Source organism: Somniosus microcephalus, chromosome 2 (genome assembly GCF_052327205.1).
Source record: "Somniosus microcephalus isolate GS21.2 chromosome 2, FLI_Smic_1.0, whole genome shotgun sequence".
Taxonomy (NCBI): Eukaryota; Metazoa; Chordata; class Chondrichthyes; order Squaliformes; family Somniosidae; genus Somniosus; species Somniosus microcephalus.
Genome location: NC_140988.1, coordinates 179,121,980 through 179,229,140, shown reverse-complemented (window position 1 = coordinate 179,229,140; position 107,161 = coordinate 179,121,980). Strand labels below are relative to the sequence as shown.

The 107,161-nt window shown below is 45.6% G+C and overlaps 1 protein-coding gene across 2 annotated transcripts; it reads right to left on the bottom strand.

The window, feature by feature from the left end:
• Window positions 1-24,568: 24,568 nt before the first annotated feature.
• Window positions 24,569-97,689, bottom strand: LOC147123138 (PACRG-like protein). 2 transcript variants are annotated; one of them, XM_085967626.1, is made up of 8 exons: window positions 97,548-97,689; window positions 87,831-87,994; window positions 75,721-75,788; window positions 73,919-74,009; window positions 36,167-36,301; window positions 31,854-31,961; window positions 28,591-28,671; window positions 24,569-24,790 (listed from the first exon to the last, which is right to left on the bottom strand). In XM_085967626.1, exons 2-8 carry the CDS (start codon window positions 87,972-87,974, stop codon window positions 24,734-24,736), a joined length of 684 nt encoding a protein of 227 aa, XP_085823752.1. In that variant the 5' UTR covers window positions 87,975-87,994; window positions 97,548-97,689; the 3' UTR covers window positions 24,569-24,733. The 2 variants fall into 2 exon arrangements, with proteins under 2 accessions (XP_085823752.1, XP_085823760.1); XM_085967634.1 differs by lacking the exons at window positions 24,569-24,790; window positions 28,591-28,671 and adding an exon at window positions 29,895-30,584.
• Window positions 97,690-107,161: the final 9,472 nt, after the last annotated feature.

The window sequence follows — 107,161 nt, the reverse complement described above, 5'->3', positions numbered from 1 at the left end:
CCCAGCCAGGAACAGGAACAGAACCATCTCCTGAAATCTAACACATAATTAGAACACAAGAAGTAGGAGCAGAACCAGGCTACATGGCCCCTGGGCCCGCTCTGTTACCCACAGGGCCATGACTGTTCCGAACATAGACTCATGTCCAATTTCCTGCCCGCTCCCCATAACTCCTAATTCCCTTTACTTCTGAGAAACTGTCTATTTCTGTTTTAAATGTATTTAATGATGTAGCTTCCACAGCTTTCTGGGGCAACAAATTCCACAAACCTATTACCCTCTGAGTGAAGAAGTTTCTCCTCATCTCAGTTTTGATAGAGCAGCCCCTTATTCTAAGATTATGCCCCCTAGTTCTAGTTTCACCCATCATTGGGAACATCCTCACCACATCCACCCGATCAAGCCCCTTCACAATCTTATATGTTTCAATAAGATCGCCTCTCATTCTTCTGAACTCCAATGAGTAGAGTCCCAATCTACTCAGCCTCTCCTCATATGTCCACCCCCTCATCCCCGGGATTAACCGAGTGAACCTTCTTTGTACTGACTCGAGAGCAAGTATGTCTTTTCTTAAGTATGGACACCAAAACTGTATGCAGTATTCCAGGTGCGGTCTCACCAATACCTTGTACAACTGCAACAATACCTCCCTGTTTTTATATTCTATCCCCCTAGCAATAAAAGCCAACATTCCATTGGCCTTCTTGATCACTTGCTGCACCTGCATACTAACCTTTTGAGTTTCGTGCACCAGGACCCCCAGATCCCTTTGTACTTCAGTACTTTCCAGTTTCTTGCCATTAAGATAATAACTTGCTCTATGATTTTTCCTGCCAAAGTGCATAACCTCACACTTTCCAGTATTGTATTCCATCTGCCAAATCTCTGCCCACTTACTTAGCCTGTCTATGTCCCTTTGCAGGTTTTTTATGTCCTCCTCACTCACTACTTTCCTTCCCATCTTTGTATCATCTGCAAACTTTGATATGTTACACTCGGTCCCCTCCTCCAAATCATTAATATAGATTGTAAAGAGTTGGGGACCCAGCACTGACCCCTGCGGAACACCACTAGTTACTGATTGCCAGTCTGAGAACGAACCATTTATCCCAACTCTCTGCTTTCTGTTAGATAGCCAATCCTCCACCCATGCCCGAATATTACTCCCAATCCCATGATTTTTTATCTTGAGCAATAATCTTTTGTGTGACCTTGTCAAATGCCTTTTGGAAGTCTAAATACACTACGTCCACTGGTTCCCCTTTATCCACCCTGTATGTTACTTCCTCAAAGAATTCAAGCAAATTTGTCAAACATGACTTCCCCTTCATAAAACCATGCTGACTTTGTCCTATGAAATGATGTTTATCCAAATGTCCCGTTACTGTCTCCTTAATAATGGACTCTAAAATTTTACCAACCACAGATGTTAGGCTAACAGGTCTATAGTTTGCAGCCTTCTGCCTACTACCCTTTTTAAATAAGGGTGTTACATTAGCAGTTTTCCAATCTGCTGGGACCTTTGCTGAGTCCAGGGAGTTTTGGAAAATTATTACCAATGCATCCACAATCCCTACCGCCACTTCCTTCAAGGCCCTAGGATGTAAGCCATCGGGTCCAGGGTATTTATCCGCCTTGAGTCCCATTATTTTACCAAGTACCACTTCCTTAGTGATTTTAATCGTATTTAGCTCCTCCCCCCCTAGAGCCCCCTGTTTGTCTAGTGTTGGGATATTCTTAGTGTCCTCTACCGTAAAGACTGATACAAAATAATTGTTCAGCGTTTTTGCCATCTCCATGTTTCCCACCATTAATTTCCTGGTCTCATCCTCTAAGGGACCAACATTTACTTTAGTCACCCGTTTTCTTTTTATATAACTACAGAAACTTTTGCTATCTGTTTTTATATTTTTTGCTAATTTACTTTCATAATCTATCTTCCCTTTCTTAATCAATCTTTTAGTTATTTTTTGCTGTCTTTTAAAGACTTCCCAATCTTCTATCCTCACACTAGATTTGGCTACCTTATATGCCCTTGTTTTTAGTCGGATACTATCCTTAATTACTTCACTTAGTCACGGATGGCTATCTTTTCTTTTACACCCTTTTTTCCTCAGTGGAATATATTTTTTTGGAAGTTGTAAAATAACTCCTTAAATGTACACCACTGATCATGTACCGTCTTACCCTTTAATCTATTTTCCCAGTCCACTCCAATCAATTCCGTTCTCATACCTTCATAGTCTCCTTTATTCAAGCTCAGCACGCTTGTTTGAGATCCAACCTTCTCACCCTCTAATTGAATATGGAATTCAACCATGTTATGGTCACTCATTCCAAGGGGATCCTTTACTAGGACATTTTAGTTAATCCTGTCTCATTACATCGGACCAAATCTAAGGTTGCTTGCCCCCTGGTCGGTTCAGTTACATACTGCTCAAGAAACCCATCCCTAATACACTCAATGAACTCATCCTCAAGGCTGCCCTGCCCAATTTGATTTGTCCAGTAAATATGATAGTTAAAATCCCCCATAATTATAGCTGTTCCCTTATTACAAGCCTCAACTATTTCCTGATTAATACACCGTCCAACAGAGTTGCAACTGTTCGGAGGCCTATAGACTACGCCCACTAGTGTTTTTTTCCCCTTATTATTCCGTATCTCCACCCAAACTGTTTCACTATCCTGATCCTTTGACCCAATATCATTACTCTGTATTACAGTGATTCCTTCCTTTATTAACATAGCCACCCCACCTCCCCTTCCTTCCTGCCTGTCCTTCCTGATTGTTAAATAACCTGGTATATTTAATTCCCAGTCATGGTCACCCTGCAGCCATGTTTCTGTAATGGCCACAAGATCATACCCATATGTAGTTATTTGTGCCGTTAACTCGTCCATTTTGTTATGAATGCTACGTGCATTCAGATAAAGAACTTTCAAATATGTTTTGTGACACTTAGTTCCTGCTTTTTCGCCTTTTACTACTTTACCTTTTACTCCATACCTTCTGTCCCTTCCTGACACGCTCTGTTTTTTAATTCCCCCACTGCTACCTAAATCTATGACCTTCTCCGTAGTCATTTTTATTATTTGCTCTCTAGAAACCTCCCCCCCACTAATTAGTTTAAAGCCCTCTCTACAGCCCTGGTTATATGATTTGCCAGGATTCTCGTCCCAGCACTGGCCAAGTGAAGTCTGTCCCAACGGATCAGCTCCCTCTTGTCCCAGTACTGGTGCCAGTGTCCCAAGAAGCAAAACCCATTTTCCCATACCAGTCTTGGAGCCACGCATTTAACTCTCTAATTTTATTTATCCTAGCCAAATTCGCTCGTGGCTCAGGTAATAATCCAGAGATTATTACCCTTGAGGTTCTGTTTTTTAATTTGACCCCTAGCTGTTCATACTCCTTTAACAGTACCTTCTTCCTTGTCCTATCTACGTCGTTTGTACCTACATGGACCACGACAACTGGATCCTCCCCCTCCCACTCCAAGTTTCTTTCCAGCCCAGAAGAGATGTCCTTAACCCTGGCAGACAACACAGCCTTCGGGACTCCCGCTCTTGACTGCAGAGAACCCTATCTATCCCCCTAATGATACTATCCCCTACCACTACAACATTTCTTTTTACTCCCCCCACTTGAATAGCCCCCTGTTCCACGGTGCTGTGGCCAGGTTGCTCATCCTCCCTGCAGTCCCAGCTCCCGCCCTCACAGGGAGAAAGAATCTCAAAACTGTTTGACAAGAGCAAGGGCTGCGGCTCCTTCAATACTACCTCCTGGATCCCTGTACCTGCCTCACTCATAGTCACACCGTCCTGTCCCTGACCACGGTCTACATCTGAATTAATTAATTTCATAGATGTGACTACCTCCTGAAACATAGAGTCCAGGAACTTCTCCCCCTCCCTGATGTGTCGCAGTGTCTGAAGCTCAGTCTCAAGCACCTCAATACGGAGCCGGAGTTCCTCTAGCAGCAAACACTTGTCGCAGATGTAATCACCGTGAGCCTCAATGGGGTCCACCGGCTCCCACATCTCGCAACAGTAACACATCACCTGCTCCATTCTATATAATTAATTAAATTTCTTATTATTAGTTATGAAGACCCTGCCCGGATATAGATGATAATATCACACCACTATTCAATAGGACTTACCAACTTAAAGGTATAAAAGAGAAGGAAGAGAACCTACCAACCAGCTGATCACCAACCTCCTCTTTGAATGCTGTCTGTGGGGCCTGTTTGGTTGACTCGTCTCACTGCTCTGCTTCCACAGTGCTGTCTAAGCCTGGGAGTGGGGAACAAAACAGAGCAAAAACATCCCCTCACCTCCCACTTGCCCGAACTCTCCCACTTACCAAACTCTGCTTACACTCAATGCACCGCACTCTGTTCAGCCGCACTAGTCCCGCCCCTTTTATACCCGGATTCTACTTCCGGTTTAAACTCCCGAGCAGTTTAATTTACACTTAAAAAATTTAACTCACTTCAAATAATTAACTTTTTAACACACTAAAATTCACAAAATACACTTAAATGACTTTTTCTCCCACTTACCACACTCTCTCTCAACTCAAATGCCACAGCACTCTCAAAATTTAGCCTGGCGTGTAGATGCATCTTTAGTCCAGGAGTGAATTAACAAGCAGCTTACATGACTTAAAGGGGAATATTAAAGTACACTCATAGCTGTTCCCACCAAAATTTGACCTTTAAAAATAATTTTAAAATTGTTTAAGTCTCCGAGAGGATATTAAATAATTGACTATGCAATGTGGTAAATTTTTCAACTTCTTTATGTAATTATTTATTGTATCCCATAGCCAATCATTCATTAGCCTTGAAATATCATTTCATTTGCCTTCAAATATCATTTCATTTAATTTGACGTTATTGTTATGTCTGACATTGGTGATAGGTACCATGTTTAAAATCCCCAAGCCTTACCCTCAGAGTGACGGGATGCACGTGGCTCAGCCAGCCAACCCTCAAGCAGATATTGTGCCTCAGCCTGCTCCTCACCAGTCCCCACCTCGGCCTGCTCTTCACCAGTCCGCACCTCGACCTGTTCGTACACGTTCTCACCCTGGCCACCTACAGGACTTTGTCACTACATTTCACGTTTGAAATTCTGTGAGGGGGGAGGAAATGTTATGTCTGACATTGGTGATAGGTACTCGATTGTCTTGGCCTGAGCACATGGAGTTTGATAGTGCTGTTATCGTTGTATTGTGTCTGATATTGGATATAGGTATTCGATTGCTTTTGCCGGTAAGTGTGTGTTTGGATCAGCCATTAAAAGCAACATGAACTGAGCTCTGCATACGGCCTCTGGATTATCTTTGCAAACGCAACAGTTATATTGCATTATCAATAGTTGGAAATACATATGGAAATGCATTCAAATACATAATTCAAGGACCCCAAATCCCAATCAGTAACTGCACCACTTGTGGTACTGAGACATCCAGTCCAAGATCATCCCTGGTTCAATCCCTATTTGTGCTGAGTTAGCTGCTCTCAACGAGGATGGCAACATTACAATTCACTTCTGTGCTGCTGAGCTATGAAGCATAAAAGAATCAACTAATATCCAGTAACCCTGCTGCATGGTACAAGTGTATGGGTGTTCAGTGAAGACAGGATAAAGTTTGAGTATGATGCCCTCTGTGATCAAATTACGTAGTGATATTTGTGGCCGAGGCTCATAATTGAAAAACCAGGAGGCTGTCAGATGCTATAGAACCATACACTCGAATGCCTTCAAAAGAGAGAGAATTTTATTTAAACCCCCCATACAAGACTGAGTCAATAGGGGTAATTTTCTGACTTTGTGCTCCCAACAGGGAAGCTCACCTAGTGGAAGCACATACTGGAGATATGGGCATGCATGGTGCAGGATTATCTAGCCATTAATTTCCAACATGTGCCCTAGGTGAATGAGTCCCTGTACAATTGCAAAGTTGGAAAATTACCCTTTAAATGTATTGCAGTCTAGATTTTGGTCCAGGCAAATGCGATCAGACCCAAGTACAGTATTAACATATTTTTCACAATAATAATACTGTATAATGAAAGCGATTTTTCAAATTTAATACAACAATTTAATTTGACAATGTCTTGGTTGAATAATCGTGAAACCAACCAGAGTAAAAGGCTAATCATTAGCAACTCACTCACAAGTTGCTTTGACATTTGAGTTTAATTAAACTTTCTTTCTCACCCCTGAAATGAGCACAAATGCTTGATTCTTGTGAATAATGAGGCTCATTACTGTAAACAAAGGGACCTCAATTTCCCTCTGTAATAAGTGCAAATTCTAATTTTGTATGCAATTTACTGCCCTTCCTCCATATATCACACAACACAAGAATATTATTTTGCATGAATATTTTCAGGCTAATATGAATATATTTCCTCTAACAGAAATAGTGACCAAATGGGTAATATTGCTGATGGAGGTGTAAACATCACCACCATTTTGGTATTACATAAAAATGCTACAGTTAAAATGGCTGGATTTAAAATCTATGCAGCATCTTTTTATTGCCAAGTGAAACACATTAAATGGAAAACAATTAAACATAAGCAACAATGATATTGACTAGACTCTAAAAAAGAAACTTCTTTACCCAGATAATGCTGAGAATGTGGAACTCACTACCACAGGGAGTGGTTGAGGTGAATAGTATAGATGCATTTAATGGGAAGCTAGATAAGCATATGAGAGAGAAGGGAATAGAGGGTTATGCTGATAGAGTTAGATGAGGAAGGATGGGAAGAGGCTCGAGTGGAGCATAAACACTGACATGAACTCGTTGGGCCGAATGGCCTGTTTCTGTGCTGTTAATTCTATGTAAAAATACATAGTAAATGGTCTGAATGGCCAAGTGCTTCACTAACTTGGTATCGTGAGACCCATAGCAAGGGCCCTCTGCCTTTATTGAATAACTGCTTCACATTTTAATGCTGTACAATTTGCTTTCATTATAGTGTTATGGTCATGTAACTCATCAGTATTGTACAATATGTTTATATGTGCCTGTACATTGTGCAATGTGCAAAGGAAATCAAGCTCTTGTAGGGTATAGGAAATAAAATCTCGGAAGCTGAGCTGAATGTTTGTAATTGGAAACTAACTGATGGGACAAGATGATTTCCAGCTTTACCAAACTAAAATGCAGAACTTGTCAGCTTGCAGGTATGTCAGTGTATCTCCACTGTCATCTCTGCCCACTTACCAGTTCTAAAAGGGTTAGAACATAAGAATTAGGAGCAGGAGTAGGCCATATGGCCCCTTGAGCCTGCTCCGCCATTGAATAAGATCATGGCTGACCTCAACTCCACTTTCTTGGCCGATCCCCATATCCTTTGATTCCCCTAGGGTCAAAAAATCTATCTTATCTCCGCCTTGAGTATTCCCAATGATTCAACATCCACAGTCCTTTAGGGTAGAGAATTCCAAAGATTCACAACCCTCTGAGTGAAAAAATTCCTCCCCATAGTCTTAAATGGATGGCCCATTATCCACAGACTATACCCCCTAGTTCTAGACTCTCCAGCCAGGGGACACAACCTCTCAGCATCTACCCTGTCAAGCCCCCTCAGAATCATATATGTTTCAATGAGATCACTGCTCATTCTTCTGAATCAGAGAGAGTATAGGTTCAATCTACTCAATCTCTCCTCAAAGCACAACCCTCTTATCCCAGAAATTAATCTAGTGAACCTTTGTTGCACCGCCTCAAAGGCAAGTAGAAAGAATTCCTTACATTTGTACTCCAACCACCTTGCAATAAAGGCCAATATGCTATTTGCCTTCCTAATTGCTTGCTGTACCTGCACACTAACTCTGTGTTTCCTATGCTAGGACACCTAAATCTCTCTGAACACCAACATTTAATAGTTTCTCACCATTTAAATAATATTCTGTTCTTCTATTTTTCCTCCAAAAGTGAATAACCTCACATTTCCCAACATTATTGCCCACTCACTTAACCTGTCTACATCCCTTTGCAGGCTCTTTGTGTCCTCCTCACAGCTTACTTTCCCACGCAGCTTTGTATTGTCAGCAAACTTGGATACATTACACTCAGCCCCTTCATTTAAATCATTAATATAGATTGAAAATTCTGAGGCCCAAGCACTGATCCTTGCGGCACCCCACTAGTTACAGCCTGGCAACCTGAAAATTACATGTTTATCCTTACTCTCTGTTTTCTGTCCTTAAACCAATCTTCTATCCATGCTAATATATTACCCCAACCCCTTGAGCCCTCATCTTACGTAACAACCTTTTATGTTGCACCTTACTGAATGCCTTTTGGAAATCCAAATATACTACATCCATTGGTTCCCCTTTACCCTGCTCGTTACATCCTCAAAAATCAATACATTTGTCAAACAAGATTTCCTTTTCATAAAAACATGCTGACTCTGCCTGATCACATTATGATTTTCTGAGTGCCCTGTTACCACGTCCTTAATAATAATAGATTCCAGCATTTTCCCAATGACTGATGTCAGGCTAACTGGCCTGTAGTTCCCTGTTTTCTCTCTCCCTCCTTTCTTGAATAGCAGGGTTACATTTGCTACCTTCCAATCCGCTGGGACCATTTTAGAATCTAGGGAATTTTGGAAGATCACAAACAATGCATCCGTTATCTCTGCAGCCACCTCTTTTAGAACCCCAAGATGTAGGCCATCAGGTCCAGGGGATTCCTCGGCTTTTAGTCCCATTGGTTTCTCAAGTACATTTTCTCTACTAATATTAATTACTTTAGGTTCCTCACTCTCATTAGCCCTTTGGTTCCCCACTATATTTGGTATGCTTTTTGTGTCTTCTACTGTGAAGACAGATACAAAATATTTGTTTAAAGTCTCTGCCATTTCCTTATTCCTCGTTATAATTTCTCCTGTCTCAGACTCTAAGGGACCAATGCTTACTTTTGCTGCTCTCTTCATTTTTACATACTTGTAAAGTATATTTTTACATCCTTAACAAGCTCTTACATAGAAACATAGAAGATAGGAGCAGGAATAGACCATTTGGCCCCTCGAGCCTGCTCCGCCATTCAATGCGATCATGGCTGATCATCCAAATTCAGTACCCTGTTCCTGCTTTCTCCCCATACCCCTTGATCCCTTTACCCTTAAGAAATATATCCAACTCCTTCTTGAATATATTCCAACTCTTTGCTTTCTGTCTGCCAACCTGTCTTACAATCTGTTTTGATATTTCTTGCTAGTTTACGATCATATTCTTTTTCTCCCTTTTTATCAATTTTTGATCATCCTTTGCTGGTTTCTAAAGCTCTCCCAATTCTCAGACATAGAAACATAGAAGATAGGAGCAGGAGTAGGCCATTCGGCCCCTCGAGCCTGCTCCGCCATTCAATGAGATCATGGCTGATCATCCAAATTCAGTACCCGGTCCCTGCTTTCTCCCCATATCCCTTGATCCCTTTAGCCTTAAGAAATATATCCAACTCCTTCTTGAATATATTTAATGAACTGGCCTCCACCGCCTTCTGTGATAGAGAGTTCCACAGGTTCACCACTCTCTGGGTGAAGAAATTCCTCCTCATTTCTGTCCTAAATGGCCTACCCTTTATCCATAGGCCTACCCTTTATCCTTAGACTGTGTCCCCTGGTTCTGGACTCCCCGACCATTGGGAACATCCTTCCTGCATCTAGTCTGTCCAGTCCTGTCAGAATTTTATAAGTTTCAATAAGATCCCCTCTCATTCTTCTAAACTCCAGCGAGTACAAGCCCAATCGTCCCAATCTCTCCTCATACGTCATTCCTGCCATCCCAGGTATTAGCCTGGTGAATCTTCGCTGAACTCCTTCCATGGCAAGAACATCCTTCCTCAGATAAGGCGACCAAAACTGCACACAATACTCAAGACGTGGTCTCACCAAGGCCCTGTACAACTGCAGCAAGACATCCTTGTTCCTGTACTCAAACCCTCTCGCTACGAAGGCCAACATACCATTTGCCTTCTTAACCGCCTGCTGCACCTGCATGCTTACCTTCAGCGACTGGTGCACAAGGACACCCAGGTCTTGTTGCACTTCCCCTTCTCCCAATCTATTGCCATTTAGATAATAATCTGCCTTCCTGTTTTTGCCACCAAAGTGGATAACCTCACATTTATCCACGTTATATTGCATCTGCCATGTTTCTGCCCAATCACCCAACATGTCCAAATCATCCTGGAGTTACTCGACATCCTCCTCACAGCACACACGCCCACCCAGCTTTGTGTCGTCTGCAAATTTGGAGATATTACATCTAGTTCCCTTGTCTAGATCATTAATATATATTGTGAATAGCTGGGGTCCAAGGAACGATCCCTGCGGTACCCCACTAGTCACTACCTGCCACTCGGAAAAAGACCCGTTTATTCCAACTCTTTGCTTTCTGTCTGCCAACCAGTTCTCTATCCAAGTCAATACCTTGCCCCCAATGCCACGTGCCTTAACTTTACATGCTAATCTCTTATGCAGGACCTTATCGAAGGCCTTCTGAAAGTCCAGATACACCACATCCACTGGTTCTCCCTTATCTATTTTACCAGTTACATACTACTATTCTTCACAACATTATAAGCCTCTTCTTTTAATCTAATACTATCCTTAACTTCTTTAGTCTTTAGTTAGCCACGGATGGATCACTTTTCTGGAGTTTTTATTTCTCAATGGAATGTATATTTGTTGAGAATTTTGGAATATTTCTTTAAATGTTTGCCACTGCTTATCTACCGGCATACTTTTTAATCTAATTTCATAATCTAGCTTAGCCAACTCGCCCCTCATACCTATGTAATTGGATTTATTTAAGTTTAAGACTCTAGTTTCAGACTGAAGTACGTCACTCTCAATCAAATGTGAAATTCTATCATATTATGATCACTCTTCCCCAGAGGATCCTTTACTATGAGATTACTAATTAACCCTGTCTCATTGCACAATACAAGATCTAAAATAGCCTGTTCCCTGGTTGGTTCCATGACAAATTGTTCTAGAAAACTGTCTCAAATGCATTCCATGAACACGTCCTCCAGACTACCTTTGCCAATTTGGTTTGCCCAGTCTATATGAAGATTAAAGTCCCCTATGATTATTGCATTACCTTTGTTACAAGATCCTATTATTTCTTGATTAATGCTCTGTCTAACAGTATAGCTACTGTTAGGGGGCCTATAAACGACTCCCACCAGTGTTTGTTGCCCCATGTTATTTCTTATCTCCATTCTTACTGATTCTACGTCATGAGCTTCCGAGCCAAGATCCTTTCTCACTACTGTCCTTATGTCATCCTTTATTATCAGGGCTAACCCCCCACCACCACACCTTTCCCATTCTGCCTGTCCTTTTGAAACATCAGGTACCCTGGAATATTTAGTTCCCAAGCTTGGTCACCTTGCATCCACGTCTCTATAATGGCTATTAGATCAAATCCATTTAGCTCTTTTTACCATTATTTCCTGCTTTCAACTAATTTGCTGATGCACTGTTAACGTTACACTCTCTGTCCCTTCCCATCACACTCTGCTTATCTTTACCCAAATTGCTACAGTGCTCCATTGCCGTGACTTTTCTCTTTAGATTTCTAAATTTCCCCTCACCTGACCTCTCCCCCCCTTTTAGTTTAAAGCCCTACCTACAGCCCTAGTCATTCGATTTGCCAGGACACTGGTCCCAGCCCGGTTAAGTGGAGCCCGTCCCAATGGAACAGCTCCCTCTCTCCCCAGTACTGGTGCCAGTGCCCCATGAATCAAAACCCCTTCCTCCTACACCACTCCTCGAGCCATGCATTTAACTCACTGATCTGTTTGTCCCAATGCCAATTTGCGTGTGGCTCAGATAACAATCCAGAGATTACCTGTGAAACTCTGCATTTAATTTGAACCCTAGCTCCTCAAACTCTCTCAGCAGAACATCATTCTTGGTTCCTACGTGGACTACAACAACTAAATCCTCCCCACCCACTCCAAATTCTTCTCTAGCCGTGAGGAGATATCCATAACCCGCCCCCAATTTCTCCAATTTTACGCGCTTCCCGCCTCCATGCCCGCCTCTTCGCGGCTTGGAAAATTGAGCCCTTTGTCTTCTAGTGTGAGAGTCCAGAATAAGGGAGCATAACCTTAAAATTAGATGTAAAAAGTCACACAACACCAGGTTATAGTCCAACAGCTTTATTTGAAATCACAAGCTTTCGGAGCGCTGCTCCTTCTTCAGGTGAAGTGGAGAAATGCATAAAGACACAGCTTATATAGTCAGAGAATCATGTCAGATGTTTACAGGTAACCTTTCCAACTGCCATTAATCACACCTCGGCAGAGAGATAATCACAGCAGTCAAAGGTGTGAATGGTGTCCAAACAGGTCAGTCAGGGAAACATTACATCAAAGAACAATGAGGTGGGGTCACAAGGGGTCAAATATTGCAGATAGTTAGGCATTTCAGGGGTGATGTCAGGAAGCACTTCTTTCATGTAAAGGGTAGTGTAAATCGGGAACTCTCTCCCCAAAAAGCTGTTGAGGCTAGGTAATTGCAAATTTAAAAACTGAGATTGATAAATTTTTGTTAGGTACAGGTATTAAGGGTTACAGAACCAAGGCAGGTAAATTGAGTTAAGATACAGATCAGCCATGATCTAACTGAATGGCGGAACAGGCTCGAGGAGCTGAATGGCTATTCCTGTTCCTGTGCTCATTATTTCTTCCTCTACATTTACAGTGGGCCCCAACCTCTTCCTAATACTCCTTCCAACACCAAATATGCAGTTCATTCTTTTAAGATTTGTTTTCTTTGGCTAATTTTCAAGCAGAAAATTGTTGCCAAGTAAGAAGTTCAGGTGAATTAAATGAAATTAAATAAAAACAAAGTTATACTCACACCCAGTGGGTAAGACTTTAAAAATACAAAACTCAGCTCCAACTTGAGACCCAATTCTAAAGGGTGCTACCACAATCTGCAATTCATTTTACAAAGTTTGATTTTAGCAACATGTTAAAATCATATTCAAATAACAAATATTATATTTTTCCTGAAACTTGTGAAGTAAATAACAAATATTTAATTACGTTAGAAAATAAATTAGCTGGAGATTTTTAAGAATTTTCCATCTGTAATAACAGATTGATGTGTTATGCACCAAGCCTGAATTTATACTACATTACCATCTGAGCTTGGCAGCTGTAAAGTGTGAAGTAGAGCCACCATGCCCAGAGTTATTCCACAGGCTGTGACTCATACGATTTCTGTCAGAAGGTGGTCTCCCTTACATGTGCTTACAGGAATTTCCATTTCCCATAGTATTATTTTATTGTGATGAGAGTGTAGATGGCAGTGTTTGCTTCCTCAAAACTCAATTTATAATGGGCCGGAATTTGGAGTAAAAATAACAGTGAAGCTAACAGCGCTCACCATTATTAATGTGTAAATTGGACAGCACCTGCCAGCGACCACATATGTGCAGTTAAATGCGTAAACCAGGAAGTTCCTGTCTGAGATGCCCTGCTCCTCCAGAAGCTACTCGATAACGGTATCTCATCGACAGACTCACCACTGAAACACATGGAATAGCGTGAAGCTGCTGTACTTACCTCATAGATACGGACCAAACCAACCAGAAAGAGTTAGGGCTTGTCCATGCCAGTGTAAGTACCCTTTTAATAGTGTGATAAGTCTTAATTACTGCCAAATAACCTCTCTGGCACTGAAAATGAACTTTAACAAGTGTGGAGTCTCATTCCTTCTTTAATTGTTGTTGGAAATTTAAAGAAATTTAAAAATATTTTAAACATTTTCTTTCTAGCTCTTTTATCTCTCTCTACTTAAGAACATAAGAACCTCTCTTAATCCAATCTTTCTTTCCTTCTCTTTATTTCAATGTACAGACAGTGAATTAAATATTCTAACTGACACTTCCTGGTTCAGACTCTGTGCACCTCATTAATGATTCTTCAATCTGATTGGTTAAGGACATACACCATTACTTGCCATGTTCATTCAGGTCCCAGATCCCCTGTAGAGGGTGCTGCACTTTTTCAATAGTTGGCGGACAAGAATATCCAGTGCAAAAGCCTGTAGAAAATCTATGAGCAAGTGCAAGTGTAACGAACGATGCGGCCCATAGTATCTTGGACTGGAGTGAGCATTTTTGAAACCCTGCTTCACTTTGGACTGGAATTATACTCCACCTGCTGTGAAGCCCAAGCAAAGCAAGATTTTAAAAAAAGGGGCAGATCAGATGCTGAAATAGGGCCTAGAATACAAATCGTGTTGGATGGCCTGAAATATCTTTTCTTGGACCTATATTCTTAACTGAAGAGTTGGGTAAGTTTTTTTTAATTGAAGGAACACAATTTAATTTAACTCCTCAACACTAGCAATCAGTTAACTAATTTTGACAGAGCTTATTTGCCTGCTCCACAGAAGTGTTATCCTGTTTGACGTGTAGGCCAATTCAGGCTTCTGAATGTCAACCATATAGCATCATAGTTTGACCTGATAATTTCAATTATTCACAAGTTGAATTTTCATTTTCCTGATACATGTTAGCTACTCATTGATAAATTTAACAAGAGGTTAACTGATTCAAAGAGGAAGACAGACTTCAATATCCAACACTGACAAAAGTGAGCAGGGTGTATAAGCGGCAGGCGATTTGCTACCGCCAGTTTTCCGCCCAGCGATGAAATTTAAAATCTACCTTAAACAAACAAACGAAAATTCCTCCAACAGTCTCTGTTCGGTTCTTTAGATCTTTCCTTGTGTTGCATGTGTAACAATAGTTTATCTTATAACATTAGTTATCTTACAATGTCAGTTCTTATTCCGACCTCCAAGAATTGAGAATGAACATGATCGGTAGCGCAAAGTCCAATTTTTAAGTTCAATTTTCCTTTAAAATTTGGATTGAAGATAAAAGAAATACTACTTTGACATGCAACACTGACACAAAACATCCTGAAATTACCATGATAAAAACCTATAGAATTCTAATAAGTAATTTTTATACCCTTTGGCTGGTTTGCTTCTGTGTCTACCACCACCTGCATACATCAAACGTACTTCTTAAGTAACCACAGATCAAAGTAACAGTGAGAGTTGTGTATAGGGCTCCTGGTAGCAGCTGTGAAGTGCTAGATTGTATAAATGCAGAGATTAGACAAGCATGTAGTAAAGACAGAGTGGTTTTAATGGGGGATTATAACTTTCATATAGATTGGGATAAGCACACTAGCACCTATCAGAAAGGTAGTGAATTTCTTGAGTGTGTCCGGGTTAGTTTTCTATAACAATATGTCCTAGAGGCAACAAGGGTGCATGCTATATTAGATTTAGGAATGAGTAATGAGCCAAATTTAGTTAACAGCCTAACTGTGCGTGAACATTTATTCAACAAAGGAGGACAAAGGGATTAATTAAGAAAGTGAAAATAGAATATGAGAGTAAGCTAGTAGGGAACATAAAAACTGACTGCAAAAGCTTTTATAGATATGCGAAGAGAAAAAGATTGGTGAAGTCAAGCGTAGGTCGCTTGCAGTCAGAATCAGGGGAATTTATAATGGGAAACAAAGAAATGGCAGACCAACTAAATTCATACTTTGGTTCTGTCTTCACAAAGGAGGACACAAATAACCTCCCAGAGATGCCGGGGAACATAGGGTCTGATGAAAGGGTGGAACTGAAAGAAATCAGTCTTTGTAGGGAAATGGTGTTAGGAAAATTGATGGGACTGAAGGCCGATAAATCCCCAGGACCTGATAATCTACATCCCAGGGTACTTAAGGAAGTGGCCCTAGAAATAGTAGATGCATTGCTGGTCATCTTCCAGAACTCGATAGACTCTGGAACAGTACCCATGGATTGGAGGGTAGCTAATGTTACCCCACTATTCAAAAAAGGTGGTAGAGAAAAAGCGGGGAATTATAGACCGGTAAGCCTGACATCGGTAGTGGGGAAAATGCTAGAGTCTATTATAAAAGATGTAATAGCAGAGCACTTGGAAAGCAGTGACAGGATCGGACAAACTCAACATGGATTTACAAAAGGTAAATCATGCTTGACTAATCTACTGGAATTTTTTGAGGATGTAACTGGTAAAATAGATAAGGGAGAACCAGTGGATGTAGTGTATTTGGACTTTCAGAAGGCTTTCGATAAGGTCCTACATAAGAGATTGGCGTGCAAAATTAAGGCACATGGGATTGGGGGCAAGGTATTGACTTGGATAGAGAACTGGTTGGCAGACAGAAAGCAAAGAGTTGGAATAAACGGGTCGTTTTCCGAGTGGCAGGCAGTGACTAGTGGGGTACCGCAAGGAGCAGTCCTAGGACCCCAGCTGTTCACAATATATATTAATGATCTGGACGAGGGAATTGGATGTAATATCTCCAAATTTGCAGACAACACAAAGCTGGGTGGGAGGGTAAGCTGTGAGGAGGATGTCGTGAAACTCCAGTACGATTTGGACAGGTTGGGTGATTGGGCAGAAACATGGCAAATGCACTATAATGTGGATAAATGTGAGGTTATCCACTTTGGTGGCAAAAACAGGAAGGCAGATTATTATTTGAATGGCAATAGATTGGGAGAAGGGGAAGTGCAAAGAGACCTGGGTGTTCTTGTGCACCAGTGGCTGAAGGTAACCATGCAGGTGCAGCAGGCGGTTAAGAAGGCAAATGGTATGTTGGCCTTCGTAGCGAGAGGGTTTGAGTACAGGAACAAGGATGTCTTGCTGCAGTTGTACAGGGCCTTGGTGAGACCGCACCTTGAGTATTGTGTGCAGTTTTGGTCGCCTTACCTGAGGAAGGACGTTCTTGCCATGGAGGGAGTGCAGTGAAGATTCACCAGGCTGATACCTGGGATGGCAGGAATGCCGTATGAGGAGAGATTGTGTCGATTGGGCTTATACTCACTAGAGTTTAGAAGATTGAGAGGAGATCTCATCGAAACCTATAAAATTCTGTCAGGCCTGGACAGACTAGATGCAGGAAGGATGTTTCTGATGGCCGGGGAGTCCAGAACCAGGGGTCATAGTCTAAGGATAAGGGGTAAGCCATTTAGGACTGAAATGAGGAGGAATTTCTTCACCCAGAGAGTGGTGAACCTGTGGAATTCTCTGCCACAGAAGGTGGTGGAGGCCAGTTCATTAAATATATTCAAGAAAGAGTTGGATATATTTCTTAAGGCTAAAGGGATCAAGGGATATGGGGAGAAGGCAAGGACAGGGTACTGAATTTGGATGATCAGCCATGATCTCATTGAATGGCGGAGCAGGCTCGAAGGGCCGAATGGCCTACTCCTGCTCCTATCTTCTATGTTTCTATGATCATAACATGATCGAGTTCAATGTAACATTTGAAAGGGAGAAACGTGAAGCAGCTACTAAGATTCTAGATTTGGGTAAGGCCGACTTCAATGGGATGAGACAGAGACTGTCCACAGTAAACTGGGCAAATCTGTTAATGGGTAAAACGACAGAAGATCAGTGGGAGATGTTCAAAAAAGAATTCAAGGTGATACAGAACCAGTTTATACCCCTGAGGGGCAAGAGCTCTACTTGCCAAAACAAAAGCCGTGGATGACTAAAGAGGTGAGGGACACAAAAAGGCTAATGGAATGCTGGCCTTTATATCTAGAGGACTAGAATACAAGGGGGTAGAAGTTATGCTGCAGCTGTACAAAACCCTGGTTGGACCACACCTGAAGTACGGTGAGTAGTTCTGGGCACCACACCTTAGGAAGGATATATTGGCCTTGGAGGGAGTGCAGCGTAGGTTTACCAGAATGATACCCGAACTTCAAGGGTTAAGTTACGAGGAGAGATTATACAAATTAGGGTTGTATTCCCTGGAATTTAGAAGGTTAAAGGGTGATCTGATCGAAGTTTTCAAGATATTAAGGGGAACAGATAGGGTAGATAGAGAGAAACTATTTCCACTCGTTGGGGATTCTAGGACAAGGAGGCATAGTCTAAAATTAGAGCCAGACCTTTCAGGAGTGAAATTAAGAAACACTTCTACACACAAAGGGTGGGAGAAGTTTGGAACTCTCTTCCACAAACAGTAAATGATGCTCGATCAATTGTTAATTTTAAATTGAAGATTGTTAGCTTTTTGTTAACCAGAGGTATTAAGGGATATGGGCCAAAGGCGAGTATATGGAGTTAGGTTGCAGATCAGTCAGGATCTCATTGAATGGTGGAACAGACTCGAGGGGGTCAATGGCCTACTCCTGTTCCTATGTAGTATGCCATTTGTCAGGTTGCAGAGAGAACCCATCACCGCCTAGAATCTATCCACCATATGCAGAATTAACCAGCATTTGCTTACTAAGGGGGTTGTCAGAGCATACATTAGGCAATAGGGAAGTTATGACTCACCAGCGGGTAACCCAGCACAATTTCCTCAAGTTGTTCTGTGCTCCCAGCAACCCTCAGGATCAGATTTGTGAGATCTCCAATCATACCTTAATATATATTAACTGGTATACAAAAAAATCCACATCTTCTTTCAAGTCATGAGTGGTACATTTTGGGTTCGTTCTTGGTTATAGCTTTCACCACTTTTTAGAAGAGGGTAGTACCTGAATATCCAGACTGTGATTTTACTGTTATCCATTGTGCCAACTGCACAATTAAGACATTAACCATTCATTTCTAATGTTGAGATCTCATATTGCATTTTCTTGATTTGCACGCTGTGCTTTGCTGGAGTTCACAGGATCTGCTGAATACACTTCTAGCTTTGATTGAGTGGCTGAACTTAAAGGAATATTGGTCATAGTCATAACGGCACAGAAGGAGGCCATTCGGCCTATCAAGTCCGTGCCGGCTCTCTGTAGAGCGATCCAGTCTGTCCCATTCCCCCGCTCTATCCCCGTAGCCCTGCAAGTTTATTTCCCTCAAGTGCCTATCCAGTCTCCCCTTGAAAACATTGAATGTGTCCGCTTCCACCACTTCCGTCGGCAGCGCGTTCCAGGTCCTCACCACTCACTGCGTAAAAAAGGTTTTCCTCACATCCCCCCTGTATCTCTTGCCCAAAGCCTACAATTTGTGTCCCCTAGTCCTTGTACCATCAACTAGTGGGAACAGCCTTTCCCCGTCTAGCCTATCCAAACCCGTCATAATCTTGTACACCTCTATCAAATCACCCCTCAACCTCCTTTGCTCTAATGAAAACAAATCCAGCTTTTCCAACCTGTCCTTGTAGCTAAGATCCCCCATCCCCGGAACCATTCTGGTAAATCTCCTCTGCATCCTCTCAAGGGCCTTCACATCCTTCCTAAAGTGTGGAGACCAGAACTGGACACAATACTCCAGTTGTGGCCTAACCAGCGCTTTATAGAGGTTCAGCATAACTTCTCTACTTTTGTACTCAATACAGGAAACTCTCGTTTAAACGGCACCTAAATATCCGGAATTCTCTATTAATTGGCAAAATTCATACTCCGAAAACAACACCTCAATAACCGGATATGTTGCCGAGTCCGAGTCCAAGTCTCCCACAGTGGCCAAGTTAGTCAGTGGGGGTAGTTCTTCAAACTGCCACTACTCGGCTTCTTGGCGCTGTCGGAAGTCCGAACACCTCAATTAACAGGAGTCTGACTCTCCCGCGCTGCCAGTAGTCTCTTCCGATCCGCCATTTTTCTGTATCCTGTATAAGTTTTGTTTTACTGTTAATTAAAGAGTTTTGGATTACCCTCAACTGGCAGTACTGTACGTAATCAAGCATCTTCCACCATCCATTTAACACAACATTCTGTAGGTGAGTACCCAATTACTGTATACTGCACATTTCTTGATTTTTTTATTTTTGTTTGTTAAAAATAGCCTCGGTAGATAATCCTCTCCGTCATCTGGAATTTTTAATCAACCGGCACCATCCCGGTCCCGTCGGTGCCGGGTACCAAAGAGTTTCCTGTACCTCTATTTATGAAACCCAAAATCCCATATGCTTTGCTAACCAGTCTCTCAATATGTCCTGCCACCTTCAGGGACCTATGCACATTAACTCCCAGGTCCCTCTGTCCCTGCACACTCTTTAAAACTGTGCCATTAAGTGTATATTGCCTCTCCCTGTTCCTTCTGTCAAAAATGCATCACCTCACACTTCTCTATTAAATTCCATCTGCCACTTGTCTGCCCATTCTGCTAGCCTTTCTATGTCCTGTTGCAGTCGATTGATATAATCATCACTGTTTGCCACACCCCCAGGTTTGGTGTCATCGGCAAATTTAGAAATTCTACTCTGTATTCTAATAACCAGGTCATTTATATATATAAAAAAAAAGCAGTGGCCCCAGCACTGATCCTTGGGGAACACCACTGTCTACCATCCTCCAGTCTGAAAAACAGCCACTTAGGTTGATGTGTTGCATTTGCCTAATGCTCAACACGGAATTATGTGCAGCATGATATTCCAAAATAGTCCCAAGAAGCAAGGCGCAAATCGGATTTAAGTACAAGAAACACTGGATTTCTCTCTGGCAGTGAGCGATGCTGTACTAGTGGTGAGCACTGCTGCCTTCCAAGCAGTTGTCCAGTGTTCGATTTCGAGCCATCACAAAAGGACATTTCTTGATTCCCTTACATCAAAAACTTAGCAGAAATGTCAATAACCAGGGGGGCACAGATTTAAAGTAATTGGTAAAAGGATTAGAGGGGAGTTGAGGAAAATTTTTTTTTCACCCAGTGGATGGTGTGGGTCTGGAACACACTGCCTGAAAGGGTGGTAGAGGCAGAAAGCCTCACCGCACTCAAAAGGTACTTGGGTATTTACTTGAAATGCCGTAACCTACAGGGCTACGGCCCAAAAACAATGAAAGTGGGATTAGGCTGGATAGCTATTTTTCGGCTGGCACAGACATGATGGGACGAATGGCCTCCTTCTTTGCCGTAAATTTATATGATTTCTATGATACTATTGTGTTCATGGAGGAAAAATCAGATTCAGCCAATTTGACCTTATTATTTACAGACTTATCTTGATTCACATGTACCATATGAGCAACTACTAAGTATATCCAGGAACAACTGTTGCTATAAAAGACATGTAACCCTAAAGTAATCTTTTAACACAGAAAAAAGTATTTAGTGATCTGATAATGAATTACTGTTAACAGGGCTATAGCACTGTGCCTTGCACGGGTTCCACTGCTATCGACTGTATGAAGCAAGAATCTCAGGTATACAGTTTTCTTGGAGGAGATAAGTGGCAAATTAATCCTGGTCATGAATCTTCCAGTCTCAGTCCTTTTGTGTGTTGTATTTAATTTTTTCTGTAATCTTTCTAGTACCACTTTACTTTGGAAATTTAATTGAGAGTTTCAGTCTCCTTCTATTATTGCTTGCCCACTAATACTCACCCCTCCTTTTGCTGTCCCAGAGATGTGTTTGTTTTCTCTCTGCAGTTCCTCCTAGATAACATTTATCTGCTGGACTTTATTTTCTTATTTGCTTGAGTGCTTAATGTGCTTCTGCATTACCATTTTATCATCCCATGTCTAAATGTCTATACCAGTTCTTTGAAATTCTCAAGAATCTTGTTAATAATGAAAAATTTAAGAAAAAGTTATTTAGGCAGGCTTCTGCAATTGCACAGTGATCAAAAAGCAAAATACATTTTCCACAATAATGGATAGTTTGGACACATGCCAATGTGCATACATCGGTTATGTGTGCCAATTTCTGAGCCAGAGTGTCCATCTTATTGTCCTCAAGGCAGCGTAGATGTATACCATGGAGCATCATGGGAAACATATTGGATGGAAATGAAAATCAGGTGAAATGTATAACAGTCGGCTGCTCAGATATCACCCGTTTTACACTATTGTCCAAAGTCAAAATTACCCCCATTTAATTTAAACTCAATGGGCTGGATTTTGATACTGGAGGCGTGTAGGAGGCAGGACTACAACTTTTGGGGTTGTAGTCCCGCCTCCATCGAGTTGTGGCCAACCCACGCCATTTTGACTTGATTGACCTTGTTGAGCCCACCCAGCGGGTTCAGCAGGCCAATTAAGGACCACCCGGCAACAGGTGACATCACAGATTGATATTTCATCTGTCAAGAGTTTTTGACAGATGAAATATCAGCGTTTGACAGCTCTTTGAAGCTGTCAAACACTGACAATCTGTACACTAAGTTAATTCCTTCCTCTCAGGCTGATTTAGAGATCTCTCCAGAACAGAAAGCTGAATGCTGCAACTTTTGACAGCTCACGGCCGTTCTGCTTTCTGTGCCGGTGAGATGAGGGACTCCCGAGACCTGACGGAAGGAAGGCTGTAAAGGTAAGTAAAGGTAATTAAACTTATTTAAACACTTTACACACACCAAACACCTCTGCACTCATGCACACATCACTCACCTGAACACCGGGCATCTCGAACCCTCCAAGCCCTTCAGCCCGACGGTCCGCCTTGCTAACTTGGCGTGGTTTGGAGCCGTCGGGAATTCCACACTTCAGGAATAAAAATAGGGATTAGGCTAAAAACTGCCTGTTAACTACCTGTTAACAGGCAGTTAATTGGCAGTAATCCCCTTCCCGCCTCAGGGAGGCGGCTCCCAGCACAGGTCGGGTACCCACCTCCTTTGAAACTGGCATGGAGGCGGGTTGGGGGCGGGATGGGTTCGTGCCCCCCGATTTCGCGATTTTAACCCCCCACACGCCTCCAATCCCGCCTCCACGGCCCAATGAAAATCCTGCCCAATGTTCAGACCACAGTAATTTGCATTTATTTCAAGCTGCCAATATTAAAGGCCGAAGTGTTCTTAGTTAGGATTAGATAAGGTAACAGAATTAAAAACAGCCCTTTCCAAACCTCTGGCCTTTCAAAATTCAAACAGGACAAATCAGCAAGTCAAAAATCCAAACATAAATATAACTGAAATAAAAACAGAAAATGCTGGAAATACTCAGCAGGTCAGGCAGCATCTGTGGAGAAACAGAGTTAACATTTCAAGTCGATAACTTTTTCCAGTTCTGATGAAAGGTCTGAGATGTAACAGGTTTTAAGCAAGTACAGAGGCAGGGAAAGGGAGGAGGGGAGGAAAGAACAAAAGGGAAGGTCTGTGCTAGGGTGGAAGGCAGGAGAGATTAAATGACAAAAAGGGGGTGGGTAATGGGACAAGTAAAGAAACAAAAGATGGGTATAGAGGAGGTGTAAATGACAATAACAGAATCATTACCAACAGCTGCTGTCTGAAAAAATGGGAGCAGTGGTAATGATCTGAAATTGTTGAAGTCAATGTTGCATCCGGAAGGCTGTAACATACCTGGTGTGCACTACGTAGCTAATGTAGTGTAGGAGGCCAAGGAGAGGGAGGTCAGAGTGGGAGTCGGGCGGAGAATTCAAATGACAAGCGACCGGAAGCTTGGGGTCACGCTTGCAAACTGAACAGAGGTGTTCCGTAGCGCGATCACCCAATCTGCATTTGGTCTCCACAATGTAGAGGAGACCGCATCTTGAGCAGTGAATACAATATATTAAATTGAAAGAAATACAAGTAAATCGCTGTTTCACCTGGAAGGGGTGTTTGGGCCCTGGACGGTGGGAAGGGAGGAGGTAAAAGGGCAGGTGTTGCATCTTTCCTCCCCCTCCCCTGCCTCTGTACTTGTTTAAAACCCGTTACATCTCTAACTTTTTCCAGTTCTGATGAAAGGTCAGCGACCTGAAACGTTAACTCTGTTTCTCTCTCCACAGACGCTGCCTGACTTGTATTTTCTGTTTTTATTTCAGATTTCCAGCATCTGCAGTATTTTGCTTTTGTATAAATATAATAACTGAACTGCCTGGCTTTGTGAGTTAGAATGCTAGGGCCCAAGAGCTATGGATGGCCTAGAGACTGTAGTTTGGAGTCTCCCGTTCTATGCAATGAATTCTTAAATTGTATTTTCTATCTTAACCCACTATTATGCTCGTTAATATTCACCCCAAAATCTCGTACTCCTTCATTATGGCTGGCAATCTCCCATCTTATATTGATGGTTAATATTTCCATATTTAATAGCAAAACATTATACTTATCTGTTTAAGTTTATTTGTTAATATCCCACCCCAGTGTTAAACTTTTCCAAGTATTCCTGAATGATGCCATAAGCTCAACTTGGTGTTATCCACAAATTCAGATAACTTACTCGTTATCCCTTTCTTCATGGCAGCAAGAGAAAAATAAATTGTTGCTCGGTATCTAATAGTCTAGTCTGGAACTTGTGTATATATGGACAGGATTGGGCTTGGTTGTGTCCCTCTGCCCCCTACAATCAAATAGCCGGTGGACCCTCACTATCCAGAGTCACAAATGAAGAATGGCCACTTTGGGAGGTACCACACCTGAGCTAGCTGCCATGGAATCATAGCCCAATATTAGTCAACAACTTTAGGGAAAGAAAATGGTAAAACAAAAGCAGTCGGGTAAAGCACCTTACAGGTGAATGCAACTACGGAGGTATAAAAACTATCACAAGTTTGTGATCTTTCAAAACTGATTCAACACAAATTCTTTTTTCCACTAAAGGATAGCCTGACTCACCTTCACTTCAACACAAATTCTGCCAGTATATTTATTTGATTTTGTATGCAAAACTACAGAAAATAAAACAGTACTTCACATGATCAGACAAAGCTCCTGCAAAATGTTCTTGCTGTCTGTGATTTCCGTCCGGATGCAGAATGTACTGACCAAATGCAGAAGTTGTCTTTTTCAAGTGTAAATAGAGCAATAGGTTGGAATTTTGGATTTAATAATGACCAGACTCTCCTGCAATAGAAATGGAAAATCAGTGTAATATTTTAACAAATTGTGTCAAACAAATTGTCAACCCTCTCTCGTTTCACAAGGCTCCGAGACCTCAGCCAATGCTGCTTTAAATTAGTCATTCAGAAATGTGTAAGAAAAGCCCAGGCTCACCACCCTCCAATTTGTCTCCACCTACTTGATGGCTTCCGCAGATTGCTTTGTAGTGACAGGGAAACTGCTGTTTTGGTCATTAACAATACAAACCCATCATGTTGGTACACCAACAAATCACATTAATGTACAACTGGCAACTCTATTTTCAGAGCAATAAGTACTACAAAATTAAATAGTTTCAATATCCTTCATGCTACCATTTAAACCTGTAAATATGTATGAAAGAATTCTGGATAGCACAGTTGTCAATCTATCATGAAACAACAATCTAACTTTTTTCTACCAAAAGGGAATGAGGAAAAAGAGGATAAAACCAGATATTAATGGGCTTTTTGGGTGAATAGGGAAGGACTATTTCCTCTGGTCAGTGGCAAGGCGTCATCAATTTAAAACCATCACTAACAAAGTGAGGCGAGAGGTTAGGAGAATATTCTCTCCACTGAGGGTTGTTGCAGCATGGATTGCTTTGCCACAGAGAAAAATAGGATAAATATTTGAAGCAGAGGAAGATACAAGGCTATGGAGAGAGCATGGAGCAGTAGGATTAGTTTGGATTGCTCAAAAAAACAGGCAGCACAAACACAATAGACCAAATGGCTTATGTGTTGTAACATCTATGATTCTATTGACCACATTCCATTTTAACCATGTACTAAGGCATTCTGTCTCTGGAACAGGAAAAAAATGGAACTCTGTTTCAGTCATGTTGTCTGCTCATTGACTAGCACTGACGATCATTATTGTGAGATAAATGGTTCTGGACCATCCATAACAATTAGCTAGTGGCTATGGGAGAAGAAATGAAAGAGAAAAGTGTATCTTAAGAACATAATCTGAATAAAAGAATTATGAAAAGGAAACAATATATAAAATTATGTTTTATTTTCCTTTTCACAATCTTTTATTCAGGTTTTAATCACAGATATTAAAGACAGGAGAAAAAGTAATGAAAGAAAGCAGTGCTGAAATCACCTCAGCACAAATAAATGACCCAAGAGATGTCATAATAGAGAAGTTCAAGATGGCCTATTGAACTGGGAAGCAAGAGTGAAGATGAATCAGTAGAATTATAGTCAGATGTTTTGACTTTATTGGGGTAAATTTCCAACTTTGCGTTTCCAGTGTGGAGCCCCATCTGTGGAAAATTGTATGCAGTGTGCGTCTTGATTTTCAATGTGATCCCGGTGTGTGAGGCTCACTGTTAGTAGCAAAGTCATAAAATTACCTCTTATAAGTTAAATATGAGTCGAATAAAAGATTGAGTTTTTTTTTAAACTGCAGAAGAATAAAATACAAGTAAAAATACTTCTCAACAAGTTTAACGTGGATGAGTTTGTGGGGGGTGTGGTGGTAGGGGAGGGAGGGGAGTAGGTTTAATAGTAACAGTAAGCTAAAGAAAAATATGACAGCAAATGGAAACCAATTTGCAAGGGATATTTTGAAGCAGCCGTACTACATAGCAAGAGAAACACCAAAATTACTGGCACATTCCATGCACATGCAAGATCACTCTTGAGGCAGAGGATGAGAAGTTGGAGGGGCTTCTGCATCAATGTCACTCTATTTTGTTGCATGCATAAACCTTAAGCTGTGACTGAACAACAACAGACTTTGCTTGCATCATCAGGTTAGAGGACAGACTGTCTCAACCTCCAGACTATTCTTAGTTTGGCTAGATTAAAGAGACAGTTGCCATTAAAGGACTGAGTGACTGATGGTTATTCTTCGGACTGCCACACAATGTCCATCAATTATCTCTTTGGCCCCAGAAATTGTAATGTGAAATACAAAGGACAGTGGTTTAATCATCTGGATGTAGTTATTAAATAAAATCTAAACACAGAAGAGAACAAAGACAAGATCAGGCACTTTTGAAATGTTTCAAGACCATGCCATATTCCAGTAGTTTATCAAGTGCTCAACATTAATATTGTGTCACACAATACTAGCTACATAACTAGCAACGTATGAATGCAGAAGGACGCTGCACAAGTGATAAACGGTGCAATTTTCGATTATTGTGCAATTTGGCCAGGCTGTGGGCAGGACGGTTGCTACGCTCACCTGATGATGACGGTGTGAGACTTGATCCATTTTCATAGCTGCGTCTCATTTTAATATGCACAGTAAGTTGTCAGCCCTGAACGAGCACCAGCAGGCAGCTGTGGGGGGGGGGGGGGGGGGGGGAAAGAGAGAGAGAATCTGCAAGCTCCTCTGTAGAAGTGGCGGGGGGGAAATAGAATCCTGGGGGGGGGGGGGGGGCAATGGCCATGGAGGGACTAGCAACGTGCATGAAGATTTCTGTGCATGCATGCTCCTTCTGGCCCCACAAAATTCATTGGAAAAGTTGTTATTTAAGGGCTGCTAGTTTGGCTGCTCAACATTTAGTTCCAGTGGGCGTAGCGCTCGCAACGCACGCTCGGCCCAGTGGAAGGCCAAAATTGTATCCGGGTCTGAAACACTTCTTAGCACCCTGATTTAAATATTTTAATAAGGTTCCCGCCTCTTTCAGGCAGGAGCGCTGGGTGCCTAAATAGAAGTTTGCTCGACAATTGCATCAGGCGTGAAATTGGCGTGAGGTTTGTCTAAGAAATTTGACCCCATCATACCAAAAAAAAAGTCGATTGGCAGATGAAAATCGCCCCCATAAATAAATAAGTACTAATTTGTCAGCTTTCATCCTGATCATAAAAATTATGCTGTATTTAAATTAGAATAGACAATCTCAATTTAAATTTAACTCAACACTGTCACTGGAAAAAAGACAGTCTTAACCTGAAAAGTGACCATGAATTATTTTTATTGCAATTATAGCAGCATCCTTTAATATTGCAGCCAATATTTCCAATTGTCAGACTGTGAAAGAGAATGTACATTAGAATTCAGGAGGTTATAGTGTGACATCTGTATGATGCTTGCAGAATGTTCGAATTAGTTGATACATTATTAATTTGTACAAGCAACTGTGATCATCCTATTTCAGCAACAAGTTGCAGACTTCCTTTTTCAGTAGCAAAGAATCATCTTGTTTTCCAAACTTCACTAATAATAATTCAGAATGCCACCAACATCAAAACAGAGCTATCTGAATATCAAGGTTAATACTTAGAACGAGGCTTCATTTTGCCTCGAAAGCCCCATCATCTGCCCTATACCTCCACTCCCCTATTTCCCCTCTTCAAACACTGCACCTGCCTCACATCAATTCTTTCACAATGTTTACAACAAAATAGCAAGAGTGCATGACAAGTAGAATGGAACAGATACAACGCACAAATGTAATTGTTTGTAACATGTCTATTGGCAGGTGCTAGTTATATATACCTGTCTAAAATCAACCTCTGCAGTGGGCGTAGGTCACACTGGTGCAAGTTTGGCACTTGTAAAATGTCAGAGAATGACTGCATTTTGAAAGGTGGATTTCAATCCAATTTTCAGTCTGATCCAACTTCCAAAACATGCATAAGTACAACAGTCATGGCTGATTCACAGTAGTTTCAAAACACCTTTGAGTGACAAGGGTTTTATTATCATTTGCATATTTGCAATTAGCTGAACATTTTGAACTGTGAATTTGTAGTTCTACTAAAAAGCAAGGCAAGCTGAAGTGATTCAGCTTGTTTGTGCCCACGTATGCACACACTTACCTTTCCTCCATGCTGCTCTAGTTTCTGCAGGGCACCTGTGATCAGCTGCTTAAGCTTTTTGTCCATCAGTCTTTTTGACAGCTTTAATACACATAAAAAACCATACTTAGAGCTTTAAAATTCAGAACAAAAATGATTCCTCAACAAGATAAACAAAGCCCAGCATGATCAAAAACCTTTTTTAAAAAATAGATTCAAAACAAAATAAATTGACTGAATCAGTTCCATTATCAAAGCTGCTCCAATTATGATATAAACCAATATATCGTGTTTGGTGTAATAATAACCTTTTAACATTTAAGCAGCAAATGAGCTACTTAATTGGTGAAAATTATGAAAGGTTCAGTAATCCTTTAACTTTTGAGGTAAATAGCTGAACAAATGAAAAATTCCAATTAATCAACAGCTCTGCAAGTTAATAACCTCAGCAATAGAGAAAGGCTAGCAGAATTTGGTGAGAAAGGATACTCTTCAAATATGCAAAGATGGCAAAGTCACTTAAATAGTCAACACAGTCTCAACTACTCAGAAGACATGGCTGGAGGTCTGGAAGCAGCTTCATGACTTAAAGAAACGCACAAAGGTACTGCATTAACACTACTGTAAAGTAGTAGCACAGGACACGTAATGACATGAAGGAAAGTAGTCACTGTTGAAGGTAAATATGTAAAATGCTGTACTGGTACAGAGAAACATTAACAATGAAGTAATAAGGTATTTTACGTGAAAATGTTAAGACAGTAGAGGTTGGAGGTGTGCAAAACTATTGCTACATACCATATTAATTATATATTCTATGATTTGCATGTTACATTCACATATCCATACACAATAACTGTGCATAAACACACAACAGTGCATTTAATGACAATATCACGCCCTAATTGATAACTGTACTTATGTAAATAATATAAAACTTTGTCTCATCTGCTCTCTTCACAGATGTTTTACCAGGCATAAGTGAAGAGGATTACTCATCAAACCATGAGCCAATCCTACTTGAAGCAGGCATTAATACAGATAGATGCACATACTACAGGGCAAGTACATAGTAGTACAGAGGAGCAGCACTATTGAGAAAGAGATAGCAGTGGTGGTGGTTGATGAGGAGTCACCTGATATTGAGTTGAAGTCCAGCATGCTATAAACCCTTCCCAAGTTGTATGGATGGTGTGGAGATGCCGGTGTTGGACTGGGGTGGACAAATGTAAGAAATCACACAACACCAGGTTATAGTCCAACAGCTTTATTTGAAATCACAAGCTTTCGGAGCGCTGCTCCTTCATCAGGTGAAGTGGAGAGATGCATAAAAACACAGCTTATATAGTCAGAGAATAATGTCAGATGTTTACAGGTAATCTTTCTAACTGCCATTTATCACACCTCGGCAGAGAGACAATCACAGCAATCAAAGGTGTAAATGGTGTCCAAACAGGTCAGTCAGGAAAACATTACATCAAAGAACAATGAGGTGGGGTCACAAGGGGTCAAATATTGCAGATGCTGGGGTCTGTATGAAAAACAAAAAAAGACAAAAAACATTTTTGATGTTCACACGTGAGGACACCACCCACCAGGTACATGGTACATACTCATGTGACTCAGCCAACGTTGTCTACCTCATACGTTGCAGGAAAGGATGCCCCGGAGCATGGTACATCGGCGACACCATGCAGGCACTGCGACAATGGATGAACGGACACCGCGCAACAATCGCCAGGCAGGAGTGTTCCCTCCCAGTCGGGGAACACTTCAGCAGTCAAGGACATTCAGCCTCCGATCTTCGGGTAAGCATTCTCCAAGGCGGCCTTCGAGACACATGACAACGCAAAATCGTCGAGCAGAAACTGATAGCCAAGTTCCGCACCCATGAGGACGGCCTCAACCGGGATCTTGGGTTCATGTCACGCTACATGTAACCCCACCTGACATAGGGTCATCCAGACTCGAGTCGTCGTTGGCTTGTTCACTCCACACAGATGCGGCCGGACCTGCTGTGATTTCCAGCAAAAAAAAAGATTTTTGTCTGTTTTTTTGTTTTTCATACAGACCCCAGCATCTGCAACATTTGACCCCTTGTGACCCCACCTCATTGTTCTTTGATGTAATGTTTTCCTGACTGACCTGTTTGGACACCATTTACACCTTTGATTGCTGTGATTGTCTCTCTGCCGAGGTGTGATAAATGGCAGTTAGAAAGATTACCTGTAAACATCTGACATTATTCTCTGACTATATAAGCTGTGTTTTTATGCATCTCTCCACTTCACCTGACGAAGGAGCAGCGCTCCGAAAGCTTGTGATTCCAAATAAAGCTGTTGGACTATAACCTGGTGTTGTGTGATTTCTTAAAGTTATATGGAGATACAGGCCTTAATGGGCTTGCTTTAAATTTTTAGTGGGCCTCGCTGCAGCTGCTAGAGCAGGAGCATCAAACTGTGGAGTCACTTGGCCCCAAGCATCTTATACCCTCATTATCCTGTCATTGGCAAACATGCACCACTTTGTAGACAGGCACATCTGCTGCCAGCAGCCAATTCTACTAGAATTTAGTGTGCATTTTAGAATGGGTGCAAAAAAAACCTGAATTTTTGTCCCAATGTTTTTGGTGAAGAAGTCACTAAAGGCAGACAATCTTACTTCATAATTTTTATCCTCCCCAAAATGATCCATAATTGTGCTAAAATTGAAGGGAAAATTTGATTTTAAGTGGTTTGTACTTGCAATGAATTTGGCTCTTAAAATTGGTTTAGACAGTAATATTACAACACGTTTATACAGTAGCTACTACCAGTCTCATTCTGGTAGCTGCTGTATCTGTTCCAGACAGAACCCCATTTACATTTCCTGGCTGGGACTCCATTTTTTCTACTTAGCAGAGAGTTCTAGACATGTGTGCATACATTCATGTGCAGATCTCCTCTGCCAGTAGTTAAAATTTAAATGTTTAGAGGGGCACTTTTTAAAGCCAGGTTTAATACTGTGCTGAAGTTACACTCTATGCAGTATCAAAGCAAAGCAGTGTGAAACTACTTTCTGCAGGGAGACTCATATCATTCCTCTCTGAAGCCAAGTCAGGCCTGAGTCAGATTCATACTGCAACTCCAGCATTGCAGTGAAATGCAAACTGATTTGCAGCTATTCTACATTTGCAGTGTAAACACATCCTTAGTTACCAGAAAAATCAGCATTAAGATCGTGAAACACATTAGCAGCTCACACAGACAGACATTCTCTTAAGAAAAACAGCTCCAGATACTTACACTAGTCAACATATGTTTAAGATGGTCATTTACTGCAGGACCAACAACAGTGCTCAGCTGGACCAAGGCATTCAATCCCCTCTCAAATACCTCAACATCTGAATGTGCCTTTAGGGAGAAAAGCAGCAATGGTAAAAACATTCCACAACTATCCAAGGCTGAAAATTGATTAACATTTAACTAGCTACTGTGCAATCTCGTTGCCAACTACATTCCTCTTAATGTTATCTAAAGCTGTAACACTGTGTAATAAAGCAGAAACACTTAAAAACTCATTTTAGCACGAGTTAATGAGCACTGTATTTTTTTTAAATAAGGGAATAATATATTGCCATCAATCCAAACAGCACCAAACCTAAATTATGTGAAACTTCCATTTCTCTCACATACACCAGTTATATCATTGGTTCGTGCCTCAGTCTCATATAAACCAATAACACCATGCCAGGAAGTTTTTTTTTAATAGTAAATTCATCCATCCAGAGAGGTACTAACCCATTGTGGCATCCAATTGTTTCTAAAATGATTTCATGGTTTTTGCCTCCATTACACTATCTGGATTTTTTCCTACACATTAGTCACGTTTTGTGAAGAATAATTTCCTGAAACCAGTCCTAAAATTACCTCTTATGAGTTTGAACCCATGCCTGAGGTACCCCACCAAGTACGTCTCCCCCACCCCAACTCTGACATAACTGCTCTAATGAGTACTCATTGTTTTCCAGCCTTCAGCCAGTTTCTGATCCATTCCCACAGCTTTGAGTTTAATTAATAATCTTTCATGTGGAACTTTATCAAAAGCCTTTTGGAAGTTGAGGTACACTATGTCATAACTTACCAGTCTACTTGGGTTGTCACTTCCTCAAAGAAGTCCCTATCATGACATGATGGAGTTTCACAGCCCACAACCTACCACCCTCACTCATGTTGACAATGTAACAACTACGTGATGATGTAAGAATTCAATGTCAGGTGGTTCCATTAAGGGTCATCTATTATGATTAGTTTAACACATACATGAAAGAAAAAAACATAAGAAATGGAGGAAGGAGTTTTGCTTGTGTACACTAATAAACTTTTTTCAAAAAAATTTTAGAAAAAGTCTTCAAAGAAATTAGATCTACTAATTCTTCTGTTGAAAATAAGATATTAAATCCTGAATAGCTGCAGGATGGTTTCAGTTTGGCAGAACTCGATCCTAACACGCGAACCATTGCTTAACAGTTTTACTGTGATAACTGCACCTATACTGGCATTTTTTATTGCAAGAGCTAAGCAATGAAATGAATTAGAAATTAACATCACTTATTAACAGTAGCAAATTGATCACAAAGAAGATCTACATATTGCTGGCTTTTGCAAATAAAAGAGCTGCCAAACTCCCGGTTCCCAAAAGCTATGATTTCTAACAGCTTCTAGATCCATTTTCTGTACTTATTTGAAAGACACAAAGCACAGCTTTGATTTCTGATTATGGACCTTCTCCAATAGCTGGGCAAGACCCACACAGACTAATGTGCACAAACGTGTTTTGCTGATCTGCACAGCTGGGCTGAGCCTTCTGCATGTCCACAGCCTGGCATCAAGTATTCACATTGTTGCGTTCAGAGAAACCTCGGAAGGCACCTTTTAAAGTGGGTCTTAACAACTTGAGCTAGTAATGCCATTTTATTTATTTTAAACTAAAATGAGAGCAACAATTCTGCACAGTAAATGTAAAGTACTGTTTTTGGCCTTAAAAGTCTCCTACAAACTGTGCATTCAGTCTTTCCGGTATTTTCCTTTATTCCCTGCTGAGTGTCCAACAATCCCCTTGCTAATAAAGCACTTTTTTCACAATAACTTGCATTTATATAGTGCCTTTAATGTAGTAAAATGCCTCCAGGAGCTTCACAGGAGTGTTATCAAACAAAATTTGTCAGCAAGCCACATAAGAAGATATTAGGACAGTGGTAGGTTTTAAGAAGCATTACTGCAAAGCCACACTCAACCTCATCCTGCTGTGCCACTCATCACATCCCCATCACTCTGCCTTCCCTACCCTACTCCTACACATCCTTACTCACACCAACTTACCTTGAAGCTCCATCCCTCTCCACCTACATCATCACTTCCCCATCTCACTAGCCACCCCTCACAATCACTCTCATCCTAGTCCAATCATACCAACCAGCAACACACAAGGGTAGGCACTTAGATATTTTAGCCAATATTCATGTGACGTTTCTGTTAATGCACTGTCAAATATTGAAATCTTTATTTTCAACACTTTGCGTTCTTGGACAGATTTGTGTGCACCTTTGGAAGTGGCTTAGTGAGTTGCAGTGAATGGTGAGACATAACGGTACCCCCCGTAATGGTGATGAGTGTGAAAGCAATGGCTTGGGCATTGTAGGGATGCTTTATGGTGTTGGTGTGGGGTGGTGCCAACCTGGCACATCATGTGGCAGCCAGGATGTGCAGCATCAAGTGAAGTAAATGTGGCCATGGTGAGGCCATCCCTGGCGTCCCGGGCAGCAATATGGTCGGGTGCTGATGCGCTCTGTCCTGTGCAGCATCAGGGGATTGCGGAGAAGGTTGGTGTTGATGTTCGTGCTGCTGGTGTGCCTGGAGATGCTGTGTTGGGGCTGATCGTGGTCAGATTCTGAGGACCAAGATGAGAGAGTATAAAGTGCACCCATGCTGATGGAATAGATGGCAGATGAAGTAGAGATGGCAGGTGAAGTAGAGATGACAGAAGCAATTTGTCAATGATGGCAGAGGTAATGAGGTCAGACTGGATGGAGACTTGTGTAAAGACTTGCAGCACTCTGAATCTGTAGTGGAAATGCAGTTTAGAGAAGCTAGTGGTTAAGGGAACATTTCTCAATCAGCTGGGAGCTTTGACTTGACATTTGAAGCTGTCAACACATCAGCTGTGACCTCCCGTCCCAGCTTCACAGACGATGTCTAGGCACAGCGGGAAACTGGTGGGCAACCTGTCAAATTCAAAAAGCTGGGGAAAAAGCATTGTTAAGTGGCTGTAAACAAGCCACTAATGATTTGAATTGGGTCCCCTGCCATTGCCTGTCGGGTCTGCTCAGCACTGGCAGACCCAACATCAGGAAATCATTTAAAATTTCACAGCTGAGCACCGGCAAAATCACGGCCAATGGCTTCAATCTGCCCAATATTTAATTGGAAGAAATTTCTGCCGATCCGGATGTCGGACAAGCAGCGTGACAAATCGGAGACAGTGGAGGGGTCAAGAAAGGTGGTGGTGAGGTAGAGCTGGGTGTCGTCAGTGTAAATGTGGAACCTGACGTGTTTTTGGATGATGTCGACAAGAGGCAGCATGTAGATGAGAAATGGGAGGGGGCCAAGGATAGTCCTTGGGAGACTCCAGAAACAACCGTGCGGGAGCATGAAGAGAAGCTATAATCTGACAAGCATTAGAAAAGTGTAAGTTGTTGCACCGTTTTTTGGACTTGCGCTCTACAGGGAGTAGAACTGTCCATCACACATACGTGTATCTGTACCTTTCAGCCAAAATCCTAGTTCCTCACACATGCCATAACCTCAGTTACACACAACTACACCCTCATCACTCTTACAAACACACCCTCTTCAGCCCAAACTTCAGTTTCGCACAGTTGTAGCTATACCTGTTACACCTGCATGCACCCATAAGCTTAGTGGCTGACCTTCAATCCAAACATTAGCCTTATATGGAGTCATACCCCTCTGGCCAGGCCTATCACAAATATAGAGCCATACTATGGGCCCATAATTCTGTTGCATACACGTGCATATAATCCCTACATTATTTTGTCAAACATAAAATATATATCTTTTAAAAATCTTTGACCTGTAGTCTATTTAGGAATTAAAATGCCAAAATAATGTTTCCCAAAAACTGTGGTTATTAACACTACACATGTTTTGTATTCATTTTCTGGCCTTAGGTTTAGTTTTTAGAGTGGAAATTAGGTTAATTAAAATAAGCTATTAGTAAACAAGCCCAGATGTACCACAAGTTGGAAATACAGAGACATTTATATTTTATTGGGATTATACTCAACATAAAACTATGAAAAAAGAATGAGTGGCTATAAATTTGAATTTGATGCTATATTGGCTTCTGTGGTAATGAATGTTTTAGTAGGAGTTTTATTGTAATACTTTGCAGTAGAGCCAAAGCTGCTGTATGTTCACATCCCAATTCCAACAAAATACCCAACTGGAATATATATAAAATTACGGAAATGCAGAATGTCGGTCGTTATTAGTATGACTAACTTTGTCATTTGTGAAAGTTCTACTGAAAAACTTACTAGAGCAGCTTTTAACTTTGGAACCACCTTTGGAACTAGTGGAATAGCTTTTGCAGCAGCATCTTCAACCTCCAGCAATTCTTTGAAACCCTCCTTGGCTACAAACGTGTAAGGGTGTTTGGTTTCTCTTAATCCCTATGTAAGGAAACAGGCAAAAATGATGTAAAGCTGGAGAATGGCTTTTTCAAACATAATTTGTTTTTTGATTCAGCAAGGCATTTTCCTTAAAATACAACAACTCCACCCAGTGGTCAAACAATTTTAAGACTTTGTTAGCATTTTATACATTTTAGTAGGCGATGCACTATGCAGACAGATATCCTACACAAACTTCTGTTGCAATATTATGCTGGGTGCAAGAGAAGATGCTTGATAACTAAAATAGTAGACTTTCTCCAGAGGATTTATCACCAAGGTTGCTTCATTGGCCCGGATCACGAGATCTTTGAGCGCAGCTTTCTTAGAGGTCAGTGGCGATCGCTGTCGCGTCCCTGCTGACTGCGAAATCCGGGCCAATACCTCTATTTTAATGGAATACAAACATGAAACACTTTAACAAGTATTTAACACTGTTATAACATCTATTTAGTATTTTATAGATTCTGGAACAGTTCCCATGGATTGGAGGGTAGCTAATGTTACCCCACTATTCAAAAAAGGTGGTAGAGAGAAAACGGGGAATTATAGACTGGTAAGCCTGACATCGGTAGTGGGGAAAATGCTAGAGTCCATTATAAAAGATGTAATAGCAGAGCATTTGGAAAACAATGACGAGATCGGACAAACTCAACATGGATTTACAAAAGGTAAATCGTGCTTGACTAATCTACTGGAATATTTTGAGGATGTAACTGGTAGAATACATAAGGGAGAACCAGTGGATGTGGTGTATTTGGACTTTCAGAAGGCTTTTGATAAGGTCCCGCATAAGAGATTAGCGTGTAAAGTTAAGGCACTTGGGATTGGGGGCAAGGTACTGACTTGGATAGAGAACTGGTTGGCAGACAGGAAGCAATGAGTTGGAGTAAACGGGTCTTTTTCCAAGTGGCAAGCAGTGACTAGTGGGGTACCGCAGCTATTCACAATATATATTAATGATCTAGACGAGGGAACTAGATGTAATATCTCCAAGTTTGCAGACGTCACAAAGCTGGGTGGGCGTGTGTGCTGTGAGGAGGATGCCGAGAAACTCCAGTATGATTTGGACAGGTTGGGTGATTGGGCAGATGCAATATAATGTGGATAAATGTGAGGTTATCCACTTTGGTGGCAAAAACAGGAAGGCAGATTATTATCTGAACGGCAATACATTGGGAGAAGGGGAAGTGCAACGAGACCTGGATGTCCTTCTGCACCAGTCGCTGAAGGTAAGCATGCAGGTGCAGCAGGCGGTTAAGGCGGCTAATGGTATCTTGGCCTTTGTAGCGAGAGGGTTCGAGTACAGGAACAAGGATGTCTTGCTGCAGTTGTACAGGACCTTGGTGAGACCACACCTTGAGTATTGTGTGCAGTTTTGGTCGCCTTATCTGAGGAAGGATGTTCTTGCCATGGAGGGAGTGCAGCGAAGATTCACCAGATTGATACCTGGGATGGCAGGAATGACGTATGAGGAGAGATTGGGTCGATTCGGCTTATACTCGCTGGAGTTTAGAAGAATGAGAGGGGATCTCATTGAAACTTATAAAATTCTAATAGGACTAGACAGACTAGATGCAGGAAGGATGTTCCCGATGACGGGGGAGTCCAGAACCAGGGGTCACAGTCTAAGGATAAGGGGTAAGCCATTTAGGACAGAGATGAGGAGGAATTTCTTCACTCAGAGAGTGGTGAACCTGTGGAATTCTCTACCACAGAAGGCAGTTAAGGCCAATTCATTAAATATATTCAAGAAGGAGTTAGATATATTTCTTAAGGCTAAAGGGATCCAGGGATATGGGGAGAAGGCAGGGACAGGATACTGAGTTTGGATGATCAGCCATGATCTCATTGTGTGGAGATGCCGGAGTTGGACTGGGGTGGACAAATGTAAGAAGTCACACAACACCAGGTTATAGTCCAACAGCTTTATTTAAAATCACAAGCTTTCGGAGCGCTGCTCCTTCTTCAGGTGAAGTGGAGAAATGCATAAAGACACAGCTTATATAGTCAGAGAATCATGTCAGATGTTTACAGGTAATCTTTCCAACTGCCATTTATCACACCTCGGCAGAGAGATAATCACAGCAGTCAAAGGTGTGAATGGTGTCCAAACAGGTCAGTCAGGGAAACATTACATCAAAGAACAATGAGGTGGGGTCACAAGGGGTCAAATATTGCAGATGCTGGGGTCTGTATGAAAAACAAAAAAAGACAAAAAACATTTTTTTTGGCTGGAAATCACAGCAGGTCCGGCCGCATCTGTGTAGAGAGAACAAGCCAATGTCGACTCGAGTCTGGATGACCCTGCATCAGGTGGGGTTACATGTAGCGTGACATGAACCCAAGATCTCGGTTGAGGCCGTCCTCATGGGTGCGGAACTTGGCTGTCAGTTTCTGCTCAACGATTTTGCGTTGTCGCGTGTCTCGAAGGCCACCTTGGAGAATGCTACCCGAAGATCGGAGGCTGAATGTCCTTGACTGCTGAAGTGTTCCCCGACTGGGAGGGAACACTCCTGCCTGGTGATTGTTGCGCGGTGTCCGTTCATCCGTTGTCGCAGTGTCTGCATGGTCTCGCCGATGTACCATGCTCCGGGGCATCCTTTCCTGCAACGTATGAGATAGACAACGTTGGCCGAGTCACATGAGTATGTACCATGTACCTGGTGGGTGGTGTCCTCACGTGTGATGATGGTATCTGTGTTGATGATTTGGCATGTCTTGCAGAGGTTGCTGTGGCAGGGTTGTGTGGTGTCGTGGTCGCTGTTCTCCTGAAAGCTGGGTAATTTGCTGCGAACGATGGTCTGTTTGAGGTTAGGCGGCTGTTTGAAAGCGAGTAGTGGAGGCGTGGGGATGGCCTTAGCGAGGTGTTCGTCGTCATCGATGACATGTTGAAGGCTGCGAAGAACATGGCATAGTTTCTCCGCTCCGGGGAAGTACTGGACGATGAAGGGTACTCTGTTGGTTGTGTCCCGTGTTTGACTTCTGAGGAGGTCTTCTGTAGTGTTCCTGGTTGTCCAGTTGTCGGTATACTTCTTTGCAATAGTCCGTTCTGTTCTGTATGACGATGGCACCTCCTTTGTCTGCTGGTTTGATGACGATGTTGCAGTTGGTCTTGAGAGCGTGGATGGCGTTGCGTTGTGCTTGGGTGACATTCTGGACTGTCTTGTGAGTGCGGCTGATGAATCTGGCGTTGATGCATCTCCTGACAGCTTGAGCATACATGTCGAGCTTAGGGTAGCGACCCTCCGGAGGGGTCCAATTTGACTCTTTCTTCTTCGGTAGCTGCACTGCGGATCCCTCTGTCTGCTGTTCCGGATCATTGATTGTCTCATTGGGTTCGCTGCTGACATCTTGGGATTTGTGGAAGAATTCCCGGAGCCTCATTCTCCTGATGAATTCCTCTGTGTCTGCCGCGAGACCGATGGGGTCCATTTTGGTGGTGGGGCAGAAATTGAGCCCTCGGCTGAGAACTTCAATTTCGTCTGGTTGAAGGGTGTGGTCGGACAGGTTGACGATGGATTTCCCTGTGGTTTCAACCGTGGTACCGGGGGAGGCTTGGTTGCTGCTGCTGGTGATGCCAAGTTTCTCAAGCTTCCTGTTCTTGGTGTGCATGTAGGTAGCGTAGTTCCGTTGCCTTGTTTGTTTGGCGGTGTCTCGTAGCTGGTCTGCTGCATCCTGAGCACAGGCTGAGAACATGGACTCCATCTCGGTTTCGAGGTTGCGGCGTCTGCTGTAGAGCTGGTGTACGAGATGGTTGAGGAGTGTGCGAGAGGTACGACGGCAGAGTCTCTCAGCGTAGTCTGTGTTGTAGGTCGACTTGAGTGGGTTAGTGATCTGTAGTCCTTTCGGGATCTTGTCTGCTTTCTTGCATCTCTGTAGAAACTTGATGTCTGTGTCGATATGCGCAATCTTCTTGGAGATCCTCTCCACTTTGAGCCGGCAGTTTGTGGTGTCGATAGTAGCCATGGTGTGGAGATGCCGGAGTTGGACTGGGGTGGACAAATGTAAGAAGTCACACAACACCAGGTTATAGTCCAACAGCTTTATTTGAAATCACAAGCTTTCGGAGCGCTGCTCCTTCTTCAGGTGAAGTGGAGAAATGCATAAAGACACAGCTTATATAGTCAGAGAATCATGTCAGATGTTTACAGGTAACCTTTCCAACTGCCATTTATCACACCTCGGCAGAGAGATAATCACAGCAGTCAAAGGTGTGAATGGTGTCCAAACAGGTCAGTCAGGGAAACATTACATCAAAGAACAATGAGGTGGGGTCACAAGGGGTCAAATATTGCAGATGCTGGGGTCTGTATGAAAAACAAAAAAAGACAAAAAACATTTTTTTTGGCTGGAAATCACAGCAGGTCCGGCCGCATCTGTGTAGAGAGAACAAGCCAATGTCGACTCGAGTCTGGATGACCCTGCATCAGGTGGGGTTACATGTAGCGTGACATGAACCCAAGATCTCGGTTGAGGCCGTCCTCATGGGTGCGGAACTTGGCTATCAGTTTCTGCTCGACGATTTTGCGTTGTCATGTGTCTCGAAGGCCACCTTGGAGAATGCTTACCCGAAGATCGGAGGCTGAATGTCCTTGACTGCTGAAGTGTTCCCCGACTGGGAAGGAACACTCCTGCCTGGTGATTGTTGCGCGGTGTCCGTTCATCCGTTGTCGCAGTGTCTGCATGGTCTCACCGATGTACCATGCTCCGGGGCATCCGTTCCTGCAACGTATGAGGTAGACAATGTTGGCCGAGTCACATGAGTATGTACCATGTACCTGGTGGGTGGTGTCCTCACGTGTGATGATGGTATCTGTGTTGATGATCTGGCATGTCTTGCAGAGGTTGCTGTGGCAGGGTTGTGCGGTGTCGTGGTCGCTGTTCTCCTGAAAGCTGGGTAATTAGACCTCCTCAGAAGACAAACACGGGACACAACCAACAGAGTACTCTTCGTCGTCCAGTACTTCCCCGGAGCGGAGAAACTACGCCATGTTCTTCGCAGCCTTCAACATGTCATCGATGACGACGAACACCTCGCTAAGGCCATCCCCACGCCTCCACTACTCGCTTTCAAACAGCCGCCTAACCTCAAACAGACCATCGTTCGCAGCAAATTACCCAGCTTTCAGGAGAACAGCGACCACGACACCACACAACCCTGCCACAGCAACCTCTGCAAGACATGCCAGATCATCAACACAGATACCATCATCACACGTGAGGACACCACCCACCAGGTACATGGTACATACTCATGTGACTCAGCCAACGTTGTCTACCTCATACGTTGCAGGAAAGGATGCCCCGGAGCATGGTACATCGGCGAGACCATGCAGACACTGCGACAACGGATGAACGGACACCGCGCAACAATCACCAGGCAGGAGTGTTCCCTCCCAGTCGGGGAACACTTCAGCAGTCAAGGACATTCAGCCTCCGATCTTCGGGTAAGCATTCTCCAAGGTGGCCTTCGAGACACACGACAACGCAAAATCGTCGAGCAGAAACCGATAGCCAAGTTCCGCACCCATGAGGACGGCCTCAACCGAGGTCTTGGGTTCATGTCACACTACATGTAACCCCACCTGATGCAGGGTCATCCAGACTCGAGTCGACATTGGCTTGTTCTCTCTACACAGATGCGGCCAGACCTGCTGTGATTTCCAGCCCAAAAAAATGTTTTTTGTGTTTTTTTGTTTTTCATACAGACCCCAGCATCTGCAATATTTGACCCCTTGTGACCCCACCTCATTCTTCTTTGATGTAATGTTTCCCTGACTGACCTGTTTGGACACCATTCACACCTTTGACTGCTGTGATTATCTCTCTGCTGAGGTGTGATAAATGGCAGTTGGAAAGGTTACCTGTAAACATCTGACATGATTCTCTGACTATATAAGCTGTGTCTTTATGCATTTCTCCACTTCACCTGAAGAAGGAGCAGCGCTCCGAAAGCTTGTGATTTCAAATAAAGCTGTTGGACTATAACCTGGTGTTGTGTGACTTCTTACATGATCTCATTGACTGGCGGAGCAGGCTCGAGGGGCCGAATGGCCTACTCTTGCTCCTATTTTCTATGATTCTATGTTTACATTATTGGTATTAGCACATTACATCTTAAAACAGAGTTTGTCAACCATATAGCTTTTAAAGGAATAATGCAGGCAAGTATTTACAAAACTGTAACTATAAGCATTCATAAGACCATAAGAATTAGGAGCTGGAGTAGGCCATACGGCCCCTCAAGCCTGTTCCACCATTCAGTAAGATCATGGCTAATCTTCGACCGCCACTCCACTTTCTGGCCCGATCTCCATATCCCTTGATTCCCCTAGACTCCAAAAATCTATCTCAGCCTTGAATACACTCAACGATTCAGAATCCTCAGCCCTTTGGGGTAGAGAATTCCAAAGATTCACAACCCTCTGAGTGAAGAAATTCCTCCTCATCTCAGTCTTAAATGGCCGACTCCTTATCCTGAGACTATGCCCCTTAGTTCTAGACTCTCCAGTCAGGGAAACAACCTCTCAGCATCTACCCTGTCAATCCCTCTCAGAATCTTAGCTGTTTCAATGAGATCACCTCACATTCTTCTAGACTCCAGAGTATAGGCCCAATCTACTCAATCGCTCCTCATAGGTCAACCCTCTCATCCCAGGAATCAATCTAGTGAACCTTTGTTGCACCGCCTCGAAGGCAAGTAAGGAGACCAAAACTGTACACAGTACTCCTGGTGTGGTCACCAAAGCCTTGTACAATAGTAGCAAGACTTCCATATTCTTTTACTGCAACCCCGTTCCAATGAAGGCCAACATGCCATTTGCCTTCCTAACTGCTTGCTGTAGCTGCATGCTAACTCTCTGTGCTTCATGTACGAGGACACCTAAATCTCTCTGAACACCAACATTTAATAGTTTCTCGCCATTTGTTTTCCTATTCTTCCTACATAAATAACCTCACATTTCCCCATATTCTACTCCATCTTCCACCTTATTCAGTTCAGTTAGATTTAGTGTAGTTATAGAAAAGTACAAAGATAGAGCAGGAGTAAAGGTTTTGGGGAAAGGCCAAGTTTACTAAGCTGAGATGTGATTTAGAAAAAGTGGACTGGTAACAGCTACCTGAAGGTAAATCAGTGTCAGAGCAGTGGGAGGTATTCAAAGAGGAGATAGTGAGGGTTCAGAGCAAATATGTTACCACAAAGAAAAAACGTGGGACTCCCAAATCTGGAGCCCCCTGGATGTCAAGGGGCATGCAGGGTAGAAGGCAAAAAAGGGAAGCTTATGTCAGATACCGAGAGCTAAATACTACAGAAAGGTTAGAGGAGTATGGAAAGTGCAGGGGTGAAATTAAAAAGGAAATTGGGAAAGCAAAGAGAGGGCATGAAAAAATATTGGCAAGTAAAATCAAAGAAAACCCAAAGATCTTTTATAAATACATAAAGAGCAAGAGGATAACTTAAAGAAAGAGTAGGGCCTATTAGAGACCAAAAAGGTAACCTGTGCATGGAGGCAGAAGATGTGGGTATGGTTCTTAATGAATGCTTTGAATCTGTCTTCACAAAAGAAAGGGACGATGCAGACATTGTAGTTAAGGAGGAGTGTGAAATATTAGATGAGATAAACATAGTGACATAATAAAACTCACTACGCACTTGGTTTGAGCATAAAGCAAGGCTTTAATCAACTTGTTTCAGAACATGGAGGTCTAGTTGTACTTCACTAGTTCCTTGTCTTACACAATGTCCCTGCAAGCTGGGCCCACACCCGAGTATTTATACTTCTTGGATGGCGCCACCAGCTGGCCGTCCAGCGTTATTTCATGAGTAGTTTCTTGATGATGATGAGATTAATAACATTCTTCCTGTCTAAAAGATTTGGAAGTCCGACGACTTCCTCTTAACGGATTAGGCGGACCACGAATAGCCGCAGTCTTTTAGATTTTTGTTTATGGCTAGAAGGCACGTCTCCCCGGGCCGTGTCTTGGTCCCTGGGCCGCTTGATCCGTACCGGTGGATCGACAGGGCCTGTGTTGCTCTGATCGACCCGAGGGAGACTGGGGAGATCGTGACTCCGGGTTCGGGTCCCCACAGGCGCAGAACTGGCTTCATCCTGTTTGATAGCCGGGGATTGACCGGCGTCCTGGCCTCGGGTGGCCATCCCACGGGGAGCGCTCGGCTCCCCGAGTGGATCTGGTGGGGCAGCTGGCAGATCTCTCGATGTCCCAGGTAGGGCGTCATCTTCAGGGGAGCGCAGAGTGTCGGCATCATCCCCATTGGTCCCTCTATCAGTTGGGTCTGTGGAACCGGCTGGACAGGGAGCCAGGTCCAGGAGCGAAACGGTGGCCTCCCGGCCATCAGGGTACCGCACGTGCACATACGTGGAATTGACGTCCATGAGTTCTACCTCGTCAACAAGAGGATCGTTTTTAGATGATCGGACGAATCTTCGGAGCAGCACGGGGCCGGGAGCTGCCAACCATGACGGTAGAGACGTCCCATGGGTGGAGCGACGCTGGAAGCTGAAGAATCGCTCGTGAGGTGTGACATTGGTAGACGTACAAAGGAGAGACCTGATGGAATGTAACGCGTCAGGGAGCATAGTTTCCCACTGCTGGTCTGATAGGTTGCGTGACCTCAGCGCAAGACGAACAGCATTCCAAATGATAGCATTGTATCTCACAACCTGTCCGTTACCGATGGGATGGTACGGTGTCGTTTTACTTGTGGCGATTCCCCGTTGGGAGAGATAACTTTTGAGTTCGCTTGACATGAAGGAGGGACCCCGATCAGAGTGGATGAAATTGGCCGTACCGCAAAGGGAAAAGACTTGATCAAGGCATTTGATCACTGTGGAAGTAAGCATATTGGGACAGGGGAAAGCAAAGGGAAAGCGTGAATATTTGTCCACCATAGTCAGTAAGTAGGTGTTTCGCATTGAGGAAGGCAATGGCCCTTTAAAGTCAATGCTGAGTCACTGCATAGCGTGTATGAGCGAGCCATCCGATGGACGGAAGAATTGCGGTTTTAACCCGTACAAATTCTACAGGAGGAGCATGTTCTTTTCACATCTTCCGTAGAAAATGGGAGATTTTTAGATCGCACAAAGTGCAACATACGGGTAATGCCAGGATGGCATGAGTCAGTATGAAGATCCGCAAGAGTCAAAGTTGACATAGAAGAGCAGAATGCCTGTGTGAGGGTATCCGGGGCCACATTCTCTTTGCCGGGTCGATAATGCATGGTGTATCCAAAGGCGGCCAATTCCATCCTCCAGAGTTGTATTTTGTTATTGATCTTAGTGCGTTTCCGGTTATCCAGCATAAAGGCCATGGAGCGCTGATCGGTTATAAGTGTGAAATGGCGACGAGCGAGAAAATGACTCCATTTACGTACCGCTTCGACGATGGCCGTAGCCTCCTTCATGACAGGAGGATAATGGAGCTCGCTACCCTGCAAAGTTCTGGACAGAAATGCAACGGGTCGACCACCTTGATTCAAGGTAGCAGAGATCGCCACATCCGATGCATCGCACTCGACCACGAAAGGAAGATTTTCATCAATGGAACGAAGCGTGGCTTTTTCCAGTTGTCGCTTGAGGAGGTTGAAAGCTGAAATAGCCGTTGCCTCTGATGGAAATGACTTTGCGTGAAGCAGGGGCTGGATCTTGTCGGAGAAGTTGGGTATCCATTTCGCATAATAGGCGAACATGCCGAGTGCCCGACGAAGAGAGCCGAGATTCGTAGGGGGAGGGAGCTCCTGAAGCGGATGAAGTCGCTCCGGATCCGGTTTGATGACACCGTTGCCCACCCAGTAGCCAAGGATGTTGACTGATGGTACTAATTTCACAGATTTGGACTCATTTAAGGTTAAATTGCGACGACGGAGAACGTCAAAAAAATTCTGGAGGTTGGCATCATGCTCCCTCTGGTCATGACCAGCAATGGTGATATTATCCAGATATGGAAAAGTGTCCGTTAAGTTCTCCTGTTTGACTAGGCTATCCATTGCCCGTTGAAAGACGGCCACCCCATTGGTGACCCTAAATGAAAGGTGACAAAACTGGTAAAGCCGACCATTGCCCTCAAAGGCCGTATACTTTTTGTCAGAGTCCTTTAACGGTACTTGATGATATGCGCTCTTTAAATCAAAAGTTGAAAATACCTTGTAGTTGGCAAGGTTATTGACCATGTCATCGATGCGTGGTAGTGGGTAGGCATCCAGGTCGGTATACTGGTTAATAGTTTGCGAGAAATCAATGCAAAGACGTTTCTTGTGTTGCTTCAGAGGATTTTTTAACAACAACGACTTGAGCCCGCCAGGAAGATGAACATGGCTCAATGATACCGTCAGCTAGGAGGCGAGAGATTTCTGCTTCGATAAAGGATCGATAATCTTGGCTGAAACGTCGTGACTTAGTGACTATGGGCTTACATCAGGGGGAAAGATTGGCAAACAAGGAGGGCTCATCAAGCGAAGCCGCCGAAAGCGCACAAAACGGTACTTTGGAAATAGTAAGCTCCGGCTTTGACCCTCCAAACTCGAAAGTGAGTCTTTTGTGTTGTTTCTGGAAATCCTGTCCCAGGAGCACATCACTGCATAGGTTCTTGAGCAGCCCGAGCCGGGTGGAGAAATAAGTGCGGCCATTGAGAATAAGGTCGACAAGACAAAATCCAGAAGAATTCGTGGTCAGTGCCGTCAGAGCCATTGCAATTTCCCTGTCCGAGGGATAAATACACAGTTTTAAATTACTGACAGCCCGCTCACTAATGAAGCTGTCAGAGCTGCATGAGTCAATTAGTGCACTCAAAATGTGTCCATTTACCGAAACCTTCATGGTTGCATGAGACAGACTTTGGGGAAAAACAGCTGTGATGGGAGGAGGGGCAGTTTTACCCTTGACAACTGTAACCTTAGTAGTGGTTCTTGGGGGAGGAGCAGTTTTATAGATTGCAGCTGTAACCTTAGTAGTGGCTCTTGGGGGAGGAGCAGTTTTATAGATAGTAGCTGCAAAACTAACAGGAACTCTTGACCGGTATACCTTAGAAAAGTGGCCTTTCTTACTAACAGCGGCTCTTGACTGGCATACCTTAGAAAAGTGACCTTTCTTGCTGCAATTATTGCAGGTTGCGTTACGAGCAGGACAAAATTTCCTATAATGGAACGCACCTCCACAGAAGAAACACTTCCTTCCAGATTGCCAAAATGCCATTAGGGCGGGGTCATCATCAGTGTAGGTTTCTAGGGTAGGGTTGTCATCCGCTAAATTAGAGTCATCATCAGTGAGGGCTTCCGCCCGAGACCTATCGAAGGAGTCATTAAAAGTGATCGCAGCAGCCCGTGCATGAGGTAAAAGATAGGTATCTGCATTCCTCTTTGCTAAGTCCAGGGAACATGCCTGGTCATAGGCAGCCTGTAACTCGAGGGTTTTATTCTCCAACTGACGCTGGCGTATGAAGGGAGACGTAATTCCATAAAGAAAGGAATCATGAATTAGCTCCTTCTGGTACTGCTCAGCTGTGACAGCTTTAAGGTTATAATCCTTGCTGAGCCTGCGAAGCTTTTGAAGGAATTCGTCAAGTGATTCCCCAGGTTGTTGTCGAGTTGTGGCCAATAGGTGTTGAGCAAAAATTTCGTTTGGGGCCTTAACATATAGTCGCTGTAATACTAGGATAGCGGAGTCATAGTCTACACAGTCTTCCATATAGTCAAACACGAGGAGATACATAGTTGGCAAGTATCTCTAATTTATCAGGAACATTCTCAGCACATACCCTGAGGAAGTTGCTGAAGGTACGATACCAGTGTTTCCATACCTTAGCAGTTGTAGGTGAATTTGGGTCCAGGTCAATGTAGTGATCAATAACACGTCATTCTATAGTGGACACTAGGTGGAGCCGTAGAGCTGGATATAGCTGTATGTATAAGACTACACTACCCAGCTGTATATATATTAAGACTACATTACCCATGAGGCACTAGGCTACCCACAAGGCAACAGTCAAGATGGCAGCCTGCACACAGGAGCACACATGCTGCATCTCTACAGATACTGTACCTAGAGAACGTGTACTGAATAAATGACTAGCTAGAAGCTAGCTGTGTTCATAATAAGAATGTCTATTTATTAATGAACATAACATGGTACCAGGGTGGTGAAGATCTGCTGAAAATTGTGAAAAGCGACATGGAGAATTTGAAGACACCAGAGCGTTTGAAACTCACAGAAAAAATCGACTACAATTGGCAGACTTTTAAACAGCAATTCGAACTCTACATTGCAGCCATCGGATTCGGTACGAAGCCAGACGCAAGGAAGATAGCGTTGCTGCTTACGGTTGCAGGCCCACAGGCGATAGAGGTATTTAATACATTTGTATTTAATCCAGCGGAGAACAGAGACAAATTAGACGATGTGCTACAGAAATTTGATGCACATTGTTCTCCCAAAAAGAATGAGACGTATGAAAAATACATCTTCTGTTCTCGGACACAGCAACAAAATGAGACTTTTGATAGCTTTATAACTGATCTGAAACTGAAAGCACAGACATGTAATTTCTCTGAGCTCAAAGCATCCATGATTCGTGACCAGGTTGTGTTTGGTATTCATGATAAAAAAGTCAGGGAACGTCTGTTGAGAGAAACCGAACTAAATTTGGAAAATGCGGTGAAAATATGCCAAGCCAGCGAGCTAGCTTGAAATCACGCGAAGACTTTCAGTGAAATCAATAATGATGCGAATGTAATGAGTGATAATGCTGCTGTCGGTGCTGTGTCCTACAAGGGGAAGAAACGTGGGCAGAACAGAAATGAAAAGCAATCGGAGGATGAAATTTCTCATTGTAAACGCTGTGGTTACAAACACCAGTTAAGACAATGCCCAGCATTTGGAAAAATGTGCACAAAGTGTAATGGAAAGAATCACTTTGCCAAACAATGCATTTCAAAAGTAAAAACAACGAAAGGGCAACAAGTTAATGTGATTGAGGACACTGATTTAAGTGAGACATTTTTTGTAGGAATGGTGTCATGTGACGATATCAAAAAAGATACAGAAAATGTGCAGCCCTCAGAAATGGACAATGCTGAACATAAAGTCAATGCAGTAAAAGTGGACAAATGGATGATCCCACTGCAGATAAATGGAGCATTAGTTACATTGAAACTGGACACTGGGGCAAAAGCAAACTTAATCAGTATGAGTGACATTAACAATATGAAAGAAAAGCCCAAAATACAGAAAAAGTCAGTACTACTGAAGGACTATAATGGACAGAAAATAGATAGCTTAGGTGTATGCAGACTCAAAGTGACAGTCAAAGACAAAGTGCATCATCTCATGTTTTCTGTTGTGGCTGAAAGACTTGATTCGATACTAGGTGACAAAGCTTGTGAAGACTTAGAACTGGTCAAGAGAGTCTACCGTATAAACTGTGCCATAAGCAGACCAGATGACTCAGGTGATGAAGCAGAGAGCCCATCAAGGATGAAAAGGCCAAAGGGTATCCATGTCTTCAAAAAGCCTAGTTTCTCCAAGAAGAAAGAAAAAGACTTTAAGGTCAAAGAAAAGCACAAAGAGGAAAAACACAAGGAGAAAAAGTCCAAAGATATAACCGCAGCAGATGTTGTTAAGCAGTGGAAAGAGAAAAAAAGCCTGCACCAGAGCAGGAAGCAGTTCCGGTGGATACTCCTTCTTCCCTCAGGCCAATCTTTGGTGTTCCATTAGCCGAGGCTTCTGAGAGGACTATGCTGTATGATGGGATCCAGCTGCCAGCAGTTTTTCGAGAGTGCATTGACTACATTGAGAGTTATGGCATGAAGAGTGAAGGAAACACTGAAACCCTCTCCAAGCAAAGATCGCAAGGAGACCTCGATCTATACAAGAGCAGATTGATGACAATGCCGCAACTGCATCTTGTCATTCACCACCAGAACAATCTCATGAAGACACATCAGACTTACCCGTGTTGAGAAGATCCACACGTGAAGTAATCTTTGAGTACAATGTAAAGCTTTGAAAATGTGTTGACTGTTTTGAAAATGTTTATAGAGCACTAACAAAAGTGTTACTGATATTATCTTTATTGTTTTCTTGAAAGTTGATTGATATTGATTTTGTTAAACCTCAAAGGGGATGTGGTGATCAATAACATGTCATTCTATAGTGAACACTAGGTGGAGTCGTAGAGCTGCGTAGAGCTGTATATAGCTGTATGTATAAGACTACACTACCCAGCTGTATATATATTAAGACTACATTACCCATGAGGCACTAGGCTACCCACAAGGCAACAGTCAAGATGGCAGCCTGCACACAGGAGCACACATGCTGGATCTCTACAGATACTGTACCTAGAGAACGTGTACTGAATAAATGACTAGCTAGAAGCTAGCTGTGTTCATAATAAGAATGTCTATTTATTAATGAACATAACAGTCAAGACGGGCGGGTCTGAGTAGTTTGTCCATGATAGATTGATTTCTACGCCGGAGTTCCCTTCTGCAGTTGAAGTCGTAGCTGGCTGTTCCCGAAATCCCTCAGAGCGTGGAGTCATAAGAACATAAGAAGTAGGAGCAGAAGTAGGCCATACGGCCCCTCGGGCATGCTCTGCCATTCAATAGGATCATGGCTGATCTGAACCTAGACTCACGTCCACTTCCCTGCCCGCTCCCCATAACCCCTAATTCCCTTATCAGCTAGGAAACTGTCTATCTCCATTTTAAATTTATTTAATGTCGCAGCTTCCACAGCTCTGAGGTAGCAAATTCCATAGATTTACTACCCTCTGAGTGAAAAAGTTTCTCATCTCAGTTTTGAAAGGGCAGCCCCTTATTCTAAGATTATGCCCCCTAGTTCTAGTCTCACCCATCAGTGGAAACATCCTCACCGCATCCACCTGATCAAGCCCCCTCACAATCTTATATGTTTCGATAAGATCGCCTCTCATTCTTCTGAATTCCAATGAGTAGAGGCCCAACCTACTCAACCTTTCCTCATAAGTCAACCCCCTCATCTCCAGAATCAACCGAGTGAACCTTCTCTGAACTGCCTCGAGTGCAAGTATATCTTTTCTTAAATATGGAAACCAAAACTGTACGCAGTATTCCAGGTGTGGCCTCACCAGTACCCTGTATAACTGAAGCAAGACTTCCCTGCTTTTATACTCCATCCCCCTTGCAATAAAAGCCAAGATTCCATTGGCCTTCCTGATCACCTGCTGTACCTGCATACTAACCTTCTGTGTTTCATGCACCAGGACCCCCAGATCCCTTTGTACTGTAGCACTTTGCAGTTTCTCTCCATTTAGATAATATCTGAACATTTCTTTGATTTTTTCTGCCAAAGTGCATAACCTCACACTTTCCAACATTATATTTCATCTGCCAAATTTCTGCCCACTCACTTAACCTGTCTATGTCATTTTGCAGGTTTTTTATGTCCTCCTCACTCACTGCTTTCCCTCCCATCTTTGTATCGTCGGCAAACTTGGATATGTTGCACTCGGTCCCTTCCTCCAAATCGTTAATATAGATTGTAAAGAGTTGGGGTCCCAGCACTGACCCCTGCGGAACACCACTAGTCACTGATTGCCAACCCGAGAATGAACCATTTACCCCAACTCTCTGTTTTCTGTTAGATAGCCAATCTTCCACCCATGCCAGTATATTAGAGTCATAGAGTTATACAGCACAGAAAGAGGCCCTTCGGCCCATCGCGTCCGCGCCAGCCATCAAGCCCTGTCTAATCTAATCCCATTTTCCAGCATTTGGTCCATAGCCTTGTATGCTATGGCATTTCAAGTGCTCATCCAAATGCTTCTTGATATTACCCCCAATCCCGTGATTTTTTATCTTGTGCAGTAATCTTTTGTGTGGCACCTTGTCAAATGCCTTTTGGAAGTCCAAATACACCACATCCACTGGTTCCCCTTTATCCACCCTGTTTGTTACGTCCTCAAAGAATTCGAGCAAATTTGTCAAACATGACTTCCCCTTCATAAAACCATGCTGACTCTGTCCGATTAAATTATGCTTATCCAAATGTCCTGTTACTGCTTCCGTAATAATGGACTCCAACATTTTGCCAACCACAGATGTTAGACTAACTGGTCTATAGTTTCCAGCCTTTTGTCTACTTCCCTTTTTAAATAAGAGCGTTACATTAGCAGTTTTCCAATCTGCTGGGACCTTTCCTGAATCCAGGGAGTTCTGGAAAATTACCACCAATGCATCCGCAATCCCCACCGCCACTTCTCTCAAGACCCTAGGATGTAAGCCATCAGGTCCAGGGGATTTATCCGCCTTTAGTCCCATTATCTTACCGACTACCACCTCCTTAGTGATTTTAATCGATACCAAGTTGATTAAATTGACATAATAAAACTCACTATGCACTTGGTTTGAGCATAAAGCAAGGCTTTAATCAACTTGTTTCAGAACATGGAGGTCTAGTTGTACTTCACTAGTTCCTCGTCTTACAAAATGTCCCTGGCAAGCTGGGCCCACGCCCGAGTATTTATACTCCTTGGACGGCGCCACCAGCTGGCCGTCCAGCGTTATTTCATGAGTAATTTCTTGATGATGATGAGATTTATAACCCATAGTAAGGGAGGATTTATTTAGGGGTTTAGCATCTTTGAAAGTAGATAACTCACCAGGCCCGGATGAAATGTATCCCAGGCTGTTAAGAGAAGCAAGGGAAGAAATAGCGGAGGCTCTGAGCATCATTTTCCAATCCTCTCTGGCTGCAGGTGTGGTGCCAGAGGACTGCTAAAGTTGTACCATTGTTTAAAAAGGGATAGACTGAGTAATTACGAGCCAGGCAGCCTAACCTCAGTGGTGGGAAAAATTTCTGAGGGACAGTATTAATTGTCATTTAGAAAGGCATGGATTAATCGAGGACAGTCAGCATGGATTTGTTAAGGGAAGGTCATGTCTAAGAAATTTGATTGAATTTTTTGAGGAGGTAACAAGGAAGGTCGATGAGGGTAGTGCATTTGATGTAGTCTACATGGATTTTAGCAAAGCTTTCAACAAGGTCCCACATGGCAGACTGGTCAGAAAAGTAAAAGCCCGTGGGATCCAAGGGAAAGTGGCAAATTGGATCCAAGATTGGCTCAGTGGCAGGAAACAAAGGGTAATGGTCAATGGGTGTTTTTGTGACTGGAAGGCTGTTTTCCAGTGGGGTTCCGCAGGCCTCAGTACTAGGTCCCTTGCTTTTTGTGGTATATATCAATGATTTAGACTTCAATGTAGGGGGCATGATTAAGAAGTTTGCAGATGATACAAAAATTGGCTGTGTGGTTGATAGTAAGGATGAAAGCTGTAGACTGCAGGAAGCTATCAATGGACTGGTCAGGTGAGCAGAAAAGTGGCAAATGGAATTCAATTCAGAGATAATGGGCAGGATTTTCATTGAGCCGTGGAGGCGGGATTGGAGGCGTGTGGGGGGTTAAAATCCCAAAATCGGGGGGGGGCACGAACCCATCCCGCCCCCAACCCGCCTCCATGCCAGTTTCAAAGGAGGCGGGTACCCAACCCGCACTGGGACCTGCCTCCCCGAGGCGGGAAGGGGATAAGTGCCAATTAACTGCCTGTTAACAGGTAGTTAACAGGCAGTTTTTAGCCTAATCCCTATTTTCATAGATGAAGTGTGGGATTCCCGACGGCTCCAAACCATGCCAAGTTAGCGAGGTGGGCCGTCGGGCTTGGAGGGGTCGAGATGTCCGGTGTTCAGGTGAGTGATGGGTGCATGAGTGCAGAAATAAGTGTGTTTGGTGTGTTTAAAGAAGTTTTACTTACCTTTACAGCCTTCCTTCCTTCAGGTCTCAGGAGTCCCTCATTTCACCGGACAAAAAGCAGAATGACCGCGATCTGTCAAAAATTGCAGCATTCAGCTTTCTGTTCCAGGGAGATCTCTAAATCATCCTGAGAGGAAGGAATTACCTTAGAGTACAGATTGTCAGTGTTTGACAGCTTCAAACAGCTGTGAAACGCTGATATTTCATCTGTCAAAAGGTCTTGACAGATGAAATGTCAATCTGTGACGTCACCTGTTGCCGGGTGGTCCTTTATTGGCCTGCTGAGCCCGCTGGGCGGGCTCAACAAGGTCAATCAAGTCAAAATCGCGTGGGTTGGCTAGAACTCGATGGAGGCGGGACTACAACTCCAAAAGTTGTCGTCCCGCCTCCTAAATGAAAATCCAGCCCAATGCATTTAGGGAGGGCTAACAAGGCAAGAGAATACACAATAAATGGTAGAATAAAGTGTAGAGGTACAGAGGGACTTTGGAGTGCATGTCCACAGATCCCTGAAGGTAGCAGGACAGGTAGATAAGTTGGTTAAGAAGGCATACGGGATATTTTCCTTTATTAGACGAGCCAAAGAATATAAGAGCAGAGAGGTTATGCTTGAACTGTATAAAACACTAGTTAGGCCACAGCTAGAGTACTAAGTACAGTTCTGGTTACATTACAGGAAGGATCTGATTGCACAAGAGAGGTTACAGAGGAGATTTACGAGGATGTTGCCAGGACTGGAGAATTCTAGCTATGAAGGAAGATTGGATAGGGTGGGGTTGTTTTCTTTGGAACAGAGGAGGCTGAGGGGAGACTTGATTGAGATGTATAAAATTATGATGGGCCTCGATAAAGTGGACAGGAAAGACCTATTTCCCTTCGCAGAAAGGTCAATAACCAAGGGGCATGCATTTAAAGTAACTGGTAGAAACAACACCCTGGTTCACTCTTCAATCACCCCCAACAGCCCCTCTCCTCCCCACGATACCTTCCCGTGTAAGCACAGGAGATGCAACACCTGCCCTTTTACCTCCTCCCTTCCCACTGTCCAGGGCCCCAAACACTCCTTCCAGGTGAAATAGTGATTTACTTGTACTTCTTGCAATTTTGTATACTGTATTCGCTGCTCACGATGCAGTCTCCACTACATTGGGGAGACCAAACGCAGATTGGGTGACCGCTTTGCGGAACACCTCCTTTCAGTCCGTAAGGGTGACCCCGAACTTCCGGTCGCTTGTCACTTTTAATTCTCCGCTCCACTCCCACTCTGACCTCTCTGTCCTTGGCCTCTTACACTGTTCCAATGAAGCTCAACGTAAGTTCGAGGAACAGCACCTCATCTTTCTATTAGGCACATTACAGCCTTCTAGACTCAACATTGAGTTCAACAATTTCAGACCATAACCTCTGCCCTTATTTTTTCAGGCAGCAGTTGTTGATGATTCTGCCATTCCCATTTGCAACATTTAATCACTCCTGCCTTCCACCCTATCACAGACCGTCCCTTTTGTTCTTTCGTCCTGTCCCCACTTTCCCTGCCTCTGCACCTGCTTAAAATCTGTTACATCTCTTAACTTTTTCCAGTCCTAACGAAGGGTCACAGACCTGAAACTTTAACTCTGTTTCTCGCTCCACGGATGCTGCCTGACCAGCTGAGTGTTTCCAGCATTTTCTGTTGTAATTTACTATCCTTAACTTATTTAGTTAGCCATGGATGGATCACTTTTCCCATGGTGTTTTTAATTTTTCAATAGAATATATATTAGTTGAGAATTTTGGAAAATTTCTTTAAATATTTGTCACTGTTTATCTACTGTTCCCATCCAACTGACAAACCCTTATAGGGGAAACATAGTCCACGGAAATATCATCTATTAGCAGCGACATCTGTACACTCTCAAAAATAACAACAGAAAATGCTGGAAAAACTCAGCAAGTCAGGCAACATCCGTGGAGAGAAATTTGAGTTGACGTTTCGGGTTTGACCCTTCTTCAAAACTGGAGAGAAAAGGAACTAGATTGAAGGCAGGGCTGCGATCGGACAAAAGAATAAAAGAACCAAAAGAAGTAAAAGAGATTAGAAGCTAGACGAGATGGTAATAGGCTGTGATTAGGTGTAAAGTGTACTGGCAGGGCAAAAGATAGCTGCCAGGTGTGAGAGAGAAACAAAAGGAAAGGGGGGGGAGGGAAAAGGAAAGGAGTGGAAAAATATAAGTGAAAATGAAATAGGGGCCGAGGTTATGATCTGAAATTGTTGAACTCGATATTGAGGCAGAGTGCCTAATCGGAAGATGAGGTGCTGTTCCTCGAGTTTACGTTGAGCTTCCGTGGAACAGTACAAGAGGCCAAGGACGGTGAGGTCCGAGTGGGAATGGAGCGGTGAATTGAAATGACAGGCGACCGGAAGCTCGGGGTCACCCTTACGGACTGAACGGAGGTGTTCCGCAAAGCGGTCACCCAATCTGCGTTTGGTCTCCCCAATGTAGAGGAGACCGCATCGTGAGCAGCGAATACAGTATACTAGATTGCGAGAAGTACAAGTAAATCGCTGTTTCACCCTTCCCTCACCTTCACATGGTCCATCTCTGACTCTTCTCTTCCCTTCCTCGACTTCTCCGTCTCCATCTCTGGGGATAGGTTATCGACCAATATTTACTACAAGCCCACTGACTCCCACAGCTACCTGGACTACACTTCCTCCCACCCCGCTTCCTGTAAGGACTCTATTCCATTCTCCCAGTTTCTCCGCCTCCGCCGTATCTGCTCCGACGATGCCACCTTCCACACCAGTGCTTCAGACATGTCTTCCTTTTTCCGCAACCGAGGATTCCCCTCTACCGTGGTTGACACTGCCCTCGACCGTGTCAGTTCTATCTCCCGCACCTCTGCCCTCACCCCTGCCCCTCCCTCCCGGAACCACGATAGGGTTCCCCTTGTCCTCACCTTTCACCCCACCAGCCTCCACATTCAACGGATCATCCTCCGGCATTTCCGCTACCTCCAAAGTGATCCCACCACCAAACGTATCTTACCCTCCCCTCCCCTTTCAGCATTCCGCAGGGACCGCTCTCTCCGAGACACCCTAGTCCACTCCTCTATCACCCCAAACAGCCCTTCCCCTGGCACCTTCCCATGCAAGCGGAGATGTAACACCTGCCCCTATACCTCCCCCCTCCCCACTGTCCAGGGCCCCAAACACCCCTTCCAGGTGAAACAGCGATTTACTTGTACTTCTCGCAATCTAGTATACTGTATTCGCTGCTCACGATGCAGTCTCCTCTACATTGGGGAGACCAAACGCAGATTGGGTGACCGCTTTGCGGAACACCTCCGTTCAGTCCGTAAGGGTGACCCCGAGCTTCCGGTCGCCTGTCATTTCAATTCACCGCTCCATTCCCACTCGGACCTCACCGTCCTTGGCCTCTTGTACTGTTCCACGGAAGCTCAACGTAAACTCGAGGAACAGCACCTCATCCTCCGATTAGGCACTCTGCAGCCTTCCGGTCTCAATATCGAGTTCAACAATTTCAGATCATAACCTCGGCCCCTATTTCATTTTCACTTATATTTTTCCACTCCTTTCCTTTCCCCCCCCCCCCCTTTCCTTTTGTTTCTCTCTCACACCTGGCAGCTATCTTTTGCCCTGCCAGTACACTTTACACCTAATCACAGCCTATTACCATCTCGTCTAGCTTCTAATCTCTTTTACTTCTTTTGGTTCTTTTATTCTTTTGTCCGATCGCAGCCCTGCCTTCGATCTAGTTCCTTTTCTCTCCAGTTTTGAAGAAGGGTCAAACCCGAAACGTCAACTCAAATTTCTCTCCACGGATGTTGCCTGACTTGCTGAGTTTTTCCAGCATTTTCTGTTGTTATTTCGGATTTCCAACATCTGCAGTATTTTGCTATCATCTGTACACTCTCAGTTGCCCTCATTGCAGTGTTTAATGTTTTAAAATTGTTGGTTAGAGGCAGCTTGGGAACAATATTTTACACAGAATTTCTCCTATAGATCATGTAATTCTGCTCCAATGGCAGTAGGCTGTGGACTGCAAAACTACATCATCATCATAAGGGAGATGCTGCACAAAAATGTATGCCCCAGGCTACCACCTACTAGAAATTTGAAAGCATAAAACAAATGTAAATAAAACAATTTTTAATGGGAGGCGGCAAATGTGGATCATAAACTCCGGCATAGACCAGTTGGGCTGAATGGCCTATTTCTGTGCTGTATATTCTATGTAATTCTATGCAAAGTAATAAGGGGTGATGACAGAGGCATCAGTAACTATACTTTACATTGCCACATCCAAAGAGCTCGATTTTAAATGGACCTCAGAGGGCGGGTTTGGAGGAGGGTCGGCAGCGAAAATCGGAAAAATTGCCGGTTGGCTGCGAACCCGCCTCCAACCCGCCCCCACGCTAATTTCGTGTCGGGTCAGCTGCTCCCGAACTGACCCGACACCAAACGGCGGGACAGGCAGTTAAGGCAACTACCTGTTAAGTGCCTTGCTAATTCTATTTTAATATGCGATTCCGATTTTGGTGCTTTTGACTCCTGTTTCCCATCTTCCGAGAAAGACGACAGCTGCAATGAGTCGGGTTTCTCAAAGACATGATTTGTTGTCAATTGCTGCAGCCGTTAAAAGCGCTCCTGCAACATGGCTGACATTCAAATATCACAACTTTGTTTTTGGAGGTTTGGGATACGATTTTGCAAATCTACTTGTTAGGGAATATATATATATATATTTTAATAACATAGATTTTAATATGATTAAAATCTAATGATTTAAAGAAATCTGATTATGCTTAAGCTGACCACGTGCCAAAGGATGGTGTGATGTATCAGATCCAATCACAGCTGGTAACGTCACATCAGCTGACTTAAAAACTGAGAACAATGAAAATGCTGATTTAGCTTAAACTGAGAAAGTGCTGATCTTAGCTTAAAACTGAAAGTGATGATTCTGCTTAACTAGAGAACAAAGGAATGATTGATGTATCAAAGATCCAATCAGTGTGATGTAGTTGAACCAACCATAGCTCTGCATGCATGCTGCTGAGCTAATGGTAATAAAGGGGGCAGGTACATCTGCTGCTGTATAAAAACCAGCCATTTTGAATATGATGTTAGTCGGATGAAGGAAGTCAAACAGTGTAAATCAAGTGATGCAATAAATCGACTATTTAAAACTTACCACCGGACTCGCAAACTTTTATTTTAGTGTGTTGACCTCAGATCAGTGTGGTCCACTGAAATTAATTACCCGATCTAACACTACTGACCTTGTGACTGTTCAAGCTGACACCCATCTGCAGTGTGACCTGATTGGAATAATTTCAAGCCACTTTGACTGTGCGCTTGCAAGCTTCTTGCCTCAACTGAAATCTATAGCAACGGGATGGGAACCATTTACATCCTCTCATCCTGGTCGTCGGATTCGGAGGAAAAGCAGCTGTGGCAGCACCATAACCAGCCACAACAGGAGCACCAGCACCAGGAGCACCAACCTCCTCCTCACCCACATGATGCACAGGGCAGAGGGCCTCGGCGCAGAGCTGCACCTCGCCGCAGGAGATACCCCCAACGCAGGGTTTACAGGCAGAGGATCAGCTTCCTCAGCATGACTGAGCAGCAGTGCCAAAGGAGGCTGAGACTTTTGAGAGAGGTAGTCACTGACATCTGCGCAATGCTGCACCAACACTTGGAGCCCAGAGGAGCATGTGGACACTCCTTACCAGTGGCTGTCAAAGTCACCACCGCACTCAACTTCTTTGCTTCGGGCTCCTTCCAGGGATCAGCTGCAGACATCAGCGGCATCTCCCAGTCGGCCACACACACCTGCATCACACAGGTCACTGATGCCCTCTTTGCAAAGGCGCACAATTACATCCACTTCCCCACGAATGGCCAAGTGTGACCGTGCGTGCGGTTGGCTTTGCCAATATGGCAGGCTTTGCCAATATGGCAGGCTTGCCAATGGTGCAGGGCGTCATAGACTGCACACGTCGCCATTAGGGCCCCCTATCACAACCCAACTGTATTTGCCAACCCCAAGGGATTCCACGCCCTGAACATTCAACTGGTGTGTAACCAAAGATCATCATGCATGTTTGCGCTAAGTACCCTGGCAGTTGCCATGACTCCTTCATCCTGTGCCAGTCTACTATGCCTCAGCTCTTCCATCCGCCAACTCAAATTTCCAGATGGCTTCTTGGCGACAAGGGCTATCCTCTGAAAAAGTGGCTTATGACACCAATGAGGAGGCCAACAAATGAGACTGAGGAGCACTACAATCTGAGTCACTTATCCACCAGAAGCATCATTGAGCAAACCATCGGCTTGCTCAAAATGTACTTCCGTTGCCTGGACAGATCTGGTGGAGCCCTGCAGTATGCAGCAGCCAGGGTGTCCAGAATCATCATCATGGTCTGCTGTACCATGCACAACATCGCACAGCAGCGTGGCTTAGTGCTGCCGGACAAACAAGTGGCTCAGCGCACACACTCCTCGGAAGAAGAGGAAGAGGATGAGGAAGAGGACAAGGAGGAGCATGAGGAGGAGGACGGGGAGCCACACGTTGCGGGGCCGGATGTGGCCAATATAGCCGCACGCGACTGCATTGCTGGCCGTCTGGCAGGGGAAGTACTCATTCATGCCAGATTCGCGTAAGCTTACGCTTCAAACACAAGTGGCTGGCAGATGGAAATGAATATAAGGCTGACATTCTCAAAACCTCATGCATCATCTGTCCAATAAACAGTGGTTTCCGCTCACTCTCACCACCATCATTATAAATGGAATTAGTCCTGAGCCCTCACTCTTGAACTTCCATTTCCCAGAACACATAGGCCAGAACCTTAACTCTTTGCCATCACTTTTGTTTAATTACATCACAAAAGGATGACACTCGATATTTAACAACACTATAACACATCCAAGTGACTACCCTTGTGACTATTTGTGCTTTAACTTCCTCTTACGCGTGCTCCTACGTGGTGCTTCCCCTGTGGCCTCAGCAGATGTAGAGGCATCTTGCTCACTTGGGTACTGCGCCTACTTAGACGCCTTTGGTGGGCGTCCTCTGGGTTTGGGAGCCTGTGAGGGCTTCTCCACAGTCTACTCACTTGTGATACAATTAAAACAGCATTTCAATATGAAACAAGAATTAGATCATCACAGTCAGAGTTCTCTACATTTGTTTTAAAAATCAAACATAGATTTTATACTCGGGCAAAATTCCAAGCAGCTCAATGGTGGAGCAGATTCAGAGCCCAATTGGAAGCTCACCGCTTGGGTGCAGAAATTAGTCTGCTGTTGCACAATTTAAAGACCTGCACCACCTTAAAGGGGCCACTACAAAACATTGTTTGAATGTACAACAAAAAGTTTGCCTACTTGAAGAATGTCTGAGGCCTGCAAGACCCCGCAGGATCACAGATGCAGATGTAGAAATGAAGTCAGGCAAAGACAGAGGGATTTTTTGGCATGCAGCAAAGCAGCAGTGGCACCAGATTGCCAGGACAGCCAATGTCAACTCAACCATTCCTTAAAGCGCACTATCTTAATCCTGGAAACACATCACAGATACAGAATGTCCCAACATCGATCCATGCACCTGATGTGATCTTTCAACATGCAAAGGTGTTCTTTATGATGACACTGGTAGCTGAATCAATCTCACCGTAGGGTTAATCCGTGGCATGTGGCACATCTCGGCGCAGCTTCCTTTGGAAAGTGAAACCTTCACAGGCAATGGTCCTCTATCAAATGCAGATGTAAGTGCCTCTGCCTGTATATTCTGGTGTGGAGGTACTGGCACATGCCCTGTGCCTGAGGTGCAACCTCATCAGCCTCATAAGCAAAGATAGAAGGAATTCCTAATAGGACCATGTCTGTGCCTTGTCAGGAAGGGGAGAGGGGAATGCACAGAAGACGAAAATTGGAAAAAGGGCAGAGGTTGGAACATATGGCTGGAGGAAGTTACAGAGGTAGGGTGGAGTGAGACTATGAAGGGATTTGTAAATGGGGATGAGGATTTTGAATTCATTGTACTGGGGGAGTGAGGAGACAATCAGAGATTTGTATGAATTGGCTTTTATGTAGAGTGAAATTCAGGAGGCCAGGAAGGAGATTGCTAGAGAAGTACAGTCTGGAGGAAATTAGTTTCAACGGTGGCAGAGATGTGATGAAATAACGGTAAAGGTGTGTGATGTCATCGAGGTGGAAATAAGCGATCCTAGATAGGTTAAACAGGATGTCAAAGTTTCACTTGTGAACAGGCAGGAGGAGGATTAAGTCAGAAACAAAGGTGTGGAGTTCTTGGCTGGAGCAAAACAGGATGGCTTCAGTCTTGCCAATGTTGGAGAAAGTTCTGGCTCATTCACAACTTGATGCTGGACAATCAATCTAATAACACAGTGGTGGTTGTGGAGTCAAAGGTGGTAATGGAGAGATAATACTATATATCATCATACATGTGGAAGTTGACCCCGTCCCTATGGAAAATGTTGCCAAGGAGCAACAAGTCAACGAGGAAAAGAAGGGAACTAAAGATGGAACCTTGGGTAGTTGCAAGGTAACTACTTGAGAGAGTGAAGAGAGGTAATGGCTAGAGATATGGCTGGCTACATGGTTTCAGGTCAAGCATGGGCAAAGAAACCTCCCACTGATTACCATCGCCCTCTGAAATGGCCTAGCAAGCCACTCAGTTGTAAAAAACCACTACAAAAAACAATGAGAATAAAACCGGACGGGCCACCCAGCATCGACCTCGGCACCGGCTATTAATAATGGGAAACAAGGAAATGGCAGAGACTTTGAACAAATATTTTGTATCTGTCTTCAAGGTAGAAGACACTAAAAGCATCCCAATAATAATGGAAAATCAAGGGCAAAAGGGAGGGAGGAACTTAAAACAATCACTATCACTAGAGTACTAGGCAAACTAATGGGACTAAAGGCTGACAAGTCCCCTGGACCTGATGGCCTGCATCCTAGGGTCTTAAAAGAAGTGGCTGCAGAGATAGTAGATGCATTGATTGTAATCTTCCAAAATTCCCGAGACTCCGGAAAGGTCCCAGCGGATTGGAAAACCGCAAATGTTACGCCCATGTTCAAGAAAGGAGGGAGACCGAAAGCAGGAAACTATAGGCTAGTTAGTCTAACATCTGACTTTGGGAAAGTGCAGGAATCCATTAGAAATGAAGTGGTAGCAGGATATTTAGTGTGGTGAGACCGGTATAAAAACCGGAGAGAGGCGAGGCCCGAGACCAGTCGGGACCAGCGGGAGCAGCGAGGAGGAGCTCGGGAGAAAACCCGGCGACCAGCGAGGCCCGAGACCAGTCGGGAGCAGTGTGGTGAGACCGGTATAAAAACCGGAGAGAGGCGAGGCCCGAGACCAGTCGGGACCAGCGGGAGCAGCGAGGAGGAGCTCGGGAGAAAACCCGGTGACCAGCGAGGCCCGAGACCAGTCGGGAGCAGTGTGGTGAGACCGGTATAAAAACCGGAGAGAGGCGAGGCCCGAGACCAGTCGGGACCAGCGGGAGCAGCGAGGAGGAGCTCGGGAGAAAACCCGGCGACCAGCGAGGCCCGAGACCAGTCGGGAGCAGTGTGGTGAGACCGGTATAAAAACCGGAGAGAGGCGAGGCTTACCAGCTCAGCAGCGGGGAGAGAGGTAAAAAGTAATCAGTGTGTGACGTCACCAGGGAGCAGGTAGGTGATTGGTTGGTGAGTATTTCTCTTTTTTCAATACAAGCTTGAATTCTGTGGTGTTAAATTTCTGTGGTGTAGTGGGGATAGTTGGTAAATAAAGCGCCCTAGAGCATACCTGTAACTGGGGTATTGAATGAAGTTTTTAAGTAATTAAAGGGGTAAGTCATGGCAGGAGAGTTCAGACCCGTGCTCTGCTCCTCCTGCTCTATGTGGGAAGTCAGGGATGCTGCCAGTGTCCCTGATGACCATGTGTGCGGGAAATGCATCCAGCTGCAGCTACTTGTAGACCGCATTGCGGCGCTCGAGCTGCGGGTGGATGAATTTTGGAGCATAAGCGATGCTGAAAGGCTCGTGGATAACACGGTTAGCGAGTTGTGCACGCCTCAGGGTAGGGCAGCACAGGGGGTGACCATCAGGCGGAGCAACAAAGGCAGGCAGGTAGTGCAGGGAACCCCTGCGGACATCCCCCTTTCAAACAAGTATACCGCTTTGGATACTGTTGAGGGGGATGACTCACCAGGGGAAGGCAGCAGCGGCCAACTTCCTGGCACTGGGGGTGCTCCTGCTGCCCAGGAAGGGGGGAAAAAGAGTGGGAGAGCAATAGTGGTAGGGGATTCTATAGTAAGGGGAACAGATAGGCGTTTCTGTGGCCGTAGACGTGAATCCAGGATGGTTTGTTGCCTCCCTGGTGCCAGGGTCAAGGATGTCACTGAGCGGCTGCAGGGCATTCTGGAGGGGGAGGGAGAACAGCCAGTGGTCGTGGTCCACATTGGTACCAACGACATAGGTAAAAAGAGGGATGAGGTCCTGCAGCAAGAATTTAGGGAGCTAGGTGAAGGATTAAGGAGCAGGACCTCAAAGGTTGTAATCTCTGGATTACTCCCGGTGCCACGTGCTAGTAAGTATAGGAATAGGAAGATAGAACAGATGAATGCGTGGCTAAAGGGATGGTGCAGGGGGGAGGGCTTTAGTTTCCTGGATCACTGGGTCTGCTTCTGGGAAAGGTGGGACTTGTACAAGTCGGACGGTTTACACCTGAACCAGGGGGGAACCAATATCCTTGCGGGGAGGTTTGCTAGCACTGCTGGGGAGGGTTTAAACTAACTTGGCAGGGGGTTGGGGTACAAAGTGGAGCTATAGTAGGGGGTGATTTACGGCCAAATACAGAGGGAAAAACAAGTCAGCTGGGAAGGCAGAGCAAATATGTGAAGGCAAAAGAGAATATGGCAGGGCTGGAAGGCATTTATTTTAATGCAAGGAGTCTTGCAAATAAGGTGGATGAACTGAAGTTGTTGTTGAACACATGGGAGTACGATATTGTTGCTATCACGGAGACATGGTTGAGGGAGGGTCAGGACTGGCAGCTCAATATTCCGGGGTATAGAATCTTCAGGCGAGACAGAGGGGGGTGTAAAAGGGGAGGGGGTGTTGCAATATTAATTAAGGAGTCAATTACTGCTGTAAGGAGGGATGATATATTAGCGGGTTCCTCTAATGAGGCCATATGGGTAGAACTTAAAAACAAAAAGGGGGCAAGCACTTTGCTGGGAGTGTACTATAGGCCCCCAAACAGTCAGGGGGAGATAGAGGAACAGATATGTAGGCAAATCTCAGAGAAGTGCGAAAATAATAGGGTAATAATAGTGGGGGATTTCAACTTCCCCAATATAAATTGGGACAGTCAGAGTGTGAAAGGCTAAGAGGGTGCAGAATTCTTAAAGTGCATCCAGGAGAGCTTTTTGAGCCAACATGTAGAAAGTCCTACAAGAGAGGGGGCGGTACTGGACCTAATTCTGGGGAATGTAGCCGGGCAAGTGGTGGAAGTGTCAGTAGGAGAGCATTTTGGCGACAGTGACCATAATTCGGTGAGATTTAAGGTGGTCATGGAAAAAGACAAAGACGGCCCGGAAATAAGGGTTCTAAATTGGGGGAAGGCCGATTTTAATATGATAAGGCAGGATCTGGCCAAAGTGGACTGGGAGCAGCTGCTTATAGGAAAATCCACATCAAAACAGTGGGAGACTTTCAGAAGGGAAATAGAGAGAGTACAACGCCAACATGTTCCTGTAAAGGTCAAGGGTGGGACCAACAAGCAAAGGGAACCTTGGATGACAAGGGATATACAAAAATGCATTAGAAATAAAAGGGGGGCTTTTGGCAGTTACAAAAGACTAAAGACAGAAGAAGCCCTAGAGGAGTATAAAAAGTGCAGGGGCATACTTAAAAAAGAAATTAGGAGGGCGAGGAGGGGCCATGAAATAACACTGGCGAGCAAAATAAAGGAAAATCCTAAGATGTTTTATAAGTATATTAAGGGCAAGAGGATAACCAGGGAAAGGGTAGGGCCCATTAGGGACCAAAGTGGCAATCTGTGTGTAGAGCCAGAGGATGTAGGCGGGGTTTTAAATGAATTTTTTGCATCTGTGTTCACTATGGAGAAAGACGATGCAGACATAGAAATCGGGCAAGGGGACTGTGACATACTTGAACATATTAGCATCGAGAGGGAGGAGGTGCTAGCGGTTTTAGCGGGCCAAAAAGTGGATAAATCCCCAGGCCCGGACGAGATGTATCCCAGGCTGCTGTGGGAGGCAAGGGAGGAGATTGCAGGGGCTCTGACACAAATTTTCAGAACCTCTCTGGCCACAGGGGATGTACCAGAGGACTGGAGAACAGCTAACGTAGTACCATTATTCAAGAAGGGTAGCAGGGATAAACCAGGGAATTACAGGCCAGTGAGTCTAACATCTGTGGTGGGGAAATTATTGGAAAAAATTCTGAGGGACAAAATTAATCTCCACTTGGAGAGGCAAGGATTAATCGGGGATAGTCAGCATGGCTTTGTCAAGGGTAAATCATGTCTAACAAATCTGATCGAATTTTTCGAGGGGGTGACTAGTGGGGTGGATGAGGGAAATGCTGTGGATGTGGTTTACATGGACTTCAGTAAAGCTTTTGACAAAGTCCCGCATAGGAGACTGGTCAAGAAGGTAAGAGCCCATGGGATCCAGGGTGCCTTGGCGCGTTGGATCCTAAACTGGCTGAGTGGCAGGAGGCAGAGGGTGATGGTCGAAGGTTGCTTTTGTGACTGGAAGCCTGTGTCCAGTGGGGTACCTCAGGGATCGGTGCTGGGTCCCTTATTGTTTGTGATCTACATAAATGATTTGGATGAAAATGTAAAAGGTATGATCAGTAAGTTCGCAGATGACACGAAAATTGGTGGGGTGGTAAATTGCGAGGAGGAAAGCCTCCGGCTACAGGACGATATAAACGGGTTGGTCAGATGGGCGGAGAAGTGGCAAATGGAATTTAACCCTGAAAAGTGCGAGGTGATGCATTTTGGACGGACAAATAAGGCAAGTGAATACACAATGAGTGGTAGGACCCTAGGAAGTACAGAGGGTCAGAGGGACCTTGGTGTACATGTACATAGATCCCTGAAGGCAGCGGAGCAGGTAGATAAGGTGGTTAAAAAGGCATATGGGATACTTGCCTTCATTAGCCGAGGCATAGAATATAAGAGCAGGGAGGTTATGATGGAGCTGTACAAAACGCTGGTGAGGCCACAGCTGGAGTACTGTGTGCAGTTCTGGTCGCCTCACTATAGGAAGGATGTGATTGCTTTGGAGAGGGTGCAGAGAAGATTCACCAGGATGTTACCTGGGATGGAGCGCCTCAGCTATGAAGAGAGGCTGGACAGGCTGGAGTTGTTTTCCTTGGAGCAGAGAAGGCTGAGGGGGGACCTGATTGAGGTGTACAAAATAATGAGGGGCATAGATAGGGTAGATAAAGAGGAACTTTTCCCCTTAGTAGGGGGGTCAATAACAAGGGGGCATAGATTCAGGGTAAGGGGCAGGAGATTTAGAGGGGATTTGAGGAGGAACTTTTTCACCCAGAGGGTGGTTGGAATGTGGAACTCAATGCCTGAAAGGGTGGTGGAGGCAGGAACCCTCACAACATTCAAGAAGCATTTGGATGAGCACTTGAAATGCCACTGCATACAAGGCTATGGACCAAATGCTGGAAAATGGGATTAGACTGGACAGGGATGGATGGGCGGCGCAGACACGATGGGCCGAAGGGCCTCTTTCTGTGCTGTAAAACTCTATGACTCTATAATATAATCAAGCAGAGTCAACATGGTTTTATGCAAGGGAAATCATGTTTGACAAATTTATTAGAGTTCTTTCAGGATGTAATTATTATTAGTAAAAAAAAGTACAGTACTAGCAAAATTAATGGGACTAAAAGTCGATAAATCCCAAGGACCGGATGACCTACATCCTAGGGTTTTGAAAGAGGTGGCCATTGGGATAGTGGATGCATTGGTTGCCATCTTCCAAAATTCTATAGATTCTGGAACGGTTCCTGCAGATTGTAGGATAGCAAATGTAACCCCGCTATTTAAGAAAGGAGGGAGAGAGAAAACAGGGAACTACAGACCTGGCAACATCCGTGGAGAGAGAAACAGAGTCAACGCTTCAGGTCAAAACCCTTCATCAGGACCCAAAATTCCTGACAAAGGGTTTCGACCTGAAACGTTGACTCTATTTCTCACTCCACGGATGTTGCCTGGCCTGCTGAGTTTTTCCAGCATTTTCTGCTGTTATTTCGGATTTCCAGCATCCACAGTATTTTGCTATCGAACTACAGACCTGTTAGCCTCACATCAGTAGTTGGGAAAATGCTGGAATCTATTATAAAGGATACAATAACTGCGCACTTAGAAGCTAATAGCAAGATTGGGCAGAGTCAACATGGATTTATGAAAGGGAAATCCTGTTTAACAAACCTTGGGGTTCTTTGAGGGTGTAACTAGTGGAGTATACAAAGGAGAACCAGTAGATGTGGTGTATTTGGATTTTCAGAAGGCCTTCGATAAGGTCCCACACAAGAGGTTGGTGAACAATAATAGGGAACATGGAATTAAGGGTAATATACTAGCATGGATTGAGAATTGGTTAACAGACAGAAAACAAAGAGTAGGGATAAACGGGTCTTTTTCAGGCTGTGTTTAGTGGGGTACCGCAAGGATCGGTGCTTGGGCCCCAGCTATTCACAATCTATATCAATGATTGGATGAGGGGACTAAATGTAACATTTCCAAATTTGCTGATGATACAAAACTAGGTGGCAGTGTCAGTTGTGAAGAGGATGTGAAGGGGCTTCAAGAGGATCTCAACACGCTCCGTGAGTGGGCGAGAACATGGCAGATGGAATATAATGTGGATAAATGTGAAGTTATCCACTTTGGTAGAAAAAACAGAAAGGCAGAGTATTTCCTAAATGGTGAAAGATTGGGGAATGCAGATGCTCAAAGGGACCTGGGTGTCCTTGTACATGAGTCACTGAAAGTGAGTGTGAATATGCAGGTGCAGCAAGCCATTAGGAAGCCAAATGGTATGCTGGCCTTCATTACAAGAGGATTTGAGTACAGGAGTAAAGTAGTCTTACTCCAATTATATAGGGCCTTGGTAAGACCACACCTGGAGTACTGTTTACAATTTTTGTCTCCTTACCTAAGGAAGGATATACTTGCCATAGAGGGAGTGCAACGAAGGTTCATGAGATTGATTCCTGGGATGGCGGGACTGTCGTATGAGAAGAGATTGAGTAAACTAGGCCTGTATTCTCTTGAATTCAGAAGAATGAGAGAGGATCTCATTGAAGCATACAAAATTATTACAGGGCTTGATAGGGTGGATGCTGGGAGAATGTTTCCCTTGGCTGGGGAGTCTAGAACCGGGGGCGACAGCCTCAGGATAAAGGGTAGTCCATTCAGGACTGAGATGAAAAGAAATTTCTTCACACAAAGAGTGGTGAATCTTTGGAATTCTCTACCCCAGAGGGCTGTGGAGGCTCAGTCATTGGGTATATTCAAAACAGAAGTCGATAGATTTCTGACTAGTAAAGGCATCAAGAGATATGGCGATAGGGCCGGTGAATGGAGTGGAGGCAAAAGATTAGCCATGATCTCATTGAATGGCGGAGCAGGCTCGAAGGGCCGAATGGCCTACTCCTGCTCCTATTTCTTATGTTCTTATATAACGAGCAGGGTGGATAAAGGGGAACCAGTAGATGTAGTGTATTTGGATTTTCAAAAGGCATTCGCTAAGGTGCCACATAAAAGGTTACTGAACAAGATAACAGCTCTTGGTGTTGGGGGTAATATATTAGCATGGACAGAGGATTGGCTAACTAACAGAAGAGAGAGTCAGGATAAATAGGTCGTTTTCAGGTTGGCAAACTGTAACTAGTGGGGTGCCACAGGGATCAGTGCTGGGGCCTCAACTACTTACAATCTATATTAGTGACTTGAATGAAGGGACCGAGTGTACTGCAGCCAAATTTGCTGATGATACAAAGATAGGTGGGAAAGCAAGTTGTGAGGAGGACACAAAGAGTCACAAGGGATGTAGATAGGTTAAGTGAGAGGGCAAAAGTTTGGCAGATGGAGTATAATGTGGGAAAATGTGAGGCTATCCAATTTGGTAGGAAGAATAGAAAAGCAAAATATTATTTAAATGGAGAGAGGCTACAGGATGCTGCGGTACAGAGGGATCTGGATATCCTCATACATGAAACACAAAAAGTTAGCATGCAGGTACAGCAAATAATTAGGAAGGCAAATGGAATGTTGGCCTTTATTGCAAGGGGGATGGAGTATAAAAGTAGGGAAGTCTTGCTACAGCTGTACAGGGCATTAGTGAGACCACACATAGAGTACTGCGTACAGTTTTGGTCTCCTTATTTAAGGAGGGATATACTTGCATTGGAGGCAGTTCAGAGAAGGTGCACTAGGTTGATTACTGGGATGAAGAGGTTGTCTTATGAGGAAAGGTTGCGCAGGTTGGGCCTATACTCATTGGAGTTTAGAAGAATTAGAAGTGATCTTATTGAAACATTTAAGATTCTGAGGGGGCTTGACAAGGTAGATGCTGAGAGGATGTTTCCCCTCGTGGGGGAATCTAGAACTAGGGGGCATAGTTTTAGAATAAGGGGTCGCCCATTTAAGACTGAGATGAAGAGGAATTTCTTCTCTCAGAGGGTCGTGAATCTTTGGAATGCTCTACCCCAGAGAGCTCATGAGTCATTGAATATATTCAAGGCAGAGATAGACAGATTTTTGAACTACATGGGAGTGAAGGGTTATGGGGAACAGGCAGAAAAGTGGAGCTGAGGCCAAGATCAGATTGGCCATGATCTTATTGAATGGTGGAGCAGGCTCGAGGAGCTGAATGGCCTACTCCTGCTCCTGTTTCTTATGTTCTTATGTTATGTTCTCCCCTCAGCTGATGAATCAGTACTCCTCCACGTTGAACACCACTTGGAAGAAGCACTGCGACTAGCAAGGGCACAGAATGTACTCTGGGTGGGGGGCTTCAATGTCCATCACCAAGAGTGGCTCGGTAGCACCACTACTGACTGAGCTGGCTGAGTCCTGAAGGAAATATCTGCCAGTCTGGGCCTGCGACAAATGGTGAGAGAACCAACACAAGGGAAAAACCTAAGTGACCTCATCCTCACCACTCTACCTGTCACAGATGCATCTATCCATGACAGCATTGGTAGCAGTGACCACCGCACAGTCATTGTGGAGACGAAGTCCCATCTTCACACTGAGGACACCTTCCATCGCGTTGTGTGGCACTACCACCGTGCTAAATGGGATAGATTCAGAACAGATCTAGCAGCTCAAAACTGGGCATCCATGAGGGGTTGTGAGCCATCAGCAGCAGCAGAATTGTATTCCATCACAATCTGTAATCTCATGGCCTGGCATATCACTCACTCTACCATTACCATCATGCCAAGGGACTAACCCTGGTTCAATAAGGAGTGTAGAAGAGCATGCCAGGAGCAGCACCAGGCATACATAAAAATGTGGTGCCAACCTGGGGAAGCTGCAACACAGGACTACATGCATGCTAAAAAGCGGAAGTAGCATGCTATAGACAGGGCTAAGCCATCCCATAATCAACAGATCAGATCAAATCTCTGCAGTCCTGCCACATCCAGTCGTGAATGGCGGTGGACCATTAAACAGCAGCTGAAGGAGGAGGCTCCATGAACATCCCCATCCTCAATGATGGTGGAGCCCAGCACGTGAGTGCAAAAGACAAGGCTGAAGCATTTGCAAATATCTTCAGCCAGAAATGCCGAGTGGATGATCCATATCGGCCTCCTCCTGAGGTCCACATCACCACAGAAGCCAGTCTTCAGCCAATTCGATTCACTCCATGTGATATCAAGAAACGGCTGAGTGCACTGGATACAGCAAAGGCTATGGGCCCTGACAACATCCCAGCTGTCGTGCTGAAGAGTTGTGCTCCAGAACTAGCCGCGCCTCTAGCCAAGCTGTTCCAGTCCAGCTATAACACTGACATCTATCCAACAATGTGGAAAACTGCTCAGGTATGTCCTGTCCACAAAAAGTAGGACAAATCCAATCTGGCCAATTACTGCCCCATCAATCTACTCTCAATCATCAGCAAAGTGATGGAAGGTGTCGTCAACAATGCTATCAAGCTGCACTTACTCAACCTGCTCACTGATGACCAGTTTGGGTCCAGGGCCACTCGTCTCCAGACCTCATTACAGCCTTGGTCCAAACATGGACAAAAGAGCTGAATTCCAGAGTTGAGGTGAGAGTGACTGCCCTTGACATCAAGGCAGCATTTGACTGAGTGTGGCATCAAGGAGCCCTAGTAAAACTGAAGTCAATGGGAATTAGAGGGAAAACTCTCCACTGGCTGGAGTCATATCTAGCACAAAGGAAGATGGTTGTGGTGGTTGGCGGTCAATCATCACAGCCCCAGGACATCACTGCAGGAATTCCTCAGGGCAGTGTCCTAGGCAAAACCATCTTCAGCTGCTTCATCAATGACTTTCCTTCCATCATAAGGTCTGAAGTGGGGATGTTCGCTGATGACTGCACAGTGTTCAGCACCATTCGCAACTCCTCAGATAATGAAACAATCCATGCCCGCATGCAGTAAGACCTGGATGACATTCAGGCTTGAGCTGATAAGTGGCAGGTAACATTCACGCCACACAACTGCCAGACAATGACTATCTCCAACAATCGAGCGCCTAGCTACCGCCCATTGACATTCATCGGCATTACCATCGCCGAATCCCCCACCAATATCCTGGGGGTCACCATTGACCAGAAACTTAACTGGACCAGCCATATAAATACTGTGACAACAAGAGCAGGTCAGAGGCTGGGTATTCTGCAGTGAGTGTCTCACCTCCCGGTTCCCCAAAGCCTTTCCACCATCTACAAAGCACAAGTCAGGAGTGTGATGGAATACTCTCCACTTGCCTGGATGAGTGCAGCTCCAATAACACTCAAGAAGCTTGATACCATCCAAGACAAAGCAGCCCGCTTGATTGGCACCCCATCCACCACCTTAAACATTCACTCCCTCCACCACCGGTGTACCGTGGCTGCAGTGCGTAAAAGATGCACTGCAGCAACTCGCCAAGGCATCTTCGGCAGCACCTCCGAAACCCGCGACCTCTACCACCTAGAAGGACATGGGCAGCAGGCACATGGGAAAACCACCACCTCCAAGTTACCCTCCAAGTCACACACCATCCTGACTTCGAAGTATATTGCCGTTCCTTCATCGTCGCTGGGTCAAAATCCTGAAACTCCCTCCCTAACAGCACTGTGGGAGTGCCTTCATCACATGGATTGTAGCAGTTCAAGGCGGCGGCTCACCACCACCTTCTCAAGGGCAACTAGGGATGGCAATAAATGCTGGCCTTGCCAGCGACGCCCATCATTGAGGATGGGGATATTCATGGAGCTTTCTCCTCCTCCCGTTAGTTGTTTAATGGTCCACCACCATTCAGAACTGGATGTGGTAGAACTGCAGAGGTTTGATCTGATCCGTTGATTGTGGGATCGCTTAGCTCTGTCTATAGCATGCTGCTTCCGTTTTTTAGCATGCATGTAGTCCTGTGTTGCAGCTTCCCCAGGTTGGCACCGCATTTTTATATACGCCTGGTGCTGCTCCTGGCATGCTCTTTTGCACTCCTTATTCACACAAAAAATTTAGTGAAGCAAAGAATAAAGGCAGTCTTACCTCAGCTAAGGTAGTAAGAAGAGGGTCAAAGGCAACAGTCTCTGGTGGCTGGTCCCACTGCAGTTTATGACTGACTGAACCATGAAACAACCTGGTGGGAAAAAGCTGTGCATGAAACAATAATATTTAAAGAATTTGGATTTTAAATACCACTGCAATAATTAAGTACCTTCATTTATATAGTGCCTTATCACATCAAATTGTTTCAAAGCATTTTACACAATAAATCACTTCCGTGGCTGTTGTTATGTGGGTCAAAGTGGCAACCATTTTGTGCAGAGCAATGTCCCACAAATGACAATGAGATAAATCATCAATTAATTTGATTGAGGGGAATCTCTTCGATTGCAAGTGGAGACCACTTCAGACTTCTGATCCCTTCATAAAAATTGCAATTTACAATTGGGAGGAAAAAAAATCATGATTTTCAAACTCAATTAAGGTGCACACAGTACCATTAGAATACCATTAATTAAAAAAAAACTGAAAATAATTGGTGAATCCATACATCCACATATGCCACTGATTATCAATATGGTAATGTCTAGTGTTTAGTTATCTGAATTTGTGTGTTCATCCAGACTGATTGAGAAATGAAACACATTCTCCATTTTAGTCAGTGTCAGGGATAACATGACAAACAGAATAACGTTCCATCCATATTGCCCACACGAGGCAGTTTGCCTCCATCCTCAATGAGCTCCTACTGCAGTGTGATATGATTTTATTCCAATTGTCCTTTTCACTTCTAAATAAGAATTCAAATTCAGTGCCAATACCCCCAAATTGTGCAGATTTGTGTTGCAGACACACTCTCACTATAAACTACTCTCTTAGTTGAGTATTTTGCACTTATTATTGCTGATCTTTATGTCGATAGTCTAGGAAAGATTTAACGACAGAGATGAAAGGCCAGCATTCTACCCAGTTCCTTTTCTTAAATCTCAGTGATAGAATAAATGTCAAGTATTTTCAGCAACATTCAGATGCCACCCAATGAAACTACGTGTAATACACACTAATCAACACAAGAAAGCTTCAGGGATTCAGTGTATACCAAACCCTCAATCCTGCGCTAAGTTCAATATATGCACATATCAACATAGCGTAGGGTCCCTATTTAGTGTACAAGTTATTTAGGAAACAAAGGAATCTTACATCTATTTTACTTTTCATTACATAATACAACTTCTTGTGATTTTGGTTCAATTTAGTGATGTGTATGTAGATACTAATTAGAGGGTATATATTACAAATTAATATTAAAAAATGAAAAATCCCAGCAGTGAACTTCTATGTCAGGAGTGCAAATTCATAAAATCTATCATCATAATAGTTCTTTGTTTGAACTGACTGTGACCAGTACCTTTGCAAAACAATAATGAAGTGATTACAGCACACTAATTTGTTGATGAGGATATCAAACTGATATTACATAGTTAGCTCCACTTGCCATACAATTTCTAAGTGTGTTAATCCCCTCCTGCATTGATGGTATCAAATGACAAAATTGTTTTAAACATCTGAGAGCACATCACAGAATTTACTGTAAGTTAATTTCTTGATATAACTCCAGTAATTATGTTATTACAGTAATTTTCATCATTGCTCAGAATGACTTTAAAAGTACTTTGTAAAATTATCAGCATACATCATACAAAATAACAGCAACTAGGGGGTGATTCAAATGCAATTCAGACCACTCAAGGATATTATTTTAAGTGATTTCTGATGTTATCTGAACTTTCCATTAACCGCCTGTAATCAGTGCCAGGTATCAATCATTCTTTTTCAGGAATTACCTGCAGGGAATCTCTCTTTTAGCATACGCTGCGGCAAATGCAGATTGTTGACTCAATGGGTCGCTGAACTGAAGGAAAGATGTACATAATTGTAACATGTCAAATCTGAATCATTACAACAAAACCCATGCCCAACAAAATACAATATAGTATACAATATAGCTACTTACTTCAAAGATGTTAACTCTTAACCCTTCTCCCGGTCACATAATGTGATATAATACACCTGCTATTGCCGCAAAAGCCCATAATATGCAGTCAACAATATCACTTAATGTTTCCAGCACAACAAACTGAGGAACATCTACATAACTGGTCATTTAGAATGTTATATTTGGATCTTTCTCTCTCTAAGCAGCTCTACCAGGACATTGCTCATGGTGAGTTAGAGGATGTGCTGTTATATAGCAATATAAGGGGTGTAATAGCCATGTAATACATATTGGCCCAGATTTTGCTCGAGCAGGGCATCTCACGACTTTTTCCAAACCCTTCAACTCTAAAATTGTTTGCCCTGCAATTTGCTGAACTGCGAGCTAATAACGGCACGGCAAGGGGGCATCTGGGACCTTTGTGAACGATGAGAACAACAGTCTATCTCCTTATCCAATGAGATTTAAGGATTGAGGAAGAAACCGAGGAATGACGGAGTAGAGTCAAATGAGGTACAGAAAGGGAAATAAAGAGAGGGAAAGGAAGATTGGATTGAGTACAGAGTGAATAACCGGGAGTATGGTAAGTGTGGGAGTTTTAAGGGTTAATCTCTTTTAAAATCTAGTGTCAATTGCTAGTAGCTCTTAAGTAAGATCAACTGTTTAAGCTAAAATTTAAACTTTAAATTTTTAAGTTTCTTCAGGCTTAAGCAGAGACAAACAAGCAAGCGCTCCTGCTGGAGAGCTGCTGTAGTTAGTTAATTAGCTAAATAGATTAAACTGGTTCCTGAAACAGTAGCAGAGCAGTGCTGACTCATCTGAGTTACAAACAGTATAAACACAGGGGCCTGTGAGTGCAGTGAGCACAGAGTGAACAACTAGGAGTTTGGTAAGTGTGAGAGTTCAGTGAAGTGGGGGGAAGGAGGTGCTGGCTTTTCCTAATTTCTCCCGCAGAGCGGCGGTGGAACTGAGCGGGTGCAGACCGAGGCCCGAGAGCAGGGATAAAAGCAGCAGCAGACCTGCATCAACAAGAGAAAACAGCAGTGTGACGTCACAGGTAAGGCAGGTAAGTGATTGGTAGTGACTGTGGGCTAAGTTTTAAATTAACATATAGCATATAACTAAATTTTAAAAACTAAACTTAATTTAATAAACTAAACGAGGTAAATAATTTGATTAACACTAAACTAATTAATTAAATAAATAAAATAATGGGAGAACAGCAGATGTGTTGTCGCTGCAATATGTGGGAGCTTGTGGACATTTTTGTCCAGGGCGATTACATTTGCGGTAAGTGTCTGCGGCTCAAGGAACTTTGGCTCCGAGTTGAGGAGCTGGAGTCCGAGCTGCAGACATTGCGAGACATCAGGGAGGAAGTTACCTGGACCTTTTGCTCCAGGAGGCAGCCACACCCCTTAGATTAAATGCTTTAGAATTGACACGTGGTCAGGGACAGGAGGGTGTGACTGCGAGTGAGGTAGGTACGGGGATCCAGGAGGTAGTATTGCAGCAGCCTCAGTCCCTGCACTTGTCCAACAGATTTGAGGTTCTTGCAACCCTTGTGGACAAGTGCGGGGACGACGAGAAAACTAACCACGGCACCGTGGTACAGGAAGCCATTCAAGTGGGGAGAGTAAAAAGGAAGGTGGTTGTAGTAGGCGACAGTATAGTTAGGGGGATGGACACTGTTCTCTGCAGCCAGGAGCGTGAGTCCCGAAGGCTATGTTGCCTACCCAGTGCCAGGGTAAAGGGCATCTCCTCCGGGCTGGAGAACTTGGAGTGGGAGGGGGAGGATCCAGTTGTTGTGGTCCACATAGGTACCAACGACATAGGTAGGACTGAGAAAAAGGCTCTGCTGAGAGAGTTTGAGCAGCTAGGGACTAAATTAAAAAGCAGAACCACAAAGGTCATCATTTCAGGATTATTACCTAAGCCACGAGCAAGTTGGCATAGGATCAATAGGATCAGGGAGGTGAATGTGTGGCTCAAAGATTTGTGTGGGAGAAGTGGGTTTCGATTCGTGGGGCACTGGCACCAGTACTGCGGAAAGAGAGCTGTTCCGTTGGGACGGACTACACCTGAACCATGCTGGGACCAGAGTACTAGCAAATCGAATAACTAGGGAGGTAGATAGGGCTTTAAACTAAATAAGGGGGGTGGGGGAGGGGGGTTCCGGTGGAGAGAAATCTAGAATGCTAAAGAGAAAAGACAAGGAAACAGTGCAGGAAAGTGATTGGGGTAAGGATAACCAGATTGTGTCAGGAAGCGACAGAGCAAACAAACAAAAGAGTGCACTAACAAATAGGGTCCGGGTAAGAAAAAATGATAAGATAAATAGGGCCATAGTTTAAAAAAAAAGTTAAGATGTCTAAAAATGTTAAAAAGACAAATCTAAAGGCACTGTATCTGAATGTACAAAGCATTCATAATAAGGTAGACGAATTAACAGCACAAATAGATGTAAACGGATACAATATAATTGCAATTACGGAGACATGGCAGCAGGGTGACCAAGGCTGGGAGCTGAATATCCAAGGATATTCGATATTTCAGAAGGACAGGCAAAAAGGGAAAGGAGGTGGGTTGGCGCTGTTAGTAAAGGATGAAATCATAGCAATAGTGAGAAAGGATATTGGCTCAGAAAATCAAGATGTAGAATCAGTCTGGGTGGAGCTAAGAAGCACCAAGGGGCAGAAAACTTTGGAGGCCTATAGACAACTCCCACCAAACAGTAGTGGTAATGTAGGGGACAGCATCAAACAGGAAATTAGAGATGCATGTAACAAGGGTATTACAGTAATCATGGGTGACTTTAATCTACATATAGACAGGCCAAAACAAATTAGCGATAATACTGTGGAGGACCTGGGGGAGAGCAGCGACCGGAGGCGAGGCTTAAAAGCGGCGGCAGCAGCGAGGCCCGACCACAGCGGCTGGACCTGGGGGAGAGCAGCGACCGGAGGTGAGGCTTAAAAGCGGCGGCAGCAGCGAGGCCCGACCACACAGTATCTAATTAAATAACAGTGTTTCTTCTTCTTCACTCTCCTCTCCCTCTTCTTGGTCAACCACTGGCTGGCAGGCTGCATTTCTTGGGTGTCTGAAATGAGGAAGGTACAAGGGTGGAGTTGTTGTGAGGGGAGGACGGAAAAGCAAGAGGTGCATGTGAGAAGGAGGATAACATGAGGATACGAGCATCTTGTATCCTTTCAGCCCCGCTGCTGGTCAAGGGCTCAGCCATACCCCTGCAAAGAATGGCCAGCACTGTCTCCTCCAAGGTGGTGAGGTGAAGCTAAGAATGGGAGGTATGCCTTGTGCTTAGTACAGATTGTTGGTAGGCGAGTGATTGGGGGTGGTGGGAGGAGTCGTTCATTGAGAAGTGTGCGAGGCTGATGGTACAGTTGGTAGGAGACGGCTTTTGAAGATGCATTCACTGAACTTGACCAGTGGCTTCAGGTCATGAAGCTTCTTTGGGCACTGGTGCCAGGTCGTGGCGGCGACACTGCTGCCAGTGACAGCTTCGGTGATCTGGTCCCACATCCTTCTTTCTGGAGGGCCTCCTGGCCCCTGTGGGTAGAGGACCTCTCTTGCAGCATTGGACTGCTGCATGTGAGACCCTGGGTGCCCCTTCCCTGGTTTGCTGAGACATTTGTCTTAGTGCTGAAGCACTTTTAGCATTTTTCTAGGTGCGGAAGGCAATTCAGCGCTACAAGCTGAAGACTCCCATTTGGGAATTCTTTTCAATGTTAATTTTTTTTCAGAAGGCAGTTGAGCTGTAAGGGATAAAACTGCTTTTTTTAACATGTTTTTTATTTTTTTTCATTTCAGAAGGCAGTTACCCTTTAAGTGACCAAACTGCTTTCTGAAATGACAGCCTTGCTTTAAGAGAAGGCAGTTCTTGCTGCAATTACGCTACGGTCATGATACATTGGGGCTTCCTGCCGGGACTAACGCCACCAGAACGGCATTGCATACTAAGTTTAGTGCTGGGCTAATGTTAATTAGCCACCAGCGCCAATTTACCGATCCTGCCAGCGCCATCATTTTCGGCGGCTGTTAACACCGGCCTGCAGGTTTTTATCACTATTGAATTTCTAGGCCAAAGTCTGGTCTTGCTGGGGAAATGCTGTGCCCTAGTGGCTCAATGACAGCCACAGGACTCCATGTTTATCAGATTTGATTGGAAAAAGGGGGGCAAAATCTTCTAGCATAGGTGTCATCCTGATTGGTTAAGTGAATGTAGGGTCACACCTCAGTAAAATTAAGATATAAAAATAGAGGGTTCTGCACCCCTCAGATCGATCAGTGTTAGACAATCGGTAGTCAGTATTAGCCGCAGTAATAGACAGTCTGTAGTAATCTTTTTCGAGAGAGAGCAAGCTGCCTCTCTTTGTCTTTGTAGAAGTAGCAATCCTAGTTCACTTAGGTTCTCTTTTTCTTACAGAAACCTTTATCTAGCAGATGCACAAAGCTGCCTTTACAGGTACTGCATATTAGGACAAGGAGTAAAACACTGAGTTAGCTTGGGAGGCTGTACAACCGTTCAGGCAATGTTAAAAGCGTCAGTTAATTATGAGTAGTCTGACATTGAGAAAGTTGAGCGTGAACTCAGCCCAGATATCACCACTCATGCTGTAAGATGGGTCAAAACCAAAGATCCAAATGAAACAGATAGCTCTGCCGCAAATGAGTTCATCGATTCAACACTCCAGAAGCTAAGGTCTGCGATCCAGGGAAGGAAGATTAAATCAACCATGCCGCTTGTGAGGTTGTGTAATCTTGGAACATTGTTAATCACACATGTAGACTTGAGCCAGTTGATAGACTAGCTGTTCAAAGCTGTTAACTCGTCAGCGATCTATGGAATTATTCTTAAAGTAATAAACATAAGAAGTAGGAGCAGGAGTAGGCCATACGGCCCCTCGGGCCTGCTGCGCCATTCAATTGGATCATGGCTGATCTGAACCTAGACTCACGTCCACTTCCCTGCCCGCTCCCTGTAACCCCTAATTCCCTTATCAGCTAGGAAACTATCTATCTCCGTTTTAAATTTATTTAATGTCGCAGCTTCCACAGCTCTCTGAGGTAGCAAATTCCATAGATTTACTACCCTCTGAGTGAAGAAGTTTCTCCTCATCTCAGTTTTGAAAGGGCAGCCCCTTATTCTAAGATTATGCCTCCTAGTTCTAGTCTCACCCATCAGTGGAAACGTCCTCACTGCATCCACCCGATCAAACCCCCTCACAATCTTATATGTTTCGATAAGATCGCCTCTCATTCTTCTGAATTCCAATGAGTAGAGGCCCAACCTACTCAACCTTTCCTCATAAGTCAACCCCCTCATCTCCGGAATCAACCGAGTGAACCTTCTCTGAACTGCCTCGAAAGCAAGTATATCTTTTCTTAAATATGGAAACCAAAACTGCACGCAGTATTCCAGGTGTGGCCTCACCAGTACCCTGTATAACTGAAGCAAGACTTCCCTGCTTTTATACTCCATCCCCCTTGCAATAAAAGCCAAGATTCCATTGGCCTTCCTGATCACCTGCTGTACCTGCATACTAACCTTCTGTGTTTCATGCACCAGGACCCCCAGATCCCTTTGTACTGTAGCACTTTGCAGTTTCTCTCCATTTAGATAATAACTTGCTCTTTGATTTTTTCTGCCAAAGTGCATAACCTCACACTTTCCAACATTATATTCCATCTGCCAAACTTCTGCCCACTCACTTAGCCTGTATGTCCTTTTGCAGGTTTTTTATGTCCTCCTCACTCACTGCTTTCCCTCCCATCTTTGTATCGTTGGCAAACTTGGACATGTTGCACTCGGTCCCTTCCTCCAAATCGTTAATATAGATTGTGAAGAGTTGGGGTCCCAGCACTGACCCCTGCAGAACACCACTAGTCACTGATTGCCAACCCGAGAATGAACCATTTATCCCAACTCTCTGTTTTCTGTTAGACAGCCAATCTTCCACCCATGCCAGTATATTACCCCCAATCCTGTGATTTTTTATCTTGTGCAGTAATCTTTTGTGTGGCACCTTGTCAAATGTCTTTTGGAAGTCCAAATACACCACATCCACTGGTTCCCCTTTATCCACCCTGTTTGTTACGTCCTCAAAGAATTCGAGCAAATTTGTCAAACATGACTTCCCCTTCATAAAACCATGCTGACTCTGTCCGATTAAATTATGCTTATCCAAATGTCCTGTTACTGCTTCCTTAATAATGGACTCCAACATTTTACCAACCACAGATGTTAGGCTAACTGGTCTATAGTTTCCAGCCTTTTGTCTACTTCCCTTTTTAAATAATGTCACCAATTTATAACCTCAGACTCACTGCTCATGGTTGCTGCTCATCAATGTGCAGCATCCATTAGTGCTGATTTACAGTGATTCACTGAACTGCTATTCGTTTTGTTAAGTAACTCTGTCCATTAATGATTTACTGCTCAGCTTCTAGATAACTCTGATTACACTTAATGCATGTCTATTAAACATTTACGTATCCAATCTTAATTTTAAGTTGTGATTTGTGAGCAATAAATAGCGGTTAGTACATGATTTGCTGTCTGTCTTCTTCCTTGGTGATTTGGCAAGACACAGTTCATTCATCCACTCAGCAGCTTGAGCGTAATCTAATCGAGGGTTACTAAATCAAATTCACTTAGATCCGAACTGGTTAGTGTAAGACGGTTTGGTGAGCCGAGTCAGGCATCATTCATTCCTAGACCTACGCTGGGTGGTAAAACGCCAGACGGTTCCTTAATAAGGATGCCTTTGGTTCCTCAGCATACTGAAATCCAGCTTCTTACGAGGTATAGCGTCCTATCTCTCTCCTCACACATGCATCACCTACAGCCCCACTACTCACAATTACCCCTCCCCAGCTTCCCTTTAATGTCCTCCATTCACTGCAACACACTTCACTCCATGTCCTTCCCCTCCTACTCAAAGACACTCTGCATCTCTTACTCTCAGCATTATTGCAACCCTCACTTCCTCACATCTTGCACACAATATTTGCAAATCTGAAGTGAGTTATTGAAGTAAATTTTTTGTACTCTGGATGGTGTGGTGGTGTTCATATTTGTAGTTAGTTGAGGCCAAGACCCATGAGTCTGGACTGAAGGTAGGCAATCAGATGGTGGTAGTGAGGATGGTGGTGTTAAGCATTACGGGACTGTTGGTGTATTGGGGATGGAAGGGATGGTTCAGGTGAAGCACTCTTGGATCAGATGCTCTCTGAGAACTCTTACAGCTAGGTGCACTGGTGGCCGAGGCTGCTCCTGCTATAAGAGCTGATCCCATCATATAGCAAAGTTACCCAGCATGCAGCACATGATTATAAACCTGGAAACCCGGTCAGGGATGCACCGAAAAGCTTCTCCCGAATAGTCCAAGCAGCACAACAATGATATTTCTGGTAGCAGCAGGGCTCTCATTGTAGGCATTCTCTGCATTGTACCCTGGTTTCTGACAATGGCCATGATTCATATCTGATGGGGATATCCTTTATTGCCAAGTAGTCAGCCTGTGACCCTACAGCCTGGTTGGAATAAAGACAGCACAGAGCACTGGCACATTTAAAAAAAAATTATTTCATGGGATATGGGCATCGCTGGCAAAGCCAGCATTTATTGCCCATCCCTAATTGCCCTTGAGAAGGTGGTGGTGAGCTGCCTTCTTGAACCATTACAGTCAGTGTGGTAAAGGTACTCCCACAGTGCTGTTAGGGAGGGAGTTCCAAGATTTTGACCCAGCGATGATGAAGGAATGGCGATATACTTCTAAGTCAGGATGGTGTGTGACTTGGAGGTGATGGTGTTCCCATGCGCCTGCTGCCCTTGTCCTTCTAGGTGGTAGAGGTCGTGGGTTTGGGAGGTGTTGTCAAAGAAGCCGTGGCGAGTTTCTGCAGTGCATCTTGAAGATGGTACACACTGCAGCCACGGTGCCCTGGTGGTGGAGGAAGTGAATGTTTTAAGGTGGTGGATGGGGTGCCAATCAAGTGGGCTGCTTTGTCCTGGATAGTGTCGAGCTTCTTGAGTGTTATTGGAGCTGTACTCATCCAGGCAAGTGGAGAGTATTCCATCACACTCCTGACTTGTGCCTTGTAGATGGTGGAAAGGCTTTGGGGAGTCAGGCGGTGAGACAGTCACCTCAGAATACCCAGCCTCTGACCTGCTCTTGTAGCCACAGTATTTATTTGACTGGTCCAGTTAAGTTCCTGGTCAATGGTGACTCCCCAGGATGTTGATAGTGGGGGAGTCGGTGATGACAATGCCGTTGAATGTCAAGGGGAGGTGGTTAGACTTTCTCTTGTTGGAGATAGTTATTGCCTGGCACTTATGTGGTGCGAATGTTACTTGCCACTTATCAGCCCAAGCCTGAATATCGTCCAAGTCTTGTTGCATGCGGGCATGGATCGCTTCGTTATCTGAGGAGTTGCAAATGGAACTGAACACTGTGCAGTCATCAGCAAACATCCCCATTTCTGACGTTACGTTGGAGGGAAGGTCATTGATGAAGGAGCTGAAGATGGTTGGGCCTAGGACACTGCCCTGAGGAACTCCTGCAGCGATGCCCTGGGGCTGAGATGATTGGCCTCCAACAACCACAACCATCTTCCTTTGTGCTAGGTATGACTCCAGCCAGTGGAGAGTTTTCCCCCAATTCCCAATTACTTCAGTTTTACTAGGGCTCCTTGATGCCACACTCGGTCAAATGCTGCCTTGATGTCAAGGGCAGTCACTCTCACCTCACCTCAGGAATTCAGCTCTTTTGTCCATGTTTGGACCAAGGCTGTAATGAAGTCGGGAGCCGAGTGAGCAGGTTATTGGTGAGTAAGTGCCGCTTGATAGCACTGTCGACGACACCTTCCATCATTTTGCTGATGATTGAGAGTTGACTGATGGGGCAGTAATTGGCCGGATTCAATTTTTCCTGCTTTTTGTGGACAGGACATACCTGGGCAGTTTTCCACATTGTTGGATAGATGCCACTGTTGTAGCTGTACTGGAACAGCTGGGATGCTGTCGGGGCCCACAGCCTTTGCTGTATCCAGTGTGCTCAGCCATTTCTTGATATCCCCGTGGAGTGAATGGAATTGGCTGAAGACTGGCTTCTGTGATGGTGGGGACCTCAGAAGGAGGCCGAGATGGCTCATCCACTTGGCACTTCTGATTGCAAAAGACAAGGCTAAAGCATTTTCACTCACATGCTGGGTTCTGCCATCATTGAGGATGGGGTTGTTATTGGAGCTTCCACACCCTGTTAGTGGTTCAATTGTCCACCACCATTCATGACTGGATGTAGCAGGACTGCAGAGCTTTGATCTGATCAGTTGGTTGTGTGATCGCTTAGCCCTTTCTATAGCATGCTGCTTCCGCTGTTTAGCATGCATGTAGTCCTGTGTTGCAGCTTCCCCAGGTTGGCACCTAATTTTTAGGTGTGCCTGGTGCGGCTTCTGGCATGCTCTTCTACACTCCTCATTGAACCAGGGTTGGTCCCCTGGCTTGATGGTAATTGTAGAGCGAGGGATATGCCGGGCCGTGGTGGAATGCAATTCTGCTGCTGCTGATGGCCCACAGCACCTCATGGATGCCCAGTTTTGAGCTGCTGGCGTAGGTTCTGAATCTATCCCATTTAGCATGGTGGTAGAGCCACACAACACGATGGAGGGTGTCCTTAGAGTGAAGACGGGACTTCATCTCCACAGGGACTGTGTGGTGGTCACTGCTATCAATACTGTCATGGGCAGATGCATCTACAACAGGTAGATTGGTGAGAACGAGGTTAAGTAGGTTTTTCCTGAACCATTCCACCACATGCCCTGGATACCTATGGAGGAGCTCGATCCAATATGACAAGCGGTGCTCTTCTAGCACGGGAGGGCCAGGTAGCATCGCCCTTCCATAATGGACCCTTAGGTGCTTGTTTTACATCTGAAAAACCGATATGGTGCGATCAAATTTTTAGGCCACCGAGTTCAAATGAGAGTCAAACATGGGATTTAGGCCTATTTGATTGAAGGAACAGTACCATTTTCTGTTTTGAATTTTCATGCTCCTCAAGACAAGGGATGTTAGTACTGGCAATGGAATGACTACCATTTCTGCCACATAGGGGGCGATTTTGCCAGCCCTGGGGAGGAAGATTTGGAGGCGGGACTGCCGGGAAAATGGCAGAATCTGGGGGCAGGTATCCATCCCGCCCCCAACCTGCCTCAATGCCATCTTCCCAGGAGGTGGGTACCCGCGCCGGGTCCCGTCTCCTCGAGGCGGGAAGGGGATTAGTGCCAATTTTTTGGAGAATCCCTATTTTCTGCCTGAAGTGTGGGCTTCCCGACGGCTCCGAACTTCGCCGGGGTCAGCGAGGCGGGCTGTCGGTCTGCGGGGGTCGGAGGGGCCGAGATGTCCGGTGTGCAGGTAAGTGATGAGTGCAAGTGTGGAGAGGTAAGTGTGTGAGGTGTGTGTAAAGTGTTTTAATAAGTTTTACTTACCTTTACTTCTTCCTGCAGGCTTCCTCCCTTCAGGTCTCGGGAGTCCCTCAGCTCACCGGCACAGAAAGCAGAATGGCCGCTGAACTGTCAAAAGCTGCAGCCTCGGCTTTCTGCTCAGGAGAGCTCTCCAACTGAGCCTGAGTGGAAGGGCTCAACTTAGAGGACAGATTGTCAGTGATTGACAGCTTCACCGAGCCGTCAAACGCTGACATTTCATCTGTCAAAAGCTCTTGACAGATGAAATGTCACTCGCTGACGTCACCTGTAACTGGCTTTCCCTTAATTGGCCTGCTAAGCCCGCTGGACGGGCTTAACAAGGTCAATCAAGGGAAAATAGCGTGGGTTGGCCACAAGTCGATGGAGGCGGGACTAAAACCCGACAAGTGGGAGTCCCGCCTCCAAAAGCTCCCCATTGAGAAAATCTAGCCCATAATGTCAGCAGCAAGTAATCCCTGGTCAGATTCAACACAACAATGTGCTTTCGTCCAAGCCTTACAAGAGTACCCCCTATCTCACTGGCATATTTCCCACACTGGCCATATCTGTGGCCTTACTAATGAATATCCCAGTCTCAAAATTGGAAGTAGTTCTGTACTGTGGAATCACACTCAATAAGAACTGGTTGCAGCTGCCCACACCCATTAAATATTGGGACTCTTGAGAGGCGCCTTTCATCCCATTAGAAATTCACAGCACAGGAGGTGGCTATTTGGCCCATTGTGTCTGTGCTGGCCAAAAAAGAGCTATCCAGCTTAATCCCACTTTCCAGCTCTTGATCTGTAGCCCTGTAGGTGATGACACCTCAAGTGCACATCCAAGCACCTTTTAAATGCGATGAGGATTTCTGCCTCTACCACCCTTTCAGGCAGTGAGTTCCAGACCCCCACCTCCTCAGTGATGTTCTCCTCAACTCCCCTCTAATCCTTCTACAATTATTTTAAATCTATGTCCCCTGGTTATTGACCTCTCTGCTAAGGAAAATAGGTCCTTCCTATCCACTCTATCTAGGCCCCTCATAATTTTATACACCTCAATTAAGTATCCCCTCAGCCACCTCTGTTCCAAAGAAAACAACCCGAGTCTATCCAATCGTTTTCATAGCTAAAAATCTCCAGTCCTGGTAACATCCTCATAAATCTCCTCTGTACCCTCTCTCGTGCAATCACATCTTTCCTGTAATGTGGTGACCAGAACTGTACTCAGTACTCTAGCTGTGGCCTAACTAGTGTTTTATACAATTCAAGCATAACCTCCCTGCTCTTATATTCTCTGCCTCGGCTAATTATTCTGGACTGGATTTGAGCTAAGCATCCAGAGGTGAAAGGAGAGAGTCTGAAGTCTTACACCTCGCAGTCTCTCACACTGTACCTTCCAGTTTGAAACTTCATTAGCAATAGATGAAGGAGATTACACCTAGCCTTAGATAAGAGTTAATGGAAACCCGTGGAAACTTACTGGATTGATGGTTTTTGGGTTTAGCCGGTCACTGGGCCTTGGATATAGTTTAACAGTGGCAGCTGTAGGGTTACTTGTTGCTGACACCGATGTCTTCTTCCTCTGTGCTTCAATTTTAGATTTCTCACGAGACAATGACGACATTCTTTGCACATAACTTCCAACTGCAAGAAGAAGAAAAACATGTCTATTTATTTTAAAAAGACATTCTCCTGCTCTTACTAGGTGCCCTTTGTACTGGTGACAGGGTGGCCTGTCTCTTCCCACAATTCAGGCAATGTTGAGCCAAAAGAGATATGATAAACTTTCCAAAATGGCCTACAAGATATCTTGAGTTTTCCTCCGATTTCAAGAGGCATTCCATAACAGGACAGCAATAATAGGAGTCTTCAATCTAGACCACCTATGAAAGACTACTTCATCTGGCTGGGGAGTTGGTGATGAGCAGTCATCAATTTTAAATTGCTCCAAGACAGCGAGGACAAAGATTAGGAGAAATTTATTTACATAGAGTTGTTGGGAGCATGGAATCCCTGTGAATAGGTCCATTCTCCTATCACCCAGGTTATGACATCTAGAAAGCATTAGAGTCAAAAAGGTGCGTCATGCCTGTATCATTTCTACAGGATGTGCATGTGGAACAGTGCCTTCACTTATGTTGGTCAGCTTGTGAGGTCATTAAACCTCTTCCTGCACTCTATGGCAGTTTGATGGGTGGTGGAACTTTGTACTCACTGCTTCTGCGACCTCCCTCCATGAAGTCTGGACCACCTTCCTGTGGAGTCTCTGCCTTCAGTTCCCCTGGGGTCCTTCTCTTTTGGACCATATTTCAGTTAGAAAGACATCCACCAAAGCATTAGTAAATCTGGGAGCCCTCCCTACTGCTGACCACCTCCCACCAAGGCTGCACCTTCCTGATTCATTGCTGCAAATTTCTGCTGTTTCCTGTTGAAAAATGCGTGCCCCTTTAATCAGCAGTAGCATTTTAAATGCTTCAAAATGACTGAATTCTTCTCCCTCCCAATGGTGGTAAACCAATAGGCAATGGTATTACTGCTACAAACCCATCCCAAATATATATTTAGGCCCTTCCAAGGGAACTTGAATGGGTTAGTGGCAGCATCATGTGGGAGGAGAAAAATCCACTGACCTGCCAATCAGAGTAAAATACAGTCTTTTATCCTAAAGGTGCCGCTCAAATTACTGGTGCATTTACTTCCCGTCACTGCTGCTGACATCCCTAACTTCAGTAGCAGCACTGTCTGCAGGACCCACCTCGCTTTCCTGTATTCTCTGGAGGCAATAGCGCTGAAACAGCAAAGTAAATGCAGTTGTGACCCTGCTGGGCAAGAGTAGACTGCAAATTCAGCTTTTGCCTACGGATTACTGACCCAACAGACCTTCCGCAGCCATCCAGAAAGATACAGCAGCCAGAAAATAAGATGCAAATTACAACTTTGAAATAACTGCAGTGTCTGTTGCTGACAATGCTATGGAATCAGTCATGTAATCTAAATGATGCAAATTCCAGAAGCTCCAGCATATAACAGAACCACTTCTACTCCCCTGATGCAAGGCTTCATTTATTGCCCATCACTAGTTGCCTTGAAAAAGTGATGCTGGACCACTTCAGAGGCCAGTAAGAGTTAACCACGTAATGTGAGACTGAAGTCTAATGTAGACCAGACCAGGTAGAGGTGGCTAGTCCCATTTATAGCATTCATGCTCATTTGATTCTGGTGCAGCCCACAAATGACCAGGTTTAATGAATTCAATTTTACAACTTACTATGGTGGGATTTGAACTTACACTGTCACGATTGCCAGTCCAGTATCATGACCACTATAGAACATGGAACATAGGAACAGGAGTAGGTCATTCAGCTCCTTCAGCCTGTTCTGCCATACAATGAGCTTATCTGTATCTTAACTCCATCCACCTGCCTTGGCACTATATTCTTTTATACCCTAGTCTAGCAAAAATCTATCGATCTCAGATTTAAAATGATTAATTGAGCTAGCATCTACTGTTTTATGTGGGAGAGTTCCACACTTCTACCACCCTTTGTGTGAAGAAGTGTTTCCAAACTTCTCTCTTGAATGGCCTGGCTCTGATTTTAAGGTTCTGTCCCACTGTCCTAGACTCCCTCACTGCAGAAAATATTCTCTCTACCACATTAATTCCTTTCACAATACTAAAAACTTAATAAATATTCCTGTAAATACAAGCTTAATTTATGTAATCTCTCTTCATAATCTAACCTTTGGAGCCCTAGTAACAGATTGGTGAAACTGCGCTGCACTTCTTCCAAGACCCATATATCCCTTCTAAGATGTGGTGCCCAGAACTGTACACAGTACTCCTGATGTGGTCTAACCAGAGCTTTGTATAGCTGTAGCAAAACCTCCCCGCCTTTTAATTCTAGCCCCCGAGTTATAAACGCTAATCTACTGGGGCCTCAACTATTCACTATATTTATTAATGACTTAGATAACACAATAGAGAGCCATATATCCAAGTTTGCCAATGACACAAAGATTGGTGGTATAGTAAGAAGTGTAGGCAGGAGCATAAAATTACAAAGAGATATTGATAGATTAAGTGAATGGGTGAAACTGTGGCAGATGGATTTCAACACAGGTAAGTGTGAGGTCATCCATTTAGCTTTTTTGATAATTTTTTGTACCTGACTACGACATTTTAGTGATCTGTGTACATGGACCCCATAATCTCTTTGGACCTTCACTGTTCCTAGCTTTTCACCATTTAAATAACACTCGGATCAGTCCTTTTTTGATCCAAAATGTTCAGCCTTGTTCGATCAAGAGTCAATGAGTTAATGGTATGTGTAACGTCCGCGCCTCAATAATACACGGACTTCGGGAGAACAGTTTAACAGGTACTTTACTGAACAAGAGGCAGCTTGAAACTGAAACTACAGAAGCCTGCTAGGGCCTTTTATACAGGGGTGGTCACTGCCGGTACTGCAGTCTAAGACCAGTTATTCCCTTAAAGGGACATACACAACAATTCCTCCCCTTTTAGATAAACAGTACATAACATTCATTTAACAATTAAATAATAACTAATTACAATTACAATTTTCTCAGTAATATATACATCAACTGGAATAGTCATTTATAAGTTCAGTCTTTGAGGAGGCTTCCTGATCCGGACTGGATAGCGCCTTTCTCGAGTATCCTGTTCTGGCGGTGGAGTCAATTCTGGCTCATTGTCATTGGTTGGTTAGTCAGCTTCCAATACCCCTGCTTCTGAGGTAGACGCAATCTGTACTTCGGGCTCATTACCAGGTGCACATACTTGAGGTACAGGTTTGGCTTGTTCCTGTGACTCTAGAATCTGGTCAGCATGGCGTCTCACGATGCTCTCTCCAACGTCCACTGTGTTCATTAGTGGTCCCTGCTGTGTGCATATCGTGCCTGGCTGCCATTTTTCTGTTCGGTAGTCGCGGGCCAAGACTGGTTGCCCTATCTTGAAGCTCCTGGTTGGCTTCTCATTTATGTGCTGGAACTGCTTATCCTCAACATCTCGCCTTATGTTTGGTTTGAGCAAATCCAAGCGACATCTTAGACTCCGGTTGAAAAACAGTACGGCTGGAGTTTGGTTGGTTACTACATGTGTCGCATTCCGGTAAGCAAACAGGAAGTTATCCACCTTGTGTTGCAGTGGTATGTCGTCATTATACATTGCCTTTATGGCCTTTTTAAAGGTCTGAACAAACCTCTCAGCCAATCCATTTGTGGCTGGATGATATGGGGCAGATGTGTAATGTTTCACCCCATTATTCTTCAGGACCCTCCGGAAATCCTCAGACACAAACTGTGGGCCATTGTCGGAACAGATCTGTTCTGGCAACCCATTCCTGGCGAAGATGGTCCGTAGGACTGCAATAGTTTTCTCCGTGGTGGTGGAGGACATTTTAATGACCTCTGGCCATTTCGAATGGGCGTCCACAGCGATTAGAAACATTGAGTCCATAAATGGACCAGCGAAATCAATGTGCACCCGTTGCCATGGAGATGAGGGCCACTCCCATGGATGTAGCGGGGCCTGTGGTGGAGCGTTTTGGACCTTCTGGCATCCTGTGCATCTCTTGGTCATATCCTCGATTTCTTTATCGATTCCCGGCCACCACACAAACGCCCTGGCTAGGCTCTTCATTTTTACCCCTCCCAGATGACCCTCGTGAAGCTCATTGAGTACTCTATCTCTCAACTTGGGTGGAATTACCACTCGGGATCCACACATCAAGGTTCCCCGGCACACTGACAGCTGTTCCCTCGTTGGCGAGAATGCTGGCAACAGTGAGTCGCCATATGCTGGCCATCCCTTCACCGTCAAATCATAGACCCGAGTGTCGGGTCATTTCGGGTTTCCTTCTCAATACTTGCGTTTGTAACAGGCAAACATTCGACTATGGTCGCATGGAATATCTCCACCGGGTCCACTGCAGGTGCTTCTTCCGCCGTAGGCAACGGTAGGCGCGGCAGCCCATCAGCGTTTCCATGTTGTTTCATACCTTTGTACTCTATGTCATACTGATGTGCCCCTAGAAAAAGTGACCATCTTTGCAGCTGTTGCGCCGTCATCACCGGAACGCCCTTCTTTGGGTTAAAAATTGAGACCAGGGGTTGATGATCAGTCAGTAGGGTGAATTTCTGCCCGTGCAGATAGTGATTGAACTTCTTCACCCCCCACACCAGGCTGAGGGCCTCCCTGTCAATCTGGGCGTAGTTACGCTCGGCTGAGGTTAGCAAGCGCGATGCAAAGGCTATTGGCCTCTCTGAACCGTCACGGAATTTGTGTGACAGCACTGCTCCAATGCCGTAAGGTGACACATCACATGCCAACCGAATCGGTAGTGTTGGGTTGTAGTGGGCCAATACTTCTTTTAAAGTGATTTGGCATTTACATTCCTGAAAGGCACGCTTACACTCATCACTCCATTTCCATGTTACACCAGTTTGCAGCAGGGCGTTCAGTGGGTGCAGAATTGTAGATAAATTTGGCAAGAACTTATGGTAGTAGTTCACCAACCCGAGGAACGACCTCAGTTGCGACACATTTTCTGGTGCTGGAGCCTTGACTACAGCCTCAATCTTGTCCGGCGACTTATGCAACCCTTCCTCATCAATCATGTGGCCACAATACGAGATTTGTCTCCTGAAGAACTCGCATTTGGGACGGTTGGCTCGTAGCCCATATTCCTGCAATCTCGTGAGCACCTGTTCCAGGTTGGCAAGGTGTTCATTGTCATTTTCGCCCGTAACCAGGATGTCGTCCAAATAACACTGGGTCCCCAGGATCCCTTGCAGGACTTGTTCCATTGCCCTCTGCCACATAGCCGGGGCCGATACTACCCCAAATACCAGTCGATTGTACTGGTAAAGTCCTTTGTGAGTGTTTATCATGAGGTATTTCCTAGATGCTTCTTCCACCTCCATTTGTAGATATGCTTGAGCCAGGTCAATCTTTGTAAAACGTTTCCCTCCAGATAGTGAGGCGAAAATATCTTCTATCCGCGGAAGCGGATACTGTACTGTGTGCAGGACTGGGTTCACAGTCACCTTGAAGTCCCCACAGATGCGAACCTTCCTTGGCTCCCCAGGCGTGCTGCTCAAGGCTTTCTTCATTACAGGAACGATGGGTGTGGCCCACTCGCTCCAGTCCACCTTAGACAGCACCCCCGAATGCTCCAGACTCTCCAGTTCAGCTTCCACAGCTGGGCGTATCGCGTATGGCACCAGTCTGGCCTTGAAAAATTTTGGGGTTGCCTTTACTCCTTTTAGAGTCCCATGTCCTTGTTGGAACACCTCTTCCGCGTCAGATAGAATTTGTGACAGGCGTCCAGGTGCGATGTCATCATCTTTTTTGTCATTCACAGTTAGTGCCAGAATGGAATGCCAATCCAATTGTAGTTTTCGGATCCATTCACGTCCCAATAATGGTGGTTCTCCATCTCGTAGTATATACATGTATAGTTTCTGCGTTTCCTTTCCGCTATATTCAACTGGCACCCTTATTTTTCCTCTGGGGTAGACCTTTTGCCCCGTGTATGTCTTCAATACAATGGACGTGTCCTTTAAGTGTATGTGTGAGAATAGCTGCTCATAGTCTCGTTGATTCATGACAGTTAGGGCTGATCCTGTGTCCAATTCCATCTTCACTGGGGACCCTGCTATCATGAGGGTGACCCAAATGGTTCGGTGATCTTCTTTTGCGATCACGTTGTGTAACTTTAAACAACTTAGTCGCCTGCTCCCGGAGTCCTTATCACTCTCCTGATCTTCTGAACTACTATCTGTCAGTTTCTTTACTTTCCTGTACTGTTCCTTAGTAGTTTTTGTCGCGTTGGTCTTCTTTCCCGACCTGCAGACTCTTGCTATATGTCCCATTTTCCCGCATTGCCTGCATATTTTGTCTTTAAACCAGCAGTCCTTCTGCTCATGGGTTGTTCTGCCGCAGCGATAGCACTTTTCGGCTCCATACGCCATTTCGTTAGCGCTGTATTCTTGTGGTTTCTGTTGTATTTCCGCAGCTCCCCGTGCTGCTGCTTCGTAGGATACTGCCACGCTGAAAGCCTGTTCTAGCGTCAGGTCCTTTTTTGAAAGTAGTCGTTTCTGGGTTCCTTCACTCTGGAGCCCGCAGACAAACTTATCCCGTAAGGTGTCTGCCAGTCCTGCTCCGAACTGGCAGTGCTTCGATAACTTGCATAGTTCCGTAAGATAGTCAGCATTGCTCTCATCTTTGTGCTGGTTTCTTTTATGGAACTTGAATCTTTCTGCTATCAGCAGTGGTATAGGGCTTAGATGTTCCTGTAAGATATGAACAATCTCCTCCAAACTTTTCTCCATTGGTTTAGCTGGGGTAATTAAATTCCGCAATAGGCCGTACGTACTCGCACCCATCAGATTTAATAATACCGACGCCCTCTTTCCATCAGCCACCTCATTTGCCTTGCAGTACACTTCAATTCTTTCCACATACGTGGTCCAGTCTTCTACCTCGTTGTCGAAAGCAGTGATACTGCCACTTTTCGGCATCTTGGACGATTTTAAATGGCGCCTCCCGCGCTTTTGCTTCTTCCCCAATGGAATAAAATGGCGCCTCCCGCGCTTTTGCTTCTTCCCCAACGGGATAAAATGGCGCCTCCCGTGCTTTTGCTTCTTCCCCTTACTGCCACGCTGCTCCTAGCGTTCTACGGGGTAATGGCGGCGACCCGCAGCTTCGGCGCGTCTCGCTTTCCTTCCCCCCCCGTTTAGTTTCTCTCCGCTGTCCTGTTCTCGAGCACCGACCGCGCCCTGTGCGCTCCACCCTCTCTCTCTTGTTTTCTTTTCCCGGCGACGCTGCGCGGCCCAATTTGTAGAGCCGCTCGATCGAGCTTGAGCCCGCCGCAGTCCGGAAGGGTCAGCGCACTACCTGCTACCAGCACGATTCGCTGGAACCACAGTCTCTCCCGCAATTCTCCAAACACCGATCGATTCTTTGGGCGGTTGCCCTCGGTCGACGCCCGTTGCTCAGACTATGACCTTCCAGGACCTTCCTTTCAGGCGAGATCCCCATGAGATGATGCCACACTGCAGGCGAGTTCGAACTTACTCGTCGCCACTGTAAAGTCCGCGCCTCAATAATACAGACTTCAGGAGAACAGTTTAACAGGTACTTTACTGAACAAGAGGCAGCTTGAAACTGTAACTACAGAAGCCTGCTAGGGCCTTTTATATAGGGGTGGTCACTGCCGGTACTGCAGTCTAAGACCAGTTATTCCCTTAAAGGGACATACACAACAGTATGGATATAATTAAATTCCTTTTCAGGAGTAGAGGTTTTTAGGTTTGTACTTATAAATGAATATGCACATTTAGCTGTGATTGGCCGCCCTGGAAAACATTTTACCTGGTCAGATTCAAGCAGCACAATGAAAAGCTCATGTTGGAAAAATGAATAAATGTTATAAAATGAAATAAAATATCGCAAAGAGATATCCCTATTTTGGGATAACTCCTAAGCTGATTTATTTTTGTTGTGAAGTGTTTTGTTTTGTTTTAGGCAGTCCCTCGGAACCGAGGATGACTTGCTTCCACATTAAAAATGAGTTCGCAGGTGACTGATGAGTCCAATGCGGGACCTACAGTCTCTTGTCACAGGTGGGGCAGACGGTGGTTGAAGGGGTGGGTGGGTGGGGTGCTTGGGTTGACGTGCGCTACTTGTGCTGCCTGCGCTTGGCTTCCGCTTGCTCCCGACGAAGAGACTCGAGGTGTTCGGTGCCTTCCCGGATGATTCTCCTCCACTTTGTGTGGTCTTGGGCCAGGGATTCCCAGGTGTCGGTGGGGACGTTACACTTTTTCAAGGAGGCTTTGCGGGTGTCCTTGAAGCGTTTCCTCTGTCCACCTGGGGCTCTCTTGCCGTGCCGGAGCTCCGAATAGAACGCTTGTTTTGGGAGTCTCGTATCGGGCAAGCGGACAATGTGACCCGTCCATCGGAGCTGATTGAGCGTGGTCAGAGCTTCGATGCTGGGGATGTTGGCCTGAGCAAGAACACTGACGTTGGTGCACCTATCCTGCCAATGGATTTGCAGGATCTTGCGGAGGCAGTATTGGTGGTACCTCTCCAGTGCTTTGAGGTGCCTGCTGTACATGGTCCATGTCTCTGAGGCATACAGCAGGGCAGGTATCACTGCTGCCCTGTAGACCATGAGCTACAGGGATTTTGGGATAACTCCTAAGCTGATTTATTTTTGTTGTGAGTCAGAAAGATAACTGACAGCTTTGGCTGCAGTGTGCCTCAATGCCTGAAATACTCTGTGGAAGCTGATAATCATCAGGATAGTCTGGGAGAACCTGAGAGCACTGCAGTTGTCAGCTCTAGGTCCCCAGCCTCTCTGAAGTGAGAAAATCACTGAGTACAATTGAAAATTCAGCCACAACTACATAACATATGGGTGGCATGTTTAAAAATGCTCTTTGGTGAAGGGAGTTATAACTTTAAACAGTAAACTCCCAAGATAAGGCAGAATGGAGCAATATTCCTTTAAAACTGTTTAGTCTTTTGAAACATTCACCAGTGTCAGAAGTCAGAGAGATATTGAGTTAATTACTATAAATGTATCCCCACTTCCCAACATGGGGTATTGTTTCAGGCCCAGTTGGCTTTAGAAGTAAAAAGATAAACATCCCAGAGTAGGCAGAGAGTGTTTCCACTTTGGGGAAGAGCAAAACTAGAGGCCATCAATATAAGATAGTCACCAAGAAATCAAATAGGGAATTCAGAAAAAACTTCTTTACTCAGAGAGTGGTGAGAATGTGGAACTCGCTACCACAGGGTGAATAGTATAGATGCATTTAAGGGGAGGCAAGATAAGCATATGAGGGAGAAGGGAATATGCTGATAGAGTTAGATGAGGAATGATGGGAGGAGGCTGGAGTGGAGCATAAACGTCGTTGTGGACTGGTTGGACCGAATGGCCTGTTTCTGTGCTGTCTATTCTAGGTAATTCTGTGGCCACTGGTAAAAATGGAATTTATTTTTCATAGGTGAACTTCTCATCACATAAACAAGTGCGAGCAGACTAGCAAATCAACCCTTTTCTGTAAATGATTCCAGACTATCACACCAAACACATTTGCTATCGAAGTTAGAGCAAGAAGAAAAGCACAGAAATAATAGAACATTGAACAAGTTCTTAAATTAAATCACCTGTCAAAATATAAAACAAACGGGCTTGTTCAAGGTTGCCCCGGAAGAATTAAATGAAAATAAGCATTCCAATCAAGTCTTCAGATTTGAAGTTCCTCAAATTTCTGGTTACCTAAATTAAAACAAAGGTAGGTACTTCAGTAAGGAAAGGGAATTGAAAAATCTACTACCATTGCTAGACCTCCAGGGAAATCAGGCCCCTACTGCTCTTAGACATTTCCATAAAAAACATTGCCACAAAGGTCAAGTATTGATTAAAAATGCAAGCTCTTTTGACATGTAGCTATCTTTGGAAAGCAATAAAAGTGAAAAATGAAAAATGCAGAGATGAGAATAAGTGCGCAACTGTTACTTAAATCTGTGCCAAATGACTCCTTTACGATCTCCCAAGGTGCAATTCTTTGGAAAAACAATAAGGCAAGAGATGCAGAATAAAACACACACTATACGCTCTCTATAGATGCTTAGTAAGAGATAGAAATGCTAGGGTTCCCATCCATTGTTTGGCCTTCCTCATCATGATTTCTAATGACAAAGTCTTGTCACGAAAGACTTGAAGATTACACTTTCAGGTTTGGTGCCTTCACATAGACAAACGATGTATTGCTCCCTAAAAACTCAATAATAATAATAACTTGGATTTATTTAGTGCCTTTAACATAGGAAAACATCCCAAGGTGCTTCACAGGAGTATATTTAAGACAAATATTATCACTGAGTCAAAGAAGAGCCCCCTGGATGTCAAGCGGTATACAGGGTAGGATAAGGCAAAAAAAGGGAAGCTTATGTCAAATATTGAAAGCTAAATACTGTAGAAAGTGTAGAGGAGTATAGAAAGTGCAGGGGTGAAATTAAAAAGGAAATTAGGAAAGCAAAGAGAGGGCCTGAAAAACATACAGGAAACTTCGCGATATCCGGCACCGACGGGACCGGCGTGATGCCGATCTATGAAAACTTCCGGACAGACCAGCACTAATGTTGAAGGATACGGAGGTTTTCATCTCCGTATCTGACAACAAACACTGTTGCTTAGCAACAGCTTGTAAACAGTCGGCCCGTACCTTGGAAGCAACAGCTTCAGAGAGGCTTTCCAGAGACTGACTGTTTAAAAAAATGCTAGGAAAAGAAAAAAAGCCTATCAAAACGGCTGCTGATTTCTGCCGTTAGACCGAGGTTTCCGGACATACGGGCCTAGAAATTCAGTGGCCTGCGCCACCAGTTTGCGCCCAAAGAGGGCTTTTGCGCCATATCTGCAAACTTCAGGCGAAATTCAGCCGTGCGCTAATGGCGGCGTTAGGCTGTAGCGCTGCGCCGCCACCGATGACGTCATCGGTGTGCGCAGCGCCCCGTTTCCGCGAAGAACGCCATATTAAGTCGCGCCCGCCTCTTCAGCGCCCGGTACACAGGGCCTACCTGTGGCGGTAGTGGCGGTAATTAAAGTGGAGGTGCGGCCGGCCGCTTTTTCGGCGACCGCCTGCCCGCACCTCCTTCCCCGGCCTCCTCCACCACCCCCCCCCGCGGCATTGCCGGCTGGTTTCCGGGAGCCCGGCACTTCTCTGTTCTGCCGGGCTCTTTTGCCGGCACTCGCGATCGGGGCTCCGGCTGCTGCAGGCACCTCCCCCTTAAGAGAGGGAGGAAGGCCTGCAGTACCGCAGCCTGCCGCTCCGCTGCGGGCGGCGCTGCGGCCACTAGCGCGCCGATAATCAGTTTCAGCGCCCCAAGCGGGGCGCCAAAACCCCTGTTTAGCGGCCGCCTTCCACTTGGTGCGCTGACACTGAATATCCCGCTTGCGCAAGTGGATGCGCGCGCAGCGGTAATTCCGGCGCCCAGGCGAGCTGGGCGCACCAAAATGAATTTCTAGGCCACAGCCTCCAGATAAACCAAAGTTTCCTGTATTGGCAAGTAAAATCAAGGAAAACTCAAAGATGTTTTATAAATACATAAAGAGCAAGAGGATAACTAAAGAAAGAGCAGGGCCTATTAGAGACCAAAAAGGTAACCTGTGTGTGGAGGTGGAAGACATGGGTATGGTTCTTAATGAATACTTTGCGTCTGTCTTCACAAATGAGAGGGACGATGCAGACATTGTAGTTAAGGAAGAGAAGTGTAAAATATTAGATGAGATAAACATAGCAAGAGAGGAAATATTAAGGAGTTTAGCATCTTTGAAAGTAGATAAATCGTCAGGCCTGGATGAAATGTATCCCAGGCTGTTAAGAGAAGAAATAGCAGAGGCTCTGACCATCATTTGCCAATCCTTTCTGGCTACAGGTGTGGTGCCGGAGGACTACCGTTGTTTAAAAAGGGAGAAAGGGATAGACCCGAGTAATTACAGGCCAGTCAGCCTAACCTCGGTGGTGGGCAAATTATTGGAAACAATTCTGAGGGACAGTATTAATCGTCATTTAGAAAGGCACAGATTAATCCAGCACACTCAGCATGGATTTGTTATGGGAAGGTCGTGTCTGACTAACTTGATTGAATTTTTGGAGGAGGTAACAAGGAGGGTCGATGAGGGTAGCACGTTTGATGTAGTCTACATGGATTTTAGCAAGGCTTTGAACAAGGTCCCACATGGCAGGCTGGTCAGAAAAGTAAAAGCCTAGGGATCCAAGGGAAAGTGGCAAGTTGGATCCAAAATTGACTCAGTGGCAGGAAGCAAAGCGTAATGCTTGATGGGTGTTTTTGTGACTGGAAGGCTGTTTCCAGTGGAATTTCGCAGAGCTCTGTACTAAGTCCCTTGTTTTTTGTGGTATATATCAATGATTTAGATTTCAATGTAGGGGGCATGATTAAGATTGCAGATGATACAAAAATTGGCCGTGTGGTTGATAGTGAACAAGGAAGCTGTAGACTGCAAAGATATCAATGACTGGTCAGGTGTGCAAAAAAGTGGCAAATGGAATTCAATTCGGAGAAGTGTGAGATAATGCATTTGGGGAGGGCTAACAAGGCAAGGGAATACACAATAAGTGGTAGGATACTGCGAAATGTAGAGGAACAGAGGGACCTTGGAGTGCATGTCCACAGATCCCTGAAGGTAGCAGGACAGGTAGATAAGGTTAAGAAGGGATACAGGATACTTTCATTTTTTAGCTGAGGCATAGAATATAAGAGCAGAGAGGTTATTCTTGAACTGTATAAAACACTAGTTAGGCCACAGCTAGAGTACTGCGTACAGTTCTGGTCACCACATTGCAAGAAAGATGTGATTGCACTAGAGAGGGTACAGAGGAGATTTATGAGCATGTTGTCAGGGCTGGAGAATTTTAGCTATGAGGAAAGATTAGATCGGCTGGGATAACAACAGAAAGTGCTGGAAACACTCAGCAAGTCAGGCAGCATCGAGGTGAGAGAAACAGAGGCAACGTTTCGGGTCAAACCCTTCGTCTGTTCTGACGAAGGGTCATCGACGCGAAACATTGACTCTGTTTTGCTATTGTATTAGATAGGCTGGAGTTGTTTTCTTTAGAACAGAGGAGGCTGAGGGGATACCTAATTGAGGTATATAAAATTATGTGGGGCCTAGAGTGGATAGGAAGGACCTATTTCCCTTGTCAGTGAAGTCAATAACCAGGGGACATAGATTTAAAGTAACTGGTAGAAGGATTAGTGGGGAGTTGAGGAGAACTCTTTCACCCAGAGGGTGGTGGGGGTCTGGAACTCGCTGCTTTAAAGGGTGGTAGAGGCAGAAACCCTCATTGCATTTAAAAAGTACTTGGATATGCACTTGAAGTGCCGTAATCTGCAAGGCTGCAGACCAAGAGCTGGAAAGTGGGATTAGGCTGCACAGACATGATGGGCCGAATGGCCTCCTTCTGTGCCATAAATGTCTATGATTCTATGCGGAGATATTAGGACAGGTGACTAAAAGCTTGGTCAAAGAGCTAAGTTTTAAGGAAGGTCTTAAAGGATGGAGAGAGGTGGAGAGACAGAGAGGCTTCGGGAGGGAATTCCAGCAAGGCTGCCAATGGTGGGGGAATGCATAAGAGTCCAGGGTTGGAGGGTTGCAGGGCTAGAGGAGGTTACAGAGATAGAGAGGCAAGGCCACAGAGAGATTTGAACATGAGGAGGGGAATTTTTTAAGTTGTGGCATTGGTATACCGGGAGCCAATGTAATTCAGCGAGCACAGGGGTCCGAGGTGAGTGGGACTTGGTGCAAGTGGCAAGAATGGAACCAGGCAAGGGGAGTCCCACTCAGCAGGCCAACAGAGAAGAGGATTCAAGGAGTTTTGAAGAATGAAAGAAGAATAGAGATAGGGTAGTAGTTTGCAAGGACAGAGGGGTTATTTGAAGAAGGAGGTGATGAAGGCAGATTTGAAAGGGAGGGGCCAATACCCGAGGAGAGGAAAAAGTTTATATCAGCTAGAATGGGGGCAAAGAAGAGAAGTTGGAGTTTAGTGGGAATAGGATCAAGAGAGCATGAAAGGGGCCTCATGGACAAGATGAGCCCGGAGAGGGCATGAGGGAAGATAGGAGAGAAATTAGAGAAAGAAGCAATTGCAGAGTTAGGGCAGGGTGGAACTGGCCTGGTGGGCAAGTGGAAGGGAGGGATGCGACAGAGGCAGCTGAACAGATGGTCCCAATCGTAATGACAATGAAGTCCATCAGCTCCTCGCACTTGTTGTTGGAGGTGAAGGTGGAAGGGGCAGGGGAAGAGGGGTTTAAGGAGACGGTCGGTAGTTGAGAAAAGAAGCTGGGGTTAACTTTGCATTCGAGGTTGATCATGGAATAGTGAGCAGTTTTGGCAGAGGAGAGCAGGGCCAAGAGCGTGATGTGGTCCAGCCAGATCTGGCAATGAATGGCTAAACCAGTTGTACGCCACATACACTCAAGTCTGCATCCTTGGACTTAATGAAGCAAAGATGGGGGCCATACCAGGGGGAAAAGACCAGGGTGGGAAGAGAGTTAGTCCTGAAATACCCTTCAGCAGCAAAACTGCACTGTACTTAATCATACTGTAACTGCTGCAATGCACGGTGGGAATCAAAAGTCCACACGCAACAGTGTTGTTTTTAAATACACAAAAATATCTTCAAAAGATCAGCTTCTCGAAGTATCTTTCAATGGTTGAGAGATACTTCACTGAGCAAGCAACGGGTGCCGAGAGGTTGAGACTAAACACCAAAATGTCACAATTCGCAACCAGCATGGGAAATGGTGCTTCTGATTCAGAGCCATCCATCATCAGGTAAAAAAATATATTCATTTAAAATTTATACATTTACTAAACAAATATTGAAATAAAAAAATATTTTAATATGCTAGTAGTTGCATTGCTGACAGTGTCAGATTTTGTAAGAAGGGGGGAGGGAGAGAAGGGGGGAGGGGCGAAGGGGGGAGGGGCGAAGGGGGGAGGGGCGAAGAGGGAGGAATGAGAGGGGAGGGGAGAGGAATGAGAGGTTGGAGGGGAGGGGAGGGGGAGGGGGAAGGGGAGGGGGAAGGGGAGGGGGAGGGGGAAGGGGAGGGGGAGGGGGAGGGGGAAGGGGAGGGGGAAGGGGAGGGGAGGGGGAAGGGGAAGGGGGGGGAAGGGGAGGGGGAAGGGGGGGGGAAGGGGAGGGGGAAGGGGGGGAAGGGGAGGGGGAAGGGGGGGAAGGGGAGGGGGAGGGAGAGGGGGAAGGGGGGGAAGGGGGAGGGGGAGGGGGAGGGGGAGGGGGAGGGAGAGGGGGAGGGGGAGGGGGAGAGGGAGGGGGAGGGAGAGGGGGAGGGAGAGGAGGGGAGAGAGGGGAGAGGAGGGAGAGGGGAGAGAGGGGAGAGGAGGGAGAGGGGAGAGGAGGGAGAGGGGAGAGGAGGGAGAGGGGAGAGGAGGGAGAGGGGAGAGGAGGGAGAGGGGAGAGGAGGGAGAGGGAGAGGGGAGGGAGCGGGGAGGGGGAGGGAGAGGGGAGGGAGAGGAGAGGGGGAGGGGAGGGGGAGGGGGAGGGGAGGGGGAGGGGAGGGGGAGGGGAGGGGGAGGGGAGGGGGAGGGGGAGGGAGAGGGGAGAGGAGGGAGAGGGAGAGGGGAGGGAGCGGGGAGGGGGAGGGGGAGGGGGAGGGGAGGGAGGGAGAGGGAGGGGAGGGGAGGGGAGGGGGAGGGGGAGGGGAGGGGGAGGGGGAGGGGAGGGGAGGGGAGGGGAGGGGAGGGGGAGGGGAGGGGGAGGGGAGGGGGAGGGGGAGGGGGAGGGGGGGAGGGGAGAGGGGGGAGAGAGGAGGGGAGAGGAGGGAGAGGGGAGAGGAGGGAGAGGGGAGGGGAGGGAAGAGGAGGGAGAGGGGAGGAGGGAGAGGGGAGGGGAGAGGAGGGAGAGGGGAGGGGAGAGGAGGGGGGAGAGGAGGGAGAGGGGAGGGGAGAGGAGGAGAGGGGAGGGGAGAGGAGGGAGAGGGGAGGGGAGAGGAGGGAGAGGGGAGGGGAGAGGAGGGAGAGGTGAGGGGAGAGGAGGGAGAGGGGAGGGGAGGGGAGAGGAGGGAGAGGGGAGGGGAGAGGAGGGAGAGGGGAGAGGAGGGAGAGGGGAGAGGAGGGAGAGGGGAGGGGAGGGAGAGGGGAGGGGAGGGAGAGGGGAGGGGAGGGAGAGGGGAGGGGAGGGGAGGGAGAGGGGAGGGAGGGGAGGGAGAGAGGAGGGAGAGGGGAGGGGAGAGGAGGGAGAGGGGAGGGGAGAGGAGGGAGAGGGGAGGGGAGAGGAGGGAGAGGGAGGGGAGAGGAGGGAGAGGGGAGGGGAGGAGGGAGAGGGAGGGGAGGGAGAGGAGGGAGAGGGGAGGGGAGAGGAGGGAGAGGGGAGGGGAGAGGAGGAGAGGGAGGGAGGGGAGAGGAGGGAGAGGGGAGGGGAGAGGAGGGAGAGGGGAGGGGAGAGGAGGGAGAGGGGAGGGGAGAGGAGAGAGAGGGGAGGGGGAGTGAGGAGAGGAGGAGGGGAGGGGAGAGGAGGGAGAGGGGAGGGGGGAGGAGGGAGAGGGGAGGGGGGAGGAGGGAGAGGGGAGGGGGGAGGAGGGAGAGGGGAGGGGGAGGAGGGGGAGGAGGGAGAGGGGAGGGGGGAGGAGGGGGAGGAGGGAGAGGGGAGGGGGGAGGAGGGAGAGGGGAGGGGGGAGGAGGGAGAGGGGAGGGGGGAGGAGGGAGAGGGGAGGGGGGAGGAGGGAGAGGGGGAGGGGGGAGGAGGGAGAGGGGAGAGGAGGGAGAGGGGAGAGGAGGGAGAGGGGAGAGGGGGGAGAGGGGAGAGGAGGGAGAGGGGAGAGGAGGGAGAGGGGAGAGGAGGGAGAGGGAGAGAGGGAGAGGGGAGGGGAGAGGAGGGAGAGGAGGGAGAGGGAGAGGAGGGAGAGGGGAGAGGAGGGAGAGGGGAGGGGAGAGGAGGGAGAGGGGAGGGGAGAGGAGGGAGAGGGGAGGGAGAGGAGGAGAGGGGAGGGAGTGGAGGAGGAGGGGGAGGAGGGAGAGGGGAGGAGGGAGAGGGGAGGAGGGAGAGGGGAGGGGAGAGGAGGGAGAGGGAGAGGGAGAGGGGAGAGGAGGAGAGGGGAGAGGAGGGAGAGGGGAGGAGGAGAGGGAGGGAGGGAGGAGGGGGAGGAGGGAGAGGGGAGGGGAGAGGAGGAGAGGGAGGGGAGAGGAGGGAGAGGGGAGGGAGAGGAGGGAGAGGGGAGGGAGAGGAGGGAGAGGGGAGGGGAGAGGAGGGAGAGGGGAGGGAGAGGAGAGAGGGGAGGGAGGAGAGGAGGGAGAGGGGAGAGGAGGGAGAGGGGGGGGAGGAGGGAGAGGGGAGGGAGAGGAGGGAGAGGGGAGGGGAGAGGAGGGAGAGGGGAGGGAGAGGAGGGAGAGGGAGGGGAGAGGAGGGAGAGGGGAGGGAGAGGAGGGAGAGGGGAGGGGAGAGGAGGAGAGGGGAGGAGGAGAGAGGGAGGGGAGAGGAGGGAGAGGGGAGGGAGAGGAGGGAGAGGGGAGGGGAGAGGAGGGAGAGGGAGAGGAGGGAGAGGGGAGGGAGAGGAGGGAGAGGGGAGGGGAGAGGAGGGAGAGGGGAGGGAGAGAGGAGGGAGAGAGGAGGGAGAGGGAGGGAGAGGGGAGGGAGGGAGGGAGAGGGAGGGAGAGGGGAGGGGAGAGGAGGGAGGGAGAGGGGAGGGAGAGGGGAGGAGGGGAGGAGGAGGGGAGAGGGAGGGGAGAGGGGAGGGGGGAGGAGGGAGGGGAGGGGGGAGAGGGAGAGGGGAGGAGGAGAGGGGAGGGGAGAGGAGGGAGAGGGGAGAGGAGGGAGAGGGGAGAGGAGGGAGAGGGGAGAGGAGGGAGAGGGGAGAGGAGGGGAGGGGAGAGGAGGGAGAGGGGAGGGGAGAGGGGAGGGGAGGGGGAGGGGAGAGGAGGGAGAGGGGAGGGGAGAGGAGGGAGAGGGGAGGGGAGAGGAGGGAGAGGGGAGGGGAGGAGGGAGAGGGTGGAGAGGAGGGAGAGGGGAGGGAGAGGAGGGAGAGGGGAGGGAGGAGGAGGGGAGGGGAGGGAGGAGGGAGAGGGGGGAGGAGGGAGTGGGAGAGGGAGGGAGAGGGGAGGGGAGAGGAGGGAGAGGGGAGGGGAGGGGGGAGGGGAGGGGTGAGGAGGGAGAGGGAGGGGAGAGGAGGGAGAGGGAGTGGGAGGGAGAGGGAGAGGGAGGGAGAGGAGGGAGAGGGGAGGAGAGGAGGGAGAGAGGGGAGGGGGAGAGGGAGGGAGAGGGGAGAGGAGGGAGAGGGGAGGGGAGAGGAGGGAGAGGGGAGGGGAGAGGAGGGAGAGGGGAGGGAGAGGAGGGAGAGGGAGGAGGGGAGGGGAGAGGGGAGGGGAGGGAGAGGGAGGGAGAGGGAGGGAGAGGGAGGGAGAGGGGAGGGGAGGAGGAGGGAGGAGGGGAGGGAGGATGAGGGGAGAGGGGAGGGGAGGGAGAGGAGGGAGAGGGGAGGGGAGAGGAGGAGGAGGGGAGGGGAGAGGAGGGAGAGGGGAGGGGGAGAGGGAGGGAGAGGGGAGGGGGAGGAGGGAGAGGGAGGGAGAGGGAGGGAGAGGGGGAGGGAGAGGGGAGGGAGAGGAGGGAGAGGGAGGGAGAGGAGGGAGGGGGAGGGAGAGGGGAGGGAGAGGGGGAGAGGGGAGGGAGAGGGGAGGGAGAGGGGAGGAGGGGGAGGGAGGGGAGAGGGGAGGTGAGGAGGGAGAGGGGAGGGGAGAGGAGGGGAGAGGGGAGGGAGAGGAGGAGAGGGGAGGGGATGAGAGGAGGGAGAGGGGAGGGGAGAGGAGGGAGAGGGAGGGGGGAGGGAGAGGGAGAGGGAGAGGGGAGAGGGAGAGGGGAGGGAGAGGGGAGGAGAGGGGAGAGGGAGGGGGAGAGGGAGGGGAGAGGGGAGGGGAGAGGAGGGAGAGGGGAGGGGAGAGGAGGGTGGGGGAGGGAGAGGAGGGCGAGGGGAGGGGAGAGGAGGGAGAGGAGTGGAGGTGGGAGAGGGAGGGAGAGGGGAGGTGGAGAGGGAGGGAGAGGAGGAGAGGGGGAGAGGAGGGAGAGGGAGGAGGGAGAGGGGAGAGGAGAGGAGGGGAGGGGAGGGAGGGAGGAGTGGTGGGGACGAGGAGGGAGAGGGGGAGGAGAGGAGGGAGAGGGGAGTGAAGGAGGGAGGAGGGGAGGGGAGAGGAGGGAGAGGGGGAGAGGGAGGGAGAGGGGGAGGGAGGGAGTGGAGGGAGAGGGAGAGGG

Bases quoted from the DNA above. Each gene is read 5' to 3' on its own strand.
- LOC147123138 (XM_085967626.1), bottom strand. From the start codon at position 87,974: ATGTCGTCATTGTCTCGTGAGAAATCTAAAATTGAAGCACAGAGGAAG. The intron at 74,010-75,720 runs GTAATTCCTGAA...TTTTCCCACCAG, and splicing joins AAAAGAGAGATTCCCTGCAG to GTTGTTTCATGGTTCAGTCA. The intron at 28,672-31,853 runs GTAAGTATCTGG...TGTGTATTAAAG, and splicing joins TTAAACATATGTTGACTAGT to CTGTCAAAAAGACTGATGGA.